This window comes from Tachypleus tridentatus, chromosome 13 (genome assembly GCF_004210375.1).
Source record: "Tachypleus tridentatus isolate NWPU-2018 chromosome 13, ASM421037v1, whole genome shotgun sequence".
Classification (NCBI taxonomy): domain Eukaryota; kingdom Metazoa; phylum Arthropoda; class Merostomata; order Xiphosura; family Limulidae; genus Tachypleus; species Tachypleus tridentatus.
Window position 1 is genome coordinate 188202678 of NC_134837.1, and position 132901 is coordinate 188335578.

Sequence of the window (132901 nt, forward strand, 5' to 3'; positions counted from 1 at the left end):
CACAGATTCAAAGCCAGACCAATGAAAAGCCATTTTAATTTGTTCACTATAATTATTAATGTATAATAAGGAACATCTGAAGAAGTATTGTAGGTTCATGAAATAAAGGACAACATAAAAAGTTAAAATTTCATTAGGCTATACTAAATTATTGTTTCATAATGTTCAGCATAGAAACCATCAGTTTTACACAGAACAAATTCATATAAATCTTTTTTTAAAATAATTTAATGTATTTGGTTCGTAAAGCACGTACTGAATTCGCTCCAAGGGCGAGCATGTTTGTTGTGACGGGGATTACAACCCGTGACCCTCAAATTATTAAGAAATGCATTTCTCTTAGGAATACAACTTAATCATTTTTTATCATCAAACACTCTGTTCTCAAGTTTACATTTGGATACATTTATTCACATAGCATTGAAAATTCAGTGTAAAGTAACATGATTAACTAAAGTACGAAAACAAATTATATCGCTCAAGACATACTTCAAAAGGTTAGTTCCTATCATACATTTGTGAGATAAGAATTTACTTTTGTTGTAGAAGAAAAGACCCAAACGTTTGTCCTTGGAGAAACTATCAGTTATTATGTAATGCACTATTGTTAAGATATGAGATGCTTACACAAGTTTTATCGTTTCTGTGACCCTTTAAATGAAATAGTAACCTGTTCTTCTTCAGAAACTTACAAACAGTGAAATATAATAATAAAACATATGTCCTGAATTTATATTTATTGGCTAATTATTTTGATATAAATTTTCTTCAGTAATTGCCGAAAACTTACAAACTCACTTATCTAGTTTCAGCATTTAGTTGATAGCTCCGATTGAAGTTATATTAGCAAAATAATTGGCACATAAAGAAAGACATTAGGGATGTATAGCTAATAATATAGTTTATTATAGTTATTTACAATAATAGTAATAAACTCCACAAAGCTAAAATTCATGTGTAATAAACTTTGTGTTTAGTGGCAATCCTACTGAACTGAGTAGCTCTTTCGAAAATCAACAATTGTTACATTGGGCCAATTCTAAATTTAAATATATGTTAATATATTGTTCTAGTGATGTAAACATCAACATCACTTCTTAGTTATACTTGATATCACTGATTGGTTGTTAATATATAGTTATATTAATCTAAACAACAACATCACTACTTAGATATACTTCACATTACTGATTGGATGTAAATATACCGTTATACTATCGTAAACATCAACATTACTACTTAGTTATACTTGACATTACTGTTTGGATGTTAATATATAATTATAGTAACGTAAACATCAACATTACTACTTAGTTATACTTGACATCACTGTTTTGATGTTAATATATAATTATAGTGATGTAAACATCAATATTACTATGACTTATGTATATTTAGATATGTGTGTACATATTTGTATATATTCTGACAAAATTGTGACTTATCTATATGTACATGTGTGTGTATACATGTATGTATACTGATGAAACTGTGACTTATGTATACATACAAAAATATGTGTGCATAGATCTATGACTTGTGTATATGTACATATATATATATTTATGCTATTAAAATATGACTCATGTGTATATACACATATCTGTGCGTGCATACACGTATATATACTGATAAAAGTACGACTTGTCTTATGTAATAGTACATGTATGTGTATGTATACATCTATATATACTGACAAAACCATGACATGTCTTATGTACATGTACATATATGTGTAACTATACATGTATATATACTGACAAAACTATGACTTGTGTGAGGTATATTTACATGTATACACATCTAAACGTCTAATAATGAACGTATACTGAATGAAGAAAGATTATAAAATCGTATAACCCGTGCGCTCTTTCTAAAGGTAGACCTTTCTTTCATTGGATCAAACTTAGAATAAGTCATTTACTCGTGTGATGGATTGTACAAGGTAGTAGTGCAGAACTCTCTTAATCAGTGGAACTGACGACCAACTTAACCTTTCAAGCCTGCTACCATCTATGTAATTTTACGTGCACTAATCTCCATGACATTTTTCATTTGATCTCTCAAAAATCATGTTACTTAAAGAGATTTATCATTGTAAGAGTAAATCATAACATAATTGAAATGTTTAATTTTGTAGATATGAGTTTACTTACGACTGCTTTTTGTGCTATGACGTCTTAAAATTATCATAATATTGCATGTTTAAATGTAAAAAAAACATTGTAAAACCAAAATCGAAAAAGATTAACCGCTCATATGTGATGGCGAGTAACTCTGTACAAAGCATTGGACACTTTAACCATATAGTTTTTATGCAGTAAGTAAATTTCATGCTGATATAATAACTTTTTAAAAATTTGTTTCATAAAAAAACTGTTCAAAGAGTGGTGTAATTTCAACCTGTAATTAAATCTTTATTGTCCTTGTTTTTTTAGAAGATTTTATTTGCCGATCTTCAAAAACATACATGAAGCATCCATTAAACACTTGTATAACGGCGAATGAAAACCTTAAACATATTGCGATGTGAAGGTTGTTGAATCAAGTAATTAGTAAATGTATATATTCTGCTCTTTTAAGGGTGATTTAAATCTATAGTTATTTATTGTGTGCATCACATTGTATAAATTATACTTCTTTTAGTACTGAAAATTACACTATGTAACAAAATATTTACTTTTTCTTGTTCCTGGGCAGAAATTGTTATTTCCCAATTACTTATTTCTAAAATACATGGAGAAGACCTATTTTTCTTTTCAAGCTTTGCTTTTGTGACCCGGGAGCGTATAACGAAAACGTGATGGGAGACTATATTTGGGGGCTGATACGTGAAAGTGATTTACGTTATAGTGGTGAACGTCGAAAAACTATTCACTTTTAATCATGTTTGTATAACTTTAGTGCAAATACATGTAAATATTGATTCGTATGTTATTTATTCAGACCTTATGTAAATGAAAATGTGTAAATTTTCCCGTTTTGCATAGGTTTAAAATAGGTTAATTTCCAAACTTCATTATTCAGGCCACAAAAGCAAAGTTTGAAGGGAATGGCCATTTTTTAACATACGCAATGAAAAGAAATAACACATACAATCCAGGAACAAAATTTGCGTTACATAGTGTAATTTATTATACGGTTGAGTAAGTTAAAATTAACATATTGTTCTTTTAGAAAAAAAACAAAAAACACCTATTTTTCTCTTCAAACTTTGCTTTTGTGACCTGGTGGCCCGCCATGGCCAAGCGTGTTAAGACGTTCGACTCGTAATTCGAGGATCGCTGGTTCGAATACCGGTCGCGCCAAACATGCTCGTCCTGTCAGCCGTGGGGGCGTTATTATGTGACGGTCAATCCCACTATTCGTTGGTAAAAGAGTAGCCCAAGACTTGGTGGTGGGTGGTGATGACAAGCTGCCTTCCCTCTAGTCTTACAATGCTATATTAGGAAAGGCTAGCGCAGATAGCTCTCGAGTAACTTTGCGCGAAATTAAAAAACAAACAAACAATTTTGTGACCTTGTAATGTAACATATTAATGTATTAGAGTTATAAATAGAGAAAAATTAGAGAAAATTAGTTATAAATAAGTTGAGTTAAGCATCCTTTTAAGGTGAATCAATCATAACTGATTTAATTAATTAATATTAAGCATCCGTTTTTAGGACAGATTAATTTGTGTAAAGAGTTCTTTTATGACGACTTAATTAACTAATGAATTGGAATAAGAGTTACACTGTAACCCATTTTATAAACAATAACCTCTGGAAATAGTCAAATCATTCTATTATATTGTTACAGATATAGAACAATTATAAAATACATTGTAACCCATTCATTAAACAGTGACCTTTGGAAATAGTCAAATCCTTCTATTATATTGTTACAGATATAGAACAATTATAAAATACATTGTAATCCATTCTTAAAACAGTGACCTCTGGAAATAGTCAAATAATTTTATTATATTGTTACAGATACAGAACAATTATATAATACATTAAAACAGTAACCTCTGTATGCGTCTTTATGTTATAGGTACAAAGCCCTTGTTTCAACTGTACAATATGCACTACAAATGCTGACGAACATGGTTACGGAGACATGTTTACTGAACAGTCAACAGTACGAAACTCGGGTGCCAAGAAACCTAGACGCTAGGACCTATAGAAGTAAATAGGTTAAATCAGCATGGAAAATGATACAAGCAAGATATGTTCTGTGATTGGTCGACTGAGTATCATATTCAGTGATGTCGAGAAACCCACTTGTTGAGAAATTTATATGCAAAAACGGCTCGTTTGGGTTGAGAAAATATTTTATATAGAAGAGCGAACAACGTTTCGACCTTCTTCGGTTCACCGCCCTCTACATTCCGACACTCAGTTACATTGCCTCTTTCAAACATGTGGTCAGCTTCCGGTCAGCTACCCCTTTCTTTGTGAACCTGACGATGACCGAAAAAGGTCGAAACGTTGTTCGCTCTTCTATGTAAAATATTTTCTCAACCCAAACGAGCCGTTTTTGCATATAAATGAGTATCATATTATATCGAAGAGGTACATTTCCATATTTTATTGATCAATTGACTAACACATATAAAAAACATGCATTTTAATTTTGATTGGTTCACTGAATAAAGTGTTGCAAACACAGGCAACATGTTTGGGGTGTTTCATGGTTTTAGACGATTGAATTCTATCAGCGCATTATCCGTCGTACCCAAGTAAATTATTACAACATGTACATATATATACATATAACAGAAGAAACAAATATTCTTTAAGCAGCATATTGTGTGTTTATGTTTTATATATATATATATATATTACTACTAATTTCTTCAACGCTTATCAGAATCTCCTGTTTGTGTTATTTATATATATATTACTACTACTTTCCTCAATACTTGTCAGAATCTCATATTTGTGTTATTTATATATATGTTACTACTAAGTTCTTCAACGCTTATCAGAATCTCCTGTTTGTGTTATTTATAAATATATTACTACTAATTTCTTCAACACTTATCAGAATACCGGGTTCGCGCTACTAATATACACATTACTGTAAATTTCTTCAACACTTGTAAGAATCTCGTGTTTGTACTATTTATATATATATCACTACTAATTTACTCAACACCTGTCAGTATCTCGTACTTGTGTTATTTATATATTATTTCGAAAAAATTCAACATTCGAAAATAACTCGTTACTCAAAACTAATAATTAGTGTTGTTATACACTACTGTATTCTAAACTCTGTGAACAATACTCACATTACTCAACACTAGTAATTAGTGTTGTTCTACACTACTGTTTTCTAAACTCTTCAAACAATACTCACGTTTCTCAACATTAGTAATTACTGTTGTTCCACGCTATTGGAATAGTGACAATAGTGATGTTAATCAAAACTACCTGATTCTAAACTCGTCAAAACAATTCTTACCCTACTCAACACTAGCAATTAGTATTGTCTTACAGTACTGTATACTAAACTCTTCAAAAAATACTGACGTAACTCAACACTAGTAATTAGTGTTGTTCTACACTAATGGATTCTAAACTCTTACACCGATTCTTCTGCTTAAACAATCTATCAAAGAATTTTTACGTTATTTAACACTGTTGGATTCTGAGCTCCTCAAACAACAGTTACGTTACTCAAAACTAATAATTAGTGTTGTTCTACACTACTATATTCTAAACTCTTCAAATAATAGTTACTTTAATAAAGACTAGTAGTTATTGTTGTCCTACATTAGTAGATTATAAAGTTTTCAAACAATACTTACGTTACACAACACTAGTATTTAGTGCTGTCCTAATCTACTGTATTCTGAACACTACAAACAATACTTAAATTTATCAACCCTAGCAGTAAGTGTTGTTGTACAATACTGTATTCTAAACTCTTCAAACAATACTCACGTTACTCGACACTAGTAACGAGTGTTTTTCTACACTACTGTTTTCTAAATACTAGTAACTAGTGTTTTTCTACACTACTGTATTCTAAACTGTTCAAACAATACTTACGTTACTCAACACGAGTAATTAGTGTTGTCCAACACTACTCGAATCTAAACATTTCAATCAACACTTATATTAATGAACACCACTGGATTCTACACTCTTAAAACAATACTTACAATATTTTTTGATAATATTCCATACGTAGGACCTCAGACAACAAAATAATTTTTTTCCACAGGTTTTTTCTCCATATGATTGAGGATTAGCTTGATTTGATGCATCTTTTCAATGATTTGAGCTGTGTTATATTGACTCTCTTCTTCTGAAATCATTCGACAAAAACGAATATTCGAAAAACAATTCGGAAAATTTCGTTGTACTACAATGTAACAAATATAGATCAGTTTAACTGCAACTGATACCACTTCTAAGCTTGCCGTTATTGACTGGCATAATTTATCAATTGATGTTATTTCTTGAACGATATCAGAAAAGAAATTTTTAATAACCGCGTTAATGAGGAAAGGAAGAAGACTCATCAACTCTGATCTATCAGATGTAACTTCTGTCGTTACAGCAGAAACGGCGGGTGTGGATATTATAACCAGATGTAACAACCTCATGGTCGTCCTAAAATGAACACAGTTTTGTTGGGTTAAACAGCAGCTATGTAATCACTATTAGGATATTTTGTTATAAAAACTACTAAATGTTTGATAAGGTTAATTATTTCTTTGAAAAATAAAAATTGACATTCATTTCTCAAAGCCTCCACTTAATTACATATTTTAATATTATAATAATATTTCAAATTACATATTTTAATATTATAATAATATTTCAAATTACATATTTTAATATTATAATAATATTTTAAATTACATATTTTAATTTACCTCACAAAATATCAACGACTCTGTTAATATTACATTGGTCAGATGATGTCATGTTCACTGAGGTATAATAAAACACATGTCCATTGCAGTAGAAAATTATTAACTTTAAGATTCTTTTCTAACAAGTCCAAAGGTCGGTGAGAAATTGCTATTGTATGTGTAACTATAATAATTCCGTCCGACATCACACGTAATTGGAAATGTCATATCCTAAGTAGGTTTCCAACACCTTGTTCTAATAATAAACGCTTCTAATGTTATACAGTATGATGGGAATGTATTGGGTTTGCAGTTTGTTCATGAATTAAAACTGCGTGAGAATTCCAGATTATTACGTAATCACCCGCTCCCAATGGAAAATAGATATGAAAATTAACAAATCATAAACGTAGCTTACAAGAATGCCTTCACTTGTTCTGTCTGGTACACGAACCACTGAACTATTTGTAAACGTCTGATCTAAAAACTGTTCAGCTTAGTTTTACATAAAAAAATGCAAATATGATTACGAGAACACGTTTAGGATACTTGCATTCAACTTTACGTGAATAATCCTATACTATCTAAAAACAACACTATGTCCTTTGTTCTGTTACAACTAGACTTTTGTCCTATCAACGAACTTTCGATCTCACAAAGAAAATAATTAATATATGTACATTGGTGGTATTACATCAATATTGGTTTCTGTTTACATATTTTGGATGTAACTTTTCGTGTTAAGTGACAACCATGTATGACTGCATTACAATCCCAGCGGCAGAATCTATGCTACTATCGGTGGGCGGAAGGTAACGGAAGGCAATATCGTATACTCACTGTTATAAATCACTGCATATAAATTATTATTTGTAATACCCGTTATTTGGGCTAAGAAAGAAAATTGTGTGTATCAATTGTTTTTGCCAATATCACGCTGTTTAAAATCATAACACGTTATATAATAAAGTGGAAACTCGTCCTGGATAACATGGACGACGGATTAATTGAAATCATTCGTAATTCAAGTGATACCGAATATATTTAGAAGTATATAGATTTTCCTAAATTGATAATAAAAGCAATTAATGTTTTGTAGATCTCTCATATAAATAATTTCTTATTTATTTAAAGATATAATAAGCAAAATGTATATACAACAATTTGTTTTATTCTGTAAAGTAATGATAAATATATAAACCAAAATTTTCGGGCGAGTGTCACTTCAACGTCAGAAAAATCATGAAAGTATAGAACAGTCTAAAATTATCTATATCACTGTTTTGGACCTGCAACAGAGTATATTTATGTCAAATTGCATGTAAATCGCCCGAAATCAAAGTAATTATCAAATACAAAATATGAGAAAAATTATAAAAACCTTACAGTTATGCTTTTTATGGGCTTATGAAAAAAAGTACAGGTTCATATTTTCTGTTTGTCAATTAATGGTACCTGTCGAAATGTATATTTCTATCAAAGCCCATATAAATTGGTAAAAAAGACCCAAATAGGCAAATCTAGCTTTTTGTGTCTTTTTACAAATTATACGCATCAAAATTTATATTCGTGCTAATATTCATCTTGATTGCTGTACATATAACCTCACAGGAGCTCAAATTACACATTTTTTGTTGTTTTTTACTTTTGAATAAAATCCTTAGAAAGGCCCAAATAAAATGAAGGAAAAGGTGTTTGGGAATATTGGACCTACCAAGTTTCACGTTAATTCGCCGAGAAATGAAGGAATGATGGTCGACTGAAAACTGTTATGACAAAGAAAGAAAAATGTTCATCGCCAATAACAACATGTAATAGTTTATCTCATAATGATGAGAAAATAACTTGAAGTAATAATGTATTAAAGTGACGGCTGGTATAGATATTATGTGGTTGAAACGTTGTTTTTGTATTTTATTTTAATTATAAGGTTTTTAATGCCCATATCAGTCATCCCTACAATACATTAGTAGTTTATCTGCTCTTTTTGCTATTAACAACGAGATCTAAGTAACAACAGTTATTATGTTGTGTACATCTTATACAAAATGATGTAGAATTACTACATTCTAATGTTTTACGACAAACCTAGAATTGAAAAGTTTACTTTCGAAGGTCTGAAGCTGGAATTGAAGGAGCGACGTGAGGACAACCTAATACACAAATACTTCCGCTATTTTCTAATTTTACAGACCTCAGTGGTCAGTAAAAAATAGGTTAAGGTCAAGTGTGAACAGTCTCGGCTGGTTCATTACTAACAGTAACGTTAGAAAGCCCTTATTGGCTCGAATAGCAGGGAATAAACGTTCTCAAATATATATACAATAATTGAAGGGGGTGAACTGTAAATTTGGTTATTTTGGACTCCATACAATTAACAAATAAAAAAATGAGATTCTGGCAAAAATGCGATATTACAGTTTGTTTGTTTGTTTTTGAATTTCGCACAAAGCTACTCGAGGGCTATCTGTGCTAGCCGTCTCTAATTTAACAGTGCAAGACTAGAAGGAAGGCAGCTAGTCATCACCACCTACATCCAAGTCTTGGGCTACTCTTTTACCAACGAATAGTGGGATTGACTGCACATTTTAACGCCCCCACGATTGTAATAGGTAGGTTAGGACTAAAAATAAATGCACTTCAAAAGTAAAGAACAACGAGAAGTGAAGCAAAAACATGCTGAATAAGGTTATAAGATATTTCTTTATGAATTTATAAAAAACAATGTAAAGATTATTATAGTTTTTAATTTCACTTCAGCTGTTATGACTCTGCGTTATTATACGAAAATCAATTATTCCAATATTTTTTCCAATTGTGTGTTGTAATAACGTACCACGTATAACTCAGCTCACGTTATGATTGAATAGTTTTAAGTAGTAACGTTTCATGTATAACACAACACAGTTTATGATTGTACTTTAAACTTAAGGCAAGCTATAATTTGTAGATTCTCAAGGTTCATATGTAGTAGTTTCTACAAACTTTAAAATATCGTGACTGAAATTTACTTAAAAACAGTTTCCCAATCACGATTTTCACAAACTGAGTGTATGTAATTGTACGGTAGTATTCAGTATAATAAATTTACTAATACTTATAGTTCATTCAAAAAATTCCGAAAATTTATAATGTTAGGAATGCAGTTCTTGTATTATGAATAGACAAGTGTCAGTAATATCTATAGACCAGATACAGGTATGTTATTATAAACGGACAAATGTCAGCAACATCATATAATATCTATAGACAAGATAGTGATTTGCTATTATGATTAGACAATTGTCAGTGATATCCATAGACGAGATACAATCTGTTGCAATGTAAGTGGAGAGACAAGACTATTTATAAGTAAAATTAACCCTTTACACCTTACTTTAAACAATGAAGGTAATGTTTATCAGATGATTCAGTTTCTAAATAATTCATATTTCGTTCAGTCTTACTACTATCATTTATACATATTTACTGTCAGAAACAGAAGATTATAGCATTCGGGACAGCTTAAATGGGTTATGATGAAAATATTATCGAAGTTGAGCAACGTTTTGAAAAGATTATATTACCATCTGGTACAAGTTATTTACATAAACTGTTGAATGTATATATACACCTTCGTGCAAATTAATTGAAACAAATGGTCATTTTACAATATTTTCAGCATGGCGGCCGGTGTAGGCTCGCTGGACTCGTTGATTTCCTTTAATAGTCATTTTTCACACAGACGGCGTCATTAGCTGTGTTTCGCAGTACGGCCGATCTATTTTTGGGATACATAACAAAATTTTGAGGAATATTACGTCATTCGAAATTGCGTTAGAAGGGCAAGGAGACCAGTCAAAAAACAACTTCTTACTAACTCAATGAAGAAAAAACCGTATCAATGGGGTCTAAAATACAAGAACTAAACGCAAGAACAGAGGAGAAAGGTGTTATTCAGTAACGAGACACATTTCTTCGTACAGGGTCAAAGAAGTCTGCATGTTCGCAGATCTCCAGGTGAGAAACTTCGAGAATCTCACATCAATCAATTCGTAAAACATCCCTTGAAGATGTTTGGGGCTTTTCAGCTACTAGAGCATCGGAGGCTTACATATTGTAGACGGTATGATGCGAGGACCACAGTACATCGATGTTTTGCAGAGAAGAATCGTTCCAGAATTGAAAAAGAGATTTCTAGATGGATCTGGCATTTTTCAGTAAGATTAGGCTCTGTGCCATACATCGAAACTTGTGAATAATTTTATGACTACAACGCGAATAAAGGTACTGGACTGGCCTGGAAACTCTCCAGACTTAAATCCTATTGCAAATCTTTGGGCGATTTGAAAAGAAAGACTTCGAGGAAAAAACTGTACTACGATAGATAAGCTAATTGAGGCTATAATTGAAGTGTGGTACCGCGATCCAAAAATTAGTAAAGATTCCAGTCAACTCGTGGACTTGATGTTAAAACGGATTAATGATCTTCTGAAAAATAAAGGCGATCATATCATGTGTTAATTTGTGAGTAATTTTTGGATTCTCAGAAATAAAACGCAAAAAAAATGAAAAAATCGTAATTTTCCGTCTTGTTTCAATTAATTTGCATAAGGGTGTAGTAATCGAAGAGAACACATGACCGGAGATTGCTTAACACTTTAGTAACGGTATTTTGACGCTCTGAGATGTTGGTTAAAGTAGGATTATTTTGTTTCATTAAGATAACCTATTCTATTTTCTGTTTCTTGATTTTGGTTGTTTGTATAGAATTATGGTGTTTTATTTAGATATGATGTGCGTTTCTTTAGGCTGTAATGATCGTAAACATAGGAAGTTTTTTTTTTAGTTTATGTGATAAATCTGGTTTACAATTCACTACCGGTTTCTCCAATATAAAATTTTGAAAAATTGTCGGTACTGTGTGATCCTGTAGAGATTTTATCTAGCAATAATTTTAATTTAGAGTTCGGTTTTTGGTGTGGATTTGAAGACAAAATGCTTACAATGCAAAGTGTAGAACACATAAAAGTTAAGCAAAAATGTTTTATCAGAGAGATGTGGCTCACTGTTCTGATAAATGAGAGTCTTCCAATTTAAAGATAGCAATTTCAAAATTATTTTCCATGTTTAGATCCACATTGGTGTGAGAGTCGACATTTTCTACACTAGATTTTATCAAGTCTGTATAAGTTTAGAGGCAGAGCTGAGGTGCTTATTGAGCATAGATATTCAGCCAAATTTCACGAAACTTGTTGATGAAAACCTTCATCATTTTTCACATTGAAGATTAGTTGAAATGAAATTATTTTGATTAAACTAACATCTTTCAATAGAAATATACATATTTTAATAGTGTGGCCAACGTTGTTTTCATTAGCCACAGTTGTGGCCACTATGAAAAATACGTTGCCCACCCCTGGTCTAGGTAGACACAGCAGATAGTCCGACATGGTTTCGTTATAAGAAAAAAACACATAGACATTTTATCCGATCATTAAAGAGCCTTTATTTTTATTCCAAAGTAATAGTTTATAGGATGATATATTTAGAAAATTCTACATTAAAATTATGTTATCACATCGAATATTAAAGTTTTGTTACTAAATTATGAGTCTTGTTTTTTTCTACTGTCAATCACTAAGATAAACTAAATACATTTAGAAACTTGATTACATATTTCAAACTAACATTTAAATTCATCGTTTACTGAAACTTGTTAGTATGTTTGCCTGTTCACACACACACACAGTACGATTGAGCCAGATGTTTAACGTGCAACAGGCATGTGGCCGTGCCGGGCCACACCGTAGGATGGTTCATAAGTTCATCAAAATAATATTTTAAATATCATCAGAACTTTACAATACTATACAGTGTTTTCTTTTATAACAAAATTCTGTAAATATCATAACGAGAAGTCTGAATTACTTGTTCTTCTTCCTTCTGATAATTCAAAAACCAAACCAATATCTCTAAAGTGACATTAATTTCGAACGGAGTATCTGCTTTTAAAAATATTTTGTACCCATATAAAACAGATGACGCGCTACTCTGGGTTTATATTTAAATTGGTTGGTGCAGTTCCTGTCGACTAATAACATCGAATCGCTCACCTCATGCTTAGTATTGCTGGCGCACAAGAATACAACTAATATTGAAAGAAAAAATTAAAAAAAGGGAGTAAATGTTGGGATTGCACTTACATCATTCCACAGGTAAGAGTTAACACATAGTGTACTTAAATGATTCCACAGGTAAGAATTAACAAATAGTATACTTTCATCACTTCACAGGTAAGAATTAACAAATAGTATACTTTCATCACTTCACAGGTAAGAATTAACACATAGTATACTGACATCATTCCACAGATAAGAGTTAACACACAGTGTACTTAAATTATTCCACAGGTAAGAATTAACACATAGTATACTGACATTATTCCACAGGTAAGAATTAACACATAGTATTTGTTGATGTATATATAAGCTGTAACTCGTCTTATGCATGAGATAAACGTTACAATAAAGTTTTACTTTCACGACATTATTACAAATAATATATTTGACAATATGGCTTCATATTGAGCTAAACGTGTATTTATGAATATACACAAAATTATAAGAAAATATGAACTAGTAACTTATTTATCCCTGTAATGGCACAAGGTAGAAATGAACTCTGAGAACAATTCAGACGTCATTATTGTAATTGACAAACTGAAATTTTCGAATTGGCTACTGTCTATAAGGTTTTACGCGAACTATGGGCATTCTCTTGTTCATTTCTCATTCAGAAAATGAATTATTTAAAAAATGTATCATTTCAAGAGTAATTCATATAGGTAAATGAAGTGGATAACCTTTAAGATTTTAGCGTACTTATGACTGACTTTAGTCTATAATGCTTTAAAATTGCATGTTTACACACACACCGACACAAACAACAAAATAAATTTAAACAATATTATATTATAAATTGTTAAAACCAAAATAAAGCAGGTTAGCCACTTATACACGATGGAAAATATCTAAATACTTAATACTTCAACCACATAATTTTTATGCATTAACTAAATTCCATCTTTGAAAAGTAATTCGTTACATAAGTGACGAAATTTGAAACTGTGATTAATTCTTTACAGTTTTGACTATTACAAGAAGTTTTATTTTCTAACATTCTTTTACAAACCTCGAAAAATACATACGGAACATTACTTCAATATGTGTATGAACCTTAAACAAATAAATTGGAACTGTTCGATAAAATGTGTTAATCGTATTAAATATTTCCTTGATTACCATGTGTGGAGATGACCTTGGAAGAGCAAATGTAATAGGACAACCTCTGATTCTCATGTTTTATAATTAGACAAATATTCAGCTGGAAACTAACAAATGAAAGGGAAGAAGTCCAGACGAACCTAACCTTATCAGGCCTACTAAAACCTAAACTTGATGACAACTGTGTGTGAGTATCTGAGTATTTGTGATGTGTTTATTTACTGAAATATAATGAAAAAAAACCCACAAAGTTTGTAGATATTGATAAAAACATATTTATTGACTGTCAGATAACGTAAACATACTCATACACTACGAATATATATATATTGGTAAGAAGACATAATACTATCTAGACATTACTAAAATACTCGAAATACTTTGAAAAGTTTAGAACTGTTTACTTAATATGGCTTTAGCTTTCTTGGTTACACCTCAAATTCAGATACTTTGTCAGAGTGCCATCTGTATAATAACAATAAAACGTGATATAGTTTAGCTATTATTACTATGGGATATTTAAATATTAAATCATTTTCTGTACTACAACAATACAACATGTTATAGTTTGACTTTCAATATTCTGTGATATTTAAATAAAATCGTTTTTTGTATAATAAGAATAAAACATAGTTTAACCTTTATTGTTCTGTGATATTTAATCATTATGTGATAACCAGTAAAACATGTTATAGAATTTTATTCTAAATTTATGACAATAAGAAAAAACATGTGTTTGATATATGAATTGCATACAGTGAAAACGTATTTTATGTTATTTTGTTAATTTCAGACATATTTTTTATCGATTGTACAGAGTAAAGATTTTGTTTACTTTGCCACAATGATCCTCCAGGTTTACTAGTTTACATCAACCAGTGAAGTAAGAACATCGCGAGAACATTTATAACTGTTATACGCTACAAAGAACGTGATTTAACTAATAAAACATTTATGAAAGAACTGCCAATTTTATGAAAATAAAAAGAATTCTGTAAGGTACAAGCTCATGCAGGGAATTCTGGTTTATATAGATGAGAGAACAAATAATATAGACATATATGAATGCAACTGTTGGATTTTGGACTTTGTTTTTTATTAACAGAGGTTCTGTTATAATCTGGGTATTGATGATGATGTTTCTTTTTCTCTTAGATGACTGTCACTGGGTGTGTGTTCAAAGACACGACATGGAGGTTTTATACTTTCTCGCAAAGTAGTGAAAACCTGCTAAACTTCAGACTTAGAAAGCAATACTTAATAAGAATAACAAATGGGAAAATGCGTCATAATAGTTAAAAATAGTAGAAAATATAGTGGTCAATAACATTTAAAATACTAGAAAAGATAGTGGTTAATAACATTTAAAATACTAGAAAAGATAGTGGTTAATAATAGTTAGAAACAGCAGAAAGGGTAGTGATTAATAATAGTTAGAGGCCCGGCATGGCCAGGTAGTTTAAGGCGTTCGACTCGTAATCTGAGGGTCGCGGGTTTGAATCCCCGTCGCACCAAACATGCTCGAATTTTCAGTAGTGGGGGCATTATAATGTTACAGTCATTCCAACTATTCGTTGGTTAAAGAGTAGCCCAAGAGTTGGCGGTGGGTGATGAAGATTAGCTGCTTTCACTTTAGTCTTACATTGCTAAATTAGGGACGGCTAGCACAGATAACCCTTCAGTGGCTTTGCGCGAAATTCAAAAACAAACAAATAATAATAGAAACAGCAGAAATGATAGTGGTTAATAATCCTCGAATGAAATGACTAATAATATATTTATTGTACTGCTTCTAGCACGGTCTACTATTTTAATCTACTGAACAGTAAAATTCTATTACCTATGCCAAGGGATTGACTGTCACAGTTAAAACACACTCACGGCGAGAAATGTTTCGTGTTTTCAAATTTGGGTCTCCAACTATGAAATACAGAATACAGGGATCTAACGCAGCGCCAACATGTGTGGTAGTGATAGCAAGAAAAGGAGAAATAGTTGTAACGGTTGATAAATCAAAACCTATTATTTGTCTATGTACAGAAAACTCCATGCACATGACCTATCTGTTTGTCCATAGTATCTGTCTGTATGATCTGTTCGGAGTGTCTGGAAAGTTCACCTGTGCGTAAATGATGTTTCTCTAACCAATAAATAAGATCGGTATAAACGCAACATGGTCCCACATTTTCGTCGTAAGGTTATCCCAACTATTAACACAATTGCCATTTCTTGGCAAGGATACAAGATATTTGTCTATATTAAAAGTGTAAGTTCTCAATAGGTTAATAAAAACCTAACTACAAAATTTACCTGTTAGCGTGGTCTGCAGCAGGAGTATATTCCACATACAGCACTGTGAAAATAGTCCACATATTCGTGACTGAAACACGTTGACCTACACCAACCTCTGTTGCCAGCACAGGAATGGTTATCAGAAGCTTTACATAGCTAAGAATTCACCAGCGAGAAAAAAAGTGTAAATCCAAGTTTTACCTTAATATGTTTATTACTTGCTGTCCTTTCGTTAAATAAGCATTAAAACAAAAACATACAATAAGCTGATTTCTGTAAAACTAGTTATTTTGACTACAGAACAACTTAGAAAGGATACAGGCTCGTCTTATATTTGCAGCAGTAACGGCAGCGGCACCAACTAAAGCGACCAGAGCAGCCCAAACTGAAGGCCCAACAGTTGCTCCAATGTAAATTGCTGGAATTAGAGGATTTCGTTTCTAGCAAAAGGAAAAACAACTTTATCAAAAGAAAGAGAAATCGACTTTAAGACCATTAATAAAATTACAATAATTATCACATATAATAAAGAGAATATTCACAAAAATATAAAACACGAGTGGAAACAAAGAGAAGTGTCTTAACAACAATAATAATCAACGTACTGTTAACCTGATAAACACCAGTCGTATCTTGTGTTATTTGTTAACGTACTGTTAACCTAATAAACACCACTCGTATCTTGTGTTATTTCTTAACGTACTGTTAACCTAATAAACACCAGTCGTATGTAGTGTTATTTGTTAACGTACTGTTAACCTGATAAACACCAGTCGTATCTAATTGTTATTTGTTAACGTACTGTTAACCTAATAAACACCAGTCGTATCTAGTGTTATTTGTTAACAAACTGTTAACATGATAAACATTAGTCGTATCTAGTGTTATTTGTTAACGTACTGTTATTAACCTCATAAACACCAGTCGTATCTAGTGTTATTTGTTAACGTACTGTTATTAACCTGATATATACCAGTCGTATCTAGTGTTATTTGTTAACGAACTGTTAACATGATAAACACCAGTCGTATCTAGTGTTATTTGTTAACGTACTGTTATTAACCTGATAAACACCAGTCGTATCTAGTGTTATTTGTTAACGTACTGTTAACCTGATAAACACCAGTCGTATCTAGTGTTATTTGTTAACGTACTGTTATTAACCTGATAAACACCAGTCGTATCTAGTGTTATTTGTTAACGTACTGTTAACCTGATCAACACCAGTCGTATCTAGTGTTATTTGTTAACGTACTGTTAACCTGATAAACACCAGTCGTATCTAGTGTTATTTGTTAACGTACTGTTAACCTGATAAACACCAGTCGTATCTAGTGTTATTTGTTAACGTACTGTTAATCTGATAAACACCAGTCGTATCTAGTGTTATTTGTTAACGTACTGTTAACTTGATAAACACCAGTCGTATCTAGTGTTATTTGTTAACGCACTGTTAACCTGATAAACACCAGTCGTATCTAGTGTTATTTGTTAACGTACTGTTATTAACCTGATAAACACCAGTCGTATCTATGTTATTTGTTAACGTACTGTTATTAACCTGATATATACCAGTCGTATCTAGTGTTATTTGTTAACGAACTGTTATCTAACATGATAAACACCAGTCGTATCTAGTGTTATTTGTTAACGTACTGTTATTAACCTGATAAACACCAGTCGTATCTAGTGTTATTTGTTAACGTACTGTTAACCTGATAAACACCAGTCGTATCTAGTGTTATTTGTTAACGTACTGTTAACCTGATAAACACCAGTCGTATCTAGTGTTATTTGTTAACGTACTGTTAACCTGATAAACCACCAGTCGTATCTAGTGTTATTTGTTAACGTACTGTTAACCTGATAAACACCAGTCGTATCTAGTGTTATTTGTTAACGTACTGTTATTAACCTGATAAACACCAGTCGTATCTAGTGTTATTTGTTAACGTACTGTTATTAACCTGATATATACCAGTCGTATCTAGTGTTATTTGTTAACGAACTGTTAACATGATAAACACCAGTCGTATCTAGTGTTATTTGTTAACGTACTGTTATTAACCTGATAAACACCAGTCGTATCTAGTGTTATTTGTTAACGTACTGTTAACCTGATAAACACCAGTCGTATCTAGTGTTATTTGTTAACGTACTGTTATTAACCTGATAAACACCAGTCGTATCTAGTGTTATTTGTTAACGTACTGTTATTAACCTGATATATACCAGTCGTATCTAGTGTTATTTGTTAACGAACTGTTAACATGATAAACACCAGTCGTATCTAGTGTTATTTGTTAACGTACTGTTATTAACCTGATAAACACCAGTCGTATCTAGTGTTATTTGTTAACGTACTGTTAACCTGATAAACACCAGTCGTATCTAGTGTTATTTGTTAACGTACTGTTATTAACCTGATAAACACCAGTCGTATCTAGTGTTATTTGTTAACGTACTGTTAACCTGATAAACACCAGTCGTATCTAGTGTTATTTGTTAACGTACTGTTAACCTGATAAACACCAGTCGTATCTAGTGTTATTTGTTAACGTACTGTTAACCTGATAAACACTAGTCGTATCTAGTGTTATTTGTTAACGTACTGTTAATCTGATAAACACCAGTCGTATCTAGTGTTATTTGTTAACGTACTGTTAACTTGATAAACACCAGTCGTATCTAGTGTTATTTGTTAACGCACTGTTAACCTGATAAACACCAGTCGTATCTAGTGTTATTTGTTAACGTACTGTTATTAACCTGATAAACACCAGTCGTATCTATGTTATTTGTTAACGTACTGTTATTAACCTGATATATACCAGTCGTATCTAGTGTTATTTGTTAACGAACTGTTAACATGATAAACACCAGTCGTATCTAGTGTTATTTGTTAACGTACTGTTATTAACCTGATAAACACCAGTCGTATCTAGTGTTATTTGTTAACGTACTGTTAACCTGATAAACACCAGTCGTATCTAGTGTTATTTGTTAACGTACTGTTAACCTGATAAACACCAGTCGTATCTAGTGTTATTTGTTAACGTACTGTTAACCTGATAAACACCAGTCGTATCTAGTGTTATTTGTTAACGTACTGTTAACCTGATAAACACCAGTCGTATCTAGTGTTATTTGTTAACGTACTGTTATTAACCTGATAAACACCAGTCGTATCTAGTGTTATTTGTTAACGTACTGTTATTAACCTGATAGTGTTATTTGTTACCAGTCGTATCTAGTGTTATTTGTTAACGTACTGTTAACCTGATAAACACCAGTCGTATCTAGTGTTATTTGTTAACGTACTGTTATTAACCTGATAAACACCAGTCGTATCTAGTGTTATTTGTTAACGTACTGTTAACCTGATAAACACCAGTCGTATCTAGTGTTATTTGTTAACGTACTGTTAACCTGATAAACACCAGTCGTATCTAGTGTTATTTGTTAACGTACTGTTAACCTGATAAACACCAGTCGTATCTAGTGTTATTTGTTAACGTACTTATTAACCTGATAAACACCAGTCGTATCTAGTGTTATTTGTTAACGTACTGTTAACCTGATAAACACCAGTCGTATCTAGTGTTATTTGTTAACGTACTGTTAAACCTGATAAACACCAGTCGTATCTAGTGTTATTTGTTAACGTACTGTTAACCTGATAAACACCAGTCGTATCTAGTGTTATTTGTTAACGTACTGTTAACCTGATAAACACCAGTCGTATCTAGTGTTATTTGTTAACGTACTGTTAACCTGATAAACACCAGTCGTATCTAGTGTTATTTGTTAACGTACTGTTAACCTGATAAACACCAGTCGTATCTAGTGTTATTTGTTAACGTACTGTTAACCTGATAAACACCAGTCGTATCTAGTGTTATTTGTTAACGTATCACCAGTCGTATCTAGTGTTATTTGTTAACGTACTGTTAACCTGATAAACACCAGTCGTATCTAGTGTTATTTGTTAACGTACTGTTAACCTGATAAACACCAGTCGTATCTAGTGTTATTTGTTATTTGTTAACGTATCTGTTATTTGTTAACCTGATATAAACACCAGTCGTATCTAGTGTTATTTGTTAACGTACTGTTAACCTGATAAACACCAGTCGTATCTAGTGTTATTTGTTAACGTACTGTTAACCTGATAAACACCAGTCGTATCTAGTGTTATTTGTTAACGTACTGTTAACCTGATAAACACCAGTCGTATCTAGTGTTATTTGTTAACGTACTGTTAAACCTGATAAACACCAGTCGTATCTAGTGTTATTTGTTAACGTACTGTTAACCTGATATATACCAGTGATATTTGTTAACACCAGTCGTATCTAGTGTTATTTGTTAACGTACTGTTAACCTGATAAACACCAGTCGTATCTAGTGTTATTTGTTAACGTACTGTTAACCTGATAAACACCAGTCGTATCTAGTGTTATTTGTTAACGTACTGTTAACCTGATAAACACCAGTCGTATCTAGTGTTATTTGTTAACGTACTGTTAACCTGATAAACACCAGTCGTATCTAGTGTTATTTGTTAACGTACTGTTAACCTGATAAACACCAGTCGTATCTAGTGTTATTTGTTAACGTACTGTTATTAACCTGATAAACACCAGTCGTATCTAGTGTTATTTGTTAACGTACTGTTAACCTGATAAACACCAGTCGTATCTAGTGTTATTTGTTAACGTACTGTTAACCTGATAAACACCAGTCGTATCTAGTGTTATTTGTTAACGTACTGTTAACCTGATAAACACCAGTCGTATCTAGTGTTATTTGTTAACGTACTGTTAACCTGATAAACACCAGTCGTATCTAGTGTTATTTGTTAACGTACTGTTAACCTGATAAACACCAGTCGTATCTAGTGTTATTTGTTAACGTACTGTTAACTAGTGATAACCTGTGTTATAAACTGTTAACCAGTCGTATCTAGTGTTATTTGTTAACGAACTGTTAACATGATAAACACCAGTCGTATCTAGTGTTATTTGTTAACGTACTGTTATTAACCTGATAAACACCAGTCGTATCTAGTGTTATTTGTTAACGTACTGTTAACCTGATAAACACCAGTCGTATCTAGTGTTATTTGTTAACGTACTGTTAACCTGATAAACACCAGTCGTATCTAGTGTTATTTGTTAACGTACTGTTAACCTGATAAACACCAGTCGTATCTAGTGTTATTTGTTAACGTACTGTTAACCTGATAAACCTGATAAACACCAGTCGTATCTAGTGTTATTTGTTAACGTACTGTTAACCTGATAAACACCAGTCGTATCTAGTGTTATTTGTTAACGTACTGTTATTAACCTGATAAACACCAGTCGTATCTAGTGTTATTTGTTAACGTACTGTTAACCTGATAAACACCAGTCGTATCTAGTGTTTGTTAACGTTTTAACCTGATAAACACCAGTAACGTCGTACTGTTAACCTGATAAACACCAGTCGTATCTAGTGTTATTTGTTAACGTACTGTTAACCTGATAAACACCAGTCGTATCTAGTGTTATTTGTTAACGTACTGTTAACCTGATAAACACCAGTCGTATCTAGTGTTATTTGTTAACGTACTGTTAACCTGATAAACACCAGTCGTATCTAGTGTTATTTGTTAACGTACTGTTAACCTGATAAACACCAGTCGTATCTAGTGTTATTTGTTAACGTACTGTTAACCTGATAAACACCAGTCGTATCTAGTGTTATTTGTTAACGTACTGTTAACCTGATAAACACCAGTCGTATCTAGTGTTATTTGTTAACGTACTGTTAACCTGATAAACACCAGTCGTATCTAGTGTTATTTGTTAACGTACTGTTATTAACCTGATAAACACCAGTCGTATCTAGTGTTATTTGTTAACGTACTGTTAACCTGATAAACACCAGTCGTATCTAGTGTTATTTGTTAACGTACTGTTAACCTGATAAACACCAGTCGTATCTAGTGTTATTTGTTAACGTACTGTTAACCTGATAAACACCAGTCGTATCTAGTGTTATTTGTTAACGTACTGTTAACCTGATAAACACCAGTCGTATCTAGTGTTATTTGTTAACGTACTGTTAACCTGATAAACACCAGTCGTATGATAAACTCGTATCTAGTGTTATTTGTTAACGTACTGTTAACCTGATAAACACCAGTCGTATCTAGTGTTATTTGTTAACGTACTGTTAACCTGATAAACACCAGTCGTATCTAGTGTTATTTGTTAACGTACTGTTAACATGATAAACACCAGTCGTATCTAGTGTTATTTGTTAACGTACTGTTAATCTAGTGTTATTTGTTAACGTACTGTACTGTTATTAACCTGATAAACACCAGTCGTATCTAGTGTTATTTGTTAACGTACTGTTAAACCTGATAAACACCAGTCGTATCTAGTGTTATTTGTTAACGTACTGTTAACCTGATAAACACCAGTCGTATCTAGTGTTATTTGTTAACGTACTGTTATTAACCTGATAAATACCAGTCGTATCTAGTGTTATTTGTTAACGTACTGTTAACCTGATAAACACCAGTCGTATCTAGTGTTATTTGTTAACGTACTGTTAACCTGATAAACACCAGTCGTATCTAGTGTTATTTGTTAACGTACTGTTATTAACCTGATAAACACCAGTCGTATCTAGTGTTATTTGTTAACGTGTTAACGTCGTATCTGTGTTATTTGTTAACGAACTGTTATAATAAACACCAGTCGTATCTAGTGTTATTTGTTAACGTACTGTTAACCTGATAAACACCAGTCGTATCTAGTGTTATTTGTTAACGTACTGTTATTAACCTGATAAATACCAGTCGTATCTAGTGTTATTTGTTAACGTACTGTTAACATGATAAACACCAGTCGTATCTAGTGTTATTTGTTAACGTACTGTTATTAACCTGATAAACACCAGTCGTATCTAGTGTTATTTGTTAACGTACTGTTAACCTGATAAACACCAGTCGTATCTAGTGTTATTTGTTAACGTACTGTTAACCTGATAAACACCAGTCGTATCTAGTGTTATTTGTTAACGTACTGTTATTAACCTGATAAACACCAGTCGTATCTAGTGTTATTTGTTAACGTACTGTTAACCTGATAAACACCAGTCGTATCTAGTGTTATTTGTTAACGTACTGTTATTAACCTGATAAACACCAGTCGTATCTAGTGTTATTTGTTAACGTACTGTTAACTTGATAAACACCAGTCGTATCTAGTGTTATTTGTTAACGTACTGTTAACCTTAAACACCAGTCGTATCTAGTGTTATTTGTTAACACTGTTAACAGTAAACGTCGTATCTAGTGTTATTTGTTAACGTACTACTGTTAACCTGATAAACACCAGTCGTATCTAGTGTTATTTGTTAACGTACTGTTATTAACCTGATAAACACCAGTCGTATCTAGTGTTATTTGTTAACGTACTGTTAACCTGATAAACACCAGTCGTATCTAGTGTTATTTGTTAACGTACTGTTAAACCTGATAAACACCAGTCGTATCTAGTGTTATTTGTTAACGTACTGTTAACCTGATAAACACCAGTCGTATCTAGTGTTATTTGTTAACGTACTGTTAACCTGATAAACACCAGTCGTATCTTGTGTTATTTGTTAACGTACTGTTAACCTGATAAACACCAGTCGTATCTAGTGTTATTTGTAACGTACTGTTAACCTGATAAACACCAGTCGTATATTTATTTGTTAACGTACTGTTAAACCTGATAAACACCAGTCGTATCTAGTGTTATTTGTTAACGTACTGTTAACCTGATAAACACCAGTCGTATCTAGTGTTATTTGTTAACGTACTGTTAACCTGATATAACCAGTCGTATCTAGTGTTATTTGTTAACGTACTGTTATTAACCTGATAAACACCAGTCGTATCTAGTGTTATTTGTTAACGTACTGTTATTAACCTGATAAACACCAGTCGTATCTAGTGTTATTTGTTAACGTACTGTTAACCTGATAAACACCAGTCGTATCTAGTGTTATTTGTTAACGTACTGTTATTAACCTGATAAACACCAGTCGTATCTAGTGTTATTTGTTAACGTACTGTTAACCTGATAAACACCAGTCGTATCTAGTGTTATTTGTTAACGTACTGTTATTAACCTGATAAACACCAGTCGTATCTAGTGTTATTTGTTAACGTACTGTTAACCTGATAAACACCAGTCGTATCTAGTGTTATTTGTTAACGTACTGTTAACTGATAAACACCAGTGATCTAGTGTTAAACACCAGTCGTATCTAGTGTTATTTGTTAACGTACTGTTAACCTCGATAAACACCAGTCGTATCTAGTGTTATTTGTTAACGTACTGTTATTAACCTGATAAACACCAGTCGTATCTATGTTATTTGTTAACGTACTGTTATTAACCTGATATATACCAGTCGTATCTAGTGTTATTTGTTAACGAACTGTTAACATGATAAACACCAGTCGTATCTAGTGTTATTTGTTAACGTACTGTTATTAACCTGATAAACACCAGTCGTATCTAGTGTTATTTGTTAACGTACTGTTAACCTGATAAACACCAGTCGTATCTAGTGTTATTTGTTAACGTACTGTTAACCTGATAAACACCAGTCGTATCTAGTGTTATTTGTTAACGTACTGTTAACCTGATAAACACCAGTCGTATCTAGTGTTATTTGTTAACGTACTGTTAACCTGATAAACACCAGTCGTATCTAGTGTTATTTGTTAACGTACTGTTATTAACCTGATATATACCAGTCGTATCTAGTGTTATTTGTTAACGAACTGTTAACATGATAAACACCAGTCGTATCTAGTGTTATTTGTTAAGGTACTGTTAATCTGATAAACACCAGTCGTATCTAGTGTTATTTGTTAACGTACTGTTAACTTGATAAACACCAGTCGTATCTAATTGTTATTTGTTAACGTACTGTTAACCTAATAAACACCAGTCGTATCTAGTGTTATTTGTTAACAAACTGTTAACATGATAAACACCAGTCGTATCTAGTGTTATTTGTTAACGTACTTTTATTAACCTGATAAACACCAGTCGTATCTAGTGTTATTTGTTAACGTACTGTTATTAACCTGATATATACCAGTCGTATCTAGTGTTATTTGTTAACGAACTGTTAACATGATAAACACCAGTCGTATCTAGTGTTATTTGTTAACGTACTGTTATTAACCTGATAAACACCAGTCGTATCTAGTGTTATTTGTTAACGTACTGTTAACCTGATAAACACCAGTCGTATCTAGTGTTATTTGTTAACGTACTGTTAACCTGATAAACACCAGTCGTATCTAGTGTTATTTGTTAACGTACTGTTAACCTGATAACCACCAGTCGTATCTAGTGTTATTTGTTAACGTACTGTTAACCTGATAAACACCAGTCGTATCTAGTGTTATTTGTTAACGTACTGTTATTAACCTGATAAACACCAGTCGTATCTAGTGTTATTTGTTAACGTACTGTTATTAACCTGATATATACCAGTCGTATCTAGTGTTATTTGTTAAAACTGTTAACATGATAAACACCAGTCGTATCTAGTGTTATTTGTTAACGTACTGTTATTAACCTGATAAACACCAGTCGTATCTAGTGTTATTTGTTAACGTACTGTTATTAACCTGATACATACTAGTCGTATCTTGTGTTATTTGTTAACGTACTGTTAACCTGATAAACACCAGTCGTATCTAGTGTTATTTGTTAACGTACTGTTATTAACCTGATAAACACCAGTCGTATCTAGTGTTATTTGTTAACGCACTGTTATTAACCTGATAAACACTTTCGTATCTAGTTTTATTTGTTAACGTACTGTTATTAACCTGATATATACCAGTCGTATCTAGTGTTATTTGTTAACGAAGTGCTAACATGATAAACACCAGTCGTATCTAGTGTTATTTGTTAACGTACTGTTATTAACCTGATATATACCAGTCGTATCTAGTGTTATTTGTTAACGAACTGTTAACATGATGAACACCAGTCGTATCTAGTGTTATTTGTTAACGAATTGTTAACATGATGAACACCAGTCGTATCTAGTGTTATTTGTTAACGTACTGTTATTAACCTGATAAACACCAGTCGTATCTAGTGTTATTTGTTAACGTACTGTTAACCTGATAAACACCAGTCGTATCTAGTGTTATTTGTTAACGTACTGTTAACCTGATAACCACCAGTCGTATCTAGTGTTATTTGTTAACGTACTGTTAACCTGATAAACACCAGTCGTATCTAGTGTTATTTGTTAACGTACTGTTAACCTGATAAACACCAGTCGTATCTAGTGTTATTTGTTAACGTACTGTTAACTTGATAAACACCAGTCGTATCTAGTGTTATTTGTTAAGGTACTGTTAACCTAATAAACACCAGTCGTATGTAGTGTTATTTGTTAACGAACTGTTAACATGATAAACACCAGTCGTATCTTGTGTTATTTGTTAACGTACTGTTATTAACCTGATAAACACCAGTCGTATCTAGTGTTATTTGTTAACGTACTGTTATTAACCTGATACATACTAGTCGTATCTTGTGTTATTTGTTAACGAAGTGTTAACATGATAAACACCAGTTGTATCTAGTGTTATTTGTTAACGTACTGTTATTAACCTGATAAACACCAGTCGTATCTAGTGTTATTTGTTAACGTACTGTTAACCTGATAAACACCAGTCGTATCTAGTGTTATTTGTTAACGTACTGTTAACCTGATAAACACCAGTCGTATCTAGTGTTATTTGTTAACGTACTGTTATTAACCTGATAAACACCAGTCGTATCTAGTGTTATTTGTTAACGTACTGTTATTAACCTGATATATACCAGTCGTATCTAGTGTTATTTGTTAACGAACTGTTAACTTGATGAACACCTGTCGTATCTAGTGTTATTTGTTAACGAATTGTTAACATGATGAACACCAGTCGTATCTAGTGTTATTTGTTAACGTACTGTTATTAACCTGATATATACTAGTCGTATCTTGTGTTATTTGTTAACGAAGTGTTAACATGATAAACACCAGTTGTATCTAGTGTTATTTGTTAACGTACTGTTATTAACCTGATAAACACCAGTCGTATCTAGTGTTATTTGTTAACGTACTGTTAACCTGATAAACACCAGTCGTATCTAGTGTTATTTGTTAACGTACTGTTAACCTGATAAACACCAGTCGTATCTAGTGTTATTTGTTAACGTACTGTTATTAACCTGATAAACACCAGTCGTATCTAGTGTTATTTGTTAACGTACTGTTATTAACCTGATATATACCAGTCGTATCTAGTGTTATTTGTTAACGAACTGTTAACTTGATGAACACCAGTCGTATCTTGTGTTATTTGTTAACGAATTGTTAACATGATGAACACCAGTCGTATCTAGTGTTATTTGTTAACGCACTGTTAACCTAATAAACACCAGTCGTATCTAGTGTTATTTGTTAACGTACTGTTATTAACCTGATAAACACCAGTCGTATCTATGTTATTTGTTAACGTACTGTTATTAACCTGATATATACCAGTCGTATCTAGTGTTATTTGTTAACGAACTGTTAACATGATAAACACCAGTCGTATCTAGTGTTATTTGTTAACGTACTGTTATTAACCTGATAAACACCAGTCGTATCTAGTGTTATTTGTTAACGTACTGTTAACCTGATAAACACCAGTCGTATCTAGTGTTATTTGTTAACGAACTGTTAACATGATAAACACCAGTCGTATCTAGTGTTATTTGTTAACGTTAATCTGATAAACACCAGTAATTTGTTAACGTACTGTTATTGATAAACACCAGTCGTATCTAATTGTCGTACTCCTAATAAACACCAGTCGTATCTAGTGTTATTTGTTAACGTACTTTTATTAACCTGATAAACACCAGTCGTATCTAGTCGTACTGTTATCTAGTGTATCTAGTTTATTTGTTAACGTACTGTTAACCTGATAAACACCAGTCGTATCTAGTGTTATTTGTTAACGTACTGTTAACCTGATAAACACCAGTCGTATCTAATGTTATTTGTTAACGTACTTGTCTGAAAAGTTTCTCTTGCTCTTCTTCCATCTTCTTCCCAATACTGTCTGTTGGAAGTAGAAGTAACAACATGTAGAACACAGCAATACCGATGTTTCCTTTCATTGTGTTTCTGTAAAACAACAAACATTATACGTCATAAAGTTACTAAGTGTACAAGATGAAAGCTAGTTTAATGTTCACAGAAACAACTTTATAAACTTTAACGATGATATATTTTTTTAAAGAAATGAGCAAGTTAAAGATTTAACCCAAGGTACTACTCACATTGATACCAATCGCCGTAAGTACTTTAGAATGTTTTGATTGCTTTACTACGATCCCTTTTAAAACATTTACCAGTCTTGTTGACGGAATTATGTCAGAATGGCAATTGAAAAGAACGAGGAAGTTCTGACATTTTAAACATACGAAGGTGGTTTGTTCTAAGAAGCACAACTTGCCACTTTTCTGGAAATGTTAAGTTTGTTTATTCTAACGGGAAATCCCATAGAAGTTGGACAAATATACACGTTTATTTTGTAACCAAGTCGATTTAATGATCGACTCCCAAAATATTTATCAAATGTTAGAGTAAATTTATTTTCAGAATTTTTTCGAATGTGCTACTAGATATTACAAAAATCTTTAGAATATTCGTTGTTGGGAATATTTTCAGTGAGAAATATAATAAATATTAGAGTATCGATGTGACACTCCATAACTACCGAGTGGCAGTGTAAGTCACCGTTACCAGTTATAAAGAAACCACGTAAGTCATCCTAACAAATTGGAGTGTAACAATGTAAGTCAACATCCAGATCTATAGAGTAGTAAGTATTACTGACGATTACAGAGCAACAACAAAAATGACCTCCATGAATTAAATAGTATCAGTGTAAGTAACACCCATACATTACAGTCTACCAATGTAAGTAACACCCGTAGATTACAGTCTAGCATTGTAGGTGACACCAATACATTAGAGCCTAACAATACAAGTAACCCTCATGGACTACACACTAATAATGTTAAGTAACCCTTATTAATTGTAAACTATGTAAGTAACACGCATAGATTACAGTCTAACAATGTAAATAACACCAATACATTACAGTGTTATGCTGTAAGTAACACCAATACATTACAGTCGAACAATGTAAGTAACCCTCATGGACTACAGGCTAATAATGTTAAAACTACAAACTAACAATGTAACACCCACAAATTACAGACTAACGATGTAAGTAATACAAATCGATTCCAGTATAACAATGTAATTAACACCCATGCATTATATGCTAACAACGTATGTAACCTCATAGATTATTTCTCACATTCAGATATTAATTCATCAGTTATTTACAATGTTTAAATATATATATATTTCAGTGATGTAGCTTATGACAGAAGTTTTATTTTTGGGTGTCTGTAAGTCATTATGTTTAAAACAATATTTAATGATGATGTTAGTTTTCTGTAGTTTGGAACTACCTAAACAAATAAAATATTTTTATTAACTTTATACTAGATGTAGAGTTTTCTCAGTATATAAAACTTCTTCTACTTGTGCTTTTTAATTTATTTAAAAAAGAATTTTTTTTTCGATTATCTACGAAGTTTATATATATACTGCGCAATTTCGGGGGAAGCATACTCCTCCTTCCTCCAAAACAAATTACCCCCCCATGTGTTAATAATTAAGACATTTTTCTGCACTCAGAATTCGGCCTCATTTTCTGTCGTTATTTGTTTAAACTGGTAGGGTTAACGGATAGAGAAAAATTCCTGTCTTTATTTATAAACATTGGAATATAGAAATAACCATGAAACGGATGTCTCATGTTAAATATCAGATTAATAATGTGCAAGAAATTCTGTATGCATTACGTAAACATTCCAGAACTTCACAATGTATTTTCTCTCTGCAAGGGTTAATTTTCATGTCCTGTTTCAAAACAGTTATTTTTGTCTGTGTATGTAAATACTGCTACTGATATCATGATCTTTGTCAGTAACCCATAGCTTTGTCTCTGTGTGTAAATACCGTTACTAATATTGTGGCACTATATAAGAAACATGTAACTTTGTGTGTATATACTGCTACTGATATCATAGATCTATACTAGAAACACGTAGCTTTCTGTATAAATACTGCTACTGATATCATTGGCCTATACTTGAGCCACGAAGCTTTTTCAGGACGTTTTAAAAATAACCTTATTTAAAGCACATATGATATATTTCTAATTCATTTCAATCAAGTGATATTTAGAGGAGCTAGGAGCATTTTTCTACATTTTCTACGAAGTAGACCCTATAACTTCTAGATTACTATCACAGCTCGTGATAGATTAGGCGAAAGGCAGCTAATTAACAGCTAACTCTTGGGCTATTTTTTTACTATCGATATTCGGATTAACTGGAAAGTTATAACACTTTAACGGTTGAAAGGGGCAAGAGTGTTCATTGAAGACATTCGAATCCGTAAATTTCAGTCGAGTGTAATATTCACTTGGTCATGCTAAACTCGATATGGTGGGACGCCCCTGAATTTCTATGAAATATTACTTTCTGTGACGTAGTGTAAGTCATACCATTCACGACCGTCTTAGTCTCCTCCACTGTGAAACAGGGTACATTTAATAACCATTAAATGTCCATTGTGCCTAATAACAAACAACAAAACCTATATACAATTTTATGACGTATCAAAACTGACATGAAAATCAATTGGGTATTTTGAAGTTTCATAACTCGGGGCGACACAGTAGAACATCTTCCAAGAACATGTTCAATATAACGGAAACTTTAATCTGGCTTGTGATTTGCCCTTTTCTGTTGAGATGATGAAATCCCTATACGGGTATCTCCGAGTTACTGAGGGAACCACTAACATGTAACAATATTCAGTAACAGTTCCGGGTGTTTCTTCATACAGTCCAAGGTTCTAAAGCTGTTTTCATATTACACATGTATCTTATCATTCGACAAAACACAAGTTCAGCACTATCTTAGTAACGACATAGTCACGTGTTCCGGATGATAACAGATGATCTTCTATATTTTTAAACATCCAAATATTCTCAAACTGTTCCTTAATGATTAGAGATTTTTATAAATAAATCAAAACCTTAAAACATTCTTTAACACAACAATGAAAACTGGGTTAAACAACATTTTTCAGAAAACTAGACAAAGGTTAACATGTTTTATTAGTTGTGTTCTTATTCTGTATACATTAGACTAAACACACCCTTGCTACATTAACGTTTCATTTGTTGTGTTCTATTCCGTATACATTAGACTAAAGACACCCTTGCTACAGTAACATCTTTTATTGTGTTCTTATTCTGGATCTATTAGACTAAAGACACCTTTGCTACATTAAAATATTTTAATAGTTGTGTTTCTATCTTGTACACATTAAAGGAAAGACACTCTTGTTACATTAACATATTTTATTAGATGTGTTTCTGTTCTGTATACATTAAACAAAAGACACCCTTACAACAGTTACATCTTTTATTAGTTGTGTTCTTATTTTGTATCCATTAGACTAAAGACACACTTACTATATGAATAATTCTTATTGGTACTGTTCCTGCTTTATAGTCATTAGGTTAAAATATTCTTGCTAAAGTAAGAGCTCTTCATTTGTAATTATGAGAAGTTTTCTTTTTATAGTTTTGGCAAAATGTGATGGAACAAAAAGAATGTGATTTTCATTACTGTTCTTGCAATGTATTTCATTGTACCAAATATATGTAAGAGAAATTATATATCCATAGAAAGGCTTAAATCCAGCTTACAAAAATAAGATATAGTATTTTTTATCGGGAAGGAATATTTATAAAAAAATACTTTTTTGCATTTTTTTATTGGTATTACTTGAAAGAGTTGTTTGTTGTCAACAGAACAAGTCAGACTTACCCTTTGTTATACCACTCAAAGAGCTGTGAACAACAACCATATGATTTATCTATGTACTCTTGTTACAACTAATCAGATTTAACCTTTCTTATGCCACTCTAGGAACTGTAAACAACCACATGATTTATGTGTATACTCTTGTTACAGCTAAACAGATTTAGCCTTTCTTAAACCACTCCAAGACCTGTAAACAACAACCACATGATTTATGTATGTACTCTTGTTACAGCTAATCAGATTTAACCTTTCTTACCCCACTCTAGGAACTGTAAACAATAACCACAATTTGTTTTTGTGCTATTTTTTTTGTTTATTTTAGGCAGCTCCTTTGAAAACAATTGTTACTGAAAACCACTCATAGTCTTGTCTGAGTCGTAATATTAGATTCCTTTCATTTAACATGGCTTCACATAAAGTTTTCAAACTCTAGTTTTTGTCTCTTATCATTAGTTAAATTGTTCAAGAATTTTGGAAGTCTTAATCTAAATTTACTGTTAAATATATAAAGCCACAGTTATCCTTTTTAGATCATTTGTTACCTAATTCAAAGATAAAAATCATATTGACAAATACACACTTCTGAAAGCATAAAGGATGTTAAACGTGTATTAGAATCAGGTAATGAACTGAAAACAGTTTTAATTATTTTTAACACTTAAGTGACATGATAATGATTTGAGTTAACCAAATAAACCTGCAGCAGCAGGCAGATTCATGTTCCAGATTAAGGGTAGTATTTTTAATCATGTTCACTATACAGGTACTCAGTAAAGTGGATACCTGTTTAAAATACCAGAAACATACATGTTGTATTGTTAAAAATTGCACTGATACTATGAGTGAAATAAAAGCTTTAATGAGGCCTGAAAACAATCTACATAATTATGCACTACGAAATATTTCTTCACTGCTTGCTGCTCTATCTGTTAACTAGATAATCACTTTCTATAAACTTATGAGCAGCTGATACAGCTTTATGCAGATGTTGAAATTTATCTCCTTTCACAGTACATATGTGATCAGCATCTCCTAGTGATCTAACTGTTGCCTCAAGAAGTTCTTCTACAGCTTTGATCCACAGCTTGGCATTAAACGTAGAACTCGCCCTATTCTACAAAGGAAATTAAACAAATGCTCAAAATAAGAAACACATATTATAATCATATCCATGTTAACATGAAACACATCATGCAAAACTGCAACACAAATACAAGTATGAACAGAAACAAACACATCAGTATTTGGTAACTTGGTTCATAACAACTTAAAGGGGTCTTTAGCTTACTCTGGTTCTGAGATTCACAACTTTTACTTTAATTTCAATTCAGTTATCAGGTAGTGGTCAAAATCTTTTTTAAAAGCCAAGAGATTTGTTTCCAGACAGGCTTTATGTTAGAACTTCAAAGAATGCAATGAAGATATTACAAATTATCTTTTTTCTTTCAGGTACTGGTGATTGCAGATTTATGTCATCTGACATAGTCTTACAGCAGATATTAAAAGTAAACTCCACAAATCCTTGTTGGAAGTAAGTTATTCTGGATGTACATTCCACAAATCCTTGTTGGAAGTAGTTATTCTGGATGTAAACTCCATGAGTCCTTGGGGGAAGTGGTGATTCTGGACATGATGGTATATTGCACAATTCTGTTAGAAGTTCCATTATGGGATGTTATGCAACACTCATCATGTTTTATCACTGTCTTTGAGCAATGATTCCATAATATAGCCCTCCTTCTTACCAAATGCACCTGTTTGAATTCTACTGTTGGAAGCAGGGTTCATTTGAGATAACAAGGTCTAGACTATTAAACATCTGTAAGAATAATTGGTTTGTGTTCTGATCATTTGCAGAGGTTAAAAGGATTGCTATTTAATCAATTATCCATCACAGCCTAGCATAATCCATTGTGCTAAATGACAACTGAGCTTCTGGGAGCTCCAGGTTTTGTAGTGGATTGAAGTGGACCTGGCAAACAAGTGCTTACTGTGCATAGTTTTTGAGGGGGGAAAGGATGTTCAGGCCAACATTATATAGAGGTCAGATTCTCATCATGATAATGATATGCATGCATGCATGCATGCACGCACGCACACGCACACACACACTGGAAAGTCCAAGATCGATGACAAACTGCTTCATATGTTGTTTATTGTCTGAACATCTAAATACACAACATCACATAAAAAAACTGAAATGTTCTGTTTATCTCCTATCCACAGTATAACCTAGAATTAAAATAGCAAATAATTATATGCGGGATTATTGTTGGTGTTTCAGACTATATAACAATTTTCAGAGATTAATGTAGCAGGATATTGTATATTGTGGACAGCTATAAAATTCTAGAGCAGGGAAATTAAATAAAAGCATGCTACCATTGTAATGAATAAAAAAATGATGAGCTGGAAAATTACACAGAAACATTAAAATATGACAGTACGTTAATATGTAAAGGTAATTCTTTAGTGTGTTGCATTGTTTTACACAATTGTGAAATCTAACTAGCAAAAACAATAGAATGTCCTTTACAAAACACATTTCTACAGACCTAATACTGGACGATAATTTCTTTAAGCTATTAGACACAGCTAAAGTTCACAAGCTTTTCACACCTGACACATGATTTATATAAATTCCTGTGAGATATGGTCCTTCATTTTCAAATTTTAGTAACTGTATGAACATAAAGATAAAACAAATTCATACATTTTTAGTGTAAAAAAATAAGACAAACCAACCTGTGGTACATAACAGTGGCAGACAATTTTCTTGTCTTCTGCACTATGAAAGAAAATCATATGTGGAATAACAGAGAGCTCCTTTCCTGCTAGTTTGATAATTTGCTTGTCATCCCCTGGTGTCTTTAGAAAAGCTATAGCATATCTGTTGTCCTTGTGAACAGTTAACTCTTCTTTAATCTATTGTTACCAAAAATAAAAATCTTTACTTAAAACAGAGAAAATTTTTCCTAGTAGAAATTTCCTAAGATTAACTTATGTTTCTCTTCATCAACCTTCTGTCAAAGATATCAAGAAACCATCATTACAATTAAAGAACAACAATGTATGTAACTAATAACAAACTTGTTTCTATTTATCAATATTCTGTCAAAAATACTAAGAAACCATCATTAGAATTAAAAAACAACAACAATTTAATTAACAAATACCAAATTACGGTTCTCTTCATCAATTTTTTGTCAACAATAACAATATAAACAACTCAAACAATACTTATGTTTCTATTCACCAATCTTCTGTCAAAGATATGAAAAAAACCATCATTTGAATTAAACAGCAATAATTATGTAACTAACCAATACCAAACTTGTTTATATTAACCAACCTTTTGTCAAAGGTACCAAGAAACCATCATAAGAATTAAACAACAACAATTTAAATAATTAATACCAAACATATATTAATATTCATCAATCTTTTATCAAAGATAAAAAGAAACATAAATTAGAATTAAACAACAATAGCAATGTGAACTAATACACAATTTATGTTTCTATTCATCAAATGTCTGTCACAGACACCAAGAAACCATCATTACAATTAAAGAATAATACCAATGTAAATAACTGATACCAAACTTATGTTTCTCTTCATCAAACTACAGTAGTGCCTTGGTTCTCAAACTTAATCCATTCCAGAAATCTGTTCAAAACCAATTTGTTCGAAAACCGAATCAATTTTTCCCATAAGAAATACTGTAAATTAAATTAACCCATTACAGACCTCCAAAAATTATGCATTATGAAGCATTTAAAGTAAAAATATTGCTTATTTATACCTGTATAATAATACATGCATAAAGTCAACCACAAAAACTATAAACACAATAAAAAAACAATAAATCAAAATTTAACTGCACTTTACCTGTGCTGAGGAGAGCTGATGGCATTAGTGAAAGGTGGTGAGGAAAGTGGAGAATAGGAGGATTATTATTGTTTGGAAGGGGAGTCACCTTCTATAAAAACGTCAGGTAACTCTCCTACTGGGTTTCTTTCTCTTTTCTGTCTCTTTGCACTACTACATCCTGCTTGAGACTCACTGGACCTATTTCTCACTAAAAACTTGTCTGATGAGTTTTGTTTCTGCCTGCATTTTAAAATGTTTCTGAAGTCCTCCAAGCCTGGTTGGTGAGCAGGTGCATTGCCCATCACAAGAAGGGCCTTGAGTGGCAACTGTTTTTTCCATGAGGTAATTCTTTACACTTGGGGCAAACACTTCATGGACCTACTTCATAAAAAATTGCCTGGTTACCCATGCTTTACTATTAGCCCTCCACATGACATTTAGTTTACTTTTCAGGACATTATTTTTCTTAAAAACCCTCATGCTCTTGGAATGATACACAAGCAAATGCTTAAGTTTTAAGTCCCTACTTGTATTATTACATAACAACAGAGTTAGCCTGTCCTTCATTGGCTTGTGTCCTAGCAGTGACTTCTCCTCCTTGTTGATGTCAGTCCTCTTTGGCATTTTCTTCCAAAAGAGGCCTATTTCATTGCAGTTGGACACTTTTGGGGAATAAAACCCTCAGCTTCTACATAGTCCTTAAATTCCCTAACACATTTATCAGCAGTGTCTTTGTTAGAACTGGCACCCCCCCATGTCTCACCACACTATGTATGCCACTTCTCTTCCTAAATTTTTCAAACCACCCCCTACCAGCCTTAAAGGCATCACTTGTATCAGCACTCATTCCAGTGGTGTTTTTCAGGAGGTCAGTGTGCAACTGCTTTGCTTTCTCACAAATGATGGTCTCAGAAATGCTATCACCAGCTAACTGTTTTTCGTTTATCCAAATCAACAACAGTTTTTCTACCTCTCCCATTGTTTGTGATCTTTGTTTCGTAAGCATTGTCACTCCTTTTGCAACATCAGTTCCTTTGATGACCTCTTTTTAGTTTTCAGTATGGTGCAGATTGTAGACTTCACCATACCAAACTGTGTAGCAAGGTCAGACAAGTGAACACCACTCTCGTACTTTGATATGAGATCTTTTTTCACCTCTATTGTGGCTCTAACAACTTTTCTTTTTGGTTTGCTGCTTTTATTATCCTTCTTTGACCCCATGGTGGCTTATTTAATCAGAATATTTAGAAAAACAACAATAACAAAGAAAAGAAACAAAGAAAAACGAGAAAGTTCACAGCAGATTATAGCAGGGGTGTGGACTGAACTACAGGTGCGGGTAAAATGTTTTGGGAAAGCTTGCCATGGGCCAAAAATGGTCAAAGAGTCGTTCGGGTCATCAGTCGGGTTATTTCGGGGATTCAGGCCACAACAGCTTGGTTCGGGAACTGAGTTTATGTTCGAAAACCGAAACATTGTTTTCTCGAACAATATGTTCAAAAACCGAATTGTTAGAGAAGGGAGTCGTTTGAGAACCAAGGTACCACTGTACTATCAAAGATACCAAGAAACCTTTTTTTAGAATTAAACAACAATAACAAGATAAATAGCTAATACCAAACATATGTTCATATTCAACAATCTTTTATCCAAGATAACAAGAAACATTAATTAGAATTAAACAACAATAACAATGCAAACAACTAATACAAAATTTATGTTTCTATTCATCAAACTTCCGTCAAAGATATCAAGAAATCATCATTACAATTAAAGAACAATAACAATGTAAATAACTGATACCAAACTTATGTTTCTCTTTATCAAACTTCTATCAAAGATACCAAGAAACCTTCTTTAGAATTAAACAACAATAACAAGGTAAATAACTAATACCAAACACATGATTCTATTCATCAATCTTCTATCCAAGATACTAAGAAACCATCACTAGAATTAAACAACAATGACAAGGTAAATAACTAATACCAAGTTATGTTTATATTCATCAACCTTCTGTCAAAGATACCATGAAACCATCATTAGAATTAAAAAATAATAATTTAAATAATTAATGCCAAACTTATAAACCTTCTGTCAAAGATACAAAGAAACCATTAGAATTAAACAACAATAACAATGCAAATAACTCATACCAAGCTTATGTTTCTATTCATCAATTTTCTGTGACAGATACCAAGAAACCTTCATTAGAATTAAACAACAATAACAAGGTAAACAACTTATATCAACTAATATTTATATTCATCAGTTTTCTGTTAAAGATGCCAAGAAACCTTCATTAGAATTAAACAATACTAACAATGTAACTAACTGATACCAAACTTATGCTTATATTCATCAACCTTCTGTGAAAGATACAAATTACAGTGTTGTTATGCTATTACAATGTTGGCATGTTATTACAACATTATCATGTCAACATCAGAAAATGAACTTTAGGGAGGGTATTTGAAAGTTTGTTTTTTGCAAAATAATAATTTTTTAATGTCTTACCTTTGTGTGTCTGGCTTGTTTAAATTATTTTGCAAAAATAAGGCCAAGTACAATTGATGCATTAACAATAAATTAGTTTATTATTTCTTCCTTACCACTTTTTGAGGCTTTCTTCATTTCCATTATAAGTTTTAGGCCTAAGTTTACATTCAAAAGAAAATATCTCACTAATGTTACTGTAACTAATTTACAAATAAAATAATTGTAGAAGTTTACACCTGATGTTTTGGTTAATTAAATATAGGGAATAACTAACTATGATCCAAATACCTTTCTATAACTGAATACTTCACTGAATGATTGCCACCCTACTAAGTGAAAGCAAATGAACTCTTAATTAGCTTATGTAACCACTAGTACTTACTGAATCAACTACAATTTCCCACTCACATGTGGAATATATTACTTTGATGTTGACTTCTATTTAACTTGACTAGCTTATATTTGTAGCCAATGTCTTAATTCAAGATGTATGCCTCATCACCTAGAATATTCTAGGCCTACTAACAAAATTTACTTGACATTATTGTCACACTCAGTCTATTAACATCAAAATTAAAAAACTTAAAAATGTAGCCCACAGTATTACTTTCTCACAGATTTTTCAGCATAATGTTTGAAATCACAGTATTCAGATGAAATACCTAACTCTCTAGAAACATCCCAATATTAATTTAAAAAGTCAACTTCCATTTGATGCAAACTCACTAATAAAACTTCTTACCTTTCCTGTGAGAACATGTTTGTTGTAAAACCTCAATAATGCCATAATTTGACGATCCATGGTTTCTAAATCTTTTGTCATAATCTGTTTGTATGTCCATGGAACTACAGTCTCCATTAAACACTAAATACAAGAAAAATATGTTTAAAACAAATAAAACAACGTATAAAAAATACTCCTTTGTCACTCCTAAAGAGGAAGAGGTAATTCACATTTAATATCAATCCTGACAAAGATAATATCAGTGCATTTACTTTAAATAATTATTACAACTAACTTATTGCTGAACAAGCACATTCTAACCACCACCAATCCAATTATGTTCAATTTTATATTCTTCAACACAATATTTCATTGTACTATTTTATAATTCTATTGTTGGTTTTACCAGAGGGAATATTATGAACAAAGTGACCACTAACCATCTCTGCAAAAGAAAACATGGTGGCTGGTTTTATAGCACTCACCAAGTTGCCTGTTTAACCACATGCTTTATGACAATGTTGATGATTTTATGGCTAATTGTTTATCATCCCTTTACTTTCATATGAGATCACACTGGACAAAGTAACATTTGTGTAGTGTTCCCAACTTAGGGTTTATTAGTTCAAATAAATTATCAATGTTTAAGTAGTTTGACACACACAATATGGAATCCCAGTTGAATATAATGTAGAAATATACAAGTTAACCATATGAAACTATTTGCATGAAAAAACACACCAAGTATTATTCAATATTATTGATTCAATGAAAAATTACTGATAATGAACTGCCAATTAAAACACTTAACATGATAAATAGCTCATAAATACCATATATATTACACTTGTACTCTGTCTTCAGGCACACTGTACTGCTGTATTAAAAGCAAAAACAAGTATCAATTATAGATAAACATTTATTATCAATTATTACTGACTAATTTTAGTAATACAGTTACTAGCTCTGTTAATGATCAGCTGACAAGTTTTAGTAATACAGTTACTAGCTCTGTTAATGATCAGCTGACTAGTTTTAGTAACAGTTACTAGCTCTGTTAATGATCAGCTGACAAGTTTTAGTAATACAGTTACTAGCTCTGTTAATGATCAGCTGACAAGTTTTAGTAACACAGTTACTAGCTCTGTTAATGATCAGCTGACTAGTTTTAGTAATACAGTTACTAGCTCTGTTAATGATCAGTTGACTAGTTTTAGTAATACAGTTACTAGCTCTGTTAATGATCAGCTGACTAGTTTTAGTAATACAGTTACTAGCTCTGTTAATGATCAGCTGACTAGTTTTAGTAATACAGTTACTAGCTCTGTTGATGATCAGCTGACAAGTGTTAGTAATACAGTTACTAGCTCTGTTAATGATAAGCTGACTAGTTTTAGTAATACAGTTACTAGCTCTGTTGATGATAAGCTGACTAGTTTTAGTAATACAGTTACTAGCTCTGTTGATGATCAGCTGACAAGTTTTAGTAATACAGTTACTAGCTCTGTTAATGATAAGCTGACTAGTTTTAGTAATACAGTTACTAGCTCTGTTGATGATCAGCTGACTAGTTTTAGTAATACAGTTACTAGCTCTGTTAATGATCAGCTGACTAGTTTTAGTAATACAGTTACTAGCTCTGTTAATGATAAGCTGACTAGTTTTAGTAATACAGTTACTAGCTCTGTTAATGATCAGCTGACTAGTTTTAGTAATACAGTTACTAGCTCTGTTAATGATCAGCTGACTAGTTTTAGTAATACAGTTACTAGCTCTGTTAATGATCAGCTGACTAGTTTTAGTAATACAGTTACTAGCTCTGTTAATGATCAGCTGACTAGTTTTAGTAATACAGTTACTAGCTCTGTTAATGATCAGCTGACTAGTTTTAGTAATACAGTTACTAGCTCTGTTAATGATCAGCTGACTAGTTTTAGTAATACAGTTACTAGCTCTGTTAATGATCAGCTGACTAGTTTTAGTAATACAGTTACTAGCTCTGTTAATGATAAGCTGACTAGTTTTAGTAATACAGTTACTAGCTCTGTTGATGATCAGCTGACAAGTTTTAGTAATGCAGTTACTAGCTCTTTTAATGGTCAGCTGACAAGTTTAAATAATGTAGTTACTAGCTCTTTTAATGGTCAGCTGACAAGTTTAAGTAATACACTTACTATCCCTGTTAATGGTAACTGTATTACCAAAACTAGTCAGCTGTAAAAAATAACAGATTTTATCTGTCATTGTGTCAAGAAACATTGAGCTTTGTTTTTACTCGTGAATATACTTCACAAATTTAAAAATCCTTTAACTTTAAAGTGTCACATTTCCATGATAGTTTTCAGAATTATAAAAAAATATTTTTTCAAGACACAGTACAACATTTTTGTATTATTAAGATCAAAGCCACACAAAGGACTATATGTGTTCTGCCCACAAAAAGTATTGAAACACAGTTTCTAGCAGTACAAGTATACAGACTTATCACTGGGAGGTGAATAGTAAAATGACATTCATACAACAAATGGGTAGTGTGACATCATATTTTACACTTTTAGGGCAGAATGTAACCTGACCTTCATGTAATGATGAGGCACTATGGCAACATATCTGATGTTTTTAGGGCACAGTGAAATCTAACATTCATGTAGTGACTGGCTATTGGGGAAACACTGTTGAGACATTTAGGTAACTCATTTTTTTTACACTTCTCACAAGCATGCTATAACACTGAGTATGCAACAGAGAAGACTACTATGATATTAATATTACCTGTACTTGTTAAATCAAATCAAATTATGCTATCTGTTGAGAAACAAACAATTTTTGTGATGTAAAAACTGTGAAATTAAATGCATGAGAAAATTTGGGAGATGGAACAAATACTGGAAAGAAACAAAGCAATGCTTAGGGTTTAGTAGAAGTAATTAGTATTTTTAATAAACATATTCACAAAATCATGCCACTAACTTCCTTAGACTGTTCGTATAAATACTGAGTCTGTCATATGTGTTTGTATGTACAGTGTTGCTATAAGACAACCTCTTCAATCAACAGTCAGTATCAATTATTCCTGTAAAAACCAGCTTCCTGAAGCACCCTGGGTAAGTAATTGCACTTTTGGGGTAAATTGAGTCATTTTTGTGACACAGGGTCTTAGGTTACAATTGAAAATAGTTAGTTGTCCTTTTCAGTAATCTGACATATTGGTCATGGATTTATTGACCAATATTAACACTACGTAAACTTCTTACAGTGACTGTTTACTCTCTTTAAGTTAACAATGATACAGGCATTTCTTACTGAATAATTTATATTTGTTTTATGTCAACAATGATATAGGTATCAATTATTGACTGTTTAATATTTTTAGTTTTAACTCAAGAATGAAACATGCATTTCTTATTAACTGTTTGATATCCTTAGTTAATGTAACAATGCTACTATGGTATTTTAAGTTTTAAAAGGCTTCTTAGTGAAAGGAAGTGGAATTTTGCATAACTAGAATGACTTATGACCAACAGGAGATCTGGTCACTAAAGGTAATTGTTGGCTAAGAATGTTTCAGTCTATAATAATACTTCACCTGAATAACAGACTTTTGGTGATGCCACAAAAGTCAATGACTTCTAATTAATAACAACTGATGATCAATAAAGAAGAGCTTCCAATATCTGGAGCACTCAGAACATGACTGACCTCAGTGTGAGGGAAACGTGGATAACTGAGGATTATGATGATGTGATGTCTGGTAAGTCATTGGGAACAAATGGAGTCTTTAACCTGTTGATTGCTAAGTATTTCAGCTGCTACGGCAACTCTGAACCAAGTTAAAAATACAACTCTAATACTTCTTCATTTTGTAACATTTTTCCTGATGCCATTTTGGATCAAAAGTGAAACAATTTAAAAGTAGGTCAAATGCATGTATGGTGCTGACATCTAGCGTTGAAGTTAGGTATTATTGAGAACAAATTAACTCGTCCGTGGCACTGCGTTACCAATCGGCTTGGACGAGTTATCTTGTCTACGGCATTGAACAGGTTAAAGTACCATCAGGCTTACAGTAGCCATAATAACCCAATTCTAGATTTATTTGAAGCCATTTGAAACCTCTCTAGTGGACAACATCTGCCAACAGGAGCTATTTCACCAGTAGGTTAAATGATGACCACCAACTGGCAAACTGAAAGGACTATAGAGTATTGTCAAACCTCTCTGAACCAGAAACTACATTAATGAGAAAGTAATGACCCACAGATATGCCTGCTTGTGCAGAACCTATTGATAAGCTACCGAGCCCACCTCATTGTTACGATACACTAGAGCAAAAGCTACTGTTTATCTTGGTGTTGGGGTTCTAAGTACACCAAAACACTATATCTTTACGATGCCTCAGTCTGGCATTGTTCAAGAGTCCTCGGAAGTAAGGTGTATTTAAGATGACATCAAAGGCCCATGTGAATTAGGTTAAAGCATATTCTATCCCAGTATATGAGGGTATAGCCAATGAATAATTATACCACTTTTTATGAAATGAAAAGACTTAGGAACAGGCAGTTTGATATCTGATTAAAAATCTGTCTGGTTTAGTTCTTAACTTGATCAAGCATTTGGATAGGGAAGAAAGAGCTGAAAGTTCTTGTGAGGCCATTCATATCAAGTCAGGTGAGAAAGCATTGGATTTAGAGGTGAAAGAGCTCTGTCAATCAGCTAAGTTACTATAACCTTTTCCAATTAATATGGTTGAAATTAAACAGAACTAGTCAGTCACGTGGTTGCAAAACCAGTGTGTGAAGGGAAATAGCAATTCTTGCTTTCCAAGTTAATAATTTATGTTCAACAGTTGCTACCACAACATCACTATTTAGAAAAGAAGAAATGACAGACATCTTTATATTAAGAATCTCGCCTTAAGTATCTTATTGAAGAGTGTCTAACAAAAGTGAGAAAAAGGAGCAAGAGGTAAAATACTGGTGTTGAGGTTACCTGAAGAGATGACCAACAGCAATCATCACAGCTACATAACCTCAAACCTAAAACGGAGAGCAGTAAAAGACTCATCATCAGTTTAAATGTGATAAGGACTTGCCTGATGAATGAATGACCCTCAAATACTACCCCCCCCTCAACTCAAACATTGATTAAATGAAGTGAGAAGCCCCCTCAGTGTTAGAAGTTGAACCATTATCAAAGTACTACAACAGAGTGATCCAGCAGTAGTAAAGAGATCCCCATAATGAACAGGAGGATTGACTGTGACAGAGAACGTTATCACTGTCATGATTTGAAGGTGTTGTGATATTATGTTTCTGTGCATGTTACATTCCCTTATTTTAAATACTACTTATATTACAATAAAATGTATAATTAATCACTTTCTAAATATTTAATCAAGAATAGTAATACATATTTTAAATTGGTATTTAGTTTCTGTGTAATAATTATGAATGTTTTGTATATCTTTTGTGTAGCTGTTTCAGTTTTGTGTTTAGTTCTATATCAATAATGATTTATTTTTGCAACTGTCATATATTTTTGGTTTTTGCTTAATTCTATGTTTAGTTTATATCACAAATTTATTTTTTGACAGTTTTCTCTTTTTTGGTTTTGTACTTATTTCAATCTTGAGTCTTATATCAATAATAAAAGATATATATTTCCCTTGGTTTCCTACTGAAGCATTTGAGGCATTTTTCTAACATTTTTGACATTACAAATGCTTCTAGGAAATAAAACTGAATTTCCTTTGTATGATATACATACATAGCATAACAAAATTTGAGGATAACATGGGTTGATTGATTTAGTGTTTTATGGCACAAAGCAACTAGGCTATCTGCACCAAACATCTGGTAAAAAGGTAGAAATAAATTAAATGTAGCAAAATATAGAAAAAGAAATGAAGGTAAAACAAAACATCATTGAAAAACAGAAAAAGCAGAAAACCAATGTTGACATCTAGTCTACGATATTAAGAGAAAAAGCAGAGTAAGAGAACTTGTAAAGGACTTTCTCTAGTAAAATGGTAATGATCATAACCTCCCAGGAAGATTAACATGCAAGTACAAGAACCACCGTCAGTCACCTGAAGTTGGCCTTTCCAGTCCTGGTTCTGGGTTGTGTGTCATAACAGCCATGATCAAAAGGTAAAATAATAAAAGTTTTAAAAGATATACAGCAAAATCGTAATAATGATTAGCCAAATGTCCAGTAAAAAAGTAAAAGTAAAGTAAATGTAGTAAAATTCGTAAAAGGAAACGCAGGTAAAAACAAAACAGCAATTAGAAACAGAAAATGGCACAAAACCAATGTTGACATCCAGTCTATAAAGTTGTAAAGGACTTCCTGTAGCAGAATGGTAATGATCATAACCCACCAGGAAGACTAACAGGTAAGTACAAGAACCACCGTCAGTCACCTGAAGTTGGTCTTTCCAGTCCTGGTTCTGGGTTATGTGTCATTATGGCCAGTACAAAAGGTAAAGCAAGAAAAGTGTAAAAAGACATGCAGCAAAACTGTAATAACAACTCGCCAGTACGACAAACAGCAGCGTTAGTCACCTGAAGTTGGTCTTTCCAATCCTGGTGTCGAGTTATTTAATGTTCTGGCCATTTTCCAATTTCAAATTGAACTAGAGCGATTGAGACTCTGAAAAGGAAACCACAATTTAAAATGTGTAATGAATATATATCCAACACTTAAATGAGATTAAAAAGATTTATGGCCATTAAAAAACTAAAAACTTTATCAAGGTGGACAGTGTCACCATCATCAATAACACTGTCCAATGTTACAGACAAACCCTGGGACAAAACATGTTTAAAATAGTGCCGTCGTTGAGAGTCGTAACATTGGCAAAAAAGTAAAATGTGGCTTACAATGATTTGAGTGTTACACAAACTACACACTGGTGCAACAGTTCCAGATAAAAAAAAATTATGAGTTAAAAAACTGTGACCAGTGCATACTCTAGTTAGAACAACTTCCTCCTTTCAAACCTTACAAAAGCTAGACAGCCAAAGCCCAATATAAGGTTTTATTTGAAAAAGCTTGATGTCGCATTGCTCATTCTAAGTGGACTGCCAGCTGGCACGGAGCAGAGCCTTGAATACAGGACTATAGTCCATGTATGGAATAGGCACAATGGTGATAGTGCCAGAGCAGATAGATTTAGCTGCCGAGTCTGCAAGCTCATTCCCACGAATACCAACGTGGCCTGGTATACAGAAAAACTGGATAGAAGTAGATGTTAATGAGAAATGGGCCAGTCGGTTTTGAATATCAGGGAGAACAGGATGTGAGCCAACGTGAAGCGATTCCAGGGCCAGGAGAGAACTAAGCGAGTCAGTATAGGTAGTGCAGTTGGAGTACTGCTCAGCTTCAATATGATTCAGGACAAGAGATATGGCGTACAGTTCAGCAGTGAACACAGAAGCTGTAGAGAGGATTCTGCACGCAACCACCAAACCACAACAAACCATGGCAGAGTCCACAGAATTACCTGATTTGGAACCATACGTATAAATTGGAACTGTATGATTGTTCGAAAGATGGACAACATGGGAGCTACTGTTCCACTCTCTAAAGTAAACTAATTTCAAAATACCTTAACACCAGATATTTTCGTGCATATATTTATCAACATTTTTCTTAAACTCATTTACATTTACTGCCTCTATAACATCTGAAGGTAACCCATTTCAAGGCCAACTGCCCTATTAGAAAACTGAAGCTGTCTTAGCTGAAGATGACTCCTAACCTGCCAAAGTTTATGTTTGTTTCCTAGTCCTACTATTTTCACTGTTAAATATGATTCATCAACACCATTAATTCCCTTTACAATCTTAAACACATCAATCAGATCATCTTAATTTTTTTTTTTTCAATTCAAGCACCATTTTTGTTATTCTTTTCTGAATCATTTCCAACAATTCAATGCCTTTCCTAAGGTAAGAAGACCAAGGCTGAACACAATATTTCAAATGTGGACTAATTAGTGACATGTACAATGAAATTATAACCTTTTAGACTTGTTTGTTTGTTTTGAATTTCGCAAAAAAGCTACTGAAGGGCTATCTGCGCTATCCATCCCTAATTTAGCAGTGTAAGACGAGAGGGAAGGCAGCTAGTCATCACCACCCACTGCCAACTCTTGGGTTACTCTTTTACCAATGAATAGTGAAATTGACTGTCACATTATAACGCTCCCACAGTTGAAAGGGTGAGCATGTTTGGTGCGACCAGGATTTGAACCCACCACCCTCAGATTACGAATCGAACGCCTTAACCCACCTGGCCATGCTGGGCCTTTTAGACTTGTATTCATTGTTTCTCTAGATACAACCTAAAATCCTACTTCCCTATCACTAGCAACAGCACAATGCTTGAATAGCTTAGGAGCCTGATCAACCATTACACCAAGATCCCACTGTTTCATAACACTGTTAAGGTTATTTCTATCTAGTTTATATTTGTAGTCCAAATAATGATAACCTATCTACCATTTATCTGCCCAACTCTCTAATTAATCTAAAACCTTTTATAAAACAGCAGCATTCTTTAACAATTAGCAACAACCAAGACTTTGATATTATCTACACATTTAGCTATTTTATTGATTATTCCTTTATCTATGCCATTAACATAAATCAAGAGCAAAGTTCCTAAGACTGAGTCCTGAGGTACACAAATTATGACATTAGTCCAGTTTGACTGTACTCCATTTGTAACAAACATCTACTTTCTTCCATCCAGCAACTCTTCTATCCAACTTGTTGACATGTCCCTCATATCTAAAGACAATTTTTTACAATTGTTTTATGTTACACCTTGTCAAATGCTTTCTTAAAATTCATATATATCAAACCTACACACTTATCCTCATCTACATAAGCTGCAACCTTTCATAAGAAAAAAAAAAAAAAGCAAAGATCTCTGAGGCAGTTTTTCTCTTAGTAAAACCATGTTGACTGTGCAATAAAATCCTACTTTTGTCAAATAACTGTGCAAAGTATCTTTTAACAGACTTTCCAAAACTTTTCCAACAATTGATGTAAAACTAGTGGGTCTAGTTACTGGGACAATTTCTATCACCTCCCTTGAAACAAGAAGTAACATAAGCTACCTTCCAATACTCTGGCACCTGCTCACTATTCAAGAACTTACACAAAAAATAGTAGTAAGTGACTAGCATATCCAATCTTTAACATACTCCAAAACCCTTAGGTAAATATTATCTGATCAAGTGGACTTATAAATTTGTTAAAATCACAATTTTTCTTAACCAGCTCAGAATTAATGATGTCATCTTGTTTGATATCATTTTAATTAATCATCTGTTCAAGTTGTGTTATTCTGCTTAAATTTTCATTTGTAAAAACTGAGGAAAAAACAAAATGTAATAACACATCCATCAAATAATGTTCAGGTACTGCCCTCCTTTATTATTTCATAAGGCCCTATCCCCATTTTAACATTTTGTTTACTCTCAGTGTATTTTTAAAAAAAATCCTTACTGTTAATTTTTATATTTTCAGCCAACCTTTTCTCATACATCCTCTCTGATGTCCTAATTTCCTGTTTGACCAACATACTTGATCTTCTACAATATTCTTTGTCTCCTGTCATGACATTCAATTTAAATTTCTTAAATTTATGGTGCTTTAATTTTATATTAAACTCTTTGTAAGCCAACCTGAGGTTTTATTTGCAACTACCCTTTTCTTTCTGTGAGGAATATGTTTATGTAAGTTCCAGCACACACACACATATATATATATATATATATATGTGAGTACATAACAGAAGCTTCATAGAGATGGTTGTCCCAAATAAAAAGTTGTCATGTGATAAGTCAAAGTAGTTAAAATGACAAACTGATATTATAGAAACAACTGCTATCACAGCATAGAAGAAAGCTTCAGAAATTGTACATTACTTTAACTACAATGGCTTGATCAACAAAAAGGAGAGATATACATGCAGATGGGCAGTTTCTGAAACATCTACTGGGTGTCTAGTTTTGATCAAAGAGTCAGCAGTAATTCAACGTAACTGAACTAATTTGATGAAGGACCTAGTTGTGGACTGACCTGGAGAGCTCTTTGATGTTTCATAAGAATACCCAGAAAAACATATATCAATTGACATTTTCATTAGTCTAACAACACACAGTTTTGATATTTAAATAAGTTCTCTAACTGAAAATGAATTATGTCCCCATGTATTTTATGTAATAATTTGGTAGATAATTTGTCAAGATAGTGTCAAATTTACTGAATCTCATACCAGTGTTACTTAATGAACAACAACATAAGCAAAATGAAGACTGTGACATGTTTGATGGAGAACTGCATCAAGTCAGTTTTGGTACTTTTGATGTTAATGAATCTGTCAACATGTCAGATATGGAAGTAGAATAAATAAGTTGTTTGTATCACCAGTCTCTGAATTAATTCCTTGTTCCACATGTAAATTCCTTAAATTGGTGACCTGTGTGGTCACTCAGGTACATATGACCGTCTTCCTAGAATTTAAATAAATTTATTTGCGACTTATGAAACATCAAATCCAAATGGCTGGCCTTCAGTAGCTCACCTGTTACACTACTCCATGTTAAAAATGGTACACATTTCTTTCGTGACTGTTTCATATCTTTAGTTTTGTGTCAACATTGATACATGAAAGGATGATACTCGTAATTACTAATACTTCACAGAAACAAGACTATTGGAAAAATTTACTGAGGTAATATTAGGTAATTTGAAATTCTGAAATAAAACTGTGAAGTTTAAATGCTTTCCATTAAAAATATTTTTTTGCTTAATTATACAAATTTGTGTCTTGAAAATGTATTGTTTTTCACTTCCAAACAAAAGAAGCTTACTGTTTTTAATTCTTTAACTCTTTTCATAAGGTTCTTCAATTCAAAAAAATCGTTGTTCTGAAAAGAAATAAAAAGTTAATATTTCTTAATTTGAGAAGAAAGCATTTGTTTATTTAAAGTTTCTCATGTACTAACCTTTATTTCAAATTTATCATTAAGTATTTGTTTAAGTTCTCTCAGCTTCTCATGTACTAACCTTTATTTCAAATTAATCATTAACATAATACAGAACTGCAGATAAAATCATTTAGCTTAAACAACCTTTTTGTAAAACTTTACTGTCACTCTACAAGCATTTTCAAATTAAAGAAATGTTTAGATGATTTTACTTTTTCATTAAAAGAAAACTCTAACACACAAATGCTACTATATAAAGACCTTTATAAAACAATTTCATTTTACAGTTTTTATTAACAACAGTAAGTTTATCTTTGGTATCATATGTTACGTGATGCTATCCTAAACAATGATAGGGCAAATATGGATAAAACTAGACTTACCTGAAAAACATTAATAAGACTATAGACTACCCTAAACAATAATTTTATAAAAACAAGGACAACACTATGGACAACTTTGAACATATTACTAGAATAAGAAAATGAACTTTCTTGAATGAAGACAATAGAAGAGCATGATGATACTTCTCTCAATAATGATACAGTGCACACAGATACTTCTTTGAAACAGATGATATAGCTTACATGGATAAAGCTACATATTTTTGTGAATGAAAATATATTATACTGGGATAAAATTACATCCCTGAAGAATAATACTGCATACACATATAAACCTAGAAATGTTCTGAAACATGTTATACTACACATGGATGTGATGGTTTCCTTAAATGAGGATATTACTCAGATAAAACTAGAAATGCTCCTGAGAGAGGATTTCTATACACAGATAAAACTATTTACCCAAATAAAGATATTACTTATATAGATAAAGTTAGAAACTCTCCAGAGAGAGGATTTCTATACAGATAAAATTACTTCCTCAAATGAGGATATTACTTACATAGTTAAATCTAGAAACTCTCCTGATAAAGGATTTCTGTACATGGATAAAACTACTTCCCCCAAATGAAGATATGACTTGCATAGATAAATCTAGAAACTCTCCTTAAAGAGGGTTTCTGTAAATGAATAAGACTACTTCCCATATAACGATACTGTTTACATAGATAAAGCTAGAAACTCTCCTGACAGAGACTTTCTAACTCATCCTGTAACACCTCAACACAGATATAAAAGAGTGAAGAATTTATCATCATTGACAAACTTTGTTAATTTACTAATTAAACTCCCATCAATATCATTACTGCAAATAATAAAAGGTAATAGCCCATGCACTAAACCCTGATATATACTATGCTAGTAGATAGGTTCAAACCATTAACAATAATCTTTTGGTTTCTTTCAACCACTGATCCTACAGTCCTAATAACTACACTTTGTTTAACCCCTACTAATGTCATTTCCTACCTTTTATTTTCTACTAAACCTTATCAACACGTTTTTCAAAAACTAAATACACGAAGTCAATAGCTATTTCCTCCACTTGAATGACAAGATATCAGCAGCTACTGGAAAATAGCCAGCTAATCAGTTTCTTGCAGTTTGTTGCTGAACAGTCAAGAATGAGATCAAAGAATTTTTTGAAACATTGTGTAGATCAATAAATAAGCAGAAATATGTAAGATACAGGTTTATAAACCATTAACATCATTGTGTTCAAAGACTAAGAACCTTACAAAATTTATCTATCACAGTTACTAGTGAAGAAAGAAACTTTGCTAAATTATTAAAATTCAGCCTATGATCACCCATGGCCAAACAATTTTGTTGAAAACTATTCCAAGTAGACAAGGAACTATTTCAACTAATTAAATTCCTATCTGAAACCAACAATGACATGAACAAGATTGGTTGAAAACTATTGATAATGGAGAAAAACAACAATTCTGTATTCCACCTCATTAAAACTCAATCTGAAATAAACCATTGCACAAATACAACTGTTTCAATTGGCAATAATTTTATTTCAGCATTATCATTGATCAAAATTGAGTTTAAATCAAGCAATATGAAAATTTATCTCAGTAATAGATACTCTGAACTGGCACAGTATTCATGTGTTGACTATTGCATTAATAAAACCTTAAAAAATATAAATGAATTCATACAGTTTTATCATGCAATTATATATAAAATTGATAAAAAAAAAGAAGATGAAACTTACCCTGGGCAACAAAATAGCTATTGCCTGGCTTACTTCAGAAATGTTCTAGTAAACACAAGACAGATACTTGCTTAAGAAATGTTCTAGTAAACATGAGAAAGATACTTACTTGAAAAATGTTTTAGGAAACATGAGACAGATACTTTCTTGACAGAGATATTAGTAAACATCAAGTATTTATTTCAGAAATTGCTTTATAAACATTGAAAAAAAAAACTAGCCTTAGAAAGTTTCATACAGTTGATTGTAGCTGACAGTGATTTAGTGGATGATAACATGTTATCTCCTTTTTCCAAAATTTTTTTTGCTTCTTGTCCTGCCACAATATGAACTCGTTTTCGTGTCTGAGCTATGGATTGGTGAGATACAAGTACAACTTCCCCGATATCTCCTGTGCTGAGCACATGGCTAGAGTGGTATAAATTACAAAGAACATATTATTCCAAATTATTATTTATGCAAAGTAATTGCTCACTGGTCAAGATTTGTCTTGAGCCAAATATTAAGAATTGATTTTTATATATCTATCCATTTATTTAATGTTTGTTTGTTTCTACCTAATAATATACTGTGTTTCACAGAAAGCCTCAGGAACTATTCTTAAAATTAATAAGCTGTTAATGAATGTCCCCTGAGGTTTGTAAAGTTGATAGACAGGTACATTAGCAAAGTTAATATTTTAATATTGTAACTTTTTGAATAAAGATGTTCACATAATGACTTGAATACAAGAAGAAAATTCGTGATAAAACGTCTACATCAGAGTAGGTTTGACTAGAGTCGAACAAAACAGTTTTGTATAAAATATTCTTTTGGTAAAGAAAGTAACATTAAACAAACAAACTGGCTTCATTATGCTGTCTTAAAAAACACCTGGTACTTAGGATTACCTTCATCTGTTTCTACTAGATTATCTAAATAACTCAAGGAAATAAAATAATAAAAAAGTTTGTTGATATATATTTTGGAAGGAAAATTAAACATTAACCAATCAGGTTGATGTTGTCCTTAACAAAATTCTACTCACGTGCCACAGCATGCTTCCTTAGACACTACATGCCCTTCTTTATCAACAATAGTGATAACACTCACAGGATCTGGGTACATCTATGCAAGAATAAATTATTACATTTCACATATTTAACAACAACAACAACAGTAATAATGTTTACTCAACCTTGGAATATCTATACAAAAATAAATTATCAAATTATTACAACAACAGTAATAATGTTAAAATGTATTCTCAATTCGGCTGGTGAGGATATTAAAACTCCAATTAAAATATAGTGCAGAACAATGTCTTGACTGTCTTCTTCAGGTTAATAAAGAGAGTTTGCAACTGACTGCTGCCAGGCAGATGTTGAGATATGAGAGTGTAAATGGGTAGGGGAATGTAGGGGGCATTGCAGTTAGATGTTAGGTTATTCATTAGTATATGTACAAAGGTGTTCCTTTATATTGGTTAAATCTTCCTTTTAGTTGTATAAGTACAGCTTCTTTGATTTCGCATTTGTTTATATTTGTTTCCCTACTTAGTATCTGGGCATTTTTTATGATTATGTTGTGCTTATTTAAGTTACAGTGTTCAAAATGTGTGAAGGAGTATTTTTCGTGTTCTTTGAATCTGGCTTCCATTTTTCTGCTTGTTTTTCCACTATAGAAGTCGTGTCAGTTGTTACATTGTATTTTAAAAATTATGTTGGTATTGTGTTTGTCAGTGTAGTTTTTACATAGTATGGACTTATGCTTTGTACCTGGTTTTTGAATAATTTTGGTGTTTACTGGAATGTTGTGTTTTGTTATGTTTTTTTTCAAATTTTGGTTATTTTGTCACTGATATCAGGAACATGTGGTATGTAGCAGTGTAAGGTTTTGTAGTTTGTTGTATCTTGGGATTTACTGTTGTTTGTTTGTTGGTGATCTAGTTGTGTATGCATAGTTTCTTCAATGGTTTTTGGAGGAAATTTGTTGATGTTGATAAAGTGTTTTATTTTGTTGATTTCATGTGCTGAGTCCCGGGGAATGTATAATTCAGCATGGGTGACTTTTCTGTGGATTTCCGTTTTAAAATTGTGATCTTGAGGTTGAAAAATCCTATTTGAACCTAATGAATAGAAAAGTAAAAGTTCTTTTCTATTTTTTTTTTATACATTGTATGTTACAACAGTAGAATACTATTGGTACTTCTGTACATTGTTCCATGTGGATTAGACAGACTATGGGTGTGATGGTATTATTTTAAATAACGTACATTACTGTAGTAGAATACTATTGGTACTTTTATGCATTGTTCCATGTTGGTTAAAGAAAGTATGGGTGTGATGGTGTCATTCTGAATAATGGACGTTACTGTAGTAGAATAATATTAGTACTTTTGTACATTGTCCGATGTAGGTTAGAGAAAGTATGGGTGTGATGGTGTTACTGTAATTAATGTACATTACTGCAGTAGAATACTATTGGTACTTCTGTACATTGTTCCATGCGGGTTAGAGAGAGTATGGGTGTGATGGTGTCATTCTGAATTATGTACGTTACTATAGTAGAATACTATTGGTACTTTTGTACATTGTTCCATGTGGGTTAGAAAGAATATGGGTGTGATGGTGTTACTGTAATTTATGTACGTTACTGTAGTAGAATACTATTGATACTTCTATACATGGTTCCATGTGGGTTAGAGAGAGTAGGGGTGTGATGGTGTTATTCCAATTAATACACGTTACTATAGTAGAAATATTTTGTTATTTTAAAGTTTAACAATTCCTGTTTGCATCATAAGGTATCACTAACCCTAACCCATATCTGGTGAATAATACTTTAACTACCATAGTTATTCTGGTAATTACTTGCTGGATTAAGTTAGAATAAGTATGAATAAATCGTAAGTGTTCTAGTATCATCAATAATATATGGACTTCATTATCTACATTGATAACTAAACTGTTTCATGTCCTAAAAATAAGTCTGAAGTCAATACTGAAGTTGTTTACTATATTAACACAATACATGCATACAATTACAGAATGTTTAACATCTGCATAAAGCTTAATGACGAGACCTATTTACTGGAGCTTATAATAGGAACAACAGCAAGGGAATATATGTTACTACAAAGACACCTGGGGTTATAAGTTGATGACAGAAGACTGAAGAACATATTTGTTAATAAGAAGACAACTAGAGTCACAAGCTGAAGACAGAGATGTGAAGGATATATGTTTTCACTAGAAAGAGAACTAGGGCCAAAAACTACTGACAAGGACTGAAGGAGATGAAACAGGACATCTATAAAATGTCCCAATTCACCGATTACTTTAAAAGTGGTCAGAATCTTCTTCAATTGTAACATAAAAAAGGCTGTTAAATTACAGACAAAAATCATGTCAAAACCCACTGTGTCAGTAACATTTAGGATACAAACTATGGAAAACAGTCCACCTTTTTCATTTTATTGATAGTAGACAGAATTACATGTACTCTTCCAGAAGTGCAAGCTGCTATGATAATGTTTTTGTGGGAGGATGAGATCCTTAGTTTCTTTAACACTCTTGTTAGGTTCCAAATTTTGGTACATTTGTTGTGTTTCAGTCAAACTGTGATGTAATCCCAAACAAACTGGCATAGCCTTGAACTGATTTCTTTCTTTGTACAACTTTTTTGTTTTATGACAAACATTACAAATCAACTTAACATTATTATAAACTAAAAAAAATGTATTTAACTATATCACAGCATTATGGAAACCAGTGTTTGGTCTAACTGACCCAAAATATAAATGTAAAAGTGAGCAAGCACTGTTTTTGCTTACTATGTCCACCCCATAATTCTGTTTCCAATGGCTCTTTCAGGAAGATATATCAACAACCATCCAACCAAGCTCATAATGTTTAAAATTACTTTAAAGAACATAGCTTTCACTAATGCATCTTGGTATGTACAGTCACTGGATCTCCATATTACTGAGTACTTTTGGAAACCATATTTCATTCTGTAACACTGTTGACAATTGTAAACCTAGTTCTTTAATAATCATGAGACATCACATTTATGCTATCCTACCTCGCCTTGCAAAGTATTTAGACTGTCATCCTGCAGGGCTATACTAAGTGGCATTGTTGAACGATTCACTTTTAGGTCAGAGCGAATTATATCAGTCAAGAAGTCTTCTATATTTTGAACTTCTTCAACTTGAAAAACATTCTGAAATGCAAACAATAATAACTAAATATTAATATCCTACAATAAAATAAGAGTGGTCTCTGACTTAATTCTCAATAAAGTGTTACTTATCACAATAAGAAACAAGTTACTAGGAGACAGTTGTGTTGATCTTATATTTTATGAACACACCTCTCACTGATAAAGAAAAGTGATTAAGAATGAGCCATACTTTTGTATATCTACTGACTTCAAATAAAGAATATTGGTAAGAATAATGTGAATGTCCAATTTACTGCAGAAATAAGAAACACTGATGAACCAGAACACTAAGTTAGAATGCATCTTCATAAAAAAAGTAAACACTTTTTATCTACTACATACAGTGTTAAACACTGAGACAACATACACATTAACAGATGAAAGTAAACACAGCATCTTTTAAAGATTGTTTGTTTTTTGAATTTAACTCAAAGCTACATGAGGGATATATGTGCTTGCCATCCCTAATTCATTAGCATAAGACTAAAGGGAAGTCAGTAAGTCAGCTGGTCATCACCACCCACTGTCAACTCTTGAGCTACTGTTTTGCCAACAAATAGTGGGATTTACCATCACATAATAACACCCCTATGTATGAAAGGGCGAGCATGTTTGGTGTAACAGGGATCCAAACCTGTGACCCTCAGATTATGAATCAAATGCCCTAACCACCTGGTCATGCTGAGAGTCACTTCTTTTAAAGAGAAAGTACAATTTTTTACAGTGGATCCAAACATAACACATAAAAAAAAATACAGAAATTCAAGGATAATACTTAATATGTGAGGAAATATTTTTTTTTTTAAAGTGCAGAAAAACAACTACTTTCAATGTGCAGAAATGTGAATATTTTAATACGTTAAGATAACATATACATACAATACATAAACTGAAAATGTACTTCCAATAATACTTATCTCCACTATACTATAGCTACTTTTTGATCTTCAGGGTTTCAGCTTTGCCCATCTAAGAATTGGATTTTTTCTCTTTTGCACCAGCTTTTTATATCCCACTTAAATACCTTTGGCAATATTCTGTCCACCTATGTTCTGGTATTGTATATAAGCACCTCATTCACATAATGTTATCACTTTATCAAGACTGATTTTATCTGATTCTGACATCAGCTCTTAGTTGGAACGAAGAATGGGAAAGTGTCAGTAGAGGAAAGTATTGTTAGAAATAAGTTTTCAACTTAGATAAATGTTAGCTTCCAAAATATACTTCCCTGTCACTTATAGCTAGAATTCCATACTGAAAATGTGGAGGGGCCTTTATGAGCATTATCCACACAGAAAGAATCTGCACAGATCATAGGTGTACCAAAATAAGAGTGGTATCCGAGTGAGGGAACTAGATTACATCCAGAACAGATATACCCTTCACCCTGAACTTAATTCCTTTATCAAGGATGGAATTGTATGAGTGATTATCATAACAGGCCAGCTACAACCAGGCAGTTGAGATTCCACTACTTAGATTTGGAATTAAAAGATCTTGGTCCCTATATCTCACACTGGTAGTTACAGATATCATCCAATACCATTATACAAAGAAATACTTTTAACTGGATTGTAACCTGTAGCCATAAAATAATGCATTCTAAATCACAGGAATCATGACAAGAAAGTAAGCAACATCAAAGCAGGCAAACCTTCACTTCCACCTGAAGAAGTCCGTAAGGCAACACACTAAGCTTGAAATAATGAACTTGGGTATGCATTACTCAACTAAAAGTGGAAAACTTATCCAGTCTGGAATTATGATCATTCATCCTCACTTCCCATCTGTGTGAGAACTGAGCCTTCCACTTGCTCCTGGAATTATGGAGAGGACATGGAACAACTATGCTCAACCAAGGACCCAGGATGAGACCACTCCCATTTGGAATTATGAGGAGACAGTGGACCTCCTTTCATGAACAATATATTTAATCTATACTGCCTAAAAAGAAGGGCCAAGCACCCCTCAAGCAGACAGCTTTGTATCAACTCTGAAGTGGTGTTAAAAATAGGAACCCATGTAGGTTGGTGCCACTCTACCAATATCTAGGAAAACATCCAGGGACCAAAGTAGAAAAGGTCCCCAACTTTTCCCTCCTCTTCAGGAGCAGAGAAAATTTACTTAAACACTATGATGCAAAACCCTCTGTCCACCACTCCAGTGACTGGAATCTGGGTGTGGTAAGGGTTCCCTAGCTCCACTAGTAGAACCTGGAGGATAGTGTGCTCTGGAAACAGTGCAATAAGTGAACCAAGTTCCCTAAACTTTTAAAAGCAATCTGACCCCAATTTATTCAACCTGATTATTGGCAGGATTCACTTTAGTCTTACTTGTGATTGCCCATGAGTGGTAGCCCAGCAAAAATTGGTAATACCAATTTGTGAGCTCATAGATAGTTTTATGGAACACCTCCTTTCTTCAGAGCTTGTTGTAATAGAAAGTAAATTGTTTGTAGTGCAAAACTGTACTGGTAAAAAGACAACTGTCTGAGCAACACTTGGCACAGAGTGGGATCCAGGATCCAGTAAAAATAAGAGGTAAGATACTCTGGAGAGGAAATACAAAAAAAAAGTACTCACCCTCCTTATAATCTAGCAGATATGGTCGAAACGACCACAAGAAGTAGTCTAAACTGCTCTAAAGAAAAAACTGCCAGACTGTGTAAATAATGAGAAAAAAAAGTATTTAGAAAAGTCCACATACTGGCCTGCACAATGTACTCCAGTGGACAATTTTATCAGGAGGCTAAGGACAGAGAAATGTAGCAAACCTGATGAGATGTGATTTTTAGAGGTTTATTTGCCTATAAAGAAAGCCAAGAAAAGGTAATATGGATCAATTTGCAAAGTGAAGTAATTAAGGATAAGTTTTAGAAAACTGATTCAAGCCACATAACACCCTTTGGCTATAACAAGACTTAAGAATTGATCTTGGTCAGATCAGTCATATGGGTGAGAAATAGCTGGCATATGAATTGTTGAGAATAAATTTTTCCCCTTCTCTGGTTGCCAGCATTTTATTAAAAAAGAGCCTATCAGGGTTTAGCAGTACATAACTGGAGTAATAAAGAATCCTGTGTACATGTAGTGCAAACAGCTCTGACTGTAAATACCCACATGCCAGTAGTGACAAAAAATATACTTTGAGGGAATGGTGATACATGGTAGATGAAGATAAAGGATCTCAATAGGATGTTGAAACAAAGCTTGTAAAACCACCTTAATATCCCATTACCCCAGTTGGGTGTTGAAAATACCATTTCAGATGAAGGACTATAAATGATTTGAGAAGGCTGGATTCAAAGACCTACTAATGTATAGAAAAATAAAAAGTTGTCGATAAAACTGCTTTATATGAAATGACAGTAGAAGAGCTAGAAGTCTGTTGAAAAGCCAAGGCAAAAACAGGAAATGATGAGCACTTTGAGGTGAAGAAGATTCAATTTCCTCATGAGACACTATAGGTGATAAATGTGTCATTTCCACTGCTAAATGACTATTGTGGGTCTATGAATAGATTGAGACATTTTCAAGGCAACTTTAGACATTAAACTCCAATTTTGCACAAAGGATTGCATGAATTCCATACATAAAATCTGGGTTTGGGAATGCCTAAGTACAGAATGTGAGACTGAGGTTGTTTCAATAGAGATGGAAAAAAAAGGAAGTGACAGAGATGGATTCTCTTGGAGATACTGTAAAAGAGGAAGCAAGGTTGGGTTGACCAAGCTGGAATTATCAAAAGTATCTGATAAGTAGTAGATCAAACTATAGCTAAAACTGGTAATGGACAAATTTGGGAACAGGAATAGAAGTACAATCTCATCCAATCACTGAATGTATCCATTGCCAAAGACCAATGATAAAATACTGAAAACCAAAATGCCTGTTGTTGAGAACTCCAATGAGTGGCACATGCATCAATCAAAAAGAGTCACAAATTAAGAGCAAACCAACAGAAAATCTCATGATGGAGCACCATTCAGGTGGAAGAATACAGATGGGCTGAGACATGTAACCTGGTATTAAATTCATTACCAAGGAGCATGGCAAACCAGGAGGCTGATATGATGGGAGTTCGCCCAGTAGAGAATATCTAAAGTTCAAAAGAAGAGCTCCTGAGAATGTGTGCCCTCTTGATAGGAAACGTTAAAGAACACTGTGAAATTGTCTGCATGAATCATGACAATTTTCTTCTTAAACAAATCTAGACCTTGAACCACAACCCACTGGACAGCAAGAAATTTCAGAATATTGATATGGAAGAAAAATTTGTCTTCAGTCCATAGACCCTGGAATTCCTTACTGTAGATGTATGCACCCCATCCCTGAAGTAAGGCATTTATGAAAAGACAATCCTTGGGACAAGGGGGCAGTATAGGAACATTGATAGTAGTACTGTTTAGATCAAACCACCACTCTAGATCTCAAATTTTATTCCTGATGAGGAAGACTGGATAATCCACAAGTTGTGCAGTGATCATTAAAAGGACCACATCTAAGCTCATCCAAGAGTAATCAGAGGTTCAAGGAATACCCACACCCCAAAAAGAGAGAAAACCACCCATACAATTGGAGAAAGAGATGTAAGAGCTTGACTGTTCATACCATATCTTGAAGTCTGATGGGAATCAGTTGTGCAGGCTTAAAAATGTTTTGAAAAAGACACCTAGACAGACAATATACTTAGTTGGTGAGATAATGAATTTCTCAGCTTTGATAAGAAAACCAGCCTTGGTGACTTCTGAAAGAAGAATCTGGATGTGTTGTAATGCCAAGTGACGAGATGGTGCAAGTAGTAGCCAGTCATCTATATAATGGTGAGTACATGGAACCAAAGCATGAAACTGACAAGAGAATGCTCCTACTGCTCTGCACAAGATACATGGTGCAGAGGTACAATAATTTTGCTCTAGGAATGTGAGGACAAGCATCAGGTGACATTGAATTTGATTATCCATAGAGCTGTTGAAAAATGCCAATGTAGATTATGAGAGGATTCCATTGCAAACCTGGGAGGATCTAAGAATTGGTTGAGGCAAAGTAGACTGATGATAAACCACCAGTCTTCCATCGTTTTTGGCATTACAAATAACTGGAAATAAAATCCAGGAAGAATAGAATTGACTCTCTCTCCACAGGCCCCTTGACCAGAAATTTCCTGATTTCCTTGAAATGAACATCCACTCTCAGTGGCTGTACTGGAAGTAGAAATGTAACAGGCAAGGTGAACTGAATGAGAACACTTATCAGAACTTGAAGGATTCACAGATCTGCAGTGAAGGAATCCCATGTGGTTTGGAAATAGTGTAAACTTGCTCCCACATAAGGTTATCACTAATGCTATAAATGGCATTCAGCCTGAGCAGTGGATCTATTTTGAACACCAACAGTTCAAGGAGAAGCAGCCAGGTATCAGGACATACAAAAAGCAATCATGCCTTGACTACTAGCAGGAGCTGAAAAAACCGAGAGCTCAATGATGACAAAGAAGAATGCAATGGGTGGCATCAATTGGAAATTACAATGTCTTTGAAACCCATGCATATAACAAGAGAAGAAGAAAAACAGCCTCATGTAACTCATGGAGGATTACAGCAGGTAAATGAACATCATCCAACATAAAAGAAAGAGCAGAAGCTAACAGAGCATGCAATTCATCCCAAAACTCTGTGGAAAATGCTGATAAGCTTCTGACAGAATTTGGAGGTGTGATAAATATCTTAAAAGAATACTGAGGGTTCAACGAAACTGAGAAAATTGTTATCAGTTCAGAGAAATCAAAGGAAATCCCACATATCCAAATGGGAATAAAATCTTTGAGAATATAAATATATATTTTCCTGGTGGTGGTAAGCCAAAGCATGCTGTTCAGACAAACATGGAGGATAAGGCAGAGCTATTTCATTATGTAATTGAACATGAAACCTCCCAGCATGAACAGCAGTATCTTATGAGAAAGGGAAAACAAAATATTCAGCCTCTGAGAGTTACACTATCAACAAGAGAGTAGAATGACAGGCAACTGGAAAAAACCCCAAACTTGAGAAACTCGACTGACTAACTAAAGAAAAGGAGATGTAGGTGGCTGATCCAAGTTGGCTTTGAGAAGCAAGCCTAGTAAACACAGGCTCCAGAAAAAATGAGTAAATGTTATCCACACTGCTCTAGATTATCAAAAAAAGGCACCTCAAAACCCCCTGGAGAGATACCCCCAGACCAAATATATGTCTCCAATTCGTACAGATCATAAAAGAGACAGCCTCAATGAAATAGAGGGCCAATCAGCCTACCTGCTGGAAAAGAATATTGCAATTTAAAAAAAATACTTAATACTAAATATCAGTTATAACAAAAGCCACTAGGTGAAACTACAATTGCAGCCAAACACATTAGTTATAGCAGCACGATTTTTGAGAAAACCTTATCTAAACACTTCGTCAAGAAAAAGTAATAACATTATATGAGTGGGGTGTTTACATATATTACCAGGATAAAGGGTGCACTAATGTTACATGGAAAAAATATCATCTAAGACATACAAGCAAAGTATAAAAGACTGGAGCAAGTAAGAAAAACTCCAATACTTAGATGTGTAAAGCTGAAACCCTGAAGAATAGCTATAATTTTTAACATATGATGAAAATATCCTTTTACCTTAGCATTATACTCAAATCTTAAATATGATGGTCCAACATATGACGATTTTTGTACTGTTTTGGGTAAGAGACGTTTTAATGCAACATTTAGGAGATGTGTTACAGTATGGTGTCTCATGCACCCAAGACGGTGATTCTGGAAGAGAAGACAAAATGCACTTCAGCTAAAAAAATGAAAAATATTAGATCTTGCTCAGAATTCTAATAGCATTGAGGTTTAACGTTACCAGTGCAAAAAACTGTTTCTTGAAGCTTCATAACGCCAACAATAATATGAAAATTACATGTATAACAAACCTCCAATTTTTATCATAACATCAGCAACAATATGATTTTCACATGCATAACAAAACTCCAGTTTTATCATAACACCAACAATAACATGAATATTATATGTATAACAAACCTCCAGTTTTATCATAACACCAACAATAACATGAATATTATATGTATAACAAACCTCCAGTTTTATCATAACACCAATAACATGAATATTACATGTATAACATACATACAGTTTAATCATAACACCAACAATAACTAGAACATTACATGTAAAATGAACCTCATCATTACATGTATAATGAACCTCCAGTTTTTCATAACACCAACAATAACAAGAACATTACATGTATACAAACTTACAGTTTTATCATAATCCCAACAATAGCATGAACATTACACGTATAACAAACCTCCAGTTTTATCATAACACCAATAACATGAATATTACATGTATAACATACCTACAGTTTAATCATAACGCCAACAATAACTAGAACATTACATGTAAAATGAACCTCATCATTACATGTATAATGAATCTCCAGTTTTTCATAACACCAACAATAACAAGAACATTACATGTATACAAACTTACAGTTTTATCATAATCCCAACAATAGCATGAACATTACACGTATAACAAACCTCCAGTTTTATCATAACACCAATAACATGAATATTACATGTATAACATACGTACAGTTTAATCATAACGCCAACAATAACTAGAACATTACATGTAAAATGAACCTTATCATTACATGTATAATGAACCTCCAGTTTTTCATAACACCAACAATAACAAGAACATTACATGTATACAAACTTACAGTTTTATCATAATCCCAACAATAGCATGAACATTACACGTATAACAAACCTCCAGTTTTATTACAACACAAACAACATGAACATTACATGATTAATAAACCTACAGTTTTATCATAACCTCAACAACATGAACATTACATGTATAATGAACCACCACTTTCAGTTTTCTCACTTCATATTGAAGTAGTTTTACAAAAAAAAAAGGCCTTTTGAAGCAATTTCAAGTCTTTCAAATTCCATTTTAAATTTCAAAGAAATTTCAAGAATGGGTATTCAATCTGATCAAAAGATACTAAACACCTCAGAGGTTAATTTAACCTCTTTCTGTGTAATACAGGGCCATCCTAAAGTATAACATTTTAATCACATTTAATATTATACTTTGTGCTTCATATGATTTCACATAATACAGAGAAAATGCAACACTTTAACAACATAATATTTCTCACTCAACATGACACCACGTAACATTGCAATGTACCACATCTAACCTTCAATAATTTTTCATACTTAACCTAGTTCCATGCAACATCCTAAAGTAGAATATAACAATCAATAAAGGTACTAAACTTGTGTTATAAAGAGAGGACATGTGGTTTTCTGTATCATTTATACAACACTCAATTTTTGATACAAAGAATGACTGTAGTATTTCGTTTGTGTATTCTATGTGTAGCACTAAACTTGTGATACAGAGAATGACTGTAGTATTTCTGTATTCTATGTGTAACACAAAACATGTGGACAGAGAATGACTGGTGTGTTTCTGTATTCTATGTGTAGCACTAAACTTGTGGCACAGAAAGAGACAGTTAATCTTCTATATTTTTCTCTATGTACCCGATATCATGATATGAAATCTAACTTTTACAAAAGAGAGAATTAAACAACTTTCTGTGGTACATCATATTTTTCACCATGATAACACTTCTACTTCTAAAAACTACAGTTAACCACAAAATGCCCACTGTCAATAGTACTGTTTTATCAAAATCAGTAAGAATGAAAGTCAAAAGTAAAACAGTGATTAGAACACTCCAAGATATCAAAGAGCAGATGTTTATTTAATAAGAAAAAAATTTGTTTTCTTATACTTACTTTGTAGTTGTTATGCTTAATATTGTAGGCCTTATACGTACTTTATCAATTTCCATCTGTACCACGGCACCTTCTTGTGAACACCCAAATTCTACTTCTCCCTCATGAAAGATGTATCCTTTTAAAGCAAACACGTTTTTCACTTTAAATGAAAAATTCTGGAATAGAAATTTCATTCCTTAGGACAGAAAGAACATTATTTCACTATAACTATATACATGACACAAAAATGACAAATGTCCTACGGTTTAGCCAAGTTTTCATAATAAAATCTTAAATATTTTAGTAGTTGAATATCAGAACACTATTATTTACTTCAAAAATTAAAGCTATTAAGTGTCTAAGAAGTTTTTTAAGCTTACCATTTTGATATTTTGTTCATTTTTTAAACTTTTGTAAAGGAATATTGTTATTTTAAAAAAAATTAAAATTTGTTCAATTTTAGAATGAGAATATTTAAGATAAAAAATTATATAGTTTTAAAGAACTTGTAATTAAGGACTTATTTGTACTTAATCATTATACTCAGTGTTTTACTTTCATGTTAAACCATGTGTTCCATTACAACTTACAGGTTAAACCATATGCTCTGTTATTCCTTACAGATTAAACCATGTGCTCCATGTTATAGCTTTCCTACACTGAAAATATATTTCTGATAAGTACTACCCTCCTCTCACCAGATTAGCTATTCCAGTTTACTGCTGCCCCCTATATGCAAACGTTTTCTTTACACATGATACAAGCTCACCATCAGAACACCACCACCCTACTCTGCACTAAATAGTATTGTCTTTTTTTTTTAGTAAAACACATTCAGCACGGTGCCTCCACAGTTGAACATGTCAGTAGCTTGGAACTGGTAAGTGGTGAGAACTCCCATACTCCACTTGAAGAAAGGAGAGAAAAATACAGAGGAGAGTCTAAAAACAGTGCAACATGTGATCACAAAACCCTACTTTGAAAAGCAGCCCATCCCAGCTCAATCAATCAAGGTATGGCAGAGATAGGCATATATTCCCTCCTGTTTTACTCATAAAGTCCATGGTTGATATGGTATGGAATGGACAAGTTTATGAAGCAACATCACATGTTATTTTCCTCCAAGTTATTTTGCATAACACCTCATCTCAATGGTGAGCATTGCAAATGAACATCAAGAAAGTGCAAATCAACATGATTGGAAAGTGTGAAATTTTAATTGTAAAATATATGGAGACACCACTCACTACAGAGAGGGATCCATGTAATGGAGATATGAAGGACATGTTCCTGAAATAAAAAGAAGCATTAATATGGAGTTGCCCTGTCTTAGAGTTGCATCAAAGCTTGGAGAAAAGCCACAGCTGGAAAGCAAAACACAAGGAAGCCAAAACCACAATATGACGTGAATAATGGGAGATGAATGTGTTAGGTGTGGTCCACATGCCCAACTGCAGAATTTCTTTTAATGGCTGACAAAGACAAGAAGTGAGAAGGTGAGATGTCAAATTTTATGAGAAATTGCTCAAATTCTTGTGGGAAGAGAACAAGAAAGAATAAGCCAACTGGATCAAAGAATAAACCCAAAGAGTGAGGGAAGAACAGATAGATTTCTAGATGAAATAAAGTCAGAAACAAAAACCACGAAAGGAAGCCGTGTGAACAATACAGCAATAAAGGCCATGCACTAGCATTAAAAGTCTATCTAGATGAGGATGAGGTAAAGGAAATAGGTAAAAAGGAGTTATCCTCATATGCTACTGAAATGTTTGGAAGGAAGGAACAATTCAAATAAAGGAAAAAATAGGTATAATTGTAAAGTGTGTGTGTAATGTTGATGGCAGACAAGTCAGACCATATAAAATCACAGGCCAAGGAGAGAAGGAAATATGCTGTTAGGAAAAGGTAAAACACAGAAGAAGTTCTAAGAAATTCAAATGAAGGCAAACTAAGGGAATGAAGGACCAATTAGGAAGAGCAAGTCATTGGGGAAGATAGTGAAGCTTGAAAGAAAGGATTGACAAAGGTAATGACATGTGAAGAAAAGACTCTATAATAAAGGGAAAGGTGAAAGGTATGAGAGATGGCTGCCCAATAACCTGAAATTGAGAAGACCAAAGACCTATGGTCAAAAAGCCACCTCAGAAACACAGACACACTGCCACAGTAGGTCAAGAAACTGGAAATCCCTTAGAATGGGACCATATGTCAAAGACTTTCCACTTCCATTAATATAGCTCCATGGAAGAATGACATATGAACTGAGCCAAATGAAAAGCTATGGAATGGGAGAAACCTGATCTCCTTGCTAAAGAACAGAAAAAAGTCAGGCATGAAAATGGATGACATGAACTGCAGGATGTAGAACTGATGACTGTGGCTGATGAAGGAGAGTGGGGAATAGGGGAAAAGATACATAAGGGAATAATTGAAGCTGATGCACATGAGGAAACCACCATTAAGTCAGCCAAAATGGAGCTATCAGAAAGACCCAGCACAGAGTGGTATGGATTAATGAAACCATAGGATAGGAGGATAAACATACAAAATTGCATGGGACTAATCTTAGCTGAAGGCATCAATAGCCAAACCTTGAGGATGAGACACTAAAGCTGAAAAGAGGGGTAAATCTGTGATTTAGGGTGGTAGCAAATGTATTGAAATTAGGAAAACCTCACTGACTGCAAAACCAATGGAAAATGAGACAATCAAGGCACCATTCTGTTGAATAAATCTTGATGGGGTGGGAAAGATGATCCACCATGAGACTTAAAGCATCCAGAGGATGAAACAAGATTAAATGAATGTGGTGTTTGTGTGAGCTGAATAGAGGAGATTCAATACAGGAAAAAACAGAGGAATCTCAACCTGTGCTACCATGTAGAAGTAGGAAGTGATCAAAAGCATAATGAACAGGTAGAAGCTCAAGGATGTTGATATGTTAGGACTGCTCATTGGCAGACCAATGACACAAAATATTTTAGGGATTGAATGCACCCCTGGGAAAACACAGAAGAATTAAGAGGTATAAACAAGCAATTAAAGTCCTCATAAGCATGAACACGTTCAACATGTTCAGAAGGAAGTGAGAGAAAGTCTGGAGATGGAAGTTGACCCACGTAACAATCAATCTCCATGTGAATAACATTAATAAATATCCCATTGAGATGCGTGACTGAGATAGCACTTGTCTAAGTTGAGACATTCAAAGTGATAACATTAAAGATTTATGCTTCAAGAGTCAGAGAATAAGCAAATGTAAGAAAAAAAAGGTGACTATAATGAGGTAGAATTAAGATAATTATACAAAAAATTGGACAGTTTATAAAGTATAACCATTTTATGAAGAAACTGTATCTCAAACTGAAGTTAGGTCAAAAAAGAAAAATAAGAGTTGCCAAACAAGAAATGAGAGATTGGTAGAGGTGCATCACGGAGTACACCATGTACCTGTCACATGCATCACGCGAGTACACCATGTACCTGTCACATGCATCACGCGAGTACACCATGTACCTGTCACCTGCATCACGCGAGTACACCATGTACCTGTCACATGCATCACGCGAGTACACCATGTACCTGTCACATGCATCACGCGAGTACACCATGTACCTGTCACATGCATCACCTGTCACATGCATCACATGCATCACGCGGTACACCATGTACCTGTCACATGCATCACGCGAGTACACAATGTACCTGTCGCATACATCACGGGAGTACACCATGTACCTGTCACATGCATCACGCGAGTACACCATGTACCTGTCACATGCATCACGCGAGTACACCATGTACCTGTCACATGCATCACGCGAGTACACCATGTACCTGTCACATGCATCACCTGTCACCATGTACCACGCATGCGCGCAGTACACCATGTACCTGTCACATGCATCACGCCGGTACACCATGTACCTGTCACATGCATCACGCATGAGGTGCACCATGTACCTGTCACATACATCACGGGAGTACACCATGTACCTGTCACATGCATCACGCGGCGAGTACACCATGTACCTGTCACATACATCACGGTACACCATGTACCTGTCACGCGAGTATGCATGCATCGCGAGTACACCATGTACCTGTCACCTGCATCGCGCGAGTACACCATGTACCTGTCACATGCATCACATGCGCAGAGTACACCATGTACCTGTCACATGCATCACGCGAGTACACCATGTACCTGTCACATGCATCACGCGGAGTACACCATGTACCTGTCACATGCATCACGCATGGTACACCGTGTGCCTGTCACATACATTACGCGGTTGCACCGTGTGCCTGTCACATGCGTCAGCGCGGGTGCACCATGTACCTGTCACATGCATCACACACCATGTACCTGTCACATACATCCATGCACCATGTTGCCTGTCACATGCATTCGCAGGTGCACCGTATGTACCTGTCACATACATTCGTACACCACCATGTACCTGTCACATGCATCACGCGAGTACACCATGTACCTGTCACCTGCATCACGCGAGTACACCATGTACCTGTCACCTGCATCAGCATCACCATGTACCTGTCACCTGCATCACGCGAGTACACCATGTACCTGTCACATACATTACGCAGAGTACACCATGTACCTGTCACATACATCACGCGAGTACACCATGTACCTGTCACATACATCACGCGAGTACACCATGTACCTGTCACATACATCACGCGAGTACACCATGTACCTGTCACATACATCACGGGAGTACACAATGTACCTGTTACATACATCATGTGAGTACACAATGTACCTGTTGGGGGAAAGGTGATGATTTATAAAATGATGCATGATGATTTATAAAACACACACACATACACTGGAATCACTTGATTCAAATAGATGGAAGGCTTGTGGCATGCATAAAGTACAAGTTCAGTGAATGAGAATAGCTTATGTTGTGAGTGGAGGATACTGAAACACACCTTACAGGTTAAACCATGTTTAATATTTATGTTCTAATAAAATAACCATTAACCATAGCTGACTTACAGGCAACCATGAATATAATCTTACATTATGTTTAAATCCCCCCAACAACCACACATTCATTAATATAATCTTACATTATGTTTAAATCCACCTGGCAACCATACATCCACAAATATAATCTTACATTATGTTTAAATACACCAGGGAACCATACATCCATGAATATACTCTTACATTATGTTTAATTTCACCAGACAACCACACATTCATTAATATAATCTTACATTATGTTTAAATCCACCTGGCAACCATACATCCACAAATATAATCTTACATTATGTTCAAATACACCAGGGAACCATACATCCACAAATATAATCTTACATTATGTTTAAATACACCAGGGAACCATACATCCATGAATATACTCTTACATTATGTTTAAATTCACCAGGCAACCACACATTCATTAATATACTCTTACATTATGTTTAAATTCACCAGGCAACCACACATTCATTAATATAATCTTACATTATGTTTAAATCTGAAATCTGCTAAAAATCATAATTTGTTACAAATATGAAGTGTTCCTTGTTTTTATTAAAAGGTTTTTAAGAAATAATTAAAAATTTTACATTTGTTGTAAATTTAAGTTAATTTTAATGTCTTCATTGAAAAGCTTTCCATTAGTTTTATTTTATAAAATCATAAATCTTGTCTTTGTTTTGATTTAAAAAAGTACAATACAGTTTCACTATATCTATTATATTAAAACATAAGAAAGCCAACTTTTTAAACTGTCAATCAGAAGGTTTAACTTATTATATTTAGTAAATTTGAAAGCTGTTTTATTTAAATATACTTTTTACATTTCTTTACAGTGATTTTAATTATCCATTTAAACAGTAGCTTATGCCAGCAATTCCTAAAAAACACCAACCTTGTAGCAAAATGAAACTTAATATGGCCTACTGTAAAATGACCTAACCACACCTAACAATTCTCAATCGACAGAAACACATTTATTTTCCCATCATACTGCAATTTCATCATTTAACTACAATATAAAAGTTTAAAAGAAAAGGTGACTGCATACGTAGCAGTTGTTCACAAACATCGAAGCTCAAATTATCATGTTTTTCTGATCTCTATGAGAATCTCCAATGAATTGGAAGCCATGCTGGTTTATACAACAAAGAGCTTTCAATACATATTTAAAGTACTTATCTATACATTCTAAAAGCTGAGATATAAGCAGTTGACATAAAACCATGATAACTAATGTTGAGAAACAGTGATGGGCTACAATCAGTAAAACAACACTTGTATAAAGCTGTAAGTTTCAAACTGGTGCTATCTCAAAATTATTCCAACATTTCTTCAAGGAGGCTTTAAGTTAAATGCTATGCTAAAGATATTCAGGAAATTCACAAACACTAATATTTACATTTGTATGGAAAACAAACAAACAAACAAACAAGTATATGTTTGCCTTTTACAATTTGTTTTATTAAATCGTGTAATTCTGCCCTCAATGAACAGATGCATTTTACCAGACAATAAAGGGTTAATTATGTTCACATATTATATATTTTTACCTGCTTGTATATTTAGGCAAAATTAGTCCAAGAGTACAAATGTATCAATTCATCATTTTATATTATGACTAATCTTCAAAATTTATTGTAAAATTATTGTATAATTCAAAATTAATTTTCTTTATGTATATGTAATATACAATATCATAAAAATGGTATAGCACTTTTCAGAGATGAACAATTATTTTACAGGAATAAAAAATAAAGGTATACCTTAATAAAAAGCTTGGATTATCCTTTTCTTATGATTTATGTATATTTTATCAAATTACACAACTGAAATAGGTAAAACATTTATTATAATAAGTCATGACTCATCAAGACTTGTTAAATCATCATTCTATCAGGTAGTATATTTAGCAGAAACTGTTTAAACATATCCCCTTACAAACAGAAATATCCAAACAAAAATTAAAATTACTATAAATAACAGCACATAATTTATTGTCATTTTTATAAATAAATTTCACAAATAACACTGTTTAGCTCACACCTCTGGTTGTTGACTTAAAAACAAAAAGCCTCTAATAAGACAGACTAAAGAGACAAATACCTTTTCCCAGGATCATCCAGTGGTTCTCAGTACAATAAACAGTTTTTGTTATAATCAGTTTAAAGGAATAAAAGTAAAAAAATACCTTCCCCAGAATTCTCCCCTGATCACACATTTGTCCTCCTGCCTCATGGTAGAAGTTGGTTTTGCGTACCACTAACTGACAGGTGCTTTCAGATGGTGTCTCAGAAACCAAAGTGTTATCTTTAACAATGGCTAAAAGTTCAGTCTTTACAGGAAGAAATTCTGATATGGGAAGAAACACAGATTAAAAAATGAACTTAAACACTGTATTAAAGTTAATTCAACTTTTGTTGAAATTTTAATCTAATATCACTGATTGCAAACACCCTTGTATCATATATTATTAGGATAAAATAACCTAATCATATATTTACATGTATATATTATGATATTTACAGAATACAGCATACTGTTGTCTTTCAAAATTTGCAAAGCATACTGAATGTACTTACACATTGTGATAATTAAGAAAAAATTACTTTTACACTTCAGATACATAAATATGAAATAATATACTTATTCAAACCAGCATTTTGCCTTTGTGACTTTTCAGGGTTAATATACATAACTGTTTAATATTAGAATATTCATTAAAGGATAAAACTGTTTGTAATGTTCTATTTCTCAAGTATAGAATAAAGTGTCTAACAATGTATAATTAAATTATTGCTATTGTTTCATTGTTGTTCTAATATTATATTAGAGTTATAATAATATGTAGCTATACAAACATATAGCACACATTACTTAGATAAAACATATGAAAAATAAAATAAAGAGAGCCATAACACATTTTATGATTAACTGAAAACACAGAAACAGAAAATAGGTGTTGTTAAAGAATAATAATAATAAATAGAAAGCATACAAAACTAGCAGTGTTTAAACTGTGCAATACTCAGAGCATGCAAGAGTTAAACTGCGTAATACTCAGAGCATGCAAGAGTTAAACTGTGTAATACTCAGAGCATGCAAGAGTTAAACTGTGTAATACTCCAGAACATGCAAGAGTTAAACTGTGTAATACTCCAGAACATGCAAGAGTTAAACTGTGTAATACTCCAGAACATGCAAGAGTTAAACTGAACATAACAGTGTTAAGTGCACTGGTACAATGTGTTGTTTTATGAATGGTCGTTTACTTACGTGATCACCCATTGTACTGTTAATTTTTTAATTATTTTCATTAATAAGTAAAACTTTCTCCTTAAAATATCTAGTTTTTTGACATTTATGTATCTTAATCCTGAAAAAGCCACAAAGACGAAACACTGATTTAATTAAGGATATATTCCTGAGTGTAAAACTTGTTTTTTCATAATGTTTGTCAAAGTGTACAACATACTCTTCATAAAGTACAGAGTGACAACTACAAGCATATTCCTAAAACAACACAATGTAATAAATACAACAGCATACTGTAATCCTAATACAGTCTAGTGTAATAACCACAAGAGCATATTGTATTTCAGTACAGTACAATGTAATACCTACAACAGCATATTGTATTTCAGTACAGTACAATATAATTACAACATTGTATTTCAGTGCAGTACAATGTAATACCTGAAACAACATATTGTATTTCAGTGCAGTACAATGTAATACCTGAAACAACATATTGTATTTTAGTACAGAACAATATAACTACAACAGCATATTGTGTTTCAGTACAGTACAATGTAATAACTAGAACATATTGCTTTTCAGAACAGTAAAATATAATAACTATAACAACATACTGTATTTCAGTACATTACAATATAACTACAACAACGTATTGTATTTCAATACAGTACAATATAATAATTACAACAGCATATTGTATTTCAGTACAGTACAATGTAATAACTACAACAATATATTTTATTTCCAGTAAAGTACAATGTGATGACTACAGAGGCATTTTATATTCCTAATAGAGTATAATTGATAAATGAAACATCATAGTGAACTAAGTGAAATTAACATTGTTTTCTCGAGAAAGAACCTTGGCTTTCTCTCACAAATAATATAGTATTAAACAGAGAAGGGTTTAAAGATCCTGAAAGAGTGGATGTGACAGATGGGTATAGCAAGAAGGTCTATTCATAATTCTGTAACCAAACAAGACTGAAGGCTATATTATGCACTACCGGAGCAATGATGATATTATAATAATACATGTTAAATTTCCCACTTTCTGAAGGGGTGGTAAATAAATTACAGAAGAGAGAATGCTTACAGAGGAAATGTCACAATTCTTGCACTAGGAAAATTCTAGAAATTTTTTAATACTGCCCTATAAAGGTAAGATAGTAAAACCTGTATGCTATTAAAATATGAATTATTAGCTACATTTTTATGCTATATTTATTCATGTACCACAGAAAGAAACTTACTAAAACTTATGACATGAGCAGAAACAGATTCTCAGGTGAGAGGGATAAGTGAAACAGTCTAGTATATTGTATTTTCAATGTCCATTCTAATCCAACAGTTAGAACACTTCTTATATATTGTATCTTCAATGTCCAATCTAATCCAATGGTTAGACAATTGTATATGGTGCTGTCAGTATCAATCTAACCAATGGCTAAAACAGCACATAGATTTTATACCTTGCATATCACCCACATTTTGTAGTATAATAATTCATAATACATCACAATGAAATATCCTACAAATATTTGAAATAATACATTTCAGCTATTATTTAGTAAGACAATTCACATTCATATCTTTTAAATATTATTCCGTAATACAGTTCACATTCATGACCTTTAAAATATTATTCAGTAAGATATTTCAACATTCATATCTTTTAAATATTATTCAGTAAAACAGCTCACATTCATATCCTTTAAGATATTATTCAGTATGAGAGCACACATTCATATCATTTAAAATATTATTCTGAAGACAATTCACATTCATAACTTTTAAAATATTATTCAGTAACATAGTGCATTCATATCCTTTTATACAAAATTCTGCAAGACAGTTCATATTCTTATATTTTAAGTTATTATTGTACAATACAGTTCACCTTCATAACCTTTAAGATATTATTCAGTGAAACAGTACACATATCTTATAAATATTATTTTGTAAGACAGTTCATATATTTTAAATGTTATTCAGTAAGAAAGTTCACATTTATATCTTTTAAGTTGTTATTGTATAAGACAGTTCACACTTATATCTCTTAAGTTATTATTGTGCAAGACAGTTCACATATCTTTTAAGATATTATTCTTTAAGACAGTTCACATTTATATCTTCATGACATCATTCACACCAAGGAGTTTCACAAACAATTTAATAAGTAGAATCTCATTTTCATCTAAATGTAATTTCAGGCAGAAAAGGTGGCTTAAGACTAAAATTCATTTAAGTTCTTCAAATACTTAATAATACTATGAAAATATCCACACAGTCAAGAAGAAACTCTGGTTATGCCACTAGTAATTGTATTGTGGATGTTTCTTTAATGTGTGCAAATACGCTGTTAATTATTCAAAGTTATGTACATATATAAACTGCTCTATTATTTTGTGAAAAAATATAGATGTATCACTGTACTGATAAATATATGTGAATATTTCAGTTAATGCAAATGCTATGACTTAATTTAAGTACAGACCAAATGTTAAACTGTTTTTTTCAAGTGATAGTTATCTCAGGTCTGTTTAAATAATTGTGTACAAATCATACATTGTGTATTTCAACTATTGCAAATAAGTGCTTATTCTATTACTGCTTCAGGTTTCTAGAAATTTCTATATTTCTTTTATTGTTTCAATTTAGTTTTTATTGCATCATAATACCATAGAACATATGGAATGTTCTACACCCCTGTTACTATATAAATATATATACAAAATATAGTTTCAGAAGACAGCTGGTTAGATAAATAGATAGCCATAAACAGTATAGCAGACTTTAAAGTTATCACTGACTGTAGTGTAATAACTGAGCAAAGAAAAATAATATATATGGTCAAATTATGTTCTTAAGCAACTGAACCAGTCTGTGCGAGTTTTGATGAAAAAAAGAAAATAAGTTAAAGCTCTGGATGTGACTGTGATAAACAACAGTCTCATGAACATTTGTATACAGGTTCAACATGTTTTAATATATTATTTTAAACTAAATAGACTCTGTGTGGTTTGTTTATTGTTGATATTCATTGCTAACACATACCTACTGTCAAAAATATGGCTCTGTTATACATGAAATCCTGGCATGTATATGAAAGACATATATTCATATTCAGTTTCAAAATAAGTATAGGAAGTTAATACAGTAACTCATATAACTTACCAACCCAGGTTTTATCACAACAATATTCATATTTTAAGAATGAGCAGTTAAGTTTAGCAAACATTTACCATACTCATTGTTATGAGAATAATATTGATATTTTTCCACATCATCGGTAGGATGAATTCCACGCTGGTTCAACATATCCACAAGTTGAGGAGAGACAGGTGGTATGTAGCCTTGAGGTTTCTCATCAACAGCTTCACTTTTCTTCTGAAATAAAATGTTTTCCTTTCAAATTAACCTTTATGCTATGGTTGTATGTAAACACAATCAAGATCCTTTGTATGATATAAAAATACTAAAACTCATATAACTCAAATTATTTACAGTATTTATGGTGATATTTTTGTTATCGTATTTTACATATAAATTTTGTTATTGTAAGAAACATATAAAAACATTTTCACATAATTCAATAACTTAGTACTTAAGACAGTACATATTAGTTTATATGATTATTAATACAATCTAATAACAGTAGTTTAGATAGTACATATTAGTTTATACGATTATTAACCTTTCCGAAATAGGTTCAGTATAATATATGAGTTAATTTATACATTTGCACATGTTAAGTATTTACACTGTAAGTTTTGGTACAACATGTTTACCTTCATAAAATTTGGTAGACTTATAGTACAAATTACAAGTTTTTTTGTACACAAGGAATCAGATTTTTAATGAAATATTTTTACTAAAGACGTCTTTGTAAAAATATCGAGTTTGTTTGGTTACTAGTCTGAGTGCAAACTGATTTCATCTTATGATTAAAAAAAAAATTCTTCATCCCCAAAATTTAAAATATTTGTATAATCTCTAAAACCTCCTAAACACATTTCAAGTGTTTGTTTTCAGTATGACTTTATTTTATGCTATTTTGTATACCCTTAACTATGTGAAGTGTGTCACTTAACCAAACTAATAACTATCATAAATAAATTAGGAAATTAATATAAATTATGATTTTTTTCATGCTAGAACGACTACATATCATAACATAAAATGTTTAGTCTAAGTAGCTTAAGTCCATTAATATGATATATTTATTTATCTTTTATTACACTGACCTTCCAGTCATGCCTAGCTAACATTACATAGCTTGCATGGACACAGTGCATGTGCACTAAGGTCACATATCCACTAATATATAAAACTTAACTTTAGTCTGCCCTGTCTTGGTTGTGTTTTAGTGAACTAGTATTTTGTAATATATAGTCACATTTAAATTTATTATACATTATATATATACGTATATTGATGATTACTATTTAGAAATAAATTATTAAACTTATTTTTTCTTAAAATATAGAACAATAAATCAAGAAGTAATAAACAATTTTCTCTTCTCACTATGACTTTTATACTTTGTGGTTGCTGAATCTTTTAAAATTTCACACATGGAGGATATCAATTTTTTTAGGTTTTTATATATGCAGTTGAACAAAAAAAAACACAAGTAACTACACTGATACCATACAATTCCACTATAATTTATTAAGCTTAGTAACTAAGATTTATTTAGATTTTAAAAAATATGAAACTTCGATCAGACTAAAGACACAACCTATCGACTTGAAATCTTCATTTGAAAGAACATGGTAGCCTTTTCACAGATTAAAATGGCTGCAAAAACCACTAGGGGAACATTCTAAGCTGTTGATTGGTTATTCACATGTCATATATTGAAATAAGTGTATATAAGGGACCATTTTAAAAATGGAATGAGGTGAGTGGAGCCCATACATTTGATTCAGTATATATTTTGCATTTCAGCAAAATAAAGATATGAGGTTCATATTTTATATCCTAGATTGTAAAATATTAGTAATTTGAGTGTCTAATTTGTACAAAAATACACTTAATATTTTGACATCAAAAACATCTAATTTTCAACAATGCTGTATTCAACATACTACAACTCACTAAACACTGTATTTAGATGTGTTATTTTAATATTCACTTTTAAATTAGAAATTAACCCATGTATAATATTAAAGTTTGAATTATAATCTACAATTTGATTCCAAAGTTATTGACATAAATTCACCAAATTGTAGCTCAACTGAAGTTTGAATCCAAGTCAACAAACATGATGACATAACCTTTGACACTTGTGAAAGAGTTGACACATAATTCAATCACTTCACATTTCAGATGTACACATCAGTTTATGTGCTTCTTGACACAATTTACTTGCTTGAAACTTCCCATAGCATATATCAGTTCATATGACTCTTAACACATTACCTATTAACTTGGTATTTCAGACAGTACATATATCAGTTTATATTATTCTTGAGAAATACAAGAAAACAGTAATGAGTATTTATATACAGTGAATTATTATTTAAATAAATAAATCATCTAAGGATCACAGATTTTAACTAGAAAACAAGAAAAGTTGTTTTTTTAAATTTGCTGACTACCATCATAAATATAATGTAAGGATATTATTCAATAAAAAAAATTACTTCAAACCTGTTCTGCCTTCATCTTTTTATAGAACACACCCCAGTCTACCTGAAGACCATAAGAGAGGGCCAAATCTTCTATAAGGTCCTGTTGAAGTCCATGAACAAAATAACATTCCCATGCAACTTCACCTAGCAGGAGGCATACCGAATTAGCTAACAAACTATATATATAATTCTTTTATCATCAGCTCACCTACACAAAGTAACCATACTTATAACTGAAATAAGGAGGTTTTGATAATAAAGGGTGTACTACAAAGTTTATTATGAAAATTAGGTTATTGGTGTACTGTGAGTAAAATGTCTGTATCCATCCACTGATACTCCCCCATAGTTACTGGCAGATTATGGGTATAATGCACTGCACAGTAACTATAAATATTTTAAATTATTAAAGACAACTGAAAAAAAAACAACTTAATATGAAGGAAAATACTAAATGTTCTCTAATGAAGTAATAATGCTTACCACAGATAACACACCTACAAGACTAGAAAACATAACTTGAGTTCTTAATTCTCAGCTGACTTAGTGTACACTAACAAGTTCTAGATTCATAGTTCTATATAGTGTCAGGCTAAAATGAAAACTTTCAGGTTAAACTTAGTAACTACCAGTCAGAAATTTAATGTTTGTTTAATAAACCAAGACTTACTTAAAGACATAGGCAACAGTTATAAAATCATTAAAAAATCTGAAGCCTACTTTCTTGTTCCTAATACTCCAACAACCTTTTGTCTAATGATATGTTGTTAATGTTTGACATCTGCAACTCTTCATAAGAAACGTGTGTTAATGTACTGTATGCCCATTAGAAGAAAACTGTTATGTTAAAATTACTCTTGCTTAGTGTTTTAAGTTCAACCTTATAAGTAATACTGAACTAAACAATCAGTACTTATACCAATATCCATGTATTAAAAATGTTGTTTCTAAAACAAATAATGATCAGTTGAAAACCACAACCAGTTTTATCATTTAATGAATTAGGTTAGCCTATTTAAATTATAATAAAAGTTTTTGTAATATATAATTTCTTAATTATCAATCAAAATAAATATATTTTTAATATATCATTTAATGATGTTAATCTAAGGTATGTAGCTCTGGATAAGAGAGCTTCTTTTAGGGATTTTGTTAATCTTAGGTATGCCTTTGGGAATTAGAAAGCTCTGGATTACAAAGGTTAATCTGAGGTTATTAGTTCTGGATTAAGATACTGTCTGTATGCTATTCATCTCAGGTTTGTAATTCCAGATTTAAAAACGAATTCCTTTTAATCTCTTTTCTAGGCATAATTTATAATTAATTTCATTTAAATTAAAAACAAAATAGTTTTCATTTTTTGAAGGAAGACTTATAGTATGAAAAGATACATTTAAAGTTCTGTGTTAGAAATAAGTGTCTTCTATATATCATATTATGCCTCATAATTTAGTTTATTAGCCACGCATCAAAACATGCATTCTTTTCAACCATCTGGTGTCTAACACTAAATGTATTCAAGATTCAAAAATACCAATTTACTAGTTGCACTATAGTCATGAACAAGTTCTTACTAGAGGTTTATTACAGTACTTAATAACATTAATGTCTGAAACTGCATAGGTCTTTTTTATGAAACCATTACCATATAACTATATTCCAAAACAAACTGGATTAACTATTATCAATAACCTTCAGAGCTGCACCCTACCAATGGTTAAGTTTCTGTATGTTATCATTGAATTTCAGGTCTGTGTCTACTGTCTGCTTTGATTAGTCAAGAGGGTAGTATAATTTCCATTATTTTTACTTTGACATAAAATCAATCACAAGCTACTGCTAGAAACTAATATACAAGGAAGTGTTTTTAAATTTGAACATTAAACTAAACTAAAGACCACATGGAAGGAATGTTATGTTGATTTAGTTCAAACTAATATTGATAAATATACTTTGGAAAAATGTTCTCACACTTTAGGCTCCTAATGAGTAATTCACCTACAGTATAAGGTTAACAACTATCATAACTTATAAACAGGGTGAAACAAGACTACATTTCCTGCTAAATGTGGGAGGCTTATTGCATGATAGAATACTGTACAAACAATGAATTCTGGTGAAATCATACAGTGTAATGTTCTAATTATGAACTATATATAGTTTTAGAAATATGATAGAAAGCACTTACTGGTTCTTCTTGGGAGAAACAAGCTTTCTCAAAACATGTTTCTCAGAAAAACATTACTTTCTACACATTTCTCCATATTAGCATACATTTTCTGTGTTTACAAATAAAAAGATACTTCCTCTAAGTTTCTCACCTGATAAAGTATTTCCTTTCACATTAAGTCTCTTTCTATCCAGTAACCTTTGGCCTTTTGCTATTTGATTCAAAAGTCGATCCTCTTCTTCATTCACTGTTTCTATAACCTGATAATATACCCTAAACTTGTTACTATGGAACAAATAAGTAAACAGTAATTTAGAGTGATTGCATGTGCAAATTAAACTTCAACGTATTTCACTTACAAAATATTACAAATGTTCAAAGTAAACAAAAAAACACCACAATACAGAATACACATGGAAATGTAGTTTTGTTAGACTGACCAAACTAATCCTTTGTTAATATATGATGTAGAACACAGCAATACAGAGTATAAATAGAAATGCTGTGTAGTTAATTGTTGAAACTAATCCTTTGTTAATATATTAGGTTATCCAGAAATGTGTTTTTGAACTGCAAAGTTTGGAAAAGTATAAACCAGTGTTGTAAAACATGGTTTAATCAAAATAGGCACCATTTGCTTCAACACACTTTTGCCAATGCATAACGATGCTGTTTATGCCCCTGCTGTAGAAATCAGTTTCTATGGTCAATGAACTCCCTGAAAGCTTCTTCTTCAGCAGCCTAGTTTTAAAAGTGTTTATTGATTAAAACGTTGTCAAAGTGTCTGAAAAAATGAAAATCTGTAGTGGAAAGGTCTGAGGAATAAGGTGGATGAGGTAGCCTTGATTCCCAATTCATTCAATTTTTGGAGCATCATCCTTGACAGGTCTCATAATGCCAATTTTGATCTTTAGTCAACTCATGCGGAACCCACTTATTCAACTTTTTTGTCATTCCAATCTCACTAAGGTGGATGGTAATGCTTGATTTGTTTGTGCCTAGCTTTTCTGCAAGCTCACGTACTGTTGTGCTAGGGTCTGTTTCAACTGCTTTTCTTAATCTGTTTTCATCTAAGGATAATTTCCTTCCATAACCTTCATGGTCTTCAACACTTTCATCTCCATGTCAAAATATGTAGTTGTGTAACAGATCCATGGCCAAGTGTCTAGTTGATGTTCCATCTAGTTTCAATAGCTTTTTATCAAAGTTTGAAGTCATAGAGAAAAATCAGATGAAAGACCCTATAGTCCACGCTGAGTAGAGTTGAAACAGCAGACAATTAAGACACCTTATAAGCAATAAAAGTTAAATTAAACCAACCAACCAACGATAAGTTACTCAATATTCAGTTTCTAAATGTCATCATGAGTATTCCAACATTTCTTTCTATAACACAAGTTACAGATGGAAAAGTTGTGTCGTTAACTGTTCAAACTAATCCTTTCTTAGTATATGATGCAGAACACTATAAAACACAGTACAGATGGAAATGCTGTGCTATTAACTATTCAAACTAATCATTTGTTAGTACATGATGTAGAACACCATAACACACAGTACAGATGGAAATGCTGTGTAGTTAATTGTTCAAACTAATCCTTTGTAAATATGTGATGGTGAACAACAGAATACAGATGGAACAATATTATCATATTAATTCTAAGCCTGTTAAGAAAGAATTGGGATGTTTAAAGAATGTTAAAGCTCCTGATCCAGGTAAATTATTTTTGCAACTCTTTGAATAGTGAGCAGGTGCCAAAGGATTGGATATCGGCTAATGTTCCTCCTCTTTTCAAAGTAGTTAAATAGAAATTATCCAATAATTATAGACTTGTTAGTCTTACATCAGTAGAGGATAAAAGTTTTCAAAGTCTGATAATAATTGATTTACAAAGTTACTTACTGAAATATAAAATTTTGTTGTATAATACTGAGTTATTATTCCTTTGACATTGTTTAGAGAGACTACTGCTTATACAAGGATATAGATTTGATCTATCTGGATTTTGAGAAAGCATCTGACAAGTTCTCACATAAATGACCTGTTAAACATTATATATAAATGTGGGAGATTGATTGGTTAACTGCATAGAAAACTGGTTGTTATAAATTAATTAATGTAACTCAGGGATCAGTGGATATAGCTTTGCTCTTTTTGATCAAGGATACAGATGAAAGAATGGTCAATAAAAACGTAATTTGCCAAAGATGTCAAGATATTGGGTTTTGTTGGCTGTGAAGAGGATTTTGCTTCTTGATAAAACAATTTAGATGATTTGGGTGAATAACTAGTAGATAGGTTTTAATGATAACAACTGCAAGGTAATTCATGTCAGTTATCATAATTTCAAATACAAATCTGATGGAAATATCACCAATAGTGTTATGGAAGAAAGGTAAGTTACTGTTATCTTGATTAGCCTTTAGCCATCTAAAGCACAGTGCTATTGTTAGTATTGTGGTGGGTAAATAGAAGTTTAGGTTATATTTACAGAAATACTGCATACATATGTAAAGAGTTTAGAATGTCACTATATAGGTTATTGGTTAGGCTATATTTGGAGTACTGTGTTAAGCTATTGATTCCTTACCACAGGATAAAAAGAGTTCCAAGAAAGGTTAACAAGAAGATTATGGGGATGTAAATTTATTATAGAAGGCCAGTTAAAATTCTCTGAATTTTTTCCATTTAGAGGGAACCTGATTGGGGTAAAATGTATCATCTTTGTTAATATTTAATAGTGAGAAAGAAAAAAGTATAGATTACATATATTAATTTTATCAGAGTAGAAATCATCTTCAAACAAGTATTTCTTTAAAAATTAGAATGGTTGGCCAATTAAATGTGTTGCCTTCAGATATTGTGTACGATATGAATTTAAAGATGTTTAAGGGAAATTTGATAAACCTCTGAATGATAATGGAGAAGTCTGATTGTTTTTTTTCTTTTAAAGTTAATTCATTTTAATGGTTGGAACAGCCTAGATGAACCAACAGGTTCTTCCTTCTGTACTTTGGTAGCTTTTCAATTTACAATTTTTTCTAACTTAAAGAAAATAACTGTGGATGTTTGGAATCATTATGTTTCTCTTCATGATAGGTTGCATATTGACCAAATGGGTTGAAAAGTTGCAAGTTTTGTGAGATTCAAATGGACTCAATATACAGGAAGTAGCTGATCTTGCCTTTCCAAGAACATTAGTTCAAAAATGATGTGTTTTGTTTTGTAGCACAGGACCACAAAGGAAACAAAAGCACAGATAGCTATGAAAGTTCAGTTTCATTGTGAGTGAGTCAATGGCACAGAAAACTCGTGATCTATAAACAGCACACCAGCTCTGAAGTAAAACAAAAAAGATAAAAAGGAAATCAATCAGTCGGAGTAAGAGAAAAAAAAAAAATTATTTAACCCAATAGATCCTTGGCTGTCATTGAATTTTATGTTGTTACCCATGGATCAATTTCAGAGAGACAGTGTAACTGCTTCTGGTACTACTTTTAAGGAGGTGCTAACCAGCTGTTGTGCTTTCAACATTTCAATATGTTTGTTTTATTACAAAAATGAAAACAATTTCTTCATTAATTTGCAGTCAGAACAACTTACCATTTGAGCATTTTTAAGGAGTTCAGGAAAGAAGTCTCCCAAACTTTCCACAACACAAGGTACAAGAAAAGCAACTGCTCCTTTAGGAGCCTTAAGTCGTACTTTAGCAGCTGTCAATGCTCTCCGTATAACTCTTCGCAAGGTATTACTGAAAAAATAAAATTATAACTTTATGACAAAATAATCAGACAGAAATAAAAACAGTAAAATTAAATTTTAATTTTTCTTAACTATGCATTACTTCAAGACACTATATGTGTATGTTTCTCTTCATACTACTGCTAATAACATTGTGGATAGTAAGAAAATTATTTCTGGCTACTTAATTTGTATGGAGACCAGTGTTCATACTGAAGACCTATGTTTATACAAGAGACCAGCATTTATAATGAAGACCAGTGTTCATACTAGAAACCTGAGTTTATACTGAAGACCTATGTTCATACAAAAAGACTAGTGTTCATACAAGAGATCAGCATTCATAATGAAGACCAGTGTTCATACAACAGACCAGCATTCATAATGAAGAGCAGTGTTCATACTAGAAACCTGAGTTTATACTGAAGATCTATGTTATTCATACTCTGTCCATCCTGTACAAGAATGAATAATCCAAGTATTTCTTATCATCATGTTACTACAAAAGATGATACCTTACCCTGCATCATACTCATCTGGAAAAACACCATCAGAAATGGCCACAGTAAACATACGAGCATGGTCTGAAACAAGTCTGTAGCTGGTGTCGATAAAGCCTACATCAGAAGACCCAACCAGTCCTTGATATGGTCTAACAGAGCTGACCTACAATATTAGTACAAGTTAGGTTTACACAAAAACAATTACTATGATAAAGGAATACACTCAATAGTTTATGTTCACTGCATACTTTATAACATAACTGTCTAACAAAAAATGGAGTTTTTGACCCCAGTATTATATCAATGATGTCATGAAAAGATACTGTATACAAGAAAAAGATTACTATAAACTATTTAACTACAATGACAGTACAAAAACTCTACATAGATTATGATTTTTTTAAAATATTGTGAACATCAACATTCACTCTACTGTAGGTTGTTTTCTGGTACCACATAAACAATTTTATTGTTGTTTTGTTACAGGAAAGCTTAAAGTCACATGAAAAGTTAGCAGCTTAGTAACTACATAGAAGTCTAGGAAATGACCTTGTATAAAAGAAGTTAGTCTAAAGTAGATAATAATTGATTTGGAAAGGTCAGTCAAGATAAGAGAGTGGGTTTGAAAAAACAAACAACAGCAGGTTTAAAATAAGAGTCAAGGTATGAAAAGATGTAAATTTTCAAGTCTGGAAAAAGAGATTCAAAGAACAGAAAAACAAGGAAGAGTCCCAACAACAAAGAAGAGGTTCAGGGATGATCTGAAAACTGAAAACCAACAGGGACAAAAAGTAATTTATGGTTATTTTGCAAAAAACAATGAATATTAATTTTGACTTTTTAGTCATTGTGAAAAAGTGTTTAATAAAAAATTTTAAATTATATACTATTTCAGAATTAATTTACCTCATGAAGTTTTTGAAATAAAGGTTGAAACAGATCAGTATCATAATTTGACATGGTTGCTTGAAGTACTGCAACCAACCTCTCCAAACCCATGCCTGTGTCCACATGGAAATTTTGCAAGGTCTCTAAACTTCCATCTGGTTGCCTGAAACAGAAAACCTCTTTCAATGATAATTTTGGGAAATTGTCAAAATAAATTATTTTTATTTATAAATTTTCTACTTCAGCCACTTAAGTTTTGAATGATCAATCTGAATGGATTAAAAGAGAAGTAACTAGGGTTTGTTGACTTATTTGAATGATCAATCTGAATGAATGAAAGAGAAGTACCCAGGTTTTGTTGACTTATTTGAATGATCAATTTGAATGGATTAAAAGAGTACCTAGGTTTTGTTGACTTGTTTGCTAGGTTAACTGAGCACATTATCACACTTTATTAGTTCTAATTTTAGGTAAATCTAAATTTAGCTAAATATAGATGAGTGATGTAATACACTTTTATTTATTTTCTTCCCCTTTAGGACTTGTATCAACTATTTAAATAGATTCAAGTTGGGTTTCTAGGTGTTGTTGACTTATTAGGTTCACTCTAGTTTTCAATTATGCAGATGTAAAAAGCTTCTTTTTATCTTTCTTTTCCTCAAGAATGGTTTATTTCCATTATTTGAATGTTACTGTCCATCTTTTTTCTCCAACATGATAGGTTATTGAACAGAGATTAGTGTTACGGCATTCTCAAGTTGGTTTGTTTGTTTCTCTTTTATGTTTCTTCAATGTACTAGAGTCTACATACACAAATTATGGTGTAACTGGTTATTTTGTGTATACTGCAGTCCACATGCACAAAGGATACTGTAAATGGTGACTTTGTGCTGGAGTCCATATTCACAAGTATAGGGTAACTGGTGACTGTTTGTACTGAAATCCATGTTGACAAAAAGATACTGTAAATGGTGTTTTTGTTTATACTGGAGTACACATGCACAAAGCATGTTGTAAATGGTGATTTTGAGCTCCACTAGACTCTTAGGTGTATAGTAAATATGTTCATACTTGCTGTCATAACTGTATGAAGGAATAGTCTTTGTTCAGGTAGTCTTTTAAATTCTTGAATCGTGTCTTTGGTGTGTGGCCATATTACAAAAGTACTCTGAACATGGCTGAATCAAATAACAAGACTTAAAGTGGTTATTTTCAGGATGTTAACACTGAAGTTACACAACACTGGTCTTTTTCTTGTGACAGTAATCATCTTAACATTGGTGATATAAAATTAGTTCTATTATTTATGATGTTTAGTTCTGTCCTAGTTCTTTGTTTCTTTTGGTAATTTTTATCTGTGCATCAGCAAGTGGATTAGAACTGACCTTAACCAGTGACCATCTTTGATGTATAAAGCTTGATATACTGTGATTACAATAGTTTTATCTGTTTGTTGGTGGAACTGTTAAGGTGTTGTCTAAATTCATGAGAGCAGTTTTATCTATTTAGGTGCTATTATAATAGTAACTACTTTTCAAACCTTCTTTTGATTTCCTCTGGTAGGTTCTGAGTTGTGTCTTATGTGGATTTAGTTCCATTAAAGGATAAATGATATTTTGTTATGTGTTTAACTAAACTAACTTTCTTTGCCTCAGATAAAAGACAACTTAAGTTTGTTACTGCAATGAGTATTAATACATTATTAGGAAGCTTCCCATTTTATTATCTTTACATCACATTCCTCAAATGATGAGCATTTGATGGTATGAAGTCTGAATAGCTGTGCATATCTTATAGTGTTTATTATACCATAGTCTTACCTACATTCAAATTAATGTTCTTGTCTTTTTTTACAAAAAACAAAACAAAAAAGTATTTTAAAACCATCACTTCTGAGTCTGTAGACAAGTTTTAATAAATACAAGAAAAGATAAATTAATGTTTTGAAACTTTAACAGTTTTATAGAAACAAAGAAATTTATTATTACAGATTCAGTCTACATCCATATAAACTCACTAATAGAAAACTGTTTAAGAAACTTTGTGAGATGCAATTTTGATTTTAGAATGTATAATGTCATAAAACAAACGTTTTTAAGAAAAATTATTTTCATTGACTAGTTAACCCTTTTGTGAAGGGTCACAGGTCAAAGGGCATATTGCATTTGTTGATTTCTATTCAAACTTTTACTGAACTACTATTTTATCAACTTATGTCAACAAGTTTGAAATCAAATTGTAGATTACAATTCAAACTTTAATATTATACATGAGTTAATTTTTTAACTTAAAAATAAATATTAAAAGAAAAAATCTAAATACAGATTTTAATAAGTAACATGGTATATGTTCAATAAAGCACTGATTAAAATTAGATGTTCGTGATATTAAAATACTAAATCTATAGTTTTGTACAAATTAGGAACTCAAATTACTTATACCAGCAAGGATATAAAACAAGGGTTTCATATTTTATTTTGCTGAGATATAGTTTATGTAATGAAATCAACACAATGACCCCATTCACCTCTATCAGATACATTTATTGAAACAGTCCCTTATATACATTTTCTTCAATATATGACATGTGAATAACCAATCCACAGCTTAGAATTCCCTCTAGTAGTTTTCTCAGAGCCATTATAATCTGTGAATAGAATACCATGTTCTTTCAAACCAAGATTCAAGGAGGTACATTGTGTCTTTAGTCCACTCAAAGTTTCATATTTTAGTAGGCCTAAATACAGATTAGCTACTAAGCTTAATAAATTAGAGTGGAATTCTATGGTATTAATATAGTTATTTAGGATTTTTTAGTTATTGAACTGTAAGTATAAAACCTAAAAAAAAAATTTTGTTTGATATCCTCCACGCACAAAATTTTAAAAGGCTTAACAACCTATGTCCAGCAGCAACTGAGTTCAAAGGTCATAGCTAAAAACATTGATCATTACTTTTACTTTATTTATTGTTCTATACTTTGAGAAAAGTAAGTTTAACTTATTTATAAACAGTAATAACATATAATGTTTAATGACTGTATATTACTAAATGGTAGTCCACTAAAACACAGTCAAGATAGTCAACTTTGTAAAAAGAAAGGTCAGTTTTATATTACTGGATATAGTAACATGAGTGCACATGCACTGTGTCAATGCAAACAACTTAATGTTTGCTACACGCAACTGGAATGTCAAAGTAATAAAAAATAATAAATACGCAACATTATAAGACTTAAGCTGTTTAGATTAAACATTTTCGTGTTATGATATATAGTCGTTCTAGCATGAAAAAAATCATAATTTATATTTATTTCCTAATTTCTTTACGATAGTTAAGTGGCATATCCCACACAGTTACAGTATATAAAATAAGAGTTTTACTGAAAACAAACATTTGAAATATATTTAGGAGGTTTTAGAAATTATGCAATTAATACCTTAGATTTTTTTAAACATAACATGAAATCACTTTGCATTCAGACTAGTTTTAAAACAGACTATTTTCACAAAATCCTTAGTAAAAATATTTCATTAAAAATTTAATTTTTACAAAATTTGTGAACTCTTTACTGAAGGTCTACGAAAATTTGTGAAAATAAATATACTGTGTCAAAAGTTATAGTGTAAGCACTTAATTGTGCAAATGTGTATACGAATTCATGCATATCATACCAAGCCTGTTAACAAGGGATTAATAACAAGTTCTATTTGGTTCAAACATAAATGCTTGTTGACACAAACAAAATATTTAGTGAACCTCAACATATCTTTGTCAGTAACATGAACTAAGAGTTTATTCATCTTTCTCATGTAATATCAGTGTTGAAAGACTGAAACTACTGCATGATATCAGAAGTATCTGATGCACAACACTTTCATCTGTTACAAAGTAACAGCACTCCAGTTCTTTTTATTGACAGACTTCACAATGGAGAGTTTGTAGGGTTCACACAGAATAGTGGAGACTGTTATTTAGGTAATCAGTAGTCAAGTTGCATCCTTTTACTTGTAGTATTATCACTGAGAAAACAAACTAAGAATAAATACTTCTATTCCTGGTTATATTACTATCTTTATTGGTGTTTGAAAACATATGTATTGTATTGTTACTTCTTTATATTTCTGGTGATATACTTATGAATGTCAACAAGACAATATTGTAAAGCTACTTTCCTCTGTCCTCTTTACATCACTACATTCACATGAAATGACAAGATGGCATTGTAATGCTACTTTCTTATATTTCTGTTTAAATCGCTACATTCATAAGTAATGACAAGATGGCATTGTAATGCTACTTTCTTCTGTTCCTGGTGATATCACTATATGAGTACATGGCAATACAAGGTTTCTAATCATAAATTAGTCTGACATACAAAAATACATGATACACACCACACTAATACACCCAAATGAGTTATACCTGTTATACTGTATGAAAACAAGGTTCCACAATTCTATTAAACTAGGAGTTCCACTGTTGATCCTCTGTCCAGCTGGAGGTACACCTTGATGTCGAGCAAAATGGTCAAAGTGAATCTCTGTACAAGGTCCACAGGGTCCAGTGTTACCCATTTCCCAAAAATTATCTTTCACTCCAAATGGAAAAATGTGGTCTTCTGGAACCCTGGACAATAACAGATTACCAGTGATGTCGAGAAAACCCACTTGTAGAGAAATATATATGCAAAAACGACTCGTTTGGGTCGAGAAAATATTGTACGTAAATTATTTTTTCAACCCAAACGAGCCGTTTTTGCATATATATAATAACAGATTACAACTAAAAAATTTACAATTATGATAATGTAACAGTTCTACAACCTACTTGTTCAGAGTTAAAAACTAATTGGAGCATTACTACTTGTACAGATTTAGTAACTAATGATAGTGTTACAGTTATACAATCTACTTGTTCAGATACACTAATTATTGATAGTGTTACAGATGTACAATATACTTGTTCAGATACACTAATTATTGATAGTGTTACAGATGTACAATCTACTTGTTCAGATTTACTAATTAATGATAGTGTTACAATTGTACAATCTACTTATACAGATTTAGTAACTAATGATAGTACTACAGTTGTTCAATCTACTTGTTGAGATTTACTAATTAATGATAGTGTTACAGTTGTACAATCTACTTGAGATTTAGTAACTATTGATAGTGTTACAGATGTACAATCTACTTGTTCAGGTTTACTAATTAATGATAGTGGTGCAGTTGAACAATCTACTTGTTCAGGTTTACTAATTAATGATAGTGGTGCAGTTGAACAATCTACTTGTTCAGGTTTACTAATTAATGATAGTGTTACAGTTGTACAATCTACTTGTTAAAATTTACTAACTAATATTCATATTTAGTAACTAATGATAGTGATACTAATAAATAATATTAAGTAGACAAACTTTATGATTATTTGTCAGTGGCTTACAAGCATGTTTGAGCCACAAATAATTTCTATTGACTGATCTGGTTTGTCAGTATAATTTTTACCCTATCTGTCTCCAGACGTGATAACATTCAAAGTCAGGTTCTAGTCCTAGAGCAGCATCACCTCCAAAATATGTTACATAAAGACTTCCTTTAGGGAGCTGATAAACATCTGTCAACAACTGCCAAGCCAGTTCACAAGCTGTTTTCTGAAAAATATGTGTAACTAAATTAGAAACACAGTTTAAGAACCAAGCTTCATACATTTTATAAATGGTGGCATGACTTTGTCAGCAATATTTTTCAGTCAGTTTCTTCATACTAGTTCCTGTTTCAGCTCATCCTTAAATTGTTTACAGTTAAAACCAAATAAAGTGTTGAGATATCCATAACTAGTCAAGAAACATATCAAAAAGGTGTTTGAAGTTAATTTTTCAAATTATAAGATGTATTTCTGATAAATACTCAACTCTTCCCATACAGAGACACATACACCAATCTGCTCGTGAGATCTAATTGCCACTAGCCTTGAGGCAACTTTATCGAAATTTCACAATTATTGTGAACTGTGCTGGTACATAATGACATCATCATATAACAATACCCTCCTTCCACCAATAAGAGAGCAACACCCACCACGCACAGTTCTCTTAAACATTCACATTCAAAATAATGCCCATCTTTGGTAATGCCAGATTAAAGTGCACTGGAAGTGTGAAAGTTGAATGTGTGAATCTATCAAAGCTACATTTTCACATCAAGAAAATGTCAACTTTGATAAGATACCTCACCTTCACACTAAGAATAGGAAGAATCCCCCACTGAACAATGGAAGGACCTGGGCAAATTATCAACATAGACAGCCTCCTTTCAGAAAGACCCAAAACATGTGACACACAATGGCAAGAGCTCCATAGTGGCATGCACACCCATGGAAGATCACATCTCAACTAGGGTAATGCAACTTGTCTGAACAATAAAGGGAGCAGAAGCAAGTGAGCCCCAAGTGTTTCAAAGATGAGCAGAAATGAGAACATAACCATCCAAACACTTGCAAAAAAGGAATTAGGACAAATTTATACCATACTTTACATGTTTACCTCTACACAACTGGACAAACTGAGAATGTAGAAGGAGGACACATCAACTGTTTGAGAAGTGACCAGTACTACATTAACAGTGCCATCACTATCCTACTTCCTTCCTTACTGTGCTGAGCCCAATCACTGAGGAACTGTCCAAAGTTCATAACCCCAGCAGCTGAGTAATGGTAAGTTGCAAGGGTCTCTGGAGCTCTCTTTGAAATGAAGGGTGAAGAAATCACACTGTGAAGACCTGGAGAAGTGATCAGGTTCTCATCAGCCTCACAATTCAATAATACTGTGAAACCCTACAATTAAAAGCCAATGACCATAAGCCAAAAAATTAGGCAGTCACTTCCCTGGTAGTAGTTTTTTCTATGGTAATCCATGAAATTGTAGAGCCTGGATTAGACAACTTGTACTGCGTATAATGATGATACCTTCAGTGTTCTGCAAGACTGAATGCTTTCTGCTACTGCTGACCCAATTTGGATTTGAAAAAAATTAGCATACCCTGAAGGCAACACCAACTCCTTGGCAGTATCCTATTAGGTAGAAATGAAGATAAAAAAGAAAACTTATTTATTCATCTCAAAGTCAGTGTGCTGACTGTATAATGGCAACTGGAAGACAAAACAGCCACATGTCAGCCTGAAGAATCTTATCCAAAGGTTGACAAAAATGAAAAGCAAGAAAGTGTCAGGTGACAAGACTGATGAGAAGAAGTGAGATATAATATGCAAAGACATCTACAACCAGGAAAGAATATACAAACAAGATGAGTTTATGTAAAAACAGAAGATGGGTAATACCTGGGTGAAGGTGAATTCAAAAATGTAGGAACAGACAGCTGCAGGTACCCGGAAATACTTCAAATAGGAGTCAATCCAGGTCCCAAAGGGAATACAGTTGAGAGATAGAAGGAAGGGAGAGTGTTAAAGAAGAAGGAATGAATCCCACTATAAAACCCATTTTAAACATAAAGAGCCACAGACATGAGATGGAAAGAAGAGAGATAATGTATTGTAATCGAAATACAAAGGCACAAAAACAGGGTGCTAGAGTGAAAACAAAAGAAAAGAAGCCTACTTCCAAAACAGGTATAAAGAACTTCTGAAGAATGCGAATCAAGAAAAGGAATGAGAGAATGACTCTAGGCTAGAATAAAGGAGTCAGCCATGGAAGGATGATGATGAATATCAGTAAAGGTGTACAACAGTAACTTAACAAAGGAATCTTCATGTATCCTAATATCAAGAAGGAACCAACCATGGAAGGATGATGATGAATATCAATAAAGGTGTAACTTAAGAAAGGAATCATCATGTACCCTAATATCAAGGAGTCAACTTTGGAAGGATGATGATGAATATCAGTAAAGGTGTACAACAGTAACTTAACAAAGGAATCTTCATGTATCCTAATATCAAGAAGGAACCAACCATGGAAGGATGATGATGAATATCAGTAAAGATGTAACTTAACAAAGGAATCTTCATGTATACTTATATCAAGGAGTCAACCAAGGAAAGATGATGATGAATATCAGTTAAGGTGTACAACAGTAACTTAACAAAGGAATCTTCATGTATCCTAATATCAAGAAGGAACCAACCATGGGAGGAGGATGATGAATATCAGTAAAGATGTAACTTAAGAAAGGAATCTTCATGTATACTTATATCAAGGAGTCAGCCATGGAAGGATGATGATGAATATCAGTAAAGGTGTACAACAGTAACTTAAAGGAATCTTCATGTATCCTAATATAAAGGAGGAGTCAACCATGGAAGGATGATGATTAATATCAGTAACTTAACAAAGGAATCTTCATGTATCTTAATATCAAGAAGAAACCAACCATGGAAAGATGATGATGAATTTCAGTATAGGTGTACAACAGTAACTTAACAAAGGAATCTTCATGTATCCTAATATCAAGAAGGAACCAACCATGGAAGGATGATGATGAATATCAATAAAGGTGTAACTTAAGAAAGGAATCATCATGTACCCTAATATCAAGGAGTCAACTTTGGAAGGATGATGATGAATATCAGTAAAGGTGTACAACAGTAACTTAAAGGAATCTTCATGTATCCTAATATCAAGAAGGAACCAACCATGGAAGGATGATGATGAATATCAGTAAAGATGTAACTTAACAAAGGAATCTTCATGTATACTTATATCAAGGAGTCAACCAAGGAAAGATGATGATGAATATCAGTTAAGGTGTACAACAGTAACTTAACAAAGGAATCTTCATGTATCCTAATATCAAGAAGGAACCAACCATGGGAGGAGGATGATGAATATCAGTAAAGATGTAACTTAAGAAAGGAATCTTCATGTATACTTATATCAAGGAGTCAGCCATGGAAGGATGATGATGAATATCAGTAAAGGTGTACAACAGTAACTTAAAGGAATCTTCATGTATCCTAATATAAAGGAGGAGTCAACCATGGAAGGATGATGATTAATATCAGTAACTTAACAAAGGAATCTTCATGTATCTTAATATCAAGAAGAAACCAACCATGGAAAGATGATGATGAATTTCAGTATAGGTGTACAACAGTAACTTAACAAAGGAATCTTCATGTATCCTAATATCAAGAAGGAACCAACCATGGAAGGATGATGATGAATATCAATAAAGGTGTAACTTAAGAAAGGAATCATCATGTACCCTAATATCAAGGAGTCAACTTTGGAAGGATGATGATGAATATCAGTAAAGGTGTACAACAGTAACTTAAAGGAATCTTCATGTATCCTAATATCAAGAAGGAACCAACCATGGAAGGATGATGATGAATATCAGTAAAGATGTAACTTAACAAAGGAATCTTCATGTATACTTATATCAAGGAGTCAACCAAGGAAAGATGATGATGAATATCAGTTAAGGTGTACAACAGTAACTTAACAAAGGAATCTTCATGTATCCTAATATCAAGAAGGAACCAACCATGGGAGGAGGATGATGAATATCAGTAAAGGTGTAACTTAAGAAAGGAATCTTCATGTATACTTATATCAAGGAGTCAGCCATGGAAGGATGATGATGAATATCAGTAAAGGTGTACAACAGTAACTTAAAGGAATCTTCATGTATCCTAATATAAAGAAGGAGTCAACCATGGAAGGATGATGATGAATATCAGTAACTTAACAAAGGAATCTTCATGTATCTTAATATCAAGAAGAAACCAACCATGGAAAGATGATGATGAATTTCAGTATAGGTGTACAACAGTAACTTAACAAAGGAATCTTCATGTATCCTAATATCAAAAAGGAACCAGCCATGGAAGGATGATGATGAATATCAATAAAGGTGTAACTTAAGAAAGGAATCATCATGTACCCTAATATCAAGGAGTCAACTTTGGAAGGATGATGATGAATATCAGTAAAGGTATACAACAGTAACTTAACAAAGGAATCTTCATGTACCCAAATATCAAGGAGTCAACTTTGGAAGAATGATGATGAATATCAGTAAAGGTATACAACAGTAACTTAACAAAGGAATCTTCATGTATCCTAATATCATGCAAAGAAAGAAAGACAAAATAATCCTATGCAATGGTATCATGGTGTAAAGAAAGGGAAGAGTAAAAAAACACACACAAGTAACAGAAAAGGCAAAAATAATTTCAAAATGTGACTACAGAAAACAACCAACAGAAAGAAGACAACTTTGACAATTTTACTGACATCCAACAGCTAAACTTCCCAGAAAAAAATTAAAAATTTATATTTTACAGAAGCACCTAAAAACATCTTAAACAATTTTTTCAAAAAATTTTCTCACAAAACCATCAACATAATTTCACAAAACAAAAAGCTAAAAAACAATCTTACAAAAAGAGACATTAATTCCGTTAAAAACCTGAAACGAGATAAAAACAAAAATTATAAAAGCTGATAAACGAAACACTAAAGTCATAATGAACACGAAGGAATACATCCAAAAAATGAAGAACACCCTATCAGACAAACAAATTTAAACCAATCACACAAATTCAACAAAGACACATGAAACACCAACATTATTTATAAAATACAATGTGATAACTGCCATGACTTCTATATTGGAGAAACAAGTAGAAAAATGGAAACCAGATTCAAAGAACATAAAAAGTCACCTTCACACGTTTTCGAACACTGCAAATCAAATAAACACAACATAACCATAGAAAACACCCAAATACTAAATAAAGAAACAAACATAAACAAACACAAAATTAAAGAAGCTTTACTTATACAACAGCTCGTGCCCAAAATAAACCGATACAAAGGAACACCTTTATACCTATATTAATAAATATATCCAACATCTAAGCATGCCCTCTACATTCCTTCACTCAATTACAGAACCACCATCAAGCATGTGGTTAGCTATTGGTCAGCTACCTCTTTCTTTCTTTGTGAACCTGATGATGACCAAAGAAGGTCGAAACATTGTTCGCTCTTCTACATAAAAATTTTCTCAACCCAAACCAGCCGTTTTTACACATTATTTTTCTCTACAAGTGGGTTTTCTCCTCATCACTGATTAGGTTTTCTATTTGAAACATCTTTACTCTCGTAAGACACCGTAGAATTTATTGTCATTTAAGAATTTGTGAAAGCAATTAGTACTTTTGAAATAAAAGGTAAGTTAATTTAAAAGATAAGTTTCATTGGGAATTAAAAATCTTAATAACCTGAACGAAGAGTAGAAAAACGTTTTTCTGTTCAAGACAGTACTGATGAAAGATTTTATTTTGAGGGCAAGTGAATAAATCAAAATAGATAGCAGATGTTTGATCCTCCTATTTGTGGAAGGCTATTATCACACAATAATGTCTTTGTGCACAAGTAAAATTCAAATTAATCTCATGAAATTTAAGTGAAGAAGTGCTCCAGGTTAGTGGCATTCAAATATGATGGCAGACATGCAAGGGAAACAGCTATTCTCAGTATGGAAGTTACGAATCATATAAGAATGCTATAAGCTGGAGTTAAAGAGCATGGTAAAGAAAGTATCTATTTATGGGTAAAGAAGTATTCAGATATAACTTTAATTCTGAAATTAAAAAAATCAAGCATTGTACCACACCACTTGACGGGAAACATGATGTTCACAATAAAGAAGAAAGTTGCACATTACTGTTATACCAAATCTTAGTCACTTGTTATTTTGAAAGCTGTACAAAAGTCGGCAGTGACAAGAGTATTCTAGAAACTTGGAGTACCTTAATGTATTAACTCTCTCAGCATGGACTTGGTCAGTCTGATCAATCACATGACCTTTTTGTACTCATTTATGGATTTGTTACTTTAACTTTCAATATATCTTCAAAAATTTTGCAGTCTTTCAATTAACATTACAAGTCCTTTACATACAAAAATGTTATATTTTTAGTGAAGTATTTGCAATAAACTAAAGATTTGTTCATGAATATACGAGGTCTGTTAAAAAAAAATATGCAGACTGTTTGAATTGCGCGGCTCCAGTTGGTTCCAGGGAAATCCACTTGGTGTCACTAGGTTAGCACAGATCAGCTGATTATGACGCCATTTCCCGATTGCAGATATCTTCATTTGTGCATTAGCTACACAGTTTTAAGTGAAGTGCAATTTTTTTGTTTGGCGGATTTCAGAATGAATGACCTGAAAAAACAACAACTTGCTGTGACATTTTGTGTTAAACTTGGAAAATCTGCGACTGAAACTTTTGCTACGCTTAACACAGCTTACGGTGATGTTGCTACGAAGTGTATGGCATGTTTCAAGTGGCATGAACATTTTAAGGATGGTCGATAGTCCACTGAAGATGATGAGCATCCTGGACATCCTTCCACGTCAACTGACGACCCACATGTCGACAAAATCAACACCCTGGTGCGGGCAAATCGACGTCTGACTGTCAGGGAGCTTGCTGAAGAGTGTGGGATATCAGTTGGATCTTGTTACGAGATTTTGACCAAAAAAATTGAAGATGCACCTCATTGCTGCAAAATTTGTGCCTCAAAACTCACGAGTTTTTGGCCAAACACTTGATCACTGTTCTTCCCCACCCCCCCTACTCACCTGACCTTGCTCCTTGCAATTTTTTCTTGTTCCCCAAACTCAAAAGACCCTTGAAAGGAAGAAGATTAGAGACGATTCCAGAGATTAAGGCAAATGTGACGAAGGAGCTGGAGAACACTACAAAAGAAGCATACCAGGACTGTTTCAACAAGTGGAAACACCGTTGGGATAAGTGTGTGCATTGGGGAGGAGAGTACTTTGAAGGGGTCCCAAACCTGTAACTTCTAAATAAAGTACATTTTGTTTTATGATGTCAGTCCGCGTATTTTTTGAACAGCCCTCATATTGAGTATTTGTTTTGAATAGTCTGTGTGTAAAGTAAATTTCACTTTAAGATTAAAAATATTTTTCATCTCAAAAACCTCATATTCTCTTTGTGCAATCTTTAAAACCTTCTACATACTTTTCATACATTTTTATTCCATAAGTTTATATTTTGTATGTTATTTTCCCTATCCTAATTCAAAACATGATTGGTGAATTTGACCGACATTATAACCACCAATGAAAGAAAGTAAATCTTCACTACTAATTTTTTCTTTATAGAATGACTCAAAAATTTAACATCAAACAAGATTTATTTAACCAAAATAACTAAGCTCATATCAGCATACATATATTTATAATTATTGCTCTTTCAACTGTATCTAGTTATATATGCACCATAATAAATAAGTTGTAAATGATTCGGGGCATGTGCAGCTCACATTATGCTACTGAATTACATTAGCTACATGCTTTTCACATGTGTGCCTCATGAAACATTATATTACTGTGTATTTCATCAAATCTAACCCTACATTACCTACATGCTTCTCACATGTGTGCCTCATAAAACATTTTATTATATTACTATTTATTTTATCAAATCTAACCGTAACTAACTGATAAAAGAATCTGATTTTACATTTTAGTTACTTTTATAATAATACATAAAAAATAAACATGAAAAACAAGAAATAAATTACTTACCAAATCTTTTTTCTTGCTGTTAACTATCAATTATACCTAAGCCTACATATTTTATACTCATGATAGTTGTGCATTATATAATTTTATTTAGTTAAATACTGCAATAAAGAGCAAAGACTAATAATTTGCAAAAAAAAGCAGATAATTCCCCTAAATCTCAGAAATTTTCTAGCTTTCTATCTTATAAGATCCATCACAAATTCATCCAAGCAAATCATTAACTTTCCCATGGGTATGAAGCTAGTACTCTGAAATAAATTGATGCTTATATGTTCTGAACACATTTCATAATACATAATTTGACAGATGAAAACCTTGATTTTCTATTGTTTATATGTAATATATCATTAAATGTAAAACAAAACTATTAACATAGCCTAAAAGAGAAGATGTGACAGGTAGGTGTGGCAGAAAAAGTGTGATTTTTCTATTTATAGCTCTGCGATCAAACAAAACTGAAGGCTATAAAAAGAATGGTTTGCCTAAGCAATGACAATATTACAGGGATAAATTTAAGTTTAATATCATACATTTTGAAGGGGTAGTGGATAAAATAGAGAAGAGAATATGCCTAGATAAAATGTGTTACTGTATAACATTAGTTGAAGTTTAAGATTTTTTAAAATACTTCCTTATAGAATTAAGAACTAAAAACCTGTACACTATTATAATATGTACTACTAGCTAAATGTTTACACCATATTAATTGGCAAACATAAATAAACAGTAGTTTAATACAATTTTGAATGTAAGACACAAACTTTCTGCAATATGTAGTAAAGGATAACCAGGGTGAAAGGGTTAAGGCAGACAGAAGCATAAACTGATTTGTTAAACACATTTGTCATATTTGACTGTCCTCTGCTGGTACAGCAGTAAGTCTAACGATTTACAGTGCTAAACTCAGGGGTTCAATTCCCCTCAATGGACTCAGCAGATAGCCCAATGTGGCTTTGCTATATGAAAACACACAAATTTGACTGAAAACAATAATGAAGTAACTAAAGTGATAAAGCACTTGGCCCCATCTAGTTTTGTTGTAATAGCCTCTGGATTGTCCATAGGTTAGGAGTCAAACTTCATCATGTGATTCAGTTTCTGGAGATCTATGAATAAGCAGTTTGAGTTTCCTTCCTCCTTCATAATCACCACTGGTGAACAATAAGCCGAGTTTGAAGGTTCAATGATTCTCGCTTCTAACATTAACTTGACCTCTTGGTTGATCAGATCTATCACTGGGCATCTGATTGGGCTTTATCTTGATCAGATCCCTGGCCATGATCTTTTATATGCAAGATCTGTCTTGCCTAGTCTGTGTATGTAAATATCTGTGTACTGGCACAGTAAATCTTGTAGTTCTGTCTTCTGCTTGTCAGACAGTTCTTTACAGATGTTAATGTCAATGTATGTCTCATCTTCTGTGACAAAGTCACCATCTTCTGATTCTGCATCTGTAACAGTCACTCCTGCAATGTTCATCTGTGCCTCAATAGCTGTGCCCATTAAGTCTTTTTCCTCTCAGAGTAGTTATTCAATAGAATGGCATGGTAGATCTGGCCTTCCTATTCACTTTCACTTTATGGACCATTCTGTGGACCACTTACTCCACTTTAAAAAAAGTCTTTTTTCCATTGCAGGGTGAGTTTATTGGTAGCAGAACCAATACCTACTGTCTAAGATTGAAACATCAACGTTTGGCTTTCTTGTTATAGAAGTGCTTTTGACTGCCTTGGGTTGCATAAAACCTTTTTTGAGCAAGTTGAAAGGTCTCTCCTTTAGACTTCTGAGGTCTAACATATACTGATATGTGGTCCTCACTTCTGGCTCTTCTTCTCCTGTCCACAATTTTTTCAATATCTGCATCAGACCTCATACTGTTCTTCCATATGGTAATTCTAAGGAAGAAATTCTTGTACTCCTTTGTGGAACTTCTCAATAATTAAATAATACTGCCAAAAGTTACATTACCTAGTCATGTGGTCTCTCCTGGCATATCTTCTTCAGTCTGCTAATTAAGACACCACTGACTCTCTCACAAAGTCTATTACATCTGAGGTTGTACAGCACTCCCTAGTATTTATGTAGCTGTAAACCTCTTGCATTAGTTTTGAAGTAAACTGGAAGCTTCTGTCACTCAAGACTTCTTTTGGAAAACCTACTCTGCATACAACTTCTAGAAACACTCTTGTTACTCTCTCTCCATCTCTATCTTCAGCACTTCTATGATTTCTAAGTATTGAGTCACACAGTCGAATACTTTCAGCACATATCAGTCACTCATGTCAATTACAGGTGCTGGTGGTCTGAACATGTCCACAATTACTCTGCTTAACAATTTTTCTATGAGAGAGATCTCACCCAGTAGCACCTTGATTACCTTCCCTCAGAGTATTGTCCTCTGCTAAAAATTACATGACCTGCAAAATCTGGTCACATCTCTGATTACTCCAGCAAATAAAAGTTGTTGATGATTCCGTCTGCTATTTTCTTTGTCATAGATGTCCTCCCACAATCTACTCATGAACCAACTTCATTATTTGAGTCTGGTATTATGTTGTTACTATGAGCTGTTTAACTTCTCAAGTTGAACTGCCTTGGCAGATCCAATACAGCACCCCTTCTAATCCTCTATTCTATATGCCCATTTTCCCTTTGTTTTGTGCTTAACTTTTTTTCCTGGGTACTGTTCAAATGTTTCTACAGTAAAGGGTCTTCCTTCTATGTTTTCTTAAGTTCCCATGGACCTATATTTGGAATGTCACCTTTCAGGACTTGCAGGGGTTTGATATATTGCTTGCTTTTCTTTTCTTGACCTCCTGTGGTGAATGCAGATACCTCACCAATCTCCTTTTTCTCTGGTTCATCCAAACCTCTACTGTCTGATACATTGCCAATGACCAAGTTGTAGATGGGTACCTTCGTACCCATGGCATCAAGAACTCCCAAATAGCATACTGTGTCCACTTTTATTGTTGATATGGGAAACTTCCTCACTATCACATCAATCAGCACATACACACACACAGATGCAACTTACCTGTCATCTGGTTATCAGATACTAGTATGATTCTCATTGCTGCCTCCCTATCTTGTTGGGCTTATGCTTTCTTGTCTCTCACATAACTTTCACCGATTGACATGTTGTTGTTTGTTAGTGCCTCTCAATGTTTTTCCAATGCTCCAATCACTATAGTCACTGTTGATGCATTTTCTAACTTAAGCTGACCATTAACCATGGTTATAAAATTTCCTTCTTGTCGTGAATCTGATGAGTTGTCATGATGTTAAAAGAACATGTAGAAGAACAGTCCACCTTTCAAAAGAGCTTGGGTTATAGGATTTTTATTCATTTCTAATGCCAAGTCTCTATTATATTTCTTCCAGCAGCAGCATCCATGGTGAGTCACTCTTTTCTTGTTTCTTACCAACACCATATTTTTAGGTAGCTCCAGATGCTTTATGTTGAGGTCATAAACTATTCATGATCTGTTGATGATCTCAACTTGTGCTCTTATTCTCTCTATTTTCAGTCTCTCCTTTCATTCTTTCCCTGTTCACATTCTCCTCACTCTTTTTGTTGTTTAACAAACTCTCACAGATCACCATCTTTAAGCCCAAGTCACTTGCCCCTCTCTATCCAATAGTCAATGTCAGTTAACATAATTAGAAAGTGTGGCTTTAGCTTCTACAATATTTTTGCCACCACAACCGAGTATATATAGGCCTATTTGCTGGTTGTTTAGATCTAATTTTAACAATGTTTATCATTGTAGATCTTTGATGGCTCGCTGCTATCAGGTTTTTATGTATGGACCAAATTCTTTACAGCATGTGTCTGTGACTTGTTGGCAATAAATTTCATCAATAAACAAACAGACACATTTCTCATTTCAAAATAATACATATTAAAATAAGAAATATGTATTTCTATATATAAGAATGTTCCTTATACTGTTGGTTGTCACAGTTATATCCAGAACTTCAAAATAATATCTTTGCTGTAAACTGTAAACTCAATTTGTCAAAACTAATTATTATTCTTACTCTGCTATTACAATACAGTCCGTGATAATTTCCCTCTAGAACTCACCACTATACACTTTTTATGGCTAAACTCACAATCACACAATCTAGATTCTAACTAATTCTTGAACTAAAAATTTTCCTTGAGTATTTATACCCCAACAGAGGCCTAAAATGTCCCAAACACTGAAATATTATGATGCAATACTATTTAATTAAAATAATAAAAATTCTACTAACATGATGCAATGATCTAACAATTGCCAATTCACACAAATTAAACTACATAGTGTATAATTTGTAAATAGTTACATAACCAAGCTTTAAATAAACTGTTCCTCTAAAAATAACTAAAGTTAATGCTTGGGCTATATAAACTATATAAATCACAACACTTGCACAGAACTTCAACTGAAACAGTCCTGTAAACTTAACCAGAATTAAGTTCTTTCCAAGGACTATGCTTTATTCAGCTTACCAAAAGTCAAGAACTCTACAGCATAGCATAACTGGCTTTTAAAACACTACATAATATTGCACTCTACCCTAGACAGATATCAAGATGTGTTTCAGAATGTTAAATAAGAAAATGTACTTGCTGGTGCAAACAGAAAATTTCAGAATAAGTACAATTCAGGTGCAAGCCAACCCAAATTCGACATATTCAGACTTGCACCATTTGAATGTATAAAAGGATATCCATTTATACCAAATTCAAGACCCTCATGAAAATTTAATATATATTACCAGAGAAAGAATTCCTGTGACAGAATGTAGAAACAAACACAAAAGAATATTTTCAGTGATACCAAACATGCTATGAAAACAAAAGAACATTGCAAGAAGATATGGAAAGGCACTGTGCACTGACTGTTGAGAGTTTATACACTGAAAAAAACAAGATAATTTTTATTAGAAAACATTTTACCAGCATGATGAAAATAATCCAAAACAATATTTAAAATTCTTAGAATGTAACACGTTTATAATGTACTGTATATTCCGACGTCCACAAAAACTGTTTGTGAATGTTTCAAAAATAAACAAGTATTCAGTAGAAAAGAAATTAAGTAATCTAGTGGTGGTATTCAAACATCAATGCAGTAACTGAGAAAAGGGAAAAATCCACCACTCTAGAATACATACAACCACTAGATTTACATAATTAATGTCTTTCTCACTAATTTGCACTTAAATACATTTTTATCAATTGTCTATGATGTAAGTCAGTGTTAATATTGGTTTTTCAACATACTATCTTTGATACACTCTCACCCGACTAACAACCAAAACTTTGTTCACTCCATTCTCTAGTGTTAAGTTATTGTCGATTGTGAAATGGATTTTCAATGTTTTTTGTGCTGGTTCTGTTAGTTTTTTTCAAACTAAATTTAAAACTGGAGTTATGTTTTAAAGGGTTTTTGGTGATTTTCTGATGTGTTTAAAGTAATTACCTAAGTAATAACTACTACTTGCAAAGAAAAAAAAATATTCCATTAAATTTTCAAGTCAGAAATTGGCTGTTAGAACTTCATCTGTGATACGTCTGTGATAGAACAAATGTGAAATTACAAAGAGATTTCCATTTTTTTTCTTACCTGAATGTTCTAACACAAAGATAACAAAATACAGGAATTCCTTATAAAATAGTGAAAAAAATATGATTCCCATAAAAATTTGAAATTTAAATCATCTCTTAATTTAAAACAATGCAGGTCTTCTGTGACTGACCAGCTATATTGTGAATAGAGTTCTACTTTCTGAACTAATTGTTTTGTTTCAAATTGAATCTTGTATATATTTCTTAGATTACATCCAGCAGAGAGCAAGTAAACTTTCACTATAATAAACTAAATTGGGCCAACTTTGTTCAAATGGATGGTGTAATGGGCTCATGGTCCTACAGGTTAATACACTCACATTTTTCATTAATAATCTAAATATATTTCATAATTTTTCATGTGATCATGCAGTTATACTTCCTTGCATCATATGTAGGTGAAATATAGAAAAGAAACATGAATTAATTTTGAAAATTCTCTTTCCATCTAAGTAATGGCATGAATCTTATCTCACTTTCTCCAGCCTTTACATCCCACATTACTCATGAAAGTTAAATATTGTGATTCTTTCCCCACCTATGTGCCTTATTTCCTAAATTCACATATAAGCTCCCTGTTATTACTTTCTATTCACTTTTTCAAGACTCTCCAAATCAGTAGATATGAACAACATTCCATGTTTGGAAAGCAAACTGACCTGATTTATTCAATCCATGGGTCAGCAGGGATGGGTAATATCCTCTTATGCTTTACTTATCAGAGCCAAAGAATGACAGTCCAGCAGTACATATATAAATGTTTACTTCCTGGAAAGGTGGTTTTATGGAACACAATATTTCAATAGGGCTCAATGCTACCAGGAAAATTGTTTATCAGTCTGCTGATAACCAGTAGGGATTTGCAAAAAAGGATACCAGATGAGGCAACACCTGCCACTGAGTGGGATTCAAATGAAAACAATAAGAGGCTTCATTAAAAAGAATAGAAATAAAGACAAAATAAATGAAGTCAGTAGGTGATTGTGTCAGAGATGTAAACCTGTGATTTTATATCCAAAAATGTCTTTTTTTTGTAAAATAAAAGATAATAGACAGAAAATTCAAGACCCAATTAAAGAGGTCTGAAAAGAAAAATTTAAACCACAGGTATAACTAAAGCTATCCAACAACCATGCAAAACTGTTCTCATAATGTTCAGAAACCAAGAAAAAGTGAGCAGGAAGTGATAAAGGGGAAATTATTTTTGGATCTGGGATAGAGAGGGTACTGACATAGGTAGAAATAATATTTAACTTGCTATGGGTAAAATAATGGAGTATAAAGGCTTCAGTAAGTGTGGTAAGATTTATATCAATGCTGAGACATGCAGAGTAGGGTTATCTGTCATTGCTATAAAACTACAGTGTGAAAAGAGGTTAAGTTTTGGAATAACTGTTTTAAATATAACTTTGGCTGTTTTAATTACTTCAAATTTAGAAATAAAATTTCACCAAACTAAAAATACTTAAAATTAAATTTCAGTCAGAGGCTTTATCCCCTAAACTCTCTTATAAGGGACGCTGCTCCCTTGGCTTGTGCTAGGGAACAATCCCTAAAAACTCAACTTTAAACAATCAGAACTCTGCACATCTCATTTATTAATCTTAAGGTATTGTCATCATAAAATTACAAATGCTATTACTTAAAGGCATACAATGCTATTTAAAATAGATTTCCACAAACAAAGAAATTTCTTGTGACAATGAGAAACCAAAACGATGTAAAAATCTCTCAAAACAGCTGATATGGGTATTAAAACTTTTAGTTGCTATAAGACATAATACTATATATAATACACCTTTATACAAATGTCTAATCAGCTGCTTCAGGGCATATAACATTATGGATAATATACACTTTAGAAACATCTATTCTGTTGCTTAAAGGTATATAAGACTATAGATTATATACACTTTTAAAAACATCTATTCCATTGGTTAAAAGCATATAACACTATGGATAACATACACTTATAAACATCTATTCTGTTGCTTAAAAGCATATAACACAATGGATAATATGGACTTTTACAAATGTCTATTCTGTTGCTTAAAGATATATACCACTATGGACAATATATACTTTTACAAATTTCTATTATGTTGCTTAAAGGTATATAACACTATGGATAACCTACACTTTTACAAACATCTAATCTGATGCTTAAAGGCAAAAGTATGCAGTAGAGAGTTAAATTATTTTACCAATCAAAGACCAAAGTGCCAGATCAACTTAATACTGTTTAACTCTATGTATCCTTAGCCATACATCTGGAAATATTTCAGAGCATTCCATTTCCTATTATTTTCCTGTAAACCTGCTATTCACAACCATTGAAAAAACTAGGCTTATAGCTTTCAAGCGTACTTTAAAGTTTCAGCATATCTTGATTAAATGTAGTGTATGTTTAACTCTAACTGTTGAATTACACTTATTTTAATATCTTTTCTGTGGTTAAATACATATTTTGTTTTCAGGAATTATGCCACATTTTAAACATCCTGTTGTTTAACATTTATAAATTCCTTGTTTTAAAGATATCTAGTTGTATATATAATTCCATAGTTAGTATTAAGTGTTGTTTATATTTATATTTTTTCTTATTGATACATAAATTTACTGAATATGTTTCAGAATATCCAATAAACATTTCATTTGTCATTTTTATGGGCAATCATGTTGCTTATCACTGATGTACAATAATCATATAATTGCACTTCAATAACACATTTCCTCAGACCACATCCATGAATTACTGGTAAATATTCAAAGTATTCTACAAAAAAAACAGGTTTAAATCTACAAATCTAGAAACTTTCCATTTAACACCCAAGTAGTCTTAACTCCAACTAAATCCCTGTCTCATGATATGAGAGCATACTTGACTTTTCCAATAACAAGATAGTTAAAAATAACATACATACTTTTGAATAATCACCAAATGACCAGTTCCCTAACATCTCAAAAAAGGTATGATGATACACATCTTTTCCAACATCCTGGAGATCATTATGTTTCCCACCAGCACGGATGCATTTCTGGCTATTGGTCACTCTCTTCAGAGTACTTAATGGGTTATCAGAAGGTAGAAGTCCCAAGAAGATTGGTTTGAACTGAAAATCATATTAATTTATAATGTAACTAAATGCAATAATGGCTGTACAACCAGACACAAAAAATCTGAAATATGGTGTTATCTACAAACATTTTTACTTTGTTGGAAAATTACACTTTTTAACCACCACATTTCCTTGAATTTCTACTCAATTCTATATTGTTGAAGTAAACATTTTTACATAGTTTCATATTTTTCAACTACACAATTCTATGCAGTTCAAGTATAGAGTTCTATACACCACTATAATTCCATACAATAGTATAGTTATATGTAACTATACAATATTGTATAGTACTATAGAGTCTAACTACACAACACTGTATAGTACCACAAAGTCTGTCTATATACTAGTACAGTTCCATACAATAGTACATGGAAGTTATAGTAGTACAGTTCTGTACAATAATATATGAGAGTTATACTAGTACAGTTCTGTACAATAATATATGAGAGTTATACTAGTACAGTTCTGTACAACAGTATATGGGAGTTACACTAGTACAGTTCTGTATAACAGTATATGGGAGTTATACTAGTACAGATAACTTGGTTTGCTTTTCATAGTTTTACTGTAGCACAAATCTTCTACTGCACTTCTAATGAACTTGTACTACTACTGTGGTGGCTGAAATGTTAGGAGATAAGGTTCCAATGGTACAACCTCGTTTTCATCTTTTTTTTTAATGTTACATTTCTCTGAAGAGCAGACATACTCTGCAGGCAGTGAAGGGTGATACAAACATGGGGTGTTGTAGATCTCTTCTTATTTTTCATACCTTTTATTTATTCTCTACTCTTTAAGATGTACGACTAACAGAAATTACAACTAGTAAACAGAGTACCTCCATAGTAACGTAGGTCCTACTTCCACAATCATCCATCTCCAAAAGCCAGGATATATCTTATGTTCCATATTACAATCTGTGCCCTAGTGGTGTGTTTATTAATGCAGAATTATACAGTCAGGTTACGGCCTGAATACCTTTCCATGACACGTATATCTGAAACTCATTTCTTTTAATTGACCTTTTGACCTCCTTAGAAATTGCATGCTGGTAGTTTGCTTTGCACATGTTGTTTAATAGTGGCCTTACATCTCCAAAATTGTTTCCTACTATACTAATTTATGTCATCTATAAAGTATCATAAAGTTCAACTATATAATTAAAAATTGAGGTATACAATCATTCATTTAATATAATGAAACTTCTTTAAAAACAATAATTATCAACCAATGTATAAAGGACTAAAACCTGTTCAATACTTAGGAATGTAAGGTTGTGAATTACACATCTAAAAACACGTTCAATATTGAAATATATAAAGTCATGAAATAGATATCTAATATTTCTACAAGAGTTTTGAAGGAGGTTACACTATGAATATGTGAACCACTCCTTCAACAGTGGGCAAGTACTAGGGGAATTGAAGTTAGCTAGCATAAGTCCTCATTTCAAGGGAGGCAATAAAAATTGTTGCAGTAATTACAGATCCAGTAGTCTTATATCACTTGTAGGAAGTTTGATAAAAGATAATTTGCAAAAACATTAATAAAAGTTTAGTATTTATTGGGTTGTCAAGTAGTTTCACTAAGAAAAAATCTTACCTTACAAATCTTTATGAGATTCAGTGAAAAGATTACTACTTGCGTAGATTAGTATAAGGGTGTATATATTTGATGTATCTGAACTTTCAGGAAACATTTGTCAAGTTACCACATAAAGGCTTGTAAAAAATTATCTCTATAGATATAGGGGATAAGTTAGTCAATAGGATAGAACAGTGGCTGGACAGAAAAAAGCTAAGGGTTGTTAAAAATGGAGTTCAGTCACACTGGATTAATGTCTTAGAATCACTGGGTTTACATAAATGACATAGATAAGGGAATGACTGATAAATTACTTAACTTTTACAGATGATATCAAGGTCTTGGATGTTGTTGGCTGTGAAGAGAATGCTGGTGACTTACAAAATGGTTTAGATCATTCAGTGAGTTGGATAAATAAATGGTAGATGTGTTTTATTTGTAATAAATGAAAGGTGTTGCATGTGGGTTATTATGGCTTGGATGGGAATAACCTTAACAGTGTCATGAAAGTAAAGGATCTTGGTGTAGCAGTTGATCAGTTTCTTAAGCTATCCAAGCAGTTGCTTTAATAGTGGCAGGGCAAACAGGATTTTAGGTTGTATCTACAAAAACGATAAATACAAGTCCAAAGGCATTATAATTTCATTGTACAGGTCACTAATTAGTCCACATTTGGAATATTGTGTTCAACCTTGGTCTTCTTACCTTAGGAAAGGCATTGAATTGTTAGAAGGGATTCAGAGAAGGATTATAAGAACAGTGCCTGGGATGGAGAGGTTGTCTTACAAGGCAAAAATGAAGTAGCTAAGATTCTGTTCTCTTGAAATAAAGAGTTAAGGCAGATCAGATTTTGGTGTTTGATAATGTAAAGAAAACTGACAGTACTAATGCAATGTCTTTTCACATATTTAACAGTGAGAATAGAAGGACTAGGGAACAGAAATATAAGTTCTATCAGTGTGTAGTAATATTCAGTTAAGACAGTTTCATTTTTCTAACAGGGTAGTTTGCCTTTGGAATGTGTTTCCTTCAGTTTTTGTAGAAACAGTGAAGTGAGTTTAAGAAAAAAAATTGATAAGTGTATCACTGTTAAGGGATGGCCTTAAGTTTTTTTTATTTTAATTTAGTTTAGAGAGTCGAACAGCCAAGATGGACCACTAGGTTCCATGTTGTCCAAAACACTATGATATTATATTAAAAGCAATAATTTATTAAGTACTGAAACAAAAAAAATCTAAGATATAGAAACACATTGATAAACAAACCCAACAGATTTGTTAAATTGACTACTTCAAACAGTTTATGTCAAACCACAAACCTGGTTCATTCCAGCATTCACAAAAAGTAGAGATGAATCATTCTGTGGTAAAACAGAACTGGAAGGGAAGAATGTATGTCCCTTGTCTTTCATAAACTTGATGAATGTCTCTCTTACATCCTTAGAAAGAACCTTATTTCTTCCAGAATGAGAATATCTAACACACAAATGTTTTATTGACTGTGAAAGTATTGTGTTATATCCTGGCATTATACACAGGCTTCAGTCATTTTCTGAAACACAAAACTTTTAATCAGCATATAATTTCAATCTCTACAGTTATCTGCAAAACATTTGCTTGAAAATTACATGATAGCTTCTAAACTTTGAAATAAAACATAAATAGCCTGTCAATTTTAAAATATTGTAAAATACTCTTTCAATTTTCAAATGAAACTTGCTTTAATTCATGATGATGAGAAACCCACTTGATGTAAAAATGTATCTCAGGACAGTTTGTATGGGTATTAACACTTACTGCTAAAGCAGAGAACAACAATTTTGACCTTCTTAGGCCATAATCAGGTTAGCAAATAAAACAACATAAAGATGACCTAAGAAGGTTGAAATTGTTGTTCGCTGCTTTACCAGTAAGTGTTAATACCCATACCAGATATCATGAGATACAAATTTGGCATTACTCATATAAAAGTACAAGTTGTCACAGTCACAATACAACTCTCTGCTTGATACACAAATCCTCATACACTAACTACAACAGAACTATCTGCTTAATAGTTGAGCCTTGGTTGAGGTAAACATCAGTATTTCAGTATCATGCAATTTAAACGTTTATATTACAAACTGTACTCTACCAGTTCAACTTAAATAAGGTATCTAAAAGTCTACTATGAAAGTTTAACTAAACTGAATTGAGTAAACAAATTTTCACAGCTTCATATTTAAAACAATTTTAATAATACACACATATACAAGGTTATTTCATTGTTTCCATTCCCCCTGTAAAAAAAAATAATTATGTTTCTAGTACGACAACTGACATAAACTAGAACTTCACTTCACTATGTAATCATACAATTTACAAAATTAAACATGTGATACTTCTGAAACTTAAACGTTAATAAAGAGTGAGGGAATAGGCGATGAAACTACATGCTTCAATGAGACTCAAAAATACTAAGTTACACTAAGAATAAAAACCTAGATTACGGGGTGTAGTTACAACTAATCGAAATCATTATTGATCATCGTTAAATTCTACAACATTATTTCATTAGGCAAACTATCAATAATTGCAAAACTAACATTCTCGCTATCTCTGTACAAACGTAATATTCGAATCGTTTAGGCCTAACCCAGAGCCAAAGTAACATCATACCGAATCCCATGTGCTACCCTACCACTACAATGAAATACCGCGTTATCAAAGATAAGAAGTAGACAAGTGTGCCTTATTTAGTTATTTGCTGTAATAGCCATCTACCATGACTGAAAACGTTTTTGACCTCCTGTTAAAAGTACAATTCTTTTAAAATTCATATCGCTACTTCTCCTACAGTTTAGTACCAGTTGCAACTCACTATAAGCATGTTCATACACGAATATAAAGTTACACGAAGCTTTAAAAACGCATGTTTCGAATATTGTATTAAATGCGCAAGTCAAACTGTGTTTTAAAACCTTAAAGTGATCTCTGATATTAATGTTCAACAGAAAAACAAAACTTTATACATCGTAATTACTTTTCGAAATGTAATTAACATCGGTTTATTTATGTCCATCGAAGAAAATCTAACCCATGATTATAGTTTTGTAAATCCGTACTTATCGTTGTCTCATCAAGGGGCAATTTAATTTCTACTTTTGCTGACAGAATACCATCCGTACCCAAACTTTTCTTATTCAGATCATCTAAGATACCCAATATACCAAAACTAACCTTATTCAAACCACTTGAGATACCCAATTTATCCAAAGTTCCTTCATTCAAATCACCTAAAATATCCATTGTAACCAAAGTTCCTTTTTTAAAAGCCACCCAAGATGCCTACTGTACTAAAACTTACCTTATTCAAACCACCTAAGATACCCACTGTACCGAAACTTACCTTATTCAAACTACAAAGATACCAACTGTACCCAAACGTACCTTAATCAAACCACAAAGATATCCACTGTACCCAAACTTAATCTATTCAAACTACCTGAGATACCCACTGTACCCAAATTTAATTTATTCAAATCACCTAAGATATCCACTGTACCCTAACTTACCTTATTCAATGCCTCCTTAGATACCCACTGTACTCATTGTTCCTTTATTCAAACCACCTGAGATACGCACTGTGTCCAAGCTTACTCTATTCAAACTACCTGAGATATCCACTGCACCAAAACATCCTTTATTCAAACCCCAACGATACTCTCTGTACCTAAACTTCCATTATCCAAACCACCCAAGATACCTACTGTACCCAAACTGTACCAAAATTTTCTTTATTAAAACCACTAAGATACTCACAGAGATCAAACTTGCATCATTCAAATTACCTAAGATATTTACTGTATCCAAACTTTCTTTTTTTCAATCCACCTAAGATTCCTACAGTACCCAAACATATATTATTTAAACCACCTAAGATACCCACTGTACCAAAATCTACCTAATCAAAACCACAAAGATATCCACTGTACCTAAACTTCCTTTATTCATATAACCTGAGAGAGCCACTATAATCAAACATCCTTTTTTTCAATCCACCTAAGATACCTACTGTACGGAAACTTACCTTATTCAAACAGTAAAGGTATGTTTCATATCAGTGCGTAAAAAGATTAACAGTGAAGCTGTGTTTCATACCCAAACGTCAACAAGTCTACCATAAAAGAAGTAAAGACGTGTTTCACATCCAAACATCAACAAGTTTAGAACACAAACACTGAAGTTGTGTTTCACATCCATACGTCAACAAGTTTAACAGACAAGCAGTGAAGTTGTGTTTCATATCCAAACGCCAACATTTTTAACAGTAAAGCTGTGTTTCACATCCGAATGCAAACAAATTTAACACTGAAGCTGTGTTTCACATTCGAACATCAATAAATTTAGCAGACAAGCAGTGGAGCAATATTTAACATCCAAACGTAAGCAACTTTAGCAGACAACCAGTGATGCTGTGTTTCATATCCAAATATGAAGAAGTTTAATAGAGAAACAATGAAGCTGTGTTTCATATCCAAACATCAACAAGTTTAAGAGACAAGCTGCGAAGCTATGTTTTACATCCAAACGTCAACATGTTTAACAGTGAAGCTGTGTTTCACATTCAAACGACAGCAAGTTTAACAGTGAAACTGTTTTACATCCAAACGTGAACAAGTTTAGCAGAAAAGCAGTTAAGCTGTGTTTCACATACAAAAGTAAATAATTTTAGTAGACAAGCCGTATTTCACATCCAAACTTCAACAAGTTTAGCAGACAAGCTGCGAAGCTGTGTTTAACATCCAAACATCAACAAGTTTAGGAGACAAGTAGACAAGCTGTGTTTCACATCCAAACGACAACAAGTTTAACAGTTGACGCTGTTTGTCACATCCAAACATCAACAAGTTTAGCAGATAAGCAGTGAAGATATGTTTCACATACAAACGTCAAAAAATTTATAAGACAAATAGTGTAGCTGAGTTTCATATACAATCGAAAACTAGTTTAGCAAAGAAGCTGTGAAGCTCTGTTTCATAACCAAACATCAAGAAGTTTAGTAGACAAACACCGAAGCTGTGTTTCACATCGAAACTTCAACAAGTTTAGCAGACAACCAGAGAAGCTGTCTTTTAAATCGAAACGTAAAGAAGTTTAACACTAAAGATGTGTTTCACATTCAAACATCAACAAGTTCAGGAGACAATCAATGAATCTATATTTCACATCCAAACGTTATCAAGTTTAACACTGAAGCTGTGTTTCACACCCAAACGTCAACAAGTTTATCAGAAAACCATTGAAGCTGTGTTTGACACACAAACTTCAAGAAGTTTAGTAGACAAACAGTGAAGCTATGTTTTACATTTACATGTCAACAAGTTTAGTAGACAAGCAGTGAAGCTGTGTTTCACATCCAAACGCCAAGTTTAACAGTGAAGTAGTGTTTCATATCCAAACATCAACAAGTTTAACAGACAAGCACTGAAGCTGTTTCACATCCAAAGGTCGACTACTTTAGCAAACAAGCAGTGCAGCTGTGTTTCACATCCAAAAGTTAAAAGTTTAGCAGACAAGCGGTAAAGCTGTGTTTCACATATAAACGTTAACAAGTTTAGTATACAAGCACTGAAGTTGTGTGTCAATTCCAAACGTTAACATGTTTAAGGAGATATGCGCTGAAGCTGTCTATCTCTTCCAAACGTCAGCTAGTTTAGTAGACTAAGTAACCATAATATTACGTACCATTGTTATGTAGAATGATAATAATTCTAATAAGTCTAGTGGTAATTCACAAATTTGTAAACCACATTCTTACTATCTTCAACAAACAAACCATTTTTGTCAAAAGATAATTCAGGAAAGTGAGCACCTTTATTACACACAAATTTTTCACAATTCTGTAAAGAAATGGTATTGTGAATTGGTACCTTTATGAATGTGCTCCCAACACCATCGTTTTTTAAATAATAACGTAATAGTTAATAGATGAGCTGTGGCCTACTGTGTAAAGTAACTTATAATAATCCACTGATTATCAGTTTCTAAGCGAGGAACTGCTATATTCAGTGGTAATTTCTGTGAGACCAGTATCTTCCCCAGGAATTACAGAGGATATGAAATGTTTAGTATTTCTAAATCTCGGAACTCAAGCGATTCCAGAATAAATATTTTTGTTTGAACAAAAGATAAAAACATCCTTATGACCTCAAGTCCTTACATCATCCAAATTTCAGGTTATTCTTTCCTTAAAGCTCTTGAGACCACTAGCCACATTATATTTTGAGAAAGCTTGCTCGGTGGTTTATAGCAGCAGTACAACATTCCAATCTGTATTCGTAAGTATCACAGGTTAGATGCACCCATCCAGCATTTCTCAGTCTGTAGCAATTGTTTCATCTTTATGAATGTCTAGGTCTGTATCCTTCAGTTTTTCTTCTCCTGATTTATCCGTTATTGAAATCACTACATAATTCATTGTTTGTTATCACTGCAGCTGCAAAGTGTTCAAGACAGGCTCCCAATAAATGAACATGCTCTCACTATTTGATATAAGCCATCTGCGACACTACAGTTTTACCTTCTATAAGATCCTATTTACTTAAAATTGTCAAATCGAAAACACAATTACCAGTTTTTATGGACAAGCGGAAACACAATTACCAACGCTTATGGACAACCGGAAACACCATTACCAACGTCTATTTGATGTCGTAAATAATAATTTCAATTCAAACGAAGTTTTAGTTAAAAAAAATAAAAGAATACAGATACCAGGATGGTATACGTATTACCCTAACATTTACATAAAAGAGCACAACGTATTATCCTTACACTTATACAAAGGAACACAATGCATTACCTTGACACTTACATAAAAGAGCATAATGCATTACCCTAACACTTACATAAAGGAGCATAACGCATTACCTTAACACTTACGTAAAGGAGCATAACTCATTACCCTAACACTTACGTAAAGGAGCACAACGTATTACCCTAACACTTACATAAAGGAACACAACTCATTACCCTAACACTTACATAAAAGAGCACAACCGCACATTTTCTCACATCTTTAAACACAAATACAATTATGTTCACAAATAATTTCCTGCCTCACCATATTTATTAACCAGCGATATTTCAGCTGCTTTATGACTGATTCGTTTAAACTGTTACATTTTCAAATGTAATTCCATTACACTCATTTGTTCATTGTCCTTGGTAGTGACAAGCGATTTTCTCATGATGAAACAAAATATCTTCCCATTTAAACATCTTATAAGCTTATTTATTCACTTTACAAAGATATTTCCCATTTTTATATGTTCGATGTTAAAAGCAATTGTTCATATAAAAATCACTAATTTAATATATATTATAGAGGAGATAAAAATATATTTTATTAACTAAAGGGTTTGTTTATTTCTTTTTGAATTTCGCGCAAAGCTACACGAGAATTATCTGTGCTAGCCGTCTCTAGTGTTGCAGTGAAAGACTAGAGGGAAGGCAGCTAGTCATCACCACCCATTGCCAACTCTTGGGCTACTCTTTCACCAATGAACAGTGGGATTGGCCGTCATATTATAATACTCCACGGCCGAAAGGGCAAGAATGTTGGTATGACGAGGATTCGAACCCGTGACCCTCAGATTACGAACCGAGTGCTTTAGTCACATGGTCATGCATGACCAGCTAAATGGAATGATAGAAAAATATATAAACGGTAAACAAGTTCATAATAAAAAAATAAATATTAAAATATTACTATCTCACAGCATAAAATACACAACACTAATAGTTCGAAATAAGGTCTGTCAAGCTTTAAGATAAAATATTTATACATACACATCATAGAATGCGTATCACGAATAGTTCGAAATGAACTCTGTCAGGTTTAAAGATAAAATATTTATATATACACAGCATAAAATACGTAACATTGGTAGTTCGAAATAAGGTCTGTCAGGCTTAAAGATAAAATATTTATACATACATAGAATAGAATAGATAACACTAATAGTTCGAAATGAGGTCTGTCAGGCTTAAAGATAAAAAAATATTTTTACATATAATACTTTAAGAACAATAAAGACCTATTGGTCCAACTGTAATGGACTAAAACAAAACGCCACTGCAGTATAAACAATTTATTAAACTGTAACGACAGCAAAATTACTCACTTAAGCGTATCTGAAAGAAACCCATTCTAGAAGTTAACTATTCTGTAAAAATAATAAAACTGGTTTAGCTAAATATGATTCCTTTTTGTGTCTCCTAGTCCTAATATTCTCGCTGTTAAATATGAAAAAAAACTTGATGCATCAACACTATTAATTCCTTTTATAATCTTAAACACCTCAGTCAGGTTCCCTTCTAACACATCTTTTTTCAAGAGAAAACAAGTTCAAAGATGTAAATTTCTCATTACAAGACAAACTCTCCATTTCAGGCACCGTTCTAGCATCTTTCCTCTCAATTTTTTCTAACAATTTTATATCCTTCTTATGGTAAATAACCCAAAACTGAACACAAAACTCCAAATTTGAACTAATCAGTCACCTATATGATAAAATTATAATTTCTTTAGACTTGTATTCAGTATTTGTATAGATACAACCCAAAGTCCTATTTGTTCAATCACAAGCAACAGCACACTGTTTTGACGGCTTAAGAGATTGATGAACTATTAAACTAAGATGATTTTATTTTATAACCCTGTTTATAACCCTTCATCAACACCCTGCGAAGTAGCTGCATGGTAATACAACAGACTTCTATTACATTTATACAGATACATCATAAAGTACACATATAACAGTTTTGTTGTGTTTTATGTTCGTTATTGAAAGATTCATAATTTAGAAAGCCAATGACAATACTCACCTGAAATATTTATATCTGTGAATGATGGGTATGACACGCACTGTCGAGTAGTAAAGCTGAGTGGCATAGCGGCTCAGAGAATGGTTCAGAATTTTTCAAGTACAGACTTTTAGCTCATGGTCTCGTTATCTCTTGATCGATTTCAGACCAAATTACAGTTGTGTTCTCAGGAGATCAAACTATTTCGACTGGTGTACTTGATTAGGCCCAAAGTGCCGTACATCAGTTTACTGTAATTCTTCCTAAAATAATTTCAATTTGAGGGTAGGCTCAGAGAGATCCATGTGACTAATAAAATCGAATCGGGTACACGTAATAGTCTTTCTCTGAACCTTTTCAAACAATTCATTATCGTATCTTAATTAAAGAAGCCATACTGAACACAATACTTCAAATGTGACCTAACCAGTGGTCTGTATAGTTATTAACAACCTAAAACCCCCAGCTGCATTGCTACTGGGAAGAGCTAATTCTTATGTCTTAAGCCAAGAGATGTTCTTTTCTTTGGTATCTGTTGCTTTTATTGTGATGTTAGGAATATATGGAACAAAACAGAAGACTCCAGGGCTCTAGTTTAAATAGAATACTTTGATGCAATAGATATTACTGAAACTTAGTTAGGTTTAGAGAACAGTAACAGTAGGAATTATTTTTAAATTTCAGGTTATAAGTTATTTAAAGTGATATAGTTTTTAAAAGAAGATCTTGGCTCTTTTTTTCCATCAAGTTGTAAATAAAGAAAAGCTAGTAGTGCAAAGTTTGATCTAAAACAAAATCAGTTACAACTGAGGGTTTCAAGGTTTGTAATTAATAATTTTAATAAGCCATCAAATGATATGGATGAAGAGCTGTATAATTGGATCAGGTTACTATGAAATGTTTTTAATGTTACACTTGTTGACAGGTATTTTCTTCCAGTTAAATGGGAAGCTTATAAAAAATCACTTAACCTACACTAAGAGTGTCAGCTTCTAAGTTTTGATTTATTGTATTTGATATCAGATGATTAGAGTACATTTCAGAGTGGAAAAGGTATTATTTGCTGTTGACAAAACATCAACTTATGTATCTCACGAATTGAATTACGTGTAACCATAGTTATTAAGATAAAGACTTCAGTACCACCTAGTATCTGTAATTATGTCTCACTATGACAATAATATTATAGTTCTAACAAGGTGCAAGTGGCATCATGTGTAAATAAACTCAGAATAGCTCACTAAACAATAAAGATACAGTTAAAACAGATATACGAAGGAATGACACCTCATAAGGATGAAAGATTGTTAGAACGATTTAGAATGGTTTTCTCTTCTATTCTCTATGGTTCAAGAGTCGCTTAGACTGTGATACCATTTTATATTGGTTACAAAAGTTGCAGTGAAGAACATTTTTGAAAGAGTGATTCATGAATAACTAGTTTTATGTTTTATTATATGCAGAGATAAAAAGAAAGCAAATTTTAAGATTTGAGTTTTCATAAAGCTAATTTTAAAGTAATGAGACAAAACTTACTAATTACATTTCCTAAATAAACTATCAAAGAGACAAGATTTATCATTATTGGATTGAAATAATGAAGTTAAAGATTGTATGTGACACCTTTTGGAAATATTTTAAAATATGTTGCTTTTAATTTTAGATAGGTATGTTGAAAACTATAATGGAATTAAAAATGGCTTCAGAAAATTATCTATGTACTGACCCTCTGATGAGTTTAGCAAAGAGAAATTTCTAAAAACAACTACAGTGGAGTGGAGAATTAAATGTTGCACAGAAATAATGTGTATTACCATAACTTGAAAATCTCACAAATTAAAATTATTGGATAAGATTTTTTTATTTACAGTCCAATGTTAATTTGTTATCCATCTTAGAAAAGTACAGATCTTCTGTATATAACCACAAAGTTACATGCACTAATTCACACAAAAATAAGTTTTAAAGTACAGATCTTCTGTATGTGACAACAATGTTACATGAACTAATTCACACAAAAATAAGTTTTAAAGTACACCTTGTCACCTTTCACAGAAACCAAGTAATTATTTTAATAATCACAGTTATTCATTTCTGTGACTACATCACCTTTGTCACTTTTTACAGTACCCAACTTAATATTTTTCCACACTTGTTTGAGGGCTTTCAATTCAACATTTGTTTTAATGTATTTAGGTCTAATCACCAGTTTTCTTATTTTCTCATAAAAATCCCAAGGAACATTAAATAAATACTCATTTTTTGATACGTATGGAAAATAAGCTTAATTATTTCTATAACAAAATGATTCCTTACTGTTAGTTTCTTGGATCACATGCTCTCTTTCCTCATCCTTTCATGTAACTGGATAATTATTATTCTAGCAAAATCTTCCAGTTTTACTTTTATATCCAACATGGTTTGGAACATTCTTTAACTTGGTATGATTATATGTTGTGAACAATAGGAATTACTATTTCATTCATCCTATCAAACACATTAAGAAAGTTTGAGTTGCTCCTTCCAAGAATTAATTATAAGCTGCTTTTCATGACTTGCTATGAATCTTGTTTCCAGATACGTTACTGTTTGTTGAATAAGAGTTCATAAAAATATTCAGGAGTAACCAGTCTAGCCATGATCCCTTCTAACACCAGTTTTTTATTTTACCAATTGAATCTTCTTGATACATGTTTCCCGAGCAGTTTATTTTGTAACATAAATATCAATTCATCACTTTTTTTATTTGGTGCATGCAATTAACATGAAAGAAACCTTGAAATAAGTCTTTCATTTTTACTTCATTTTTACAACTTTTCAGAAACACAGTGTCCAATTCAGCTTACCACATAAGTAGGTTTTCTTTAAGTTACCAAACATATTTTTGGTAAAGATTGGCTAGTGAATTGACAACTTTTGTTTCTATCTTAACAAACTCATCACTTTATACCAAATAAACAGAAAGATAAACAAAACTGAAAGCACAAACAACTTCACTAATTTGCTGAACAACCTTCCAACATAAATATAAATGTTGGAGGCATCACTCACTCTACAAGATTTAAAATTCAAATACAACTAAATGGAATAGAAATGCATCATTTAAAAACAACGTTGATGATGTACACTGGGAAGTTATTTACTGCTTCTAATTTCTATTTTTGATATAGAACTCATACATTTTTTGTTTACAACCACCTTTGTTTACAAATATAACTCTAACTAAATAATTACATTTTGAAGAAATTAGACTATGTATAGATATAAGAAAGTTTTAATTTTTACGTATTAAATGAAATTGTTTGAAGATTTACAAAAAAATTAGTAATGTTCATTTTAGTAACAGAAGTCATAGCATATCATCATATGGTTCCCCTTATGTTACAGTTACTTAAGTTCAGAAATGAGAGACATAATATTGTGACCATCGATAAGAATCACTCTTTTGATGGTAAAAATGCACTTCCTTTTCTTCTGTTTGATGACTTGTTTTAATCTATTGACCATGCTGAGACCCTGGTTGACACTCCTTGCTATCCGGTTACCTGAATCTCTATCTCTTTAAAGATGCTTCTCTGTTAGAGTGGGGTGTGTCTCTAACTGATTAAATGACTTCATGCATGTAAGCTCTATATCAACATACTCGAACTTCTTGGTTTGTCAAATATGTTGCACTCTCCTTCTTTCAAAAATTCCACAATATTTTCATATATCAAATGCCAAGGTAATATTGTGAAACTCTGGACTTGATATTTGGGTTTATTCCCATCTCTTACATCTCTTAGCTTCCCTATGCTAGGGACTCTGAACTTGGTAAAGGATTGGCCCTCTCAACCAATCAGAATTAAACCCTTAGTATGCTTCTTTACCTTCATTTTGCTTTCATTTTTGTATGTATTTCTTCTGTCCCTTTGATACTTTTTTTTTGGACTACAATCCTGTTCTTTTAGTCCCAATGTTCTCATTCTTGTGCATTGACATTGACTGCTCTGCTGATTTTATCATTTCTTGCATATCTTTCTTCCTCTTCATCTCTTCAATAGTGTGGAATTTCTTGTCTTGTCCTCCTGGTGTCCTAGTATTCCATGCTTCATCTGTAGATGTTCTGTTTTTTGTCCACTGTTCCATTCCATCTCTCTCTTACTCAAACCCCACAGATCTTTTTACTCATGGATGTTGTTCTTTCATCTTTACATATGAAATTTATCCAGTTCATCATCTGTTGGTTGAGATTATGTTTATATAACTTTCTTACCCTATTTCTGTCATCTTTTAACCTTGTTCATCTACCAATGTCAGTAGTGGGTTCTTGTCATTAGTCTGTCACATCCTTCTTTCTGATCAGTCCTGCTTTTCAGGAAGATCATTACTGATAATTCAGTAGTTTTGTCAATTACTTCATTCCTTTCTCTTGACAACCACGTTTCCATTCCCAACCATTTCTGTGCCATCTTTCTCTCAAGACTTACTTTCTCCTCCTTCATACCTATAGTCAGTGTCTTTCATTGATCTATGCCATTCATACTTACTATAATCTCTTTCAACATCTTTATTTACTACTATATTTATTTTTGTTCTTGGATTGGCATATCCACCATGGATAATTATCAGACAGCTTTGTCAGTCATGTTGCATCCCTCCCATAATCATCATCTGTTATATATCCCATCCTCTCCCTGTTCTTTCTGTCACTCACTTGTTTTGCCAAATCATTTTTCCAACTCTCATGCCCAAGTGAGATTTCCATACAGTTTAATCTTTTTCACACATGCTCTGTTCAAGTTGTTGTCTTTTTGTTTTTCATATCATTTTTTTCTAATAACACATTATCTTCTCTTCTGTGGTATTCATCATATGAATTATTATGCCATCAATATGTTCCATACTTTCACAAGACGAGAGCCTTCTTCCTCAGACTGCTAGTGCTTGAATATATGATTATTCTTTCTCACTGAGAATCCCCTTTTTGTCTCTTCTCTTTATGCCTGTTCAGCCCATGTTGTCTGATTCTGACTGTTCAATCTTCTTTAACATGAATACCTTCCTTGTTGTTTGTTCTGTTCTTCATTTGTTGTAGATTGTCACCTGCCTTTTAAATTTTAATTACCTCATCTTCTACATGTCTCACACTTTTGCATCTCAATTTCATTGACCCTTAGGTGTGATCCTTCAGACTGGAATATGGAAATAGTTCAAACATGTATGTTGCTCATTAACTTCTTTATCTGGCTATTTCATCTCCTGATGGGTTTTGTCTCTCTTCTGTCATTATTCTTCCCTCCACGCCATCTTTAAGAAGGGTAAATGCAGACCTCCTGCCTTTACTGGATCCCACAGAAAATTCTAAGACCATCTTTCCTGGCTTTACTTGTGCCCACTGAAAGATAGAGTATTCTTGAGATACTTTTGTAGTATATGTATTTACTCAACTGCATGATTCAGACCTTATCAAGTCCATGGAAAATAATGCAAAAAGCCAACATCAGGGAAGTGTTTGCTTATTTCTTTGGGTTGAACTTATCAGTTTTAAAAAATAGAAATTTACTGTCACCCATTTCACTGCCTCCAGTAAAAAACATTTCTGGTTGATAGTCTGATGGGAATTCCAATTATCACCAACATGAATTTTCACCTTTTCTTTAAGTGGAATAAGGATATCTTTTCACTCACCTCACTGATTATCAGTGAATGAGCAGAGCCATCAGAAGTTCGTCATTGGGTACATTTTGCAGTTATTGATGACACTTCCATCTGGATATGGTACAGGATAACAGGAATGCAGGACCTGCTTTGCTTGTGTGTTAGTATGGTATAGGCATGAGCACTACCTAAGCATTATCCAACAACAGTAGATGCAGAGCTGTTGGTTATCACTAATGTCTGGTGACCTGTAATATCTGTACTTTGCTAGAGACCAAAGTCAACAGGATCATAAGTGCTGGATGATGGTGCAACTATTAGTTTCAACTGACGCTTTATAAGAGCTGTACTTTGACAGGCAGTAAAGTCTGTAGACCATCACTACTGAATGGTAGTGTAACAGTTACAGAGAAAAGAGCAGCAAACAGTTTGAACTGCAGAAAATACTCTGAGAAATTAATAAAGTTTGTTTGTTTTTTGGAATTTCGCACAAAGCTACTCGAGGGCTATCTGTGCTATCCGTCCCTAATTTAGCAGTGTAAGACTAGAGGGAAGGCAGCTAGTCATCACCACCCACCGCCAACTCTTGGGCTACTCTTTTACCAACGAATAATGGGATTGACCGTCACATTATAACGCACCCTCGGCTGGGAGGGCGAGCATGTTTAGCGCGACGCGGGCGCGAACCCGCGACCCTTGGATTACGAGTCGCACGCCTTACGCGCTCGGCCATGCCAGGCCAATTAATAAAGTCCAAGTCGAATTTAGTCATTGATTGGGGGTGTGTACAGAGGTAGTTTGCATCGAAGAGGTCAGTGACAATGTATCCTTTTTAGTTGTTGGGGTGGTTGACGTAGAGGCTTTTTACCAGTTAGGCTTAGTGCTATACATTGAAATGTTGGGCAGTGGTGAAATTGCCAGTGTAGTACAGGTCATTCCTCACAAATATAGCACATAAATAATGTGCTGTTTTCCTACAGTGAGAGTGTATTCAGTAGAGATGAGGATGTCTAGTCTATTGCATCACGCTACACATATTATATCACTGACCGCTTGTGTTGCAATCTGTCAACTTGTCACGATCATAATCTCTATACCCCATCATATTCTCCCTACCCCAACAATGCTTCAGGTTATTATGTCACTCCATCCTTTTTCACATTGGTCAAGATGAAGTACTGTTTCCTATGATTGTGCTTCTATGGGGCCCCTACCAAGTGGATGTCACACCCCATGGACTTTCTCTTTGAGTACCGTTTGAAGGAAACTCACAAGAAGTTTCACACCAACTTCTACACCACCTCATCCTGCTATAACAGCATTCCTGTTTGAGAGGTAAGTTATTGTCTTGGAAGCTAATTTCTTTTTTTAATCTAAAAATTTATTTCCCACTTTAAGTGCACATTTCTTCCTTGTTTCATCAAAAAATGAGGTTATCACCAATGAAAGTGCAAAGGGTGAGATACTGTGCATGGAGGTTGCATCGTCTTTTCTTTGGTTGAGGGCTTTTATCACATAATGGTGGCCCGGCATGGCCTAGCGCGTAAGGCGTGCGACTCGTAATCCGAGGGTCGCGGGTTCGTGCCCGCGTCGCGCTAAACATGCTCGCCCTCCCAGCCGTGGGGGTGTATAATGTGACGGTCAATCCCACTATTCGTTGGTAAAGAGTAGCCCAAGAGTTGGCGGTGGGTGGTGATGACTAGCTGCCTTCCCTCTAGTCTTACACTGCTAAATTAGGGACGGCTAGCACAGATAGCCCTCGAGTAGCTTTGTGCGAAATTCCCAAAACAAACAAACAATCACATAATGACGTAATCACGCATCAGTGCATTTCATGTTAAATATGCGAATTCAGCTCAAGGCTAGCGGTAGATGCGAGGAAATGTGTAGACGAGTATGTCTCGAAAATATTTTTTTCAAATTACAGGAAAGTTAACTTTTGTTCTATAGAGCAAAATTAAAAGTTGAAAAATAGAGGATACCATGAAACAAAATTAAAGGTGAAATAGATGGTTTAATTGTATTGTGTGTTATAAATACAAAGCTAAATTCAATAATCGGTGATAACGAGAAAACCCACTTGTAGACAAAATTATGTATTCAAAAAACGGTAGGTATGGGTAGAGAAAGCACTAGTAGAGCTGCGAACAACGTTTCGACCTTCTTCGGTCATCGTCAGGTTCACAAATAAAGAAAAGTTATTGACCGGTAGCTGACCACTTGTTATTAACCATTAAACATGTTATGACCACATATTAACACAGCATTATATCCACCACTATATTGGTACAGATATGTAGACAACACGATTGCGGGACTCATATCTACAGAATACACACTTAATTTTTTTTTTCAGTTACATTAACTCTATACATCCCAACATTAAATTCACATGTGAACAGGAAGAAAGCAATCAAATATCATTTCTTTACCTAAAATTACAAGAACCGACACACAATTTAAAACAGGAATCCACCGAAAAATCACCCATACTGGACTATACATTCCTTGGGACTCAGCACACGAAACAAAACAAAAACTTAACATACTAAGAAACCAAATAAACACAGCAATGAAACTATGCTCACCAGATAAAATTAACGACGAATTAGACAAAATAAAACAATACTTCATCAACATCAACAAGTTTCCCTCCACAAACCGTAGAAAACATTATACGCACACACCTAGACAAAAAGCAAAATCAACTAACAAAAGTAAATATACCCCACGATTTAAAAAATCACGAAACCATATATTCCCGACATCAGTAGAAAAATAACCAACATTTGGCAAAAACTAGCAACAAAATATGACATTCCAATCGATACCAAATTTATTCAGAAACCAGGGATAAAACTAAGGTCTATACTATGTAAAAACTACACTGACAAACGCAACACCAACATTATTTATAAAATACAATGTGATAACTGTCACGACTTCTATATCGGAGAAACAAGTAGAAAAATGGAAACCAGATTCAAAGAACACAAAAAGTCACCTTCACACGTTTTCGAACACTGCAAATCAAATAAACACAACATAACCATAGAAAACACCCAAATACTAAATAAAGAAACAAACATAAACAAACGCAAAATTAAAGAAGCTTTACTTATACAACAACTCAAGCCCAAAATAAACCAATACAAAGGAACACCTTTATATCTATACTAATAAATATATCCAAAATCTTAGCATGCTCTCTATATTCCTATACTCAATTACACAACTGGCTTCAAACATGTGGTCAGCTACCGGTCAGTCACCCTTTTTTTTCTTTGTGACCTTTGTGAAAGTCGAAACGTTGTTCGCTGCTCTTCTAGTGCCTTCTCTACTGATACCAGCCGTTTTTTAAATATATAAAGCTGAATTCAATATTTCTCTATAGTTCCATTATAAATATTCCCAAATAGGGAACTAGCCAGACCTGCAGTTCGATCTATTGTAATGTTTTCAGAACAAAATCAGTAATTATAATATATTTTGTACTTCTGTATTCTAGAATGTAACAAGTGGTATAACACGTGTCGCATTGTGACAAATTACTAATCCATTGCTATTCCATCATGTAATACCTTTTCTGCTGTATTCTAGAATATAATAAATCGAGTAATACGTGTTGCATTGTGGTAGAATAAATCATTCAGTCACGTGATACATAATGTAGTCACGGATGAAACTGGTGTTATACACAGTTATATCCGCTTGTATTATACATTACGTAACTAAAAGCGTTCAGAATCGTTAAGGTTTTTTTTTGTTGGGTTTTTTTTTTTTTTTTTGGAATTTCGCACAAAGCTTCTCGAGGGCTCTCTGTGCTAGCCCTCCCTAATTTAGCAGTGTAAGACTAGAGGGAAGGCAGCTAGTCATCACCACCCACCGCCAACTCTTGGGCTACTCTTTTACCAACGAATAGTGGGATTGACCGTAACATTATACACCCCCACGGCTGAGAGGGCAAGCATGTTTAGCGCGACGCGGGCGCGAACCCGCGACCCTCGGATTACGAGTCGCACGCCTTACGCGCTTGGCGATGCCAGGCCTCGAATCGTTAAGGAAGTTTAAATATCTCTTATCGCACGCTATACGATATAGCTAGGTGGTTAACTATACGATATCTAAATGTCTCGCAATACTTAATTTTTTGTTGTTCTTCCTCCATTCGCTGATGTTAATTAAGTAGATCAGAAGTTTTTTATTGTACTTTTATTATGTGATCAGCATGATATTGCTCACTCATTACAATAATACATAAACAAGCATAGTACATTCGTTAGAGTGGTATATAACACTGATTACCATGATAAAAAACGTGTTCTATATAATGCTACATAAGTCTAATTTATATGATGTTGTACATCCATTGCGATATTGCATTTTATTAGAAGGCCTGGTTACTTGGATTATAATCAATGAGGATATTTGATGAATAACTATATATTATTGACGAGTTATTCTCCTCACAAAGAGATGGTTTGATCAGTGACGTTTGACGCACACCTGAAAGTTTCAATAAAACACCTGTGAATCAAATTTTCTTTTCTTTGCTGTGTACTTGTATAGTTTGATATTTAAAATAACTAAACGAAAGTACTTCTTGTGCCACGTATAAGCAGTTGAAAATAATGGAAAATATTAACTTTATATATTTTCACACTCTACCTTGTAAAACTGTTTAGGGTATCAATTTATTGGAGTTGAAACAAATGTTCATGCGGGTGGTGTTAATAAATCGTTAATGAAAGGAGATACTTATTTAAAAAATAAAGTAAGAAAACGGCCCAACTACATTTACATGGTAAAATTTACTGAATATTATATACTATATCAGGTCAGTAATTGTTTTGTGGTGAATGTCATGCTAAAGATTTTGTTTGTTTGTTTTGGAATTTCGCACAAAGCGACTCGAGGGCTATCTATGCTAGCCGTCCCTAATTTAGCAGTGTAAGACTAGAGGGAAGGCAGCTAGTCATCACCACCCACCGCCAACTCTTGGGCTACTCTTTTACCAACGAATAGTGGGATTGACCGTCACATTATACGCCCCCACGGCTGGGAGGGCGAGCATGTTTAGCGCGACGCGGGCGCGAACCCGCGACCCTCGGATTACGAGTCGCACGCCTTACGCGCTTGGCGATGCCAGGCCTCGAATCGTTAAGGAAGTTTAAATATCTCTTATCGCACGCTATACGATATAGCTAGGTGGTTAACTATACGATATCTAAATGTCTCGCAATACTTAATTTTTTGTTGTTCTTCCTCCATTCGCTGATGTTAATTAAGTAGATCAGAAGTTTTTTTATTGTACTTTTATTATGTGATCAGCATGATATTGCTCACTCATTACAATAATACATAAACAAGCATAGTACATTCGTTAGAGTGGTATATAACACTGATTACCATGATAAAAAACGTGTTCTATATAATGCTACATAAGTCTAATTTATATGATGTTGTACATCCATTGCGATATTGCATTTTATTAGAAGGCCTGGTTACTTGGATTATAATCAATGAGAATATTTGATGAATAACTATATATTATTGACGAGTTATTCTCCTCACAAAGAGATGGTTTGATCAGTGACGTTTGACGCACACCTGAAAGTTTCAATAAAACACCTGTGAATCAAATTTTCTTTTCTTTGCTGTGTACTTGTATAGTTTGATATTTAAAATAACTAAACGAAAGTACTTCTTGTGCCACGTATAAGCAGTTGAAAATAATGGAAAATATTAACTTTATATGTTTTCACACTCTACCTTGTAAAACTGTTTAGGGTATCAATTTATTGGAGTTGAAACAAATGTTCATGCGGGTGGTGTTAATAAATCGTTAATGAAAGGAGATACTTATTTAAAAAATAAAGTAAGAAAACGGCCCAACTACATTTACATGGTAAAATTTACTGAATATTATATACTATATCAGGTCAGTAATTGTTTTGTGGTGAATGTCATGCTAAAGATTTTGTTTGTTTGTTTTGGAATTTCGCACAAAGCGACTCGAGGGCTATCTATGCTAGCCGTCCCTAATTTAGCAGTGTAAGACTAGAGGGAAGGCAGCTAGTCATCACCACCCACCGCCAACTCTTGGGCTACTCTTTTACCAACGAATAGTGGGATTGACCGTAACATTATACACCCCCACGGCTGAGAGGGCAAGCATGTTTAGCGCGACGCGGGCGCGAACCCGCGACCCTCGGATTACGAGGCTTACGCGCTTGGCCATGCCAGGCCCATGCTAAAGACACGTTTCATAATGAGATCATTGCACGTGACCCAGAACGAAGTCTGGTGATGAGTGTTCCTGTTAAAAGATTTCACTTCAGACATATCTAGTGATAAGATTCTCGCTAAAGATTCAAATGTAGGTATATCTGGTAATGAGGTTAAAAATATAATAAAAATATTGGAACTAGAAGCAAATAAGTTTTGTATTTAAATTCAAGAAAATAAATTAGAACCATAATTGAAACTATTAGCAGAAATGAGAAACACGGCTCTGGAGAACGTTTTCATTGAATTCAAAGTATAAAATATATAATTTTTCTATTTCTCATATATGTTTTTCATTTATATCTATCATTTTCTTAAAACAATAAATTATTTTTCAGCTACTACTAACAAAAAAGTGGGAGAAAATATTTCCAAGCCCACAATTATGTCTGGTTATTTATATATTTTTAAAACAAACTATGAATTTCGCCTTGCATAATATCAAATATATAATTTATTACATAAGATATTTTATAAATTCATTCAACTCTATCTAATAATCGTTTTATTTTTCAGGTAAAAATAAATCTTTATTAATCAGCAACACCTGGTACTCCAGTTAAAATATATTTTAATCGTTATTTAAAACATGAAATATATTTGGGCGCTTCAAGGTTTTATCAGGTGTTTAACAAATAAATGCATCAGAATAATACGTTTAAAGTTAAGAAAATTAATTATCTATTCTAAAGAATGAATATTTTAACACTTGTTAGCTGACTTTAGTTTTGCTTAAGCAAACGTTTTTCCCGCTATGACTAGTTTCAAGAAGTAGGTGAAACTTCAGACTTCTGGATTAATTTGTTTATATTTTATTTATTTTTAGCTTTGTCACAAGTACACAGCTTGCTCTGATCGGGGATTAATATTAATTATCAGTTCCAAATATGTTTTATTATTGAGAAGTACATATAAAAAGGAAGATTTAGAAAAATATAAATATGATATCGATTTAAGATGCTCAGAATTTTGCGTCACAAGTAGATGTAGGAAATCACTTTTCAATCTGGAATTTAGCGCTGCTATTTATACTGTTATCATCGATACGTGTCACAATTGTGAGAAGTGGATATATCAGTTACATGTTTAATGGCAATGTTGCCTGTTGCTATCTACGTGGAATGCAGCTATTGGTTGGTATTACCTATTACTTTGAAATGCACAGTGGCTATGGCTATGTATAAATATTAATTTAAGTTATATTAAATCACATACCAATCTATTACTG

The 132901-nt window shown here is 32.8% G+C and overlaps 2 protein-coding genes and 1 long non-coding RNA gene across 15 annotated transcripts; all 3 read right to left on the minus strand.

The window, feature by feature from the left end:
* Positions 1 to 14372: 14372 nt before the first annotated feature.
* Positions 14373 to 28978, minus strand: LOC143240591 (big defensin-like). The gene is made up of 5 exons (XM_076483288.1): positions 28821 to 28978; positions 28551 to 28665; positions 16733 to 16853; positions 16432 to 16559; positions 14373 to 14586 (listed from the first exon to the last, which is right to left on the minus strand). The coding sequence occupies exons 2-4, from the start codon at positions 28656 to 28658 to the stop codon at positions 16435 to 16437; spliced, it is 354 nt and encodes a 117-aa protein (XP_076339403.1). The 5' UTR covers positions 28659 to 28665; positions 28821 to 28978; the 3' UTR covers positions 14373 to 14586; positions 16432 to 16434.
* Positions 26711 to 28254, minus strand: LOC143240592 (uncharacterized). The gene is made up of 2 exons (XR_013021833.1): positions 28022 to 28254; positions 26711 to 27771 (listed from the first exon to the last, which is right to left on the minus strand). It is a non-coding gene; the product is annotated as an uncharacterized LOC143240592 (long non-coding RNA).
* Positions 28979 to 33299: 4321 nt separating the features above from the next.
* LOC143240590 (alanine--tRNA ligase, cytoplasmic-like) lies at positions 33300 to 113785 on the minus strand. Of its 13 annotated transcripts, none has more exons than XR_013021831.1 (22): positions 113481 to 113634; positions 112215 to 112447; positions 109115 to 109303; positions 105338 to 105478; positions 92487 to 92632; positions 91402 to 91605; positions 86995 to 87139; positions 86106 to 86251; positions 85448 to 85595; positions 81995 to 82103; positions 79693 to 79817; positions 77280 to 77424; positions 72968 to 73128; positions 65819 to 65935; positions 63562 to 63699; positions 56759 to 56899; positions 53721 to 53800; positions 52932 to 53101; positions 50447 to 50503; positions 39577 to 39699; positions 35208 to 35387; positions 33300 to 33576 (listed from the first exon to the last, which is right to left on the minus strand). XR_013021831.1 is itself a non-coding variant. In XM_076483278.1 (22 exons), the coding sequence occupies exons 2-22, from the start codon at positions 112422 to 112424 to the stop codon at positions 33385 to 33387; spliced, it is 3084 nt and encodes a 1027-aa protein (XP_076339393.1). In that variant the 5' UTR covers positions 112425 to 112447; positions 113756 to 113785; the 3' UTR covers positions 33300 to 33384. The 13 variants fall into 13 exon arrangements, 11 of the variants coding, with proteins under 11 accessions (XP_076339393.1, XP_076339391.1, XP_076339392.1 ...); XM_076483278.1 differs by lacking the exon at positions 113481 to 113634 and adding an exon at positions 113756 to 113785 and having other exon boundaries at positions 52915 to 53101; XM_076483276.1 differs by having other exon boundaries at positions 52915 to 53101; positions 113554 to 113705.
* Positions 113786 to 132901: the final 19116 nt, after the last annotated feature.

Bases quoted from the DNA above. Each gene is read 5' to 3' on its own strand.
- LOC143240591 (XM_076483288.1), bottom strand. From the start codon at position 28,658: ATGAAAGGAAACATCGGTATTGCTGTGTTCTACATGTTGTTACTTCTA. The intron at 16,854-28,550 runs GTACGTTAACAA...TCCTTTTGCTAG, and splicing joins AAGAGAAACTTTTCAGACAA to AAACGAAATCCTCTAATTCC. The intron at 16,560-16,732 runs GTATCCTTTCTA...AGCTATGTAAAG, and splicing joins TGCAAATATAAGACGAGCCT to CTTCTGATAACCATTCCTGT.
- LOC143240590 (XM_076483278.1), bottom strand. From the start codon at position 112,424: ATGCCAGGATATAACACAATACTTTCACAGTCAATAAAACATTTGTGT. The intron at 87,140-91,401 runs GTATAACTCATT...TTTCTGTTTCAG, and splicing joins GTTTTCATACAGTATAACAG to GCAACCAGATGGAAGTTTAG. The intron at 73,129-77,279 runs GTAAATGTTTGC...TTCCCATATCAG, and splicing joins TTCTCATAACAATGAGTATG to AATTTCTTCCTGTAAAGACT.